Here is a 144,179-nt window from a genome sequence, read left to right on the forward strand (position 1 = left end):
AACTTCCCAAAATGCATCACTTCATACCTCTCTGAGTTAAGTTCCATCTGCCATTCCTTGGCCCATTTTCCCAGTTGATCTATATCTTGTTGTAGCCTTAGACAACTTGCTTCATTGCCCACCAAACCAAAAATATTAGTGTCATCTGCAAACTTATTATTGATGTAAAAATTCACAGTATAATTTTATTGTTTAAATAATTCATGGTCTGCATGGGCTTTTTTAAAAACAATACACATATTTACAGCCTTCAATAAAGGATACTTGGTTGATAGTTCTACTCAGTTATTTGTCTTTATATGTAGCAACGCTAGAAAGTTTATGGACACTACATGTACAGAGACAAATTACATTTCCAGTGACGTCAACTTTTTCAGCCTCCATTGGGAGAAATTAGTCTGGGCATGCTACAGATAACAACCATTCTACTTCAGATGAAATGCTTAACATGGTTGACAATGTTTTCTTGAAGGTATTCAGTTGGAAAAATGTGTTACCTTATCCTTGAGTAATGTTAATGTAAATGTGGGGAGAACTAACAACCACAAAAAACTAATTTCTGCTATATCAAAAATCACAACATGTATGCACATATATGCTTGTGTCATTGGCTAAACCCTGAGTGCTGAGAAATAATTAGTTGTTTTGTCCTTGTTCAAATTATTTTTCATGTATTATTTTCAGCCATTTTTCAAAATGTTTAGTGAAAATGTCACTAATTTTTTTTAAATTCCTTACAAGGAAGTTTAAGCAATTAAAAAAGAAACATTTTAAAACATGTTGGCTACTTGTTGAGGCAGCAAAGAGGGCATTTCGATCAGCTGCCGGCTCTGAAATCATGTGCTCTCATCCCAGGAGAAAACAGAAGTTCTACATGTGCATAAATAAATAATGATGATCTGTGATCCAATCACGGAGTTGTATTTATTGTTTGTAGAGTCAGTCCTGGCCCTCTTTATGCTACTAATCACACCTGCAAGAACAGTAGAGAAATCTGCAGAGACTAATTCCAGGGACTACAGTATTTTTCAAAGAATTTGTCAGCAGATTCATAAAGCCAGATACCAGATGTTATTGCAATATCTGCAGCAATTATTATAGATACAGCAAAGCCTTCAACCTTCTAAGAACCAAAAAAACACGTCAGCCCATATGAACTATAACTGTCACGAACCAGCAACAAAAGAAACACACTGAGCATGATTCAGTGTTAAAAACCATTTTATTAATCACTACTTATGACCATACGTAAAATAAAAGTAAAAATGTTAGTGTGTTAGAATTCAAAAATGTTAAACCTTGAACGTTAACCCCAAAACTAAACTCGTCATGTCTGTGTGTGACAAAGTCCCAAACTCCAAGTTCCGGAATGGTTCTTAAAGTTCAGTTCCGCAAGCCATAAGGTGAAACATGAGCAAGGGCTTCTTCAACAACCACTGTTGTCTGAAGATAAGACGTAGATGTAGAGAAACAGAGAGAGAGTAATTACGAAGTCCAAATGTTCCATGATGGAACCCAAACGACACTTCAGTGTTTACTCGGTAGTGACTTCCTCACCCCAAAAAGCATCCGAATTGTGGTTGTCCACACAAATACCTGTTTCCTTCTACAGGTCAGCAACAAAGTGAACTCCACCAGATTACTTCCAATTCCATACATGGATTTCTGTGGCAGGCACAGTTATTGTTTCTCATCCATCGATAGAGAACACTAGCAGGCTGGTGTCTCTCTCCCTTCTCGCTCTCTTCTTCTGACTTCTTCAACAACGTCATTACGTCCTTTATCTTCTATTGACGTAAGCATGCCCCACACACACACACACACACACACTCTATCTAAAAGGGACATTCACTGAGTCCGTAACATAACCAAAAGATGTCAATATTTTATACAGATAAAAATGATTTATATTTGGCAACTGTTAATCATCTTTAGAAGCAGTTGCAAAGTAATTATGCAATTTTGAAAGAAGGAAAAGGTAAATGCGTCTAATATAGATAAAATGGTTGGCATGGGCACAGTGTGCCAAAGGGCTTTTCTCTGCTGTTTGACTCTATGACTCAGTAACTCTAAGTAGCACAATTTATTGATCTCTCAGAAACAGAGTAAAGCATCTTCAAGCTGCTGAAAATCTTAATCCATCACCACTTTCTATACCTTTTCAAATAGTTCAAGAAGTTGCTCGTATATGACATCTTCACGTACCAGCAACAAAAGAAACACACTGAGTCATGCATAAGTGTTAAAACTATTTTATTAATAACTTATGATAATAAGAAAAATAAAAGTAAAAATGTTAGAATGTTAGAAGTAAAAATGGTAGATCTTAAACATTAACCCCAAAACTAAACTCGAAGTGTGTGTGTGGCAAATTCCCAAACTCCAAGTCCAGGAATAGTTCTCAAAGTTCAGTTCAGCAAGCCGTAAGGTGAAACTTGAGCAAAGGCTTCTTCAACAACCACCGTTGACTGAAGACGAAACGTAGAGAGAAAATAGAGAGTAATTACGAAATCCAAATGTTCCACGATGGAACCCATACAACACCTTAGAGTCTACTCAGCAATGATTACTCCACTGCTTTGTTCCAAAGTATCTGCCACCCCGAAAGGCACTCAAATCGTGGTCATCCACACAAATACCTGTTTCCCACAACAGGTTAACGACAAAGTGGACTCCACTACTTTATTCCAAAAATCCATACGTGGATTGTAGTGACAAGCACAGTTATTGCTTTTCATCCATCAATAGAGACTAGCAGGCTGGTCCCTCTCTCTCTCTCCCTCTCTCTCTCTCCCTCTCTCTCTCTCTCTCTCTCTCTCTCTCTCTCTCTCTCTCTCTCTCTCTCTCTCTCTCTCCCTCCCTCCCTCCCTCCCTCCCTCCCTCCCCCTCCCTCTCTCCCTCCCCTCTTCTGACTGACTCCGACTGTCTACTCCACCAACATCATCACGTCCTTATCTTCTGTTGATGTCATCATGCCACACACACACACACAAAACTCTATCTTAAAGGGACATTCACCAATAGTAACCTAGTCCGTAACACATCCGCTTTCTCGATCCACGTTGACTTTTAATATTTTAAGTTTCTAAATGTTTTTGATTACACATTTATGTGCCTCTTGCCTACTACTGATGTTAACCTAATTGTTATGTAGATCCTTGGATCAATTGTATTCACCTTTTTATAGATAGAATCACTTTAGCTATCGGCCAGATCTTTGGCAATGTTACTTTTCCAATGAATCTAATTACTCTTAAGGCAAAAAACTACAGGTGCTGGAAATCTGAATAACAGAAAACGTTGGAGATACTCAGTATGTCAGGCATCATCTGTGGAGAGAGAAATGGAATTAATGTTTCTAATTGATGACCTTTCATCAGAATTCATATATAAATAAAGTTTAAAGTGATGTTTGATGGATGTAAAGATACATAACATCTGCAGTAGTGGCATTACTGACCATATGATCATTTCTTCAGAAAATTCCACCCAGTAAAATATGTTCACTCAACCCAGAAAGGAAGTGCAAATAACTAGAAAACTTTCCAGAAGTTCAAAGCTCATACCCTTGTTATGATTCTCAACAGTTTTTTCCACAGCCAGCATCAAATTCAGCATTCTTATGATTCTGATTTCATTTTTTTCACTTGAACGTTTGACACAAAGCTCAGTACTCTTCTTCTTCTTAAGCAGCACCAAGAACCAAGGATGACTTGCTTCCAGTCTGGTTTTGTGGATTCTGAGATGTCTGATGAGGCCAATGTAGGAATCGCAGACTTCTCCACAGATGGGGCAGGAGGTGCTCGTCTGGACAAGCAAGTGAGTAGTTTGTGTGGAACTGTGGTTTTCCACTATTTAAAATTGGGCTTCTGTGTGCTCCCAGTGCATGGACCCGAAATTCTCTAAGCCATCCAAATTTTTCTTTCTCTCTCTGAGTGGTCATGAGGCAGGCATTCTCAGGAGTCAGTGAGAGTGTTGCATTTTTCGAAGGAGGCTATGAGCACATCTTTCAATCTTTACCTCTGTTGGTTTGGAAATACAGAATTCAGAAAAGAATGTCTGTTTCAAGAGTTTGATATTGGGCACAATGAACCATGTCATCTGCCAAAGGAGCCAACTGAGCATAATTAGGGCACCAGTGTTGGGGATTTTGGTCTGGGAGAGATCAGTGAAGTTTGCTTATTTATCCTTCCGGTAAATATGCAGGAGGTTTAGCATTGGTGGTATATTTCCAGTGCCTTATGCCTGTTGTAGGTAGTCCCAGTTTCAGAGGTGTATAGAAGAGCAGGATCACTACTGCCTGGTAGACCATGAGATTTGTGCCAGGATGGAGGTCTTGAACTTTAGAAACCCTTTTCCTCAATTAACTAAAGACTATGCTACCATTGTGAAGTCAATGGTGATTTTCATCACTAATGTTTGCCATCATTGAGGGATATGAGAACCCTCCCAAGTTAAAAGAAAAGGCCCATGCTCTTCAGCATCTTACCGTGAACCTTTATTTCTGTCGGTGGCATTGTGCAGTGGGACAATTTGATACAGGACTTTTGTCTTGCAGATGTTGAGTAAGACCCATTTTCTCATGTGCTTCAGAGAATAAGTCAATGTTGGCTTGAAGCCCTGCCTCTCACTACATGCAAATACAAGCATCATCAGCATGCTGTAGCTCAACAGCTGAGTTTCGGGTGACCTTGGTTCCAGAGTGTAGACACTATAGGTTGCACAGTTTCCCATGAGTTCCACTCCCACAGTATGGTCATTGGAAGGAAAATAGAGCTTAGAAAGATTGAAAAATGTGTTGGTACGATAATGCAGACCTGTTCTCTTCATGTACAGAAGTCATTTTTGCAGCTTACAATTACAAAAACAATTCTAAATTTGTTACCTTTCTTAAATGATTCTAAGTAACCCAGGTGATAAATTGCACTGAAATCACATCTTTCCTCATCATTGTATATCTTTTATGATTATCCTGGAAAGGATTACTTAATTATTGATGATATTAGTGTTAGATCTTTGGAGAGAATTGAATTAACACAATACCCTGTATACTCAAAACAAAGAGGAAATCCGGTGAATGAAAATTCTTATTCCACTATTAAAAACATATGCAATTTTGCAGTCGCTGCTGGAAATATTTTCCAAAGAATGTGAGAACATGCTTTTTAATTCTTGTGTAAAACACAAAGAAATGAAGAAACTTCTCATAAAACACTTTCATGTAACCACCAAAGAAATTAAGAAGGCTATTACTCCTTCCTTTAATGTTGGATTATATGATTATGTACCAGATCAAGTACTTATAATATAAAAGGGCAGGGATGGGGTAAGTTTCTATACCTGGGGACTTCTCTACTGCATTGCTATTTGAGAAAAAGTTTGTACAATCTAGGAAGTTGTACTTAGATATTATTAAATATATTTGTCACCTGTTATCGAGGTATGACATAATTAACATTGTTAATTGAAACACAATAAACCCAGATAAATTAAAATCAGCAAATGGTGGAAATACTCCTTTGATCAGACAACATTTATGAAGAAAGAGACAGAGTTAATGTTTTAGCTTGGTGTCTTCTCATCAAGTTATGTATTTGAAAGGTTAACTTTTCTCTCTCCATAGTTTCTACCTGAACTGTATTTCCACCGTTTACTGTTTTCGTTTAATTCTGTTTATGTCAACTGAATTTTAGATCAGGTCTTAATCCATAGAAGTATTTAATGTCAGTACTTTGAAGAGTTTTCTTTAAGAATGAGCCAGTTAATATAGGTGTGCCTACAGTATTAATGGGTGCAAGGACATGTAACAAACTAATGTGTTTTGAGCAGTTTGTTTGCCTTTTTCATTGATGGCTGTATTTTGAACTTTATTAGTAGTTTCCATTCTTGTTTACTTGGTAAATGCTGGACCTCTTCCCCTGTGACTAACAAGAATAACATTTAAATCAATGTGCTGCAACTAAGATTCACATAAGTCACCAGAAACATGATGCTAGATGTACAATATCAGCATTCAAATGCCTTCTCACTGCAGTTAAGGATTTCAATGGCTCAGGCTAGCTTCTGCTTATACTTTTCAGTGAGTTTGCACAATTACCTGTCACGAACCAGCAACAAAAGAAACACACTGAGCATGATTCGGTGTTAAAAACTATTTTATTAATCACTACTTATGATAATACGTAAAATAAAAGTAAAAATGTTAGTATGTTAGAATTCAAAAATGTTAAACCTCGAAAGTTAACCCCAAAACTAAACTCGTCGTGTCTGTGTGTGACAAAGTCCCAAACTCCAAGTTCCGGAATGGTTCTTAAAGTTCAGTTCCGCAAGCCATAAGGTGAAACATGAGCAAGGGCTTCTTCAACAACCACCGTTGTCTGAAGATAAGACATAGATGTAGAGAACATAGGGAGAGTAAATACGAAATCCAAATGTTCCACGATGGAACCCCAGCGACACTTCAGTGTTTACTCGGTAGTGACTTCCTCACCCCGAAAAGCATCCGAATCGTGGTCGTCCACACACAAATACCTGTTTCCTTCTACAGGTCAGCAACAAAGTGAACTCCACCGGATTACTTCCAACTTCCATACATGCATTTCAGTGGCAGACACAGTTATTGTTTCTCATCCATCGATAGAGAAAACTAGCAGGCTGGTGTCTCTCTCCCTTCTCTCTCTCTCTCCTTCTTCTAACTTCTTCAACAACGTCATTACGTCCTTTATCTTCTATTGACGTAAGCACGCCCCACACACACATACACACACTCTCTATCTTAAAGGGACTTTCACTGAGTCCGTAACATACCTCCCTGGCAGAAATAGACCAGTGAGCCACTCACCTCTCCATGTTGTGAAATTATAACAGATTTTACTTCGTCACATAACTTTTATTTATTCTCACTATTTGGTTAAAAAGGAAGCAGTGAGCTAGATATAAACTCCACAATAAAGTATCGAGTTCCTGAAACTAAACAACTTTACAATGAATTGTAAACAGCTTGAATGTGGATTCATAAACATGAAGAAGTCGCTAACCTGTTGAGGAAAATACACTGGGTTCAGATGTAATCGTTATCTGTGTGAACTAATAATACTGGACCTTAAACGGCAATTATCGTTTCGCTAAACTGGATCCAGTAAATTCACAACTGTTATTGTGGTTTATAAGTAAATTGAGTAAGTATTTTGTGCCCGCGTTGTTTATTTTAGTGGGAGTGGGTCAACTGATGGTTCAGCAGTAAGACTAATTAATTAGGGGCAGTGGTCGCATCTGAGGTGAACGACAATGCGTTTTTCTCTGTAATCTCGCTGCAGTTTGACTGGCTGTTGTGCTGTGTCTATCCTGGGAATTATTTTTTTTTATTTAACCTAAGATCAGACATCAATTTCTCTTAAATCTTAATTGGAGACAGAAATGATTTTTTGGCAAACTAGATTTGTGTTGTGACTTCAGCCAGTAGAGGGAGGCAGATTCAAGCTGATCGAAGATGGAACCGCAGGGTCCAATAGTTAAAAACGAAATTTAGACCTAGAGAAGGAAAAAAGATGAAACAGTAACCAATAACAATTGGAAATAATACTTAAAGACACACGTTTCTAACATCTGTAGTATGATAAAGCTCCCATTGTGCTTTAGATACACGATACTTTGAAAAAAACAAAATTAAAATATAAGATTTATACAGTGAACAAAAAGGCAGAGATGAAATTTAATTGCCGCAATAAATGTTACTTCTATATTCGTAACAATTGTTGCTTATTGAGTTAGAAAAGTAGAGTTTTTTTAAAAAAACTGTACTAACATTCTTTGCATAGCATTATTTGACCGTTAACGTTCATGTCTTCTCACTTTTTGGTTTACTTCGAATTTATTTGGTTAAAAAGGAAGGATATAGACTCCACAATAAAGTATCGAGTTCCTGAAATTAAGCAATTTACAATGAATTGTAAACAGCTTGAATGTGGATTCATAAACACGAAGAAGTCGCTAACCTGTTGAGGAAAATACACTGGGTTCAGATGTAATCGTTATCTGTGTGAACTAATAATGCTGGACCTTAAACAACAATTATTGTTTCGCTAAACTGGATCCAGTAAATTCACAACTGTTATTGTGGTTTATAAGTAAATTGAGTATGTATTTTGTGCCCGCGTTGTTTATTTTAGTGGGAGTGGGTCAACTGATGGTTCAGCAGTAGGACTGTGATTAATTAGCGGCAGTGGTCGCATCTGAGGTGAACAACAATGCGTTTTTCTCTGTAATCTTTCTGCACTTTGACTGGGTGTTGTGCTGTGTCTATCAGGACTGGTCCTCCTCCGAGCTCAGCCGTTCCATAAAAGGTCCTTGCTGCCTGTTCATCCTGCCCAGTCCAACTTCAGCGCCGCGAAGGTGACACAGCAGTCAAAGATGAAGCTTTTATTTTTAAGCACCTTCAGCCTCTTTGTTTTAACATCCTTTGACCAAGCTGAGTCATCTTACTATGACAAGATAGTGACACATAGTCGCATCAGAGCAAAGGATAAGGGGTAAGAGACAATTAAATTTCATCAGAAAATAAAAGTTGGAAAGGCATGACTTCTTGGATTATTTTAGAGTATTCATGCAATAAATTGTCTACTTGTAGCAAACTTTTAAAATTAACTTTCTTTAAAATTTTGAGGTTGATCTGGTGAGTGATTTTAGAATCCTGTTCATTCTCTAACTACTAATACTGGTTTAATCACTCCCTCACTTAGCTTCTGGTGTTTCTATTTGCAGACCTAATGTGTGCGCCCTTCAGCAAGTGGTCGGGACTAAAAAGAAATACTTCAGCACTTGTAGAAACTGGTATCACAAGTCCATCTGCGGCAAAAAAGCGTAAGTGCACTTCATATGTACTGTACGTGCAAACAATTCCTAGCCGGAAGGGTGACTTACTTTGCAGCGACTTCCATTCTGCAGAGTGCAAACTGTTGGATGCATAGAATGAGTTATTGCGGTTTCAAACCGAACAAGGCAGATGGAACTAATATTAACAGTACACTTTCGGTCAAAATGTGTAACATTAAACGATCAAAACAAAACATTTATTTTCTTATTTCCAGAACTGGCCCCTCTGACCTTTCAGAGAGGGTACCCGGAGTCAATTATTGATCAGTAGAGTTTCAGAATTTGGATAACCAAATTTATAATGTTTGGGAAACGGATGTGACCCGTATAAGAGTTAGTTGAATTATTATTGACATATTAGTTGAACTATTTAAATCTTATTGTCCTTTAACTGTTAATATCATTGTCCTACAACTAAACTGATTTCTTCAGAAGTGGCTACAAACTTTTAGCTCGTTACTTAGTTCTGTTACCGGAACCCTCTGGGACAGCGTGGGTGGGGGAAGGATAAGTGTCCCGCGGTTCCTACGAAGCTGCAGCGTGGAGAAAAGCAGATTGGTGTTTACCATTATGCCGGGGATGTTGGCAGGACTGGGCAGCTTGAGTTATAAAGAGCAATTAGATCAGCTGGGACATTTTCCCCTGAGGCGACGGAGATTGAGGGGTGACCCTATAGAGGTATATAAAATCATGACGGGCATAGATAAGGTGGATGGTCACGGTCTTTTTCCCATGGTAGGGAGTTAAAACTAGAGGGCACTGGTTTAAGGTGGAAGGGAGACATCTGAAGGAGACCTGAGGGGCAAGTTTTTCACACACACTGTGGTGAGTATTGGAACAAGCTGCCAGAGGAAGTGATAGAGGCAGGGACAATTACAGCGTTTAAAATACATTTCCACAGGTACGTGGATAGAATAGGTTTAGAAGGATATAGGATAATACAGGCAAATAGGATGAACTCAGATAGGCACCTTGATTGGCATGGATGAGTTGGACCAAAGGGCTTGTTTCCATGTTGTATAACTCTATGACTCTATTAAGATGCAAGAACAGGTAGTGTTTTAATTCAAAAAAGACTTCAAAGTGATGTTGCTGCCAATAAAAAGGATGCAAACAAAAGAAAGCAGACTGTTGGAAGGATAACCTGGGGTTTGGTCAACGAGAAGAGATCTTAAAGGAGAGGCAATTCCAGACACCCCACTCAGGTGCTGAAAGCACAATCACCAACCGTGGGATAGAAGGATAAACACTAGACATTAAGTGGGAGAAGGCCACACAGATGAGAAAATCTTGAAACAATTTAAAAGTTTAAATTCCAAGCATTGGGGTGCAGTTGCAAATGCCCCTAGGATTGCCCGGGTGTATCCCCAAATGCATGTTCACCTGGCTAATGTTTCTGCGATATGTGAGAAAATTACTTGCATGTTCAGGTCCTTATGCCTTTGTTCAGATTGGTTATTATCTGTCAGTTATTATCTATCCCCATCACAAATAAAGTTTGCCAAGCTCAACAAGCACCCTGGTGACAACATCTACTTCTATATTTTCTAATATTAATTGGAACAGCAATCAACCTGTGATTTGACAAGCAACCTGGAAGTCATCCATATCAGAGACTTACTTTCTCACTTTGATGTCGCTTGTAGAGATAATCACACTCAATGGAAATTAAAGAACTACAAGGAGAGTAATATTCAATTGCTATTCCCTAGGTAGAGGCACGGATCCCAAATCAAGACAATTGTGCAAAAGCAAATCCTAAAGAGTTTTTAGATGTGATTGTAACATTTTGGGAACCTTGGGAACCCAGTGCCAACATTAATTACTCTGAGTTGATGAAGGCAATTGTGAAAAGAAATGTAATGGGACACACAGCAAATGCATTTCTTCTGTGCCTTGTTAAATGAATTTATATATTATGCAATCATGTGGTTGAATCTCAAGGAATGGATTTAACCAAAATTGCATCTTTTAGGATTAGTAGTCAACCACAATTTTGTGTGGCACATCATATGAACAGCCTTGCTTTGGATGAGCTGAAATTTATTGAAGGTGGAAGATGGGATCTTGGCTAAAAGTATTTTAAAATAGTGAATCTGAAAGAGACAATGAATGGATGGGCTTTCTGTTACAGATGTTCTCATTTACTGGGAGAAATGGTAGCACATTAGCTAGTAGAGCTGCTACCTCGCAGCTCCAGTAATCCAGGTTCAATCCTGACCTCTGGTGCTGTCTTTATGGAGTTTGTACGTTCTCCCTAGACTGCATGGATTTCTTCTGGGAGCTCCAGTTTCCTCCCACATCCCAAGGATGTGGGTGTTGGTATTGGCTACTGTGAATTGCCTCATGCGGGTTTGTGGTAGAACCTGAGGGAATTGATGGGAATATGTGGTGACTAGACTACTGTGAAAATGAATGGGTAACAGGATCACTCTGAGAGCCAACATAGACTACATTGGCCAAAATGGCCATCTTCCATCTCATAAGGAACCATGGAGAATAGAGCAATGGATGTAACCAATCTATGTTACAGATATAATACAGAAATATATAATCATTAAAGCTGAAATATTACTTTGCCAGTTTTATTGATGAGTACTTTGATTTCTTTTTTTAGAAAACGGTAGTTCATTTAAATAAACAACTTAACTAATATTACCAACAAATATTGTTTCATCAGCAGTGAAGTTGTTATCCTGCATTAGATTTTTGTATGTATCATTATGAGTGCATTAATGCTTAACACTTTATATCTTATCTTCATATCAGCACCAAACTATGAGAGCATTTCAGTTCCAAACCTGAGGGAAGTATTGTGACACTTCCCAAAGCAAAAAGATATGATTTCTCTTAGTTCAACATCACATGCAATGTAAATCTAAAGCCCCGTCAACTCATTAAATCTACATACTTGCACCAGTGCATTGAACCAATAGGCATTAATTTTGTCACACTGAATTACTTAAACCCTATAGAAAGAAAGTAATTGAGCAATAATTTGCACCTTTGCATTTTGTTGGTAATTCCTCAGTGAGAGCCTATTGTGAAGACATTTAGATTTTTCAGAGCACTATTCTTCTTCCTCCATCTATGAATATACTTATATATCCATGTGAAGATTGAAGCTCAAAATTAAATTATATAGATTGATCTTGAGCAAGATTTGGGTAGAGGAATAATAAAAGGGACATAGAGTGCTGGAATACTTGCAGGTGTGCAATATTTCAAATAAGTTTGCCAAGCTACATGTGGCATATAGGATGTGGGGTTATTATATATTGGCTGTGACATAAATCTGGCTTAAATAAAGACCGGAAGAGAACTGAAAGTTACTAACTATGATTTCAGGAGGAATAGAGATACAAGGAAGGTAGAAGGGGTGAGGTGGGGAGCATTATTGAACATGGATGATATTATAGTTGTATAGTTCTAAAATTTGCACTTGAAGTATTGCGTACGGTTCTGGTCACCAACTACAGGAATGATGTGGTAGCAATGGAGAGAGAGTGCAGAAGAGATTCACCAGGATGTTGACTGAAATAGAGGGCTTTGGTTATAAGAAGAGATTGGATAGGCTGAGTTTATTCTCACTGGAACATGGGAGGCTGAGGGGTGAGCTTGTAGAGGTTTACAAAATTATGAAAGGCATAGATAGGATAGATGGTCTGAGTTTTTTTCCCAGGGCAGGGGAGTCTGTAATTAGAGGGCACAGGATTAAGGTGAAAGGGGTGAAACTTAAAGGAGATCTGAGGGGTAAGTTTTTCCACATAGGAGGCAGTTATCTGGAACAAGCTGTGAGAGGAGGTGATAGAGTCAGTTACAATTACAAGGTTTAAAAGGTATTTGGACAGACAATTGGATAGGAAAGGCACAGAGGGATGTGGGCCTAATGTGATCAAATGGGGTTAAGGTAGATAGGCCTCACGATCAGCATGCATGAGGTGGGCTGAAAGGGCCTGTTTCTGTGCTGTACAATTCTATATCTATAAAGGTGCTATAATAGTACTGGGTGGTCAACATAGACCCCAAAATGTTAAGAAAGATTAGAGGAGCTAATATACTGTAGATTCAGAAAAATTTAAATAATAAAGCTAACAATAATAGAAATTTCAAATACTCTAATAGAGACCAGAAGGAAATCAAACTAGAAGACAAGGAGGATTATACACCAGAACTTTCTTTATCAGTTTATTTCTGGTCCTAGCAACAAAGGAATATAAGGAATTACAGCTTTATGGAATGAAGTAGCACAGAAAAAGGCCAGTGCCCTATTATATGTCCAACTACTGCAGCATCTTCCACTACCTGTTCAGGTCATGCATTCCAAATCATGTGAAGTAAAGCATTTAAAAAGTGTTAAAATGATTGGACATCTAAAGTAATTGGAATCATAATATAATTGGGTTTAAAGTAATTTTGGAAAGGAACAAAGAAAAATTAATGGTGAAAATATCCAACTGGAAGAGAGCCACATTAGTGATTTTTGGGAATGGATCTAACACAGGTACACTGGAAACAAAGATTGGCCAAAAAAGAGCAAATGAGCAATGGAAAGCCTTCAAGGTGGACATAGTTTGGGTCCAAACCAGGCATTATCCAATAAAGTGGAAAATATTAGCGCACAAAACTAGAACTCTCTGGACAACAAAGTTAATGAAGGATATAATAAAACAAATAAAGGAGATTTCCGACAAATATCAGGCACAGAATACAGTGGGAAATCAGGCTGAATAAAGTGTACAGGGAAAACTGAAAAAAAAATCATATGAAGGGCAACGTGAGAATATGTGGAAAAAGTAGTGCATTACAAAAAAGGAAACCAAAACTGTTTTATAAATGTACACACAGTTAAAGTTATGGTTAATTAAGGACAAAAAAAGTGAATCATCTTGTGAAAGCAGATTCAGAAGGCATGACTGAGGGTATGTCATAGAGTAATACAGCATGGAAATAGGCCCTTCAGCCCAACGAATCCATGCCGACCACAACAACCTCCCTGCTTGTCCCAGTTGCCCGCGTTCAGCCCATAACCCCTCAAGCCCCTCCCCTCCATGTCCCTATCCAAATGCCTCTTAAATGTTGCAATTGTACCCGCCTCGACTACTTCCTCTGGCAGCTCATTCCAAGTTACCCACAGCCCTCTTTAAATATTGCAACAATATTTAGGGAGAAGCTTCTGGAAAGTTTCTTTCTCCACATAAAGGCTGCACACTTGTCTCTGGAGTAAACATGCAGAAAAAGAAATGCTTTCTCCCTCCAAGTTCTTTTGTTTATTAAAATACTTTCTAACTTACCAACTATCCTCCAGTGTCACTTTCGCCTCTGCCCAACTCTTCCCTTGCTCTGTTTTTGTTTAAAAGTTCTATTGAAATGTCATCAGCCAGAAACATTCATGCCCCCTTCCCAGTAAATGCTATATACTTGTTGTGTATTTCCAGCTCTTAAGCGCTGCTGATCCCCTTGCCAATATTTGTTCCTCAACCCAGATCACCAAAAACAGTTCTTTACTCATCACATGTTTGTGAGATCTTGCTGTATACAAATGGCCTGCCTGTATTTTCTACCTCATAAAAGTGTCAAAACTTCAATAGTATTCACTTGCATTGGGTATGAATTCTATGGATCTGTCTTCAGGAAAGAAAAGAATGTTTAATGTTGAAATGGCAGAGGAGGGAATAAGAAATTTGAAAAGGATGAAAATATTTAAAAATTGGAGACAACATAAATTGGGATCACTCAAAGCTGAGCAGATGGAATGCATCTAAGATTAGTAAAGGTAGTAATGATGAAAGTGGCAGAAACTCTGATCACAACTCTTCAAACTACTTTAGGTATTTCAGTGCTCCCAGAGGACAAGTGGATTGCAGATATTATACAACAACAGGAGAGAGTGCGATAAACCCATTAACTATGGGTTAATTTGTTTAACATTAATAACAGCTAAACTACTAGACCAAGGATCAAATTATTTTTTGTATTGAGAATCATCGATTTAAGAAGAGCATTATTTTATTAAAGGCAAGCTTGACTGATTAACCTGATTGAGGTTTTAATGAGGTAGCAAAGAATGTTGATGAAGATAGAGCAGCAGTTGTAAAAATGAATCTTTAAATGCCATAAGATAAAGTACCACAAAATATTCAGTACACCCTAACACATGGAAGAATTGATGAAAGGTGAAACATTAACTGTTTCTCTCTCTGCAGCTGCTGTTTGAGCTGAATATTTCCTGTATTTTCTGTTTTTATTCTTACATATTCAGAAATCTTTGAAGTTAACCATTTACATTGATAAGGTGGCTGAGAAAGCCTTCAGGGTGCTTGTCTTGGTACATTGGGACATTTAATACAATGTAAGGAAATCATGCTAAACATTTGTAAATCACTGGTAAGACCTCAGCTGGAAATTGTGTACAATTCTGAGCAGATCTTCTTGGAGCAGAAGAGGTTAATCAGGAACCTAATGTTAAATTTGTTAGAGCAAGTTGGGTGAAATAGTAACAAGAGATCATAGCTTTAAAATAATTGGCAAGGAAGGGGAGGATAAATGAACAGAACGAATGTGTAGGGATATGAGGAAATTGTTGGGTATGGGGTTAGGTTGAGTATGGTGGGTGTAATGTCCTTTGTCAGTGCTGTTTAGGCCCACATTGGAAAATGGCACTGAAAATGGGCACTGTGATTATAATACAAAATTAAATGTCACTTTGCACTTTGAATTTGTTACACAAATTCATGTTGTGTCATCATTAACATGATTTTAAGACATGAGAGGGTGCTTACTTAGAGTCCTCCTTCTTAAAAACCTTGGTAACTTGATTTTCCAGCACAACTATGGAAGTCTAGGTGAACAAAGTGGAGAGGAGGAAGAGGTCCTTCTTTCATGGGTAGCCCTCAATGCACACAGTTCAGCTGCAGTAAGAAGAGGCAGCATATAAAGTCAATGCAACAGGAGACTCAGGAGAAAGGCACCCCTTCTGATGTTGGCTGTCACAGCTCAGATCCAGGCATTCCATACACTACAAAGCTTGGCTTAGAGATAGTATCTGCATCTGGTAAATAATCAGGCATGAGTGGACTGTAGCCAGGGCAAGGGAGAAGCATAGTATAGGAGCTGGCTTGCCAGAGCATGAAATAACACACAGGTTTCCTGCAGAGGACTCAAGTAAGGACTTTGTTGGGGTAGCCTACAGGACAAGATTGATAGATATGCACAATTGAATGTGGTCTATTGGCAAACCTGCCTAAAAAATTGAATGAAATGTCAAGAAGGAATGGGGTGTCCAGTTTCAGTCTTTCTCCCAGGCTTTCAAGGAGCCTGGAACCCATCCTTTTCAGCAGTGGAATGTCCATTTCAGCACCAATGGAACCACACAGCTTCATTGTACCACAGGTGAAATCGATCTAACCCATGAGTCTCCAGTGGAATCTCAAACATCTGCTATCATGGATCTGGGATGCAGGGTTCAAAGGAGTTTAAAACTCTCCCAGCATTCTGACCTGCAATAAATTACTAAGGATTTATGAGGAGCTGTCTTAGGGGAGGAGTTTTGACTTGACTTTGTGGAGCAAATCTCCTGCCGTTTTTCAGGATGACAATATTTACCCACTTCCCAGAGCCTTACAATTGTCTTTTTCTTACACAGGCCAGATTATGGCCACCCATTACAAGAGACAGTCTGAGGCTGCACTTGAGGACCAAAGCTGCCTGTCTTTCTCCAAATCTATCTCCAGCCTTCTTTACAACATCCCATATTCTTCCACTATCTGTATTCCAGCCACATGAGCACTAGGACAACCAAAGAAGGATTGTAGTGTATGGGGGTAAATAGGGCAGAACCTTCATGAATATAACACAGACATGATGTGTGAACTGGGACAGAGTTCTGATGAAAGGTCTTCAACCTGAAACATTAACTTGTTTCTCTTTCTACAGGTGCTGCCTGGCTTGCTGAATGTTTCCAGTATTTTCTGTTTTTACTTCAGATTTCCGGCATTTGCAGTTTTTTTTTTAGTTTTGCAGTTTGTATCAATCTAATGGGTCGAGGAGAGAGGCACGATACAAGTTGACGCGTGTAATTGTAAAAACATTGTGATCACAATGTTCATTTAAAAAACACAAAGATGGGGCATAGCAATGCTCAATGGGAGGAATAATCAGCAGCCAATTACTCCAGCAAGGGTTTTATTCATTTCTTGATTTTTGGTAGTAACACTTATCCCTTAAATAGTAATATAGCACCTGTCAAGGAATAAGAAAATTAATGAAAGTGAATACAACCTCCATAAGACTTTTAAAGAGGCCTAAGGAGACTGCAATGCCACTTGGCAATGTCTGTTTTTCAAACATTTCTGTGAAAATTAATCTTCCGCCTTCCAAAGATAAATGAAGTATCTTTACAACAAAATGTGTCAAAATTTTGGGTTTTTAAGAGATCTGCAGTACTAACTTTCAATATGGTAAACGGTGTTTAGCAGATGTCTGGTGATCATGGACCATTGCACCAAGACCTCACACTGTCAATGACAATGCTGTGCAATGACTACCTAAGGTTAACTATGTTCACACACAGGCATCTTCCATTCCTGAGAACTGGAGTGGAATCAAGTCATCTTCAATCCTGAGGGACTGTCTAAGTAGAAAAAGATATCATTATTCATGTGATATCTGGACTTTGTTTAGCTTTTGACATCTGAACACTGCTACAACAGGAAATCAGCTTCCAAGCAGATACTACTTCAACACACAATACTTGTAGTTAAATGTAAATTGCAACAGATATTAGAAATATAAATTAAAAATGGACATTGCTGGAAGTTGTCAACAGTCAAGTGTCATTTGTAGAGAGAACAGATGAGTTTTAACATTTGAGGTGTAACCTTCATCAGCTCTTTCCAGATTATCTGTATTGTTTGTGAAATATGTAGAAAATATTTTCTTGTGAGCTAATCAGGAAGATAAGCTACTCAGGAAATAATCTTCAAAAGTTTATTCTTGTTAAATTAGCTCCTTACTTTCCAGTCTACTGGTAAGTTTGACTTGTGACTGATAAGCAAACTCTTGTCCCAAGAGAAGTAAAATGCCTATATTGCAATGATAAGATAATCCAGTTCAAATCATTATATCACATAATTATATTACTGTTTCTCCAACCATTGACTTTGGTTGTCCTCCAATGTTTTCTTCAGAATTGAGTCTAGGCAAAAAGTCTGTACTGATCTCTGCTGAGATAATTATCTGCTTGCAGTCCCTCAGTCGAACATATGGATCTGGTCTTATAGACCATGGTCTTGTGACTTTCTCTGCTTAAGTTTTTACTAAACGGAAATGTGCAGCTCATTGAATATAATATCACATCCCAAATGTCCTGCTGTCTTGCAAAATTGGCTGGAATGTATGCTTGCTTTTCCAGATGGCTTCCTTCCAAAGAGCAAAGGCCGTTTCCAGAAGTCTCAGTGTAGCAAAAGACCAATCCTGCTGGGAACCAGGTGGCTTACAAAGTAGTTAAACATTTTTTTCTTTGCAAACACATAACCTGATTACATTTATTGCAATATCCTATTAATCAATACAGTCTAACTCACATCATCCAGATTATACACAAAGATACTAATGTTCCACTTTAAATCCAAAGTGCCACATTGGAATTCATATATACACAGTGTTTGCCTGGATAGTAGCCCTGAAGTTTTAAGAGGCTGCAAAAGAATTTACCAATCTTTTGCTCGACAATTTAACAATTTTATGTTTATAAATAAAAGCTGTCATTTCTGCCAGTAATTGTGCTGTTCCTTTTAATTATATATAATGAAAACAGTACTGCTTTGACCCATGTAAGTGCAATTTAGTAAATAGATTCATACACTGAACAATGAGCTCTCTTCCCAGTAAATTGAGTATAATAGACTCATAGAACTGACAATATATCAGATATTGTGAATGGAACTCAGTAATTTGATAATTTTCTGCTGAATTATCATAAAACTCTATTTTGGGTAAGAGAACCTTTTCCCTAGGGTAAGGGAGTCCAAAACTAGAGGGCATAAGTTTAAGGTGATAAAGGAAAGGGTTAAAGGGGACCTGAGGGGCAAATGTTTTATATGTAAGGTGAAAGGTATATACGAACCAAACTGCCAGAGGCAGTTAAAAGTTAAACAGACCAAACTGCAAGTGGCAGAGAAGGATACAATTGCAACATTTAAAAGACATTTTGACAGGTTCATGGATAGGAATGGTTTAGAAGGATTTTCAGGCACATGGGACTAGCTCAGGAAGGCACATGGATGAGTTGAGCCGAAGGGGCTGTTTCCGTGCTATATAACTCTGACTCTGTGAACATGCTACCTGGTCTGTTTTCACATGGCTTTTACTTCACAATGCATCTTTTACTCATAAAAGTCCTCTCTTAAGAATGGCATGTTCTGGAATCTACAAAAATTAGTGGGCATGTGTGATGTAGAATTGTATCACACCAGTCAAAGTTCATGACATAAAAACAGTTTTGTTTACCCTTCAAATTCTCCTTGTGATTGAGTGGGTTTCCACCCAGCGTTCTGGTGTCCTCCCACACCTGAAAGATGAGCTGTTTAGTAGGTTAATTGGCCATGGTAATTTCTTTTAATGTAGATGGCTGATAGGAGAACGGGTGGGGGAAGGGTTAATGGGCTTGTAAGAGAGAATTGGTTACAGGTAAGATAATTGAGGGAATGGGATTGTTGTGAGAGCCAGCATAGACTTGATGTCCTTTATTTATGCCTTAGGGAAATAAGATAATGATTCTTAATGATCTTAGAGTTTGCTAGCCAGGGGAGTATATTTAGAGTATGTGTGTATACCAAGCAACAAATTGATCCATCTTAATAGAATTTAGGCATTGTAATATCATTATCTGTTTTGCACCTGTTCCTTTTAGTTCAATATTATGGGTTGGATGCTCAAAATCATTCCGTGCCGGAAATTGGAGGTGTATCCATAAACATCAGGGTGATTGCCAAGAAAAGTCGTTGAATGCTTTTGCAAGTGTAAATATGAGGTTTAATGTAAGTTTGACACCCCTTTGCAAAGTCTAATTGTGGCTCTCCTCAGTATGTGCCTTCATGTTGTGGTTAATTTCTTCTGGGGCAGGGAACTCATCAGCAGTCCTTCTAGGACCATTGTAGGCTGTTATTGAAAGGATAAGTTTGAATCCGGTCCTGATGCAGGGTCTCGACCCGAAATATCAACCATCCCTTTGCTTCCACAGATGCTACTTGACCTGCTAAATTCCTTCAGAAGTTTGTTTGTTGCTCTAAGTCTGAATACTGATCCTTATTTTGGAAATCAAAGAAAGTGCTCCTCCAGGCTATTATTAAATCCAATGACTCTGCAGCCACAATTTTCCCCCAAACCTCTGAAATGACTCCACTTTCCAATAGCCATGGGAACTTTGAAGGGAACTTTGCTCCCTTTCCATCGTTTTCAGGGTAGCAACCTTAGAGATTGTGACCTGGAGAGTCACCACTGGTCCTCACAAGCCTACTGTGCTAATGAAATATAGTCAGGATTAGGGAGGAGAATAAGCAATTTTTATGGCCTCTCCACCATGTGGCACATGCAACATGTCCTGTCCCAATTCCTGTGCCCTAATTTTCTTCACACAAATGTCAGATGTGGCATACTTACTTCCATAATTTTCCAAAGGAAGCACCACTTGAAAAATAAAGCCTAGCAAGCAGCATATTACCTCCATCTTCTCACAATGGTGTTGAGCTGTCTGGAATGTGACATGTCAGTGAACCTAATCAATGGCTGTTAAACAAATGGTTCAAAGGAGAATCATTTGTTTGCACTTTTTAGCACTGATCTTTTTTTGTGTCACTTTACTTCACAGTAATTTATTTGTTTCTTGCAGCTGCCTTTTTTTCATCAGGTTAGCAGCTGTTCTGAATTAGGCATGTACTAATGTAAATAACAAAAGTGGTCTAATTGGGTTGGTTGTGCAGTACAAAGCTCCCACCTGCAAGGTATGAATTTAAGTTGCTTTGTAGCAACGTAACATGATTCATGGACATATGTAAACAGTCCATATGTGACTAAAATTAACCTGTGAATCCTGTGGTTGACTTAAATTTCCCATTGTTGTAACTAGACATGTCTAATCTATAGATGCTTTATCTGATGAAATCCTGTCTGGCATTCTGCTGCAGACATAACACACAATACTTGCTATATGACTTAAGTGGTTCAATGGAATGACTCTATTGCTTTTTGCTTTGGAATTGCTAATGCAGTAGAATAATCAACAGTGCTGATCAACTCTCTTTGTATTAGTGAGTTACTTCCAGTGAAAACCTAAACTTGCTTTTAGAATACTTTTGCTTGGTAGCGTAAACATATCAAATCTTACTGTATTTATGATTTAGGTAACATTTATCAACTGAGGGAATTCATCCTGTTTCAGGATTATTTGTTAAGATTAAGTCAGCAATCTCAGACAGCATCTTGGTGAGGACAATTTCAGCAATGGTGCAAAACAATGCAGTTAAGCAAAATGGAAACTCCCCAAGATTAAAACAGGCTATGCTGAGTGGGTCTAAAGTAGAACATCCTCTTCCCCACCTCCTCCCCCAATCTCCCCTCCCCTTCTCTGGTTAGGATGACTTGGGAACATAAAGAATCATTTTGTGCAATGAGAAGATTTGGCAATATAGCTGGAACTGTAATTCCAAAGGCCCGGACTAAAGATCTGGAAACAAGAATTCAGATCTCAACACATCACCTGGGATTTAAATTCAACTAGTTGCGTAAATCTGGAATATAAAGCAAGTATCAGAAATGGCAACCCTAAGACTATTGATTGCTATGAAGTACAGTTTTAAGTCACTAACCTTTAAGGAAGAAACTCTTACCTATATGTATCTCCAGACATAACGAACCAATGTAAATTGCCTAGCAAACTATTGAGTTCAAGGGAATTAGGAATGGGCAGTACGTAGAACATAGAACATTACAGCACAGTACAGGCCCTTTGGCCCACAATGTTGTGCTGACATTTTATCCTGCTCTAAGATCTATCTAACCCTTCCCTCCCACATAGATACATGAATGATAGAGAAATGGGGGGCTATCTAAGAGTCTCTTAAATGTCCCTAATATATCTGCACCCACAACCTCTGCCGGCAGTGCATTCCACGCACCCACCACTCTGTGTAAAAAAACAACTTAACCCTGACATCCCCCTTATTTCTTCCTCCAATTGCCTTAAAATTATGTTCCTTCATTTTAGCCATTGTCGCCCTGCGAAAAAGTCTCTGACTGTCCACTCGATCTGTGCCTCATCATCTTGTACACCTCTATCAAGTCACCTCTCATCCTCCTTCTCTCCAAAGGGAAAAGCCCTAGCTCACTCAACCTATCCTCATAAAACATGCTCTCTAATCCAGGCAAATCTCCTCTGCACCCACTCTAAAGCTTCCACGTCCTTCCTATAATGAGGTGACCAGAACTGAATACAATACTCCAAGTGTGGTCTAACCAGAGTTCTACAGAGCTGCAACATCACCCCGCAGCTCTTGAACTCAATACCCTAACTAATGAAGGCACCATACGCCTTCTTAACAACCCTACTGACCTGTGTGGCAACCTTGAGGGATCTATGGACGTGGACCCCAAAATCCCTCTGTTCCTCCACAGTGCGAAGAGTCCTGCCATTAACCTTGTATTCTAACTTCAAATTCTATCTCCCAAAGTGTATCACTTCACACTTATCTGGGTTGAACTCCATCTGCCACTTCTCAGCCCAGGTCTGCATTATATCAATATCCTGTTGTAATCTACAGCAACCTTTTATACTATCCACAGCACCACCAACCTTTGTATCATCAGCAAACTTACTAACCCACCCTTCCACATCCTCATCCAAGTCATTTATGAAAATCACAAAGAGCAGGGGTCCCAGAACAGATCCCTGAGGAACACCACTGGTCACCAACCTCCAGGCAGAATACGCTCCATCTACCACTACCCTCTGTCTTCTATGGGTGAGCCAATTCTGAATCCACACAGCTATGTTTCCCTGGATCCCATGCCTCCTGACTTTCTGAATGAGCCTTCCATGAGGAACCTTATCAAACACCTTACTAAAATCCATATACTCCACATCCACCGCTCTACCTTCATCAGTGTACTTTGTCACATCCTCAAAGAATTCAATCAGGCTCATGAGGCACGTGAGTTCCTGCTAATATCCTGTGAATAAAATAAATATCTTCAACAATAACAACATTCTGTAACCAAGGAAAGTATGACCGGTCAACTAAATTCAGGGTCTGGATTTAGGGCAGCCTACTGTCTTAAGGGTGAGATATTGCCTGCCAAGACGAAAAATTGCAAATACAGTCCATACAATTTCCAAAAATATTTAAGTTGAAGGATCAGAAAACCTGCGAGAACAGATTTATGATTTTACAGTAGATGCTCCCAATAGGCCAAGCTATTTCCAGGAAATCTTCTTCTTAAACCTGGCCCATAGGTGGCCATTCGCTTGTGTCTTCACAAACATAGGGTCTGCTGAGAAGCATGAATAAAAGTGTGACACACAAAATTAACAAATAACAGTAAATCACATATCACCAAGGATATACTGCTGAGACATTGGTCAGACTGCATTTGGAATATCGTGAGCAATTTTGGGCTCTGTATCTAAGGAAAAATGTGCTAGTCCTGGAGAGGGCCCAGAGGAGGTTCACAAGAATGATCCCAGGAATAAAAGGCAACATATGAAGAGCAGTTGATGGCTCTAGGCCTGTACTCGATGGAGTTCAGAAGGACGAGGGGGGATCTCACTGAAATCTAATGAATACTGAAAAGCCTGGTTAGAGTTGACATGGAGAGGATGTTTCCACTGGTGGGAAAATCTAGGATTCGAGAGCCTCAGAATAAAGAGACGTCCCTTTAAAATTGGGATGAGGAGGAATTTCTTCGGCCAGAGGGTGGTGAATCTGTGGAATTTATTGCCACAGAGGGTGGTGGAGGCCAAGTCATTGGATGTATTTAAGGCAGAAGTTGATGTGTTCTTGATTGGTAAAGGGGTTAAGGGTTGGGGGAGAAGGTGGGAGAATGGTGTTAAAAAAATCGGCTATGATTGAATGGTGGAGCAGACACAATGGGCTGGATGGCCTAATTCTGCTCCTATAATTTATGGTTGATATACCATGCACAATTTTTCTTTACAATGATTTCAAAGGGAAGGAAACTAGAATTAGGAGCTTAGAGCCCCAATTCATTTCTTTGTATCCACTTTTTATATCCAACAAAGATGAATTAAATTTATAGGTTGCAACAGAGAAGAATTGCACTAAATTTTTGGCTCCTCAGTCCAAAGACACTGTATTACAGCAGTGATTATTGTGATAAGTGGTCTGTGAAATGAACTTCTGGCTGAACAACTTGGATTGTACTCACTTCAGTGTCGAACAGTTTTGCATTCATCAATCAATATCAATATTTAGAACAGAATAAATCAGTCAGACCTTAATGTCAAGCAAATTGTTTGTTTCCAGTAGAGTTTTTAACTATCCAACTTCTTAGATATTTTTGGGGTTGTTTACATCCATGTTTTAATTTGCTTTTAACTGCAGGCTCGTCTTGTATGAATGTTGCCCAGGTTACATGAGGCTTGATGGAGGGCGTGGGTGCCCAGCAGGTAACTAAAATGCTAAATATTTAACTTAGTTCTTCTGTAGAAGTGTCCAGCACCAGTTCACATATTATATGAAAATGTTCTGAAACTGTTAATTAATGCAATTGAAGATAAGGATTGATTCATACTAATTTTTCCACTTTTCATATTTTTTAGTCGACTGCTAACTTTAATAGTTGCTTGGAGTAAGATTAGTTTCCTACATTCGAAAGAATTTGGTTCCGAAATGGATGCCCTTGATTCAACGAAAATGAACTAATGAAAATTAGCCATTTACATGAAGCAAATAACAGTGACTCAGTGTAGAACACTGCATTTCAGATGGTACTTTCAAAACATCAGCATCTATTTAACTTAATTTAAATGAAGCAGTTCAGATTAATGTAATTTTAAGCGACTTATAAAAAGTAACTATATCCAAGATGCTGAATATAGTTACTTTGGTTTAATGCAAGGCAACAGCCTATTGCTAAAATTGAATCTTAATTTTTTTCTTAACTTAAAAAGTCCAAAGTCAAACAAAGGAAAGCTAAGTCCATAGCCTTGGAAAAATGTTGCAAGAATTGTGAAATGACATTGATGACACACTGCCTCCATGTTGCTGGCTTCTCTTAATAATTGTAGCATGCAACCAATGCTAACTGCACTGTTTACTGGGCTTTAGCAGGAAGATATTATGAATGACTAGCACTTGTTAAAGCAAGGCTACACATAATAGGAAGCTGCATTGTGGCTGGAGCAGGGGCTGCCAAGTGTTTCATAACTGGAGCTTGTTGTGCAATTAAAGCCACAAAAATATGCTATTGCTCTCCATTTCCTCCAATTGTGTTGTCTGATTATTATTCTTAAAATAATTAGTTTTGACTAAAATGCTTCCTTTTTAAACTTATTTTTATAGTTTCCCCTATTGATCATGTCTATGGTACGTTGGGCATTGTGGGTGCCACAAACACACAGAATTATGCAGATAGATCCAACCTAAGAGAAGAGATCGAAGGAGTTGGGACTTACACATTCTTTGCACCAAGTGACGAAGCCTGGATGTTGCTGGATTTTGTAAGCTTTCTATAAATCATTTTGAACAGATGGCAGATCCAATAAGCAGTAAGAACAGTGTACTTGTGTAAAGATGGTACTACAAGCTAAATAAGGACAGTCAATTTGAACAGCTGTGGCTATGGTTTGAATTCCACTGCTGGCTGATAGAACTAATCAATAGGAGTAATGAGCAGTCAGCCAAACTACACTGGGGGCACCCTGCCTCAAGAAATCTCTCCATATATATTTAAAATGATTCTTTTAAAACTAAATGCAAAGCTAACATAATTAAAATAGCTTGATTAGGTTGTGAATCAGCTTAGGAAATGCAAAGCAGTGGCAGTGTCTGTGCTGGAGTGATAAAGAAAAATAAACCAGGGTGGAGGGAACAATGGGAATGAAGATGATACTGAAAAAAAAGCCAAAGTCTTACACAATAACTTGGCTTAAACATTACAGATTGTGCATGACTGCTCTGGATGTCAAAATTATGTGACATTGTCAATAACTGTTTGTAAGATCTTTTGATTAGATTATGACAGTCTTGGTTATTAATTCAATAAGGTTTTAATATTAGCTACAATAATAAAACTAAATCCGGAAATTATAGATTCCAGGTGGAAAGGAACAGTTGAGTAAATAACATTTCCTTTTGTTTAACAGGAGATTCGTGATGCACTGCTAAGCAATGTGAACATCGAACTGCTCAATGCTCTACATTACCACATGGTGAATTTCCGCTTATTAACGAAGGATATGAAGAATGGAATGACTGTGCCCTCAATGTACAATGATCTCAATATTCTCATCAATCATTATCCAAATGGGGTAGGTTTGTGGTCATCACAGTTTTACATCTTTTAACTGTGTGCAAATACAGATTGTTTGAACACACTGTATTTCCTTTTTCCTGAAGTTACTGACTCTTGAATCAGATTGACCTTCATCCAAAACCCCAATGTTAATATGTTTTCACAATTAGAGTTGTCAAAATCAACCCAGAGGACACCACTTGTTCTCCTTCTGCTTTAATTGGTATTCATATACTGTATGTCCATTTCAGGATTGGCAGTTACTGAGATGCTGATCTTGGCAATTCTGCCAAATGAATGCTGTGGCAAATCATGACCCTCTCTCATTGCATCAAACAAGTCAACAGAGAGCATAGAGGGACACTGTAACATTCTGGAGTGTTTAAGGGATGTTAATGGTCCACTTATCCATTGAGATCACAAGGCAGTTTTTGAAAGCCATTGGACAGAAGATGTATACTACATATACAAAAGCTAGATTTTATTGATTTTATTTTGAGAGCACAATAATATTTTAAGTTTACTAGGCTCCTTGGTTCCTAGAATATCCTTCCACAAAATTCTCATGGAATAATTCTTTGCCTGGAAATTCATCTTCTGTTTATCATGCTAAATGTGCTATCTATTAACATAAATCATTGGTGAGGCAGCACTTAGAGTACTGTGTACAGTTCTGGTCACCCTGTTATAGGAAAGACGTGGTTAAATTGGAAAGAATGCAGAAAAGATTTATGAAGATGTTACCAGAGTTAACATCAGAGTTAACATCATGTTATTAGCAAGAGGTTGGCCAGGCTAGGTCTTTATTCCTTGGAACATAGGAGAATGAGGGGTGACCTTATAGAAGTTTTTAAATTATGAGAGGCATAGATAAGGTGGATGATAACAATCTTTACGCTAGGGTAGGGGAGTCCAAAATGAGGGAGCATAGGTTTAGGGTGAGAGGGGAAAGATTTAAAAGGACCTGAGGGGCAATTTTTTCACGCAGAAGGTGGTGAGTATATGGAACGAGCTGCTAGAGGAAGTGGTTGAGACAGGTGTCACGAACCAGCAACAAAAGAAACACACTGAGCATGATTTAGTGTTTAAAAACTATTTTATTAATTACTACTTATGATAATACGTAAAATAAAAGTAAAAAAAAATGTTAGTATGTTAGAATTCAAAAATGTTAAACCTCGAACGTTAACCCCAAAACTAAACTCGTCGTGTGTGTGTGTGACAAAGTCCAAAACTCCCAGTTCCGGAATGGTTCTTAAAGTTCAGTTCCGCAAGCCATAAGGTGAAACATGAGCAAGGGCTTCTTCAACAACCACCGTTGTCTGAAGATAAGATGTAGATGTAGAAAAACATAGAGAGAGTACATACGAAATCCAAATGTTCCACGATGGACCCCAAACGACACTTCAGTGTTTACTCGGTAGTGACTTCCTCACCCCGAAAGCATCCGAACCGTGGTCGTCCACACACAAATACCTGTTTGCTTCTACAGGTCAGCAACAAAGTGAACTCCACCGGATTACTTCCAACTTCCATACATGGATTTCAGTGGCAAACACAGTTATTGTTTCTCATCCATCGATAGAGAAAACAAGCAGGCTGGTGTCTCTCTCCCTTCTCTCTCTCTCTCCCTCTTCTTCTTCTAACCTCTTCAACAACGTCATTACGTCCTTTGTCTTCTATTGACGTAAGCACGCCCCACACACACATACACACACACTCTCTATCTTAAAGGGACTTTCACTGAGTCCGTAACACAGGTACAATAGTATCATTTAAGAAGCACTGGATAGGTACATGGAGGAGTGGGGCTTCAAGGGATATGGAGTGAAAGCAGGAAGTTGGGACTAGCTGGGTGGGCACCGAGGTCAGCATGGTCTGGTTTGGCTGAAGGGCTGTATCCATGCTGTATTGCTCTATGACTCTGTAAGGGTGTTTTACTCTGCTTCTGACTATACAGTACATTTACTGCTATTGACTGGGGATGAATTTCTCAGAACTTACATTTTCTATCTGTACTGAAATTCTAAACATGACTGTAAAGAATACATTAATGACATCATAAATAATCACTGAAGGAAACTGCTGCCCTTTCAACTCATTACTCGTTACACCAGTATGTCTGTTTGTTATCAAATGTATGGATTGATTTTACAAGTCAGCATTCCTGGAGCTGATCTTTGAATACTGGGATTTCATTAAGAAATGCTGTTGCGGATGGCAGAGCAGTCCGCACAATTTTTCCTTCATTAAGATTGATGTGCTTTGAACCCAGGTTCTTTGTTATGCTGTCTTACCACAAGAGGTGGGCATATTCATAAAAATTTCCTTTTGATATTTAGTACAGCACAAACTGCTGCTTTTTAGCTAGTTTTTGAAGAAATGTTAGAAGTTAAATGAAACATTTATGATCATAATTGGAGCTGAGCTTTTAGGATCAGGATAATAATGCCTAGGTGTACGTAGAAAATGAAGATGCTTCTAGAAATTGGGGCAGGTGGGAATAGGATGATGCCACTGAGAAGGCCATGGAGGAAAGCAGCGGAAAAGACTAATTATATATCTCTGGGAATGCTGGGAAAACTGCAAATGCTGGGAACCTGAAATAAAAATACAAAATGCTGGAAAACTTCAGGCGGCATCTGCAGACAGATGAACAGAGTTAACGTTTTGGGTCCAAGACTCTGCTGATGAAAGATTACGGTTAGTCAAAGGGTCTCAGACTTGAAATGTTAACATTATTTTTCTTTCCACAGATACTGAGTGTTTCCAGCACCTTCTGTTTTTTAATAATTTTAATCATTCCTGAGAAATATGGAATTACTTTCAAAATACCTGAATATTGCAAGTAAAAAAAACTAATTGAAAATCTTGACATGACATTTTTTTTCCCTTGCAGATTGTTACAGTGAACTGTGCAAGAATAATTTATGCAAATCAAATTGCAACTAATGGTATTGTACACGTAATTGACCGAGTTATTACAGCAGTTGGTAATACCATAGAGGAAGTCATTGAAGATACTGAGGAGCTTTCATCTCTCAGAGTAAGTTGATGCATGGCAGATGATCCATATTAAATATGGCCATTATACAACAAAATTATAGATCAATAGCCTTTGATAGCCAGCATTTTAAATAGTGACTTGAATCATACTAACAGCAAATCTTCAAATTAAAAAAGTGCATTAGTTACATTTGGGATTAATGTAGGATTAGTGTAAAATGGGTGGTTGTTGGTTGGTGTGACTCAATGGGCCAAAAGGCCTGTGTCCGTGCTGTATTTCTCTGTGGCTCTATGACACTACCATGTGTATCATACATCATAAAGTTTGTATATTATTGAAATACCAATCACACAACATGACACACTGTCATCAAACACCCATAGCTAAAATATTTTAGGATTCTGGAGTGAGCCTCATTAACTCTTCAGAGGTGACATTTCAAAAATCTGATTGAATGACTGCTTATTTTAGAATGAATTTTAAGGTTTATGGGAATGAAAAGGTGCAACCTTCATTGTTTGTGGTTCTTATCCTCTCTAATAGTCTTAAACATGCAGCCCAATGAGCCTTATTTTTGGATCTGCTCAACTTTGCTCAATTTACACAGCTTAATCAGATAAAACTAATTAGAAAAGATAGATTCTATAAGAAATTTAAAAAAGAGATCAAATTGGTGTTGGGATGTTAAATTGGTGATTTTTTTAATGATTTTACTCAATGAATTGATGCTGTACTTCTGTTGTAAATGGAGACTTATTGAAAACTATAATTACTAATGCAGAAACTTATTTTTGTTATATATCTCTGTTTTCATATTAGATCACTGATACACAAATAAATGTTTACACATAGAATCCAAGAATAATGTTAATATAAGGGATTCTAAATGCAATGTAATGCATTGTATCCAATTCAACTCTTCTCTTGTAGGCTGCTATTGCCGCTTCAGGGCTGTTTGAAACCCTTAGCAAAGGTGGTCATTACACAATCTTTGCTCCAACCAATGAAGCTTTTGATAAGCTTCCACGACAGGTTCTAGAACGCATCCTGAGTGACCCCGTGGCACTAAAAGGTATGTTGTTAATTGTTGTGCAGAACAACAAATGACTGAGCATATTGACCTGTTCTCAAAGCAAACATTTGGATTGCCCTGTGTATGTTTGGCATTATGCAGTTTGTTTCAATTTGTCTTGGTGTTTGCATTTCAGGCATGTTAAAACAGTTTGCTGGCCTAATTAGCACATGGACACAAATCTGAGTATGGTATAAAATGGTTGATAGCTATTAATTGAAGTTAATGGAAAGAAATTGTGGGAGGTCTAAAAGAGGCACATAGTATGCCATCACTCAGTTTGTAAAATCACCATTATAAATATCCCAGTACATCTTCAGCCCATAGAACATAGAAAACCTACAGCACAATTCAGGCCCTTCAGCCCACAAAGCTGTGCCGAACATGTCCCTACCTTAGAAATTACTCGGCATACCCATAGCCCTCTATTTTTCTCAGCTCCATGTACCTACCCAAAAGTCTCTTAAAAGACGCTATCGTATCCGCCTCCACCACCGTTGCCGGCAGCCCAATCCACACACTCACCACTCTCTGAGTAAAAAACTTACCCCTGACATCTCCTCTACACCTACTCCGCAGCACCTTAAACCTACGTCCTCTTGTGGCAACCATTTCAGCCCTGGGGAAAAGCCTCTGACTATCTACCCGATCAATGCCTCTCATCATCTTATATACCTCTATCAGGTCATGTCTCATCCTCCGTCGCTCCAAGGAGAAAAGGCCAAGTTCCCTCAACCTGCTTTCATAAGGCATGCTCTGCATTCCAGGCAGCATCCTTGTAAATCTCCTCTGCACCCTTTCTATGGCTTCCACATCCTTCCTGTAGTGACATCATGACATCCCTTTGCTCATAACTTTAATCCTGGTGTGATGCAAATATCATGTATGAAGGCTGACTTGGTGTGAGTTTTCTCCTTGTTGAAATAAGAATTAAAAATGTTTAGATTCCCATTAGAATGGCATCATGACGTGTGTGAGTGACACCAGGAAAATGGGTGGGACTACCAGCAGAATTGGGCAAAATGCACTAAACCTGCATGGCACACACAATATATATGATTTACACTTTAAAAATGATTGAGACTGAATCCACTTTTTGTATTGTTAATCAATTTAGAAGTCTTTTGAGATTCCCCATGTAGATGGCTCTCTGTGGGACAGAGACTTAGAAAATACATTGAAATAAACCCTGTTTTCCACACTTTCAGCTGGCCATTTGATGAGTTATAAATGTTCTGGGAAATGCATTGAAAAACTATTTATATTTATCTGCCTCTTTTTTTCTGGACATTATACATGGTCCTAGAAATTCATTTCATCAGCACCCAACAAAGTGCTGTGTAGCTGAAAATCATGCAGAGAGCAATTTTGCACACATTTTTGAAAGCGCTCATACCCATAATGACTTTTGGATTTTGACATTTTGACTTTAGGATTTTCACTCTTCTCAGCATCTTATTTCCAGTGTAGAACTCCTCAATTGACATTAACTGAAGCAAAATTTGTCAGCAAACAGATTTCAACCTCACTAGTCTTAAGAAGACTTCTCATTACTTACAGAATACCCAGCTGAAACTACCTCCATTTCCCTTGAAAGTGCACTATCTTTAGGGTCAACAATCAAACAGCATTATTTGTCCTCAATGAAATCCGTGATCTTCTCAGACTTTAAGTGCAACTTCACCTTTGTTCTTTGCCCATGGAAGTCAGGGTCACAGTAATTCTTAGCCTTATAGCCTAAGGATCATTCCAGGCTGCTGCTGCTGATTTGTGCCACATCTCCCAGTTTGGAATTGAATTTGAATTTGGTGTCCGATTTTAGTAGAATTAGAAATTAAATACATCATAAATATGTTTCAAAAATCATAGTAATGATTGATTTATATTTATTACTTCTATTGACCCTGGTTGTTGTAATGGGCCTACCTAAATAATGCATCTCCCAGCCTTGTGCTTCAGATGATTAAATTAAACTTGAGACCTGTGTGTCAGTGTTTGTATGTGACCTACTCATCTAACCTTCTGCCACTTTCTTCTAGCTCTGCTGAACTACCACGTTCTTGACTCTGTCCAATGTTCAGAAGCTATTATGTATGGTTCAACATATACTACCTTGGAAGGATCAAATTTAGAGATTGGATGCGATGGTGATAGTCTAACTGTTAATGGACAAAAGATGGTAAATCGTAAAGACATCGTGACAAGCAATGGTGTGATACACTTAATTAGTCAAGTGCTGATTCCAGATGCAGGTAATTGATGACAGATAATGGCCTACAGAAGTAGTTAATTGATCTGTATTTCTTCCCTTTACAAATTAACTGTTGCTTTCCTAGTTTTTTTCAAATAAATAAGAAGTAAGCACAATAAATTCCTCTTGTTTAGTCTAAAATGAGTTTGTTCTAGATTTTTAGAAAAGCTTTTGCCTGCTGCATAAAATTATACATTCATGGAAAATGTACCATTTGAAAATGCCTATCTCATACAGAGTTTTTTTAAATGTAACAGACAGCCAATGCTGTAGTCCCCTTTGTTTACCAGAGCACAAATATCCTCAGAATGGGAAAAACATTTTGTCCAAAAGTTAGATTTGGACCCATTTCTAAGGAGATGGAATGACATTGAGAGAGTGGATCAGTAAGAGCCGATGCAATTCAGAACCATCAAATCTTGGTATTATTCCTGCTTGTATACTTGGGTTCCAGTACATAGGTACAGGAGTTCCATATTCAGGCACATGTTGAAGTCCAGAGCTAGTTTGCCATAGACAAGATAAGATAATATATTTATTTATTAGTCACATGTACATCAAAATACACAGTGAAATGTGTCTTTTTGTGTTACTGAGAATGTGCTGGGGGCAGCCCGCAAGTGTCACCATGCTTCCAGCGCCAACATAGCATGCCCACAACTCCTAACCTGTATGTCTTTGGAATGTGGGAGGAAACCAGAGCATCTGGAGGAAACTCACACAGTCACATGGAGAGAACGTAGAAAATCCTTACAGATAGCAGCGGGAATTTAACCCAGGTCGCTGGTGCTATAATAGCATTACATTAACCGCTACACTACTGAACCACCCACCTACATTACTACTGTGTCCAATGATTTTCAGTGGTGCAATGCATCATATTTACGTGTGAGCCCAACTTCTTCTTCTTAGACAGTCTCTCCAGATTGGGATTGACTTGCTTCCATTCCAGTTTTCTGGATTCTAAGGTGGTTAATGAGGTCAATGTGGGAACTGCAGATTCTTTCATAGATGGGGCAGGAAGTGGCTGTAGGAGTGGATGGGTGCGCAGCTTGTGTGATGGTGAACTCAATCCACAGCTTGTGCAAGGTTTCTGTGCGGTCCTGATGCATGGACTCAAAGTTTTCAATACCATTCTGAATGCTCCTTCTCCACTTTGATCAGTCATGGACTAGAGGCCCCCAGGAGTCACTGGGGATGTTACATTTCTTGAATGGCTTTCTTTCTCCATCTGTTAATCTCTTCACATGGCCTGCCAAATATAGTAGACTGGAATCTCAATGCTAGGGAATTTGGAGGATTTTATGGAGACAGTGGTAGTATTTTTGCAGTGCCTTGAGATGCCTGTTGCAAAACATGTAGGAGGGCATAGATCAATGTTGCCCAGTAGACCATTATTCTTGTGACAGGTCCAAGTTCTTAATCTTAGAATACCGTTTTTGTCATTCAACCAAAGGCTGTGTTGGTGCATTGACAGTGGTGGTGAATTTCATCATCACTGTCTTCCTTTGCTGAGAGATGGCTCTCTAAGTATGGGAAGATATCCATGTTTCCAGAATCTTGCTGTGAATTTTATTGTTGGAGGGCAGTGTGATGCAGTGGCAACAGCTTGGTGGAGGACCTCAGTATTCAAATGTTGAGAGCTTAGCCCATTTTCTCTGCATTCCCATTTTCATGAACTATGTACTTGTACCCCACGGTCTCTTTGTTCAATAACACTCCCCAGGGCCCTGGCGTTCACTGTGTATGTTCCGCCCAGGTTAACTTCCCAAAATGCATCACTTTGCACTTGTCCAACTTAAATTCCATCTACCATTCCCTTGCCCACTTTCCAACACCTACTGCAATCTCTTCTCCTGCTTCCAATAAAATCCTAGGATACACCTGGTAAGTCTCCAGGGATTTATCCACCTTCATGCATTTCAAGACCTCTAACACCTCCTCCTTTGTGATATATGCTCCAGTATGTCACTGTTCCCTCTCCCGCACTCATTAGCTTCCATGTCCTTCTCCATGGTAAATACAAACGAGAAGAATTCCTATCTCGATGTATCACGGCTTGGTACGGCAACTGCTCCGCCCAGGACCGCAAGAAACTGCAGAGAGTTGTGGACACAGCCCAGCGCATCATGGACACCAGCCTCCCCTCCTTGGACTCTGTCTTTACCTCTTGTTGTCTTGGTGAAGCAGCCAGCATAATCAAAGATGCCGCCCACCTGAGACATTTTCTCTTCTCTCCTCTTCCATCGGGTAAAAAATACAGGAGCCTGAGAGCACGTACCACCAGACTTAAGGACAGCTTCTACCCCACTGTGATAAGACTATTGAATGGTTCCCTTGTACAATGAGATGGACTATGACCTCACGATCTACCTTGTTGTGACCTCGCACCTTATTGCACTGCACTTTACTCTGTGACACTTTACTCTGTACTGTTATCGTTTTTACCTGTACTACCTCAATGCACTCTGTACTAACTCAATGTAACTGCACTGTGTAATGAATTGACCTGTATGATCGGTTTGCAAGACAAGTTTTTCACTGTACCTCGGTACAAGTCACAATAATAAACCAATACCAATACCAATTCAATTAAGTCCTCGCCCATTTCCTCTGGTTCCACACATAGATTACCACACTGATCCTTAAAGAGACCAATTCTCTCCCTTGCTAACCTTTTGCTGTTAATATACTTTAGGATTTTCCTTTATCCTCTCTACCAGGGATATCTCATGGCCCACCTTTGCCTTCTGAATTTCCTTCTTAAGCATACTCCCACACCTCTTGCGCTCCTCAATACTGAATACCTAGGAGTGGAGGGTACTGGGGGACAGTACTGAAACCTACCGAATATTGAAAGGCCTGGATAGAGTGGACATGGAAAAGATGTTTCCAGTAGTGGGAGAATATAGGACCAGAGGGCACAGCCTCAGAATAGAAAGATGTCCCCTTAGAACAGAGTGGAGGAGGAATTTCTTCAGCTAGAGGGTGGTGAATCTGTGGAATTCATTGCCACAGACGGCTGTGGAGGCCAAATCATTGGTTATATTAAAAGCCGAGGTTGATAGAGTCTTGATTAGTAAGGGCATCAAAGGTTACAGGGAGAAGGCAGGAGAATGGGGTTGAGAGGGTAAAATAAATCAGCCATGATCAAATGGCAGAGCAGACTCGATGGGCCGAATGGCCTAACCTTGCTCCTATGTCTTATGGTCTTATGGTCAATGGCCTCACTTGATCCCAGCTACCTAAACCCTACATATGCCTTCTTTTTCTTGACCAGACCCTTACTATTCTTAATACGTAATGGCAAACATTTGATAAAATATTATTCTTTAACCATGGTATATATAACTTAGTTGAACAACATTCTGAATCTGTTCATATATATATTCATCTCCTATATTTGTATGGAAGTTTCTTAGAAAATAATTCATATTGAGGGTAAGTGTTTATATTCCCTCTGCTGCTTACTAAACTATGTAACATGAATCTGCTTCCTGAATCGGAGAGACAATTTTAGTGCTGAATGCCCCATTGCACTCTGCAGTATTTGTAAAGCTACTCTTAGTCATTCAGCAAACTGGACCACACAGTGTTCATGATGAATATAATCTAGCCTCGCAAGTTAAATTTACCTACTCATACATTATTAGTTGACTTGAAAAGTTAGGTTGGAGCCAATTATGAGGTTCACATAATGGCATGGATGGAGCAGACTGAACCAGAGCTATCACTACCAACAGGTCATTTTGACCTTGGGGCAATTAAATTAAATTGTGCTGACTGATCTGCATTTTAATACCTCATTTACCATTAGAGTAATATTAATGTGACACTAACAGAAAGAGCAAATGCAATGCTGAATTTAGTCCAGTGTGCACCAAACTTTTGTGAATAGAAAAATACACATTTTATCTTTGATCATGTGTCCAGAGTATGCATACACTCCATACATATGCATAGAGATGAAAGCTGGAAACTTAGCTTCCAAAGATAAAATTTCAGTACTAATTATATGAATGACAATTACTTAAATATTTTGCAGTGACCTGAGTTTTGCAGGTGAATTACAATTGTTTGCTAAGCTGTATTGAAGTTTGATGCAAAACTAGACAATTAAAGGTTATCTTGAAAACACTACTGATAAATCCTCTTTGATGACTTTTTTCTTCCTTGCATTTAAAGCTATGCAGATCTTTGATTTGACAAGCAACAAGCAATCAGTATTTTATGACTTTGTGAAGGAAACTGGAATTTCTGCTGCTTTCACTGATGAAGATTACACCCTACTTGTTCCTATCAATGATGCCTTCACTGGTAAACTATCACATCAAATATTTTGGACAATATACTGACTAATTTAATATGTTGAAAATTATATGATACATTGTACATAAGTATTTAACACAAAATTCCTCTGGTTGATCTTTAAAGGGAAAAGAGTTTAGCTGGTTATTTCAAACTATTTAATATCTTGTTTAAAGTAGCAGATAAGAGAGTTTAATAGGAGTACATTAATTGTGCATGGATTAGTACTGCATATTTTCATTTTCTGGTGATGGTTACTTATGAAACTTTTAGGATAGCTATTTTAAGCACTTTCAATCTGGTAAAATTAATTGTTTTTATTAAACTTTAGATACAGTAGCTTTTTGAATATAATTATTTTACCATTTTCAAAGTAGACAGAAAAGTAGTAGCATTTATTCTTGCTACTGATTACTTCAGTGTTGGTATGGCAGTACTACCTAACTGCATCTTAACTCACAACATGCAGTTACATAAAGTTTCTGAGTTCAATTCATGTTGTCCATTGTTTGTTAATCTCTGTGAATCTATGTAAATCATCATTATTATTTTTTCTTTGATTGTAGTGAGTCTCATCATACAATGTAAATTGGGATTACATAGAAGGAGTGAAAGGGTGATTATACTATATAATTGCAATGACGCAACTTGTGTATATATACATGTGACACCACAATCAATACAGATCTCATCATTACTATTTGGGATTTTCAGTTTTAACACAGCATTTTCCTTTTCTTTCCATAGAGGAAATTATGGGACTTGATCGACGATATCTGAAAGGAATCCTAGAAAATCATATTCTAAAAGTAAAGGTGGTCCTCAATGAGTTGTACAATGGGCAAAGACTGGAGACAATGGGAGGAAATTTCCTCAGAGTTTTTATCTACCGCACTGTAAGTATGGAAGGACAAAATTTTAATGTACGTTCTGGGGGATTATATGTTGCAGAGATAAAAACATTCAGCCTTGACTTCATTTAAACTGGACAAATTTCTGAGGAAGCAATAGGTAGTAAATGGGTGTTAATGAATTGCATGTAATGTACATGGAATTACTGAAGGTAAAAGAGGCACAAAGTAGGATTTCAACACGTTAGAAAGGATAAACTGAGAATAGCTGTTTGGTAACAGACCAGATTATATGTGTTACATTTTGTTACTGGCTCAATTCCCATGGCTGCACTTTCTCTTTACATATCTGCGGGTTTGGCTATACTGGAAGCCTCTGTGGTTACTGTGGCTGTGCCATAAAGTAGGAAGTATTATGAATGAAGGCTGAGCCTTAGGAGCCTCTTGGTGGCTCACTGCTGTCAAAGCATTTGAACTACTTTCAAATGTCTCTGAATTTGGGAGACACTTAAAAACATTTCAAAAGGATTTAAATAAACATATAAAAAGTATTAACAAGTAATAAGCATCTTTCAAAACATCTTTAAGTGCTAGGAGGCTCTTAAATGAAAGTTAGTGACTCCATTCAAATGGCTTCAGTTATTTTACAAATGCCAGCTGTCTCTGGCATAAGGCTTGGGAGTTGGATGCAAAGTCTGTCTTGCTCCTCACCTCATAATGTATGTGCTGAGTTCAATGACTGGTATACCTGACTTCCAGCCCGCTGCTCATTTCTGCGCTGTATTGTACAGCGTGGAAGTCAGGAACAGGTTGGCCTGCTAGTTTGCAGTTAGCTGTTAGTTCTCTACAGAACCATCAGCTAAAATTTGGTACATTCTGGTCCAATGTCTCCAAATGTTTGGATGTGGCTTCACTCGTGACCGTTCAGAATTTTCATAAAACTTAGTTTATTCGTGAACTTTAATTACCAGTATAAAAAACCTCAAGAAGAATGATACAAAGTTATTTGATTAGGAAAACTGTGTGAAGTAAATCATTTTCAGATACAACTTTTTAATAATTATGACATTAGGGGACAGAGGGCTCTTAATATACTGAAAAGCTACAATTATTGCTGTGCAGAAAACACTTTCCCAATTGGATGATTTTTTCTAAAAACAGTTCTTTCAGTCCTAATGTTACATTTCTGAAATAAGCATTTTTCTTCTTTAAGTAAATTGTTAAGAATCGGTGGGAGATTATTGAATTATATTCATCTGAACAGTTTTGAATTGGTTGATTACAGCTTTTATATCCCAGTCAATTACTTTGTAAATCCTAGACCATATTTAAATGCATAAAATGATCCAACTCCAGATTTTCATGCATTCGCTGTGGATTTGATCCAAAAATGAAACGTGTGTGCTCAAACTATGGCAATAATATATTCAATGAATAAAGTTTTTAGGAATAACTCTGTTTTCAGCCTATGAGATCTGAATCACTGATGCTTCTGCATTTTTGGAAAGCACTGACTTTTAAAAAGTCATGGCAGATGTAAGCTGTGACTTCACTGTTGAACCTCCCAATCGATTACTGTTTCTTTACATTTTACTTATTTAAAAATAACTCATTCAATATAATAGAATAAAATAATTCTGGCTCTATGCAGCAATGAATCAAAGGAAATATTAATTCCTGCTTGATAAGCGCACATACTATGTAGGGATTACGGAAAGAGCAACTGCTTTTGAACTAAGACAATGTTAAAAATGTGAGACTGATGGAATGAATTTATATTTTCTTTCTGGCAGGCAGTTTGCATTGAGAATTCCTGCTTGACCCGAGGCAGTAGGGAGGGAAGGAATGGTGTGTTGTACACAATAAGAAAGGTCATCTTTCCTGCAGAGAAGTCAATGCTGCAAATTCTGAGAGAGGATCCTCGCTTTAGGTAACTATTCAGCTGTTCATGCAGAGAAAATCCTTTTGTCACTTCAGCCATTTCACAGGAACCTGCCAGTCAATGCTTCAGATGTTGTACTCAGATTTGTATAGTAAAATAAAGTAAGGTAAACATATACATCCTCACACCCAGCAGTAGCCATTAACTTTTCATCAGTTGACTGGTGAAGCGTTCTTGCTCCATTCTGATGGGAAGGAGGCTTAGCCTTTTTGAGGCCAGCACATCACGAAAAAGAACCAGAAAGCTGTAGGGGATGAAATAGAGATCTTGTTTGGGCTACTGTGATATGAGTGGCCTGGAGGCAGCCTTGTTGGTAGCAAGTTAAATTCCAAGAACTTTCCTACATTGATCTAAGGGGAATACATTAGCTAACCTTACAAATTAGTCAAACTTTAAACCAAACTCACAGATATCAGATCAATAACTTTTCACTTGGGACAGTAACTTCTGATTGGATTGACTCAGCAGGAAATAAAAGGATACCGAATCCTTGGTAATGCAAAGAAATATGAATCTGAGCTCTTTAGGTCCTCAACAAAAATACTCACACCAGAGTAGTATGAATGCCCACCCATTATTTGTATCTTCCTTATATTTTTCAGCCGTCAATGAATTTCATCTAAAGTTTTATTTATTTTCCTTATCAGCATTTTCCTGAGCCTAGCAGAATCTGTTGGGTTGACTGAAGTACTCACTGAAGGAGGAGACTGGACGTTATTCGTTCCAACCAATGATGTATTTGAAAGTCTTACGGAAAGTGAGCTGGAGGAGTTGACAAGTATGTGATCAAATATTTAACAATCTATTTGAGAGGTTCCAATTCTTTTTAAACAGTGGACTCTAATTTTGCTAGATTTTTCTGGTAAATACTGTTTGTTCTACATGGAACTGCAACACTTTCCTATATGAGTACCAGCACTTTCCAGATTCCCACGTAGATGTATGTGAACACTGAAGCTCCACCATTGCCTGGTGGCAGTTCACACCATTATGCCTCATCACTGGTTTTCTCCAGTAGTGGAGTGCAAAGCTGTGGTAATTCCTCTTTACTTACCATGAAAAATCTGCTTGGGCAACCTGTACCAGGTTAGACCCAGGACAGGAACAGCACCTCCATTCATTTAAAAGGAGAGGAATACCATTAAAGTAAATATTGTTTAATTTTCATTTTATTGAATCATTTATTACTTTATTTTAATGGTTTTAATTGTTTTTAGTTTAAGTAGTTTCACTTTAAATTGTTTATTTATAATGTTTTAACTAAAAATATTTTTTCTAACACCCTTTACAACTTTTTGAATATCTTCGAATTTTTCTGAATGTCGGAATCATTCAGAATTGTCACAGTACCTTGACGGGTGGCAAGACATGGGGACAAGACTTAATCAGCTGTTAAAGTTTTATTGAAAACCTGATGGGCACTCTTTGTGATTGTAGAACACCTGCAGATGTTTGATCTGGATCCTGCATGCATATGGCATTAGAATTCGCTACTAACATCCTCATGGGACCTCCCAAGCATCTCCCAGTGACTACCCTCCTTCCCTCAATTATCTTTCCAGCACCTTCCTCAATGATCGTAACCATAGCTCCCCACCCCATTGTCTCCACAACCCCTGAGCACCATCTTCCACACCCAACCTCCAGTCCTCTGCATACCTCCTTGTCGTCCTCACCAAGCATCTTATGATCCCACCCACCAATCTGGAATATAGCATACTTACTTTGCCTTCTCAGTTCTCTATGGTGGCACAAGCTTGTTGAGGATAGGATTCTGTGTGTCCTTGTGTAAGACATATCCCATGGCACTTCCCAGTCTGGGGTTCATGTGCTGTACAACATCACAGCCTTGTGGGCTTTGCCCAAAACTATCATAGGCACCCACACAATGCTGATTTAACACTTGGTTTCATACATGTTAGAATTCTAGTCAATTGCTTTCTGTGGGGGTATCAGGATCCGGTGTGCTCCATAAGCCAGCTGCAGGCCACTGTCATTTTCTCAGCTCTCTCCCAATTGTTCCCCCTAACAACTGCAAAATTCTGATTCCCACCTGCAATTTGTCTGATCCATTGTGACATGTTTTATTTTGGTCTTTGTGTCTGTGCCTCACTGGGCAATCTGGAATCATGCCAAGTTTGGGGTATTCAAAAACATTGATCCAATTTTCCTTTTACTTTTCTACATCTGTTAAAATGGCACAGTAATAACTATTTCCAGAGATTACATAGACAGCTGTTAATTTCAGGTTTGGTTGAAGACAGACAAGCTTCTGTGTTAAAATGCTGTGAATCCAAGTCTCAATGGAATTGCAGAAGGGGAATTGCATTGTTGGAGAGAAGTTACATTAGACTCAATCCAACTGCCTTGTTGGTTGGATATAAAAGAACCTCAGAAAATATCTGAGAGAAAAATTTGAGCAACATGTCTGCCAGCATTCATTCTTTTACCAAACTCATATTATATGTTTAGTTATTTATTTGACATCCTGGCCAGCTATCCTTCCAAACATTTCTAGATGAGAAGTGGATACTTGGTCATTAGCCAGTGACCGAGGAGCTGATCCCCAAATTGTAGTGTGGTTTCCATCAATCTGGAAGCACACTGGATATAATTTAAATTGCATGTCAACTTGCAGAGAAATACAGGGAATGGCATCAGCTACTGCACATGCCCTTTCTCAGCCTCACAAAAGCCTTTGACTTTGTTAATCAATAGGAAGTGTGGAGCATCTTTCTCAAATTTGGTTGCCTGCAGAAATATGGTCCCACCTTGTATCTACTAGGTGATCTTACCCACTGTGTCTATAACAGACTTAACCTCCATGCAAGCTGGTGTCACCTAATGCCACCTCATTGCCTGAACACTTTTCTCAAATCTTTCTTATTGAAATGTTACACCTCATCTCCAAGAAGCTTCATACTAGAGTGGTGCCAATCTGCAAGGCAAATGGAAGCTGTTCAAACATGTCACCTCCAAGATCAGAAATCAAGATCACCCCAACTTTAGTCATTGATCTGCAGTACACAGTTGATGTTTCCATGTGCGCATGTTCGGAGTCCAAGCTCCAAGTCACCATAAACTTATTCACCATAGAATTGAAGAGAAATGTCCTTACACTTAACATCCACAAAATATAGGTCCTCTAACAACATGTCCCTGCTGCACAACAACTCTCCACAATAAAAAATTCCACAAGACTCTGGACAGCATAGATTGTTTCCCATAGCTCTGAAGCCACTTCTCAAAGAAGGCAAACTTTGGAGATGAAATTCACATTCAGTTTTAACATTCATTTTCAGCCTTTGGCTGTCTGAAGAAAAGGGTGTTTGAAAATCCAGGCAACAAACCCATTACAAAGCACACTCTAACAAGCAGAAGTGATTCCTAGTGTCCTATACATTTCTGAGTCATAAACTAATTGTAGCAGCAGAGATAATACCAACTCAGCCTCCATAATCTCCTCCAAGTCTACTAACAGGATAAGTGAAGTAATGTTAGTATGCTCTGTCAGACCAATATCACCAGCACTGAGGTCCTAATTACAACAGGAAAAACTCTTTATTGCAGAGGGGTTGGAGTTTAGAAATAGGGAGAAACTAGAGACTGCAGATGCTGGAATCCAGAGCAACAAACAATTTGCTGGAGGAACTCAGCAGGTTGAACAGCATCTGTGGGAGGAAAGGAACTGTTGACATTTCAGATCAAAATCCTGCATCAGGACTGCAGAAATAGGGAGAGTTTGTTTCAACTGTGCAGAGTGTTGGGTAGGCCACACTTGGAGTACTTACTACAGTTTCACTCGCCTTACCATTGGAGGCAGACCAAAGGAGTGTCACCAGGTTAGTTCCTGGGATGAAAGAATTGTCCTATCAAGAAGCCAAACAGGTGGTGACACAAGAGAGACTGCAGATACTGGAAATCTGGAGCAACACATACAAAACGTTGGAGGAACTTAGCAGGTCAGGCAGCATCAATGGAAGGAAATGAACAGTCGACTGTTCATTTCCCTCTGTACGTACGAATTTATAAGAGTGAGGAATGATCTGATTGAAACATATAAGATCCTTAAAGGGGAAGGACAAAATAGATTTTGAGATATTTTCTCTAATGGGAGAGTCTTGAACTTGGGATGTAGTTTCAAGGGGCCAGTCATTTAAAACTGAAGTGTGTAGAAATTTATTCTCACACAGGGTGTTGGACCTCTGGAATTCTGTACCCCAGGGAGTTGTGGAGACTAGGTCATGAGAAGTATTTAAAGTGGAGGTAGATGAAGTTTTGAAAGATTGGGGGGCTGAGGGTTATGGGGATCTGGCACACAAGAGGAGTTGAAGCCTGGGGTAGATTAGCCATGATCATATTGAATGGTGAGGCAGGCTTCAGGGACCAGGTGGCCTACTCCTCCTATTTTCTTGTGCTCTTGTAGTGGCAATTTTTGTCTGCCAAATCCCCTTACACACTGAAAGAGAGGCAAAAATGAGCATTGGCAATCTTCAAATGTGTCTCAGAATTGATGCCAAGCACTCATACCGGATGAAACAGAACTTGTTATCCTGGTCTCTTTACCTGGAATGGCTGCCCATGGTCCTTTCATACCCATACTTGCCTTACATAGAAACATAGAAAACCTACAGCACAATACAGGCCCTTTGGCCCACAAAGTTGTAATGTCCCTACCTTAGAAATTACTAGGCTTACCCATAGCCCTCTATTTTTCTAAACTCCATGTACCTATCCAAAAGTCTCTTAAAAGACCTTATCATATCCGCCTCCACCACCGTTGCCGGCAGCCCATTCCACACACTCACCACCCTCTGAGTAAAAAAACTTACCCCTGACATCTCCTCTGTACCTACTCCCCAGCACCTTAAACCTGTGTCCTCTTGTGGCAACCATTTCAGCCTAGGGAAAAAGCCTCTGACTATCCACATGATCAATGCCTCTTATCATCTTATACCTGTATACCTCTATTAGGTCACCTCTCATCCTCCATCGCTCCAAGGAGAAAAGGCCGAGTTCACTCAACCTGTTTTCATAAGGCATACTCCCCAATCCAGGCAACATCCTTGTAAATCTCTTCTGCACCTTTTCTACAGCTTCCACATCCTTCCTGTAGTGAGGTGACCAGAACTGAGCACAGTACTCCAAGTGGGGTCTGACCAGGGTCCTATATAGCTGCAACATTACCTCTCGGCTCCTTACCTGGATGTTGAGGGTGTATCTCACTAGCCCTTCATATCCCAGAGTCCAGTGGCAGCTGGGCTTCAGGCAGCACAGTGAGGAGGCTTCTCACTGGAATGTCTCTGACAGCCAGTAAAGCTGATTTTAACAGATTTTAGTTGTCTCTGACATTTAGAGACATTTAAAAACTACAAAAATTGAAGAAAAAGCAAAGTTAACTAAAAACACATTAAAATGGACTGTAATATCCAGGTCTTGTCCTCTAATTGGTAAAATCTGCACAGTCTAACCATATGCTTAAACCCTGCTCCAATGAGACACTTCTCAAGTTCACTCTGAGGGAAAATTAGATTGAAGTTTGTTACTTATTTCACAGGAGACAAAAATGCTCTCAGGCACATTCTGTTGTATCACCTCCTCAAGGGAGTTTACATTGGAGGTGGCATTGAAAATGGAGTTACAAATGTGCTGAAATCATTCCAGGGCAGCAGAGTTATGATAAAACTGGTAAGCTTTGTTTCTGAATCTTGAATAGATGTACACTCCAGCCCAGTTTATTAAAGGTGAAATATTCCACAATATGCATGTTCAATTCTCAGTTATATATTAGGAGAAGTTGTCACCCAACTTAACACTTAAATGGTCCAATACAAGGCATCTGGTTTTATGATCTATATATATAATTAGCTAATCAAAATCAAACTTGGAATAATATCTGATTGAATTCTGTTAGGAACATTTTAACAAGAAAGATCAACTGAAATTTTATTGGGATAAATAATAATATTGAGTGTAGAGCATATATCTTTAACACACAACACTTATCTTTCTCAAAGAGGAATGATGGAATCATCACATGTTGATCTGGTTTTCCCCTTCAGTATATTAGTAAGAAGTGAGAGCATTGACTGTTCACTGTAATACTGGTCTATTCATGCAGAAGACCCTTGGGATTTTATCTAAGTAGCCATTATTAATGCATGATCTTTTCAGTGAACATGAATGGTCCTTATAACTGTGTGGAGAAAATTAATGTTGAGAATTTACAGCCAAATGACACCCTTCCCACCCCACAACTACCACCATCCAGATATTAACCCTTTTGTCTTTGTTACCTGTATATGCGACAGGGATTGCTGAATAACACTCAGGAGTTAGAATTCTGGGCTATTTATCCTCCATTACCCAGAGGTGCTGTAGACATCTTGATGGGGTCAACTAATTTACAAGGATTGAATGTGAAGTATTTGTTGTTTGTATGGCTTAACTTCTCAGTGCATAAGATCACTGAACCTTTAAAGAAGGTTTACTTTCTTCTTTTAAAAAAATGAAGCCAAGAAAAATCATCATTCACAAATTAGAAGTACTTGGGTCATCTATTATAAAGAAAACAAAGTATTAATTAAAGACTAGAAGTACAATCAATCTTCTTTGTCTTTAGCTGAACAACACAATGTTGGTGAATAATGTGAAGTCCAAGGAATCTGATCTTATGGCCAACAATGGCGTTATTCATGTGGTCAGCTCTTTACTCTTTCCAAAAGGTAAGTTTTCTGTTTTCTGTGTGATGGTTGATGGAAAACTGGAAGTAGTTCTATTTTGTAAAACCTGAAAGGATGTATTGTTAAATGGATCCTTTCAATCTGCCTGCTGCTTGCCTGTCTGTTCATGTGGGTTTCGGAATGATGGGGCATCAGCATCTGGAATTCCTTTAACCAGCTACAGTCACTTATTTGCAGATGGTCACCAACTCTCTTTACATAGTTTATCCAAAGTTTTCTCAGAAGTCCCGCTAAGATTATAGCAGTTGATCAGGAGGTTCCCAGAGGAAGTTTTCAGTATTAATACTTCATCACAAAAAGCTTTGCAAAGTGTTTAGCTGCTATGGGTACATATCCAATGTGACATTACTAGCTGTTACAATCCAGGATTTATATTTATTTAGGTTCTGGTCTGAACCATATAACCAGCCTGGCACTTGGTGGAGGAGTTTAATTTTGGTTGCTGGTGTTAGATCCCTGAGAGAGTACCTGCCACCAGTTGTACTCTCCTCTCCACATTCTTGATGTGCAGAAGATGAGAATAAGCGGTGGCTGAGGCTCTTGCAAACGTTTGGCATAGTGATTAAAGATTACAGAACTTCCCCATGCAATTGCAGGAGATGCAGCACTTGTCCTTTCCCACCTTCCCTTCACACCATACAGGGACCCAAACAATCTTCCCAGGTGAAGCACTGATACACTTGCACTTCTACCAATCTAGTCTATTGCTTTCAGTGTTGCAATGTGGTTTTCTATACAGACATGATAATCACTTTGCAGAGTATTTGTGTTCAGTCTGCAGGTATGATCCTCTCGCCAGTCCCTTTAATTCTCCATCCCACACCCACTCTGACATATCTGTCTGTGGTCTCCTACACTGTTACAACAAGGCCCAACACAAGTTTGAGGAATTTCACCTCATCTTCAGTCTGGGCACATTGCATCCTTCCAGACTCAGTTCTGAATTCTCCAACTTTAGGTAACTCGCTTTCTCTATCTGAATCAGAACTGGCCATTTCTACTGAAAGTCATCCATCTGTGATATTGGCTCAGTTTTACTCTTTCCATTAATAAAGTATGACATGCTGGGCATGTCCCACAGCCCTGATATAAACAGCATAGAACACAAAGAATAGTCATTACTCTCTAACTGCTCCATTAACCTATTTGACGTGGCCTCACCCTTTCACAGATATGCCCTTTACCCGATCCATTTCTTCTGCCATCTTCTTTGCAACATAAACTACCTTTATCATCTCTCTTTGGCTGTTCTGACGAAGGATCTCTGACATGAAATGTTAACTATGTTGCTTCTTCAACAGATGCTGCCTGACCTGCTGAGTGCTTCCAGCATTTTCTGGTTTTATTTTAGATTTCCAGCATCTCCATTTTGTTTTGGATTTTCATGACGATCTCCTCCCATGTTATTTGCCTACCTAACAACAGACACTAGTCAAAGTCTGTGAAGATTTGAGAGATTTGGGGCGGCACGGTAGCGTAGTGGTTAGCATGACGCTATTACAGTGCCAGCGATCAGGGTTCGATTCCCGTTGCTGTCTGTAAGGAGTTTATACGTTCTCCCATGTCTGCGTGGGTTTCCGCCGGGTGCTCCGGTTTCCTCCCACATTCTAAAGACGTACGGGTAGTTTAATTTGGGGTTTAAAATGGGCGGCGTGGACTCGTTGGGCCGGAAGGGCCTGTTACCATGCTGTAAATAAAATTTAAAATTTAATTAAAAAATTTAAAATAGCATTTTTCACAGTGCACGTTTCGTAACAGCATGATTGCAAACATTTCTTTTATTCTTTTCTCTAAACAAGGTGCCTTGTGAACATCAGCTCCCTATGAAGGTGGACAGTCCACATAAATTACATTTTATAAGAGATAAGATCTTAATCACAAAAAAACACGCATATTCACTTTTTCAGTATAATTCTACATCAGCAATAAGTTTTGGGATGTATGGTTGACATTTTCTCTGCTTCAACTGAAGGATGTAAAGCCTGTTTGTTATTCCTCAGGTTCATCCCAGCTTACTCAGCACCAGGGAATGAATCCGACACACTTCTGTATATGCTTGTTGAGTATCAATCATATAGAGACTGGATGAGTTTTTATATATTTACGCATATATACGCCAGGCACACTGAAAACATACATATAATGATGAATCATGCCAAACAATCGTGTTCTACTGTTGTTGCTTGTTTGAATTATTAATGTAATAATTGTTAAAAAGACATAATGTTTACATACATTCATGAATTAAAGTCGTTACTTTAAATTTATAATCTACTTCACTAGATCTTCCCGTTGGAAGCGACTATTTGCAGAGAATTCTCACAAAAATAATCAAGACTATAGAGATAAAGGTAAGATTTTTTAATTTAAACCTTGACCATCAAAAGATTGGAACCACTAAACCACACAATATTTCTAATAATGATACTTAAAGCTACTTATAGAAGTAATAGAATCATCAGCAGTGAGATATAATTAATATTTATTACAAGAAAAACGTCAGATAGTTTGCAACAGAGACCAGTGGTCACTTGGGCATAGATACTTATCATAACACCAACAAAGAAACATACTCTACATGAGAAACTTATAATATACGTAATATCTATTTATTCTATTTATGATCTTCCATAATTCTATCAATGTACAGTGTAACCGGACGAGGATGACTTGCAGTACTGTTCCTAAGGTTTTGAGTCTACTGTTGTTTTCAATATTTTTGAAAAAAATAATACGGAATTGAGTGTAGGGAGATGAATCATAAAGTTTACACGTGATATGAAACTTGGCAGAAGAGCAGAATCATAACATCATTGAATCATTAAACAGTAGAAGGCCATTTGACCCATGAAATCTATGCTAATTCTTCCTAAAATCATTCCACTTAGCCTCACCCTACCTCCGCCTTCTAACTCCTTCACATATTTCTTTCAGATGATTCTCCATTTCCTTATGAAAACCCTAACCAACTGTTGCATTAAAAAAAGAGTTCCTCATGTCAACTGGTTCTTTTCATCAGTGTAAATCTGAACCCTTTGGTTATTGGTTCTCGAATCCTGGGAAACCTTTATTTTAACTAAATGCTTCATGATTTTAAGCTCCTTAATCAAATCTCTTCTAAGGAGAACAATTTGTATTCATCACTGGATACATTTTAATAAACCTCTCTGAAACTCCACAAATTAATAGTTTAAAATAGTTTAGTTATTAAAATTAATAATTAATAGAATGAGCACAACCAACAACCTGAATGAATTTCAATTTGGTTTTACTATAAATGGCATGATTTTGAAAAGTGTAATTGAGCAGAAAAGCTTTGTTTATACAGTCCTGAAATGTAGCCTTGCAAGTTGATGAATTAGTTAACAAGACTTAAGGCATAGCCTTCAGCTAGTTTATTGTGGGCAATTCTGAGTGCTATTCTTCAGGAAAAAACATGTAAAAGTCTTCAAAAGGGTACAGTGGAGCATAGCCAGGAAGTCATCAGCAATGAATGACCTCAATTATGAGAAGTTAAAAATGCTAGGACCATTTTGAAAGTATGTTTTAACATCTCTCTCAGGTTGTCCCAAAGTACTTTACAACTAACAAGGTACACCTAAAGTGTAACTGCTGTTGTGATTGTCTCTACTGATGTCTCACTCATTTGCAAATCTATCACAATGCACTCTAATGTGGTTTAATTTCACCAATGTATGTCGCACACATGAACATAGAACATAGGACAGTATAGCACAGGTACAGGACTCCCAGTCCACAATGTCTGCGCCGACCATGGTGCCAATCTAAGTTAATCTTATCTGCCTGCACATGGTCCATATCCCTCTACTCCCTGCCTGTTCACGTGTTTGTCTAAATACCTCTTAAACATTGTTAATGTTGCTGCTTCAACCACCTTCTCTGGCAGAATATTCCAGGCACCCACCAGTTGCTGTATTTAAAAATAAAACCTATCGCTTTAAACCTATGCCTGATAATATTTGACATTTCCACCCTGGGCAAAAGACTCTGACTATCTACCCTATCTATGCCTCTCATAACTTTAGAGAAAACAGTCCAAGTTTGTCCAGCTTCTCCTTATAGCTGATATACTCAAATCCAGGCAACATCTTCTGCACTTCCTCCAAAGCCTCCAAGTCCTTGCTATAGTGTGGCAACCAGAACTGCAAACAATATTCCAAATGTGTCATAACCAAAGTTTTTTACTCAGCTGCAACATGAATTCCCAACTATCAGATTCAATGTCCCAATCGATGAAGGCAAGTATGCCATACACCACCTTTACCACCCTATCCACTTGTTGCCACTTTCAGGGAGCTATAGACTTGCACCCCAAGATCCCACTGTACATCAATGCTCCTAAGGACCCTGCCATTTACCATATACTTTCCTCATGCATTTGACCTCCCAAAATGCATCACGTCACACTTTTCCAGATTAAACTCCATCTGCCATTTCTCCACCCAAATTTCCAATTGATGAAAGTGCAATAAATGTGCATGGCTTGATTTAATTAACAGCAATTGGATCGAAAATTTGTGAATTATAACTTGAATAAACATTTCTCAATGAAATGGGAAGTGCATCATGCTGAAAGTAATGAATTATGCATGAACTGTAGGTGACCCTGGGATATTTCTTCGTGCAAGTTTTATTTTAAAATCAAGTGGTCTGTGAATTAACTGCAGTTTTAGTATGTTGACCAATGGACTTGCTGCTGCCACTGATTGCAGAGAATGGTGCCAACAGATGTGATTAGACCTACTTTATATTGAGGAGTGTCTCCCTTGGGTGATCCTTGTGCAGTTACTACCCCTACTCCATTTCCTTCTTCTTTCCCTTCCTCCACTCCTTCCACCGGTTTCCACAGTTCTCATCTCCTCATTCCCCCTCAGGCCATCGAGGATTGAGGGTCCATAGAATCAGTGGCCCACTTCCTTTGGCTTAGCATGCAAATAACGTGGTAGTTGCCTCTCCAGGATGCAGCAATAATCTGCAAAATGGACAGGCCCTTTTTTAATATTCTTATAACAGTGATGTCCCAGTTATGCGTTTTTGTTCTTGTGACTTCAGGTTTGGGATTAGTGCCATAGGCAGCACACCAAAACACCTTAAATTCAATTTTATTGCTTTCATGAATTGGTAGTTTCAATTTGTTTAATGGAGGCTATCAGCAAAAGTTTTCTAGCGGGATTGAGAAACCTGAAAGGTTAGGCCAGCTTTCACATTTACCTCACCATACTGATTGGGATACTTGGAATAATAATACCCTGTGAACTTTGCTGTTTAATCGGTTAATGTTATGGCCATCTTGTTTTGTTCCTCTGTTCTATTGTGTTTTTCTTTAAATAAAATGTAACTGTTGACAAAGAGGTCATGAAAGATGGCTGAGTCATCCCATCATACCTCACTGTGAGACCTGTATAGAATTCAATCAAATGGATAAATATTAAGGGTTTTGCAAATTCTTTACAGGTAATCCTTAACTCTAAGAGATGCCAGCATCAATTTGTATACTGTTTCTTATTACACTATTTTAAAGTGAATAAAATCAACTTAAGAGGAATATAAACTCTATAATTGTTCATTTAAGAGTGAATAATGAGTACTATAATTACATAAAGTCTCCTTTGTCTCTTTGTTTTTTATTGAATAGTTTACCCCAGGTTATACCTACAGGGAAATCAAACTACCCATCATCAGTAAGTCCTTCAACTATTACCAGTCCTTTTGAAAGTTTGCAATTGTTCTTAATGTCATTGATGCTTCTTGCTTTGAAATGTATGTGCTGTTCTTGAAATTAATGATTTAAGATTTAAAATACAAATAAAAATAAGTGGTATATAACAAAATAAAAATAAAGCAAAATGATGAAAGGGAAAGTATCAGAGGATGAAGGGGTCAATTGACCATTCTGCTGTTGAGGTAAATAGTTGTCATTGTTCTTAAGCCTTCAAGGTCTCATGAGTTAAAAGAAGAATATTTTGAATTTCAATGAAACTGAGAAGAACTGCCAAATTTGGGTCCTGTCCCTCCCTCAGAGTTGGCATGGTAAAAGGATTCTGTTGCACAATGCCAGACATAATTGGATAGGACCTAAGAAACGAATGAAGGAAAACATTGGCAGTGAGGCATGCTACAGCCTCATTCCACCCCCACAGTTGTTGGGGTCTCCTTCCCTCTTCAATGATGGAAATGGAAGTTTGGGAATAAGTGTGGGGGAGATTCTGAGGATCAGGGGATAAAATTCCAGATACTTCCATCAGTGCGGGGTGTCCTCAGAGAAGGTAAAAATATGTTCCAGGAACCAGTGGTAACAATTCTGGGTTCTCGCTGTGGAGAGAAAGGGTGTTGTAGCAGTTCCTTCTCCCTCATATTCAACCCAGTTGTCTTATTTAGGCTGTGCTTTGGTCTGTGCCAGAATCTAGCAAGATACCAGATTTTGGATTTTCAGAGCTCTTCCGGACTTTCAAATTGCTGTGTGTTTCTTCTGTTTTTCCTTGGTTTTGCATCTCATAGGAGTTGAGTAATTGGCAATAACATTTACCCTTGGGTTTAACAGTGGAGGAAAGGATTACTTGGAAGAAGAGCAAATTAAGTGTCTTGAGAGATCTATGAACTCTTGAGTTACTAGTTTATCTTCTGGCCTTCTCTATCAAATTAAAATTGAATGATTTGAAGAACAATTTAAAATCCATGATGAACATTTCTGGGAGTCTATATAATGACAACTTGCATAAAGGGAAGAAGTTGAAGAAAACAATAAAGAACTTGAAAGACATCTATGTCAAATTCTCAGACATGAATTTCCACTTATGCTCTGGGGTTGACATATAATTGGCACAGAAGGTTAGAACGGAAGATGTCTGTTAATCTTTGTAGCCAGAATAAATTAGTAATTTATGTCAAACCCATTTGTAATTAAGATAAAACCATCTTAACTTGGGACACCTAAAATAGTATGACTGAAACATTAGTCAATTAGATATGAGTAAAGGGCACAATGCCTCTGTGTGGAAGAAATGATACCAAGGTGAGGTAATTTTAGATTTGCTTTGTTAAATGAATATAACAAGGAAAGACAAGAAGAACAGTTATAATGCCAAACTGGATGCACTGACAGAATCACCAAGGCCTTCTCATGGTGGCAGTAGGAAAACAATGTGCCCTTAATGTTACCCTGGCTGAGGAAGGAGGTGGAAGGGTAATAGAATTCCTGCAGGAATATGGTCTGTCTTAAAAATATGAAAAGTGGTGCAAGACCAGTTTCTTTTCTGATCAGAGGTGAAGGAAGCCAGATGTGGAAGTGCCATAAACTATAGATGAAACTGGTGAAAGTTAAGCTGAAAGGTAGTTTAATCAAAAGATCTAGAATTAGAAGTATGACAAGAGAAATTTCACTTCAGATTATATGCAGTGACCATGCATCACATCGAGTGAGGCGATGTGATTTAAAGCCACTTCACAGCAGTTACAATGACATAATGTTTTTTCTTAATAGACTGTAGAATACAGTAAGCAATATGGAGGGTGTATGGTGTTAGTTTACGATGTTGAAAGATTGGCTTACCGAAAAGAACAGAAGGCACTCATGATGTTAAAAAAAAATTTTCAACTTATAAGTAATGAGAAGAACTTAATATATTTATAGTGACAGAGCAAGATCATATCAATACGTTAAGAAATTTGAGTTAATCATAGATCCTCCCTGAATGGCAAAGACCAGGCGTAAGGTCAAAAGAAAGGAAAAAGAAAATTATAGAGACAAAGTGGGCGAGTAATGGAAGACCAGAATGAGAGATGACTGAGAAGAGAATGTCATCAGAATTTATAGTCTCCCGCTTGGTTAATTGCTGATTGACAATCATCATACATTATTACCTGAATGTCCATTAAAATCCCATGATGAATTAATATGTATGGCACAAAAGTAAATAAATCTGCCTCATTCAGTGTTGTGCAAGAAAGTGTATCCAGTAAATTGCCAAGCTGATAAAACATCATAAATTTGCATATGAGCAACACTCTACATGGTAAATCAAAATTATTTCTTTGATAGAGATTTCTGCATAACAATACATGGAACTTTAAATTCTATTTAGTTATTGAGCTATATCTATTATTACAAAATACCTTAATTGTTTTAAGACCATCTTTCTACCTCAATGAGACAAATCACAGCTTGCTGTTAAATTGGAGTAAGCGATGATTAATTAATGTATTATTGCTTGAGGGTGCTTGCCTGTAAATCATATTGTCCTTGCATTTTCAGCTCGTTTTATCAAGGTCATTTCTCAACCAAATATTACCAGAGAGATTGGAACAACCATTACCCGAGTGATTCCATATGGTAGATACACATTCACATGCACTGTATTTGCAGCAACTCTTCCTTTCTTTTCTAACGGTTTCTTCACTAATCTTTTCCCTGTTTTACCTTTCTCCCTTGAAGCCAATGGGGCACAAGCTTTGTGGAGGTGCAAGGAACTGAATTATTTTTCTTTTTTATTTAATGTTTAGGGAGCACCATAAGTTCATTGTAGTGCAACTGAATGCCAAATAATGGACTGATCTGACTACTTAATCTGTTCTAGGTCTCAAGTCTTGACAGGGAGTTGATTTTTATTAAACATAAGGGATAATTTTATGATCATATTTCCCTTGCCTGCCAGGAATGGAGCCATAGATATTTAGAGAACAGAAGAAGACGTCTCCTCTTGTGGATGCTCCTCAATGAAGCAAATCAAAAATGATTTCACGGTCCTGCACTTTTCCATTGCCTTGTATCTTCCTCAGCTTCAAATACTTGTCCACTTTCATCTTTGAAAGATGCCATGCTCCCTGTGCTATGGCATCTCATTCTCCAGTAACACCCGTGTGAACAAATATCCTCTAACCTTTACTCTTACTCACAATACTCATCTTACAATAATGATCCCACCCATTCCTACCCGCAAGAACTTAGCTACCAAGTCCCAAGCATATGGAATGATTAATGGATGTAAGGTTATGAGGAGCATGTACATGAATTCTTAATACTTGCACGTAGAATTAGTAGCTTGCGACGGCAACGTGAACTTGTAAATATATGTGTGCAATATTAACCCAAAGATAAAGGTGCCTTTTCAAAGAAATGGTCACCTCCGTGTATGAAGACTAAAAGCATCTTGTGTATGAAATGTGATCTTCTGTACAATTGAAAGAAGTTGGAAACTGAAAGTGACTTTTGGCTGATGGCAATAGGGTGAAAGAATTAGGAAGACTTATTATCCAATTAACTTAATTAGCACTGATCCCGGAGTATTTCCTGTTGTTCAGGTTACCATCATAATTTCAACAGCCAGCCGACAGGACTTTTGCTCATGTCTGAAGTTAAGGAAGTCCGCAGCTGCAACAGGAAACTGATGCCTACAGCAGCTTCAAGGGACAAGCTGCATTGCAAAACAATTAATTACAGCCTCTGTTGAAGTTCTATCTGGGTGCAATGGGGCAACAGTGGGAAATGTGGCTGATGGAACCATAATTGTATTGGCCGTATCAGGTAGAATTAACACAACATAATCAGCCTATGTCTAATCTAAAAGGCACAAGAATCAGTGAAAATTGGTCTTGGGATCTCATTGTATAACTTCAGGAAGCTCACCCAAGAACTGACTACAGTTTTGGGATGATAGTAGCACTCAGCAGGTGAATATCAGGGTCTGACTAATTTAGAAGTGAAATCATCACCTGCAAAGTTTGCAGTCTGCCCCACTGCTAAACTGATATGGTTTGTATCCATTTTACTGCCAAATATAGATTTTTATTGAAGATCATTATCTATATTTTGGCTACCTAGAGATAGATGAGGGATTAATTTTATTATATTTGTACAGTAACAAGCGCTGACCTCTATCAATTATCTGGAGAGTTACACAAATGGGAATAATAAGGCAGGAGACTACTAAAATAATAACCTTGAGCTTCAATTGTTGTATTTGAGACCTGTTATTATATGAACTTATCTGCTCCTTCTAAGGACAAGATTGCAACTAACCTGATTCTTTTTAAGCTGAAGTCAGTGAAATTGGTTGCATTTATCTCAGTTGGTCTCTCAGAATAAAATAGTCAAGAGTTGTTCACAAATTTGAGCTTCAACGTACCACAGGATTAATACTCACCAAAGATAGGGTTTTCCTGCAGCTTACAGAAGTAAAATTTCATTTTAAATGGGATAGTATTTGTTCATAAAATAGTGGGAGAAGAAACATACAAAAGCACTAATGGTTATATCATTCAACTAGCTTTCAATTTTATGTTGAATTCAGTCCACAAAGTCTTTCCTTTTCTTATCATTTTGAAGATGTGCTATGTTTGCTAGACTTGCATGTCAAAAAGTGGATTTAGTAAAATAACAGCACAAATATCTTTGCTTCTCAGAAACTAAGGTCACAGAAATTACAAGAATTGTTACAACTAAACCAGAAATAAAACTATTTAGTGGAAAGGTCATTCAAAGCGGTGAGTTCTTAATTATTTATTTTTTAAAAACTTCACTCATGGGATATGTGGATCGCTGGCAAGGCTGGCGTCTAATGCCCATCCTAATGAGTTGATTGTGTGAGCCACTTTTTTGAATCACTGCAGTCCATGTAATATAGGTACTGTTAAAGTGATTTAGGTAGGGAGTCTCATTATATTCGCTTAATGAAAATGAAAGAATGACAGGATAGTATGCTGCTTGGAGGGACACATACAGGTGATAGCCACCTTCTACTAACCTAGGTGATAGAAGGCACAAATTCGAGTGGTGCAGTTGAAGTGATCTTGTTGAGTTTCTGCAATACGTTTCATAGATGGTACAAACTGCACTCAGAATGTTCAAATGGTGAATGAAAGTTGAGAAGGGTGGAGGGGTCCTAAACAAGTGGATGGCTTTGTTCTGAGTAATATTGAGATGTTTATTGGAATTGCGCTCATCCAGCAAACGGAGAATGATCCATCACACTCTTCAGGTGCCTTGCAGATCATAGAAAGGCTTGGGAGTGGGAGGTGATCAGTCACTCATTACAGAATACCTGGCTTGTCACCTGCTGCTGTAGTCACAAGGATTTAAGTACAGTAGCTATCTAATTAAATTGGTGACTCACTAGATACTCATAGTGGAGGATTTGTGATGACAATGCCATTAAATGTCAATGGTAGTTAAACTCCCTCTTTCTGGAGATGGCCATTGCCTACCCCTCACGTGGTGCAGATATTAGTTATCTCAGATCACCCCGTGTCTGTATATTATCCAGGTCTTGCTACATGTGGGCACGGGCTGCTTCATTTTCTGAGGAATTGCAAATGGAACTGAACATTGTTCGGTGAACATCCCAACTTTTAATTTTATGTTGGATAGAGGCTCATTGAGAAGCAACTGAAGATGACTGGGGATAAGACACTGTCCTGAGGAACATCTGCAGTGATGTCATGAGGTTGTCCACCAACCAACGCGACTACCTTCCTAACGCTGGATATGACCCCAGTCAATGGGGCAATTTTTCTGTGATTCCCATTATCGATTTTATTCAGGCTCTTTGATGCTACTATCAAATTGACTGAAGTGTCATGTGATACCTTTCATCACCATGAAGAGGAGTAATCTGATGGGGCAATAACGGGCTGGATTGGATTTGACCCATTTTTTTTTTGTGGTCAAAACCACCCTGAGCAATTTTCAACATTTGTCAGATAAATGTTGTTGTAACTGTACAAGCACAGATTCTGGACCAAATGTCTTCACTACTGTTGGGTTGCATCTGACCCCTGTGATCTAAACTATTTCTTCATATTATTTTAAGTGAAATGATTTATATGAAGACTGACTTCAGTGAGGATAGAAGGGTGAAATAGGTCCTCTGTTTGACACTTCTGTCTCAAGGCCTTAGCTGGCAGATCCTGAGGACCTTACCAAAGGCCTTCTCACAGCATACTGCTGTCACAGGCTATGAATGTCTCTTGATAAATCACAGATATTTAAAAGTAATTTAAGTAGACATTTCCACATTTCCATATATCAAAGCATTTCAGGTCCCAGGGAAAGGGAACCTAAAACTCGAGGGTATAGGTTCATAGGGGAAAGATTTAAAAGGGACCTGAGGGGCAAATTCTTAATGCAGATGGTGGTGCATAAATGGAATGAGCTGCCAGAGAAAGAAGTTGGTGGAGGTACAATAACAACATTTAAAAGACATTTGGATAAGTATATGGATAGAAAAGGTTTATAGGGATATAGACCAAATGTGGGCAAATAATCCTTAGGTTGGCACCTTGGTCAGCATGGATGAGTTGGACCAAAAGGCCTGCCATCGTGCTCTATGGTTGCAGACTCTTCAACTTTGCTTTTTGCACCCAATTGCTGGCCTTTACCATCATGGAGTCTGGGAATGTTTACGTAGCCTCTTCCTGCTGTTCATTTATTATCTTACTGCACTTCATCATTGGGTGGAGCAGGACTATGGAATTTTACTCTGAACTGTCTGTAAATGAGATTGTTTAGGTTTGTCTACAGCATGCAACAGCTTCTGCTTAATATGGATTTAATATTTTGTTATAACTTCGTTTGGTTAGTACATAGTATTTAGGTACATAAGTTAATGTTTCTGCTCCTCATTGAACTAGGTTGGTCCCCTGGCTTGATAAGGGTCATATATATATATATATATATATATATATATATATATATATATATATATATATATACACACACACATATATATATATATATATATATATATATATATATATATACACACACACACATATATATATATATACACATACACATATATACACAGTAAGGAATGTGTCACCCCAGGAGGTCTATTCTGTTTGATGACAGAGCTATACAACAGAATGGGGGAATGTACGGTCATCTCTCCTGCAACTATAATCATTAGATTGGTGAGAATAAGAAAATTTCCTTATTTTGGTTCTCACTCCCTGTTTCAGCTATTCTGTCAGCAATGAACTTCAGGGCCAAGTCAGCTTGGTGACTTGTGGTGCTATTTTGCCACTCTTGGTGATGGACATTGGTGTTTCCTCACTACTTTTTCCTTCTCAGTGGTGCATGTGGAAGAATACCGATTCATCAACTGAAGGATGACAGTATATCATAATCAGCAAATTTCCTTGCCTTTGTCAGGCCTGTTGCCATGAAATTTTGTAGGATTTGAAATCATATCAAGAATTCCCTTATTATTCTCTCCCATACATACCACTGAGCCTTTGATAGGTCTGTTCTGCCTGTGGGACAGGAAACATGTAGAGATTGTAATAGGAGAGTCTGGGACTCCTGAAGAGTGTAGCTCTGGGTTTGACCATGTCAGGGTGTTGTTTAACTGGTCTGAGGGACAAGTATCCCAGTTTAGTCAAGCACCCCAAGATGGACTTTGCTAAACTAGGCTGGATGTGCCTTTATCATGTCCATTTTCTAGGCTGATGCCAGGCCTGTCTCTCCAGTTTTAGCATTTTTGCACTTTCTTATAGCAGATTTTCACAACTGAATGGCCAATGGGATCATTTCAGAAGGCAGTCAAGAGTCAATCACAATGCAATGGGTCTGGAATCATAGTCAGCCAGACTCTGGCAGATTTCTATTCTTATAGGAATTCCAGGATTCCAAAATAAAGCTGATATTTTACAACAGTCCAATATTTTTACTGATACTGCCTTTTTTTTAACTTCCAGATATTTTAATTCACTATTATTTCTCTAGGTGCCATAGTGAGATTTGAACCCATGGATTGTTTTCCCAGACTTGTGGAATAATTTAGCTGCTTTATTTAATCTTGTGTTAAAATGCACATGATTCTTATTAATAAATGCAGTAAATAAATATATCTACTTTCAGAAAAGATTCACAAGGACATAGATGGGGTTGGAGACCTTGAATTATAAGGAGAGACTGGATAGGCTGGGACGTTTTTCCCTGGAGCAAAGGAGGCTGAGGGGTGACCTTATAGAGGTTTATAAAATTGTGAGGGACATGGATAAAGCAGATGGTCACAGTCATTTTCCCAGGGTAGGGGAGTCTAAAACTAGAGGGCATAGGTTTAAGGTGAGAGGGGAAAGATTTAAAGGGGACCTGAGAGGTAAGTTTTCCACACAGGAGGCGATGGGCATATGAAACAAGCTGCCAAAGGAAGTGGTGGTGGCCGGTGCAATTACAACATATAAAAGACATTTGGACAGGTTCATTAATAGGAAAGATTTAAAGGGATAAGGGCCAAATGCAGGCAAATGGGATCAGCTCAGGAAAGCACCGAGGTCAGCATGGATGAGTTGGGCTGAAGGATCTTGTGCCATGCTGTATTACGCTATAATAGAAAATCAGACATTAGTCATCAACACTTAATCACTAATACATACTTGATAGAATGCATACTGATTTGAACCTCAAAATAAGTAAAAAATTAGTAAAACTACTAATGGTGCTAAATAAAGAGGAAAACAGCTAAGGGATACATAGATGGCAATTCCAGGACCTAGGATAAAGTAAAGTGGACCCAGAATAGAATAGGAATCAGACTCAAATGTTGGTCCACCGAAAGTGCCAGTGACCTAGTACAGGATAGTGAATGAGGGAGCAAGCCCTGTGAGGTGTGACGAGGAGACATCAGTTGAGCCCATGGCTAGTGAAAAACCAGATGGAAGTTGGGCATATGTGACAACGATAGACAACTAGATAAATACATGGATAGGAGAGATTTAGAGGGTTATGGGCCAAACATGGGCAGATGGGCCTAGCTTGCTGGGCAACACAGTTGGCATGGATGAGTTGGGCCAAAGGGCCTGTTTCCATGCTGCAAGACTCCATGACTTTAACGAGAGGGTCCAGTGAGAACAGAAGAGAGGCAGAAGTAACAAATCCCTCTGCAAGACCCAATAACCAGTGAAGAAGATAATGAAAGGGTGTTGTTGGTCAGTGGAGGCAGCAGAGATGAATACAATAACAGGATGCTAAGAGGAGAGAAAGCTAGAATGACACTGTGATAGAGTAGGTGGAAACAAAAGGAACTGGATCAAGGAAGGCACTTTTAAACTGCAAGAGCAGGGAAAAGGAACCAGGGAGAAATATGGAGCCAGTGGTTAGAGGTTGGGAAACATAATGACGTAATTCCATCCAAGGCTTTGGAACAACAATATTGTGTGGAAATCTGTGGGATAGATAATGCACAAGGCTGGACAGACATTGCATAATTACCTAACTGATATTAGCTTGGCAAGCTGTTGAGATTTGCTTCATGTCCTGAGGCAACCTACTGATATAGTTGAGTTATTCCAGCTGTGGCCTGCAAGTAGATCTTGGGTCGGGGGCAAGCAACAGTCTTCAGGCCCATTGATTACTGACATTGTTTCTCCAGAGGCTTAATGTAATTTCATTGTTTACTTTCTCTCTCTATCTCTCTCTCTCCCGTGGTGGTAATTCAGGAACGAGTGATGCTGATGCTGAGGCCCTTTCCAAACTTATTGAAGGAGGTCTGTAGTTTACTTAAAGAATGCTTTAATAAATTTTGCAATTTTATCTTTAATAGTAAGACTAGTTTTGACTGCCTAATGGGTTTTTGATATGAAATTCCTTCCTCTTCCTCCCCCCACCCCTACCCCACCACCCCCAACACTCCAACCAAAAAGGCCTGGGTACTTTTGCCTCTGAAGAGATTCTCTTCCTACACATTGAAAAAAAAAATCCTGACATTTAGCAATATCTGACTCCTGGTAATAATTGCTAACTTTTTTGTGATAGGTTTAAATAAAAAAGGAGATTTTATTTTTGTTTACAATTTCGATGGAGAATGATTCCATATTTGTAAACATTTGCTGGGCAACTTGTTACCAAGGCATTCCATTTTGGTGTCTTGCCTCATTTCCTTTCATGTCACATAAATTATTCTAAAACAAGAAATCACTGAGCTGGTAGTCTGGATAAAGATGCTGCAGGAAATTTTAGTTGGATTGTAGAAATGGAATTTTCACTATTGCCTTGTCTTCAAGTTTTTCCAATGAACTGAAAAACATAAAATGAAAATAAGTGACTATGGAAATGTTTGCTTGCCAGCACTTATACAGTGGTTTTATTATCAATTATCAATTATATCACCAGGCATCAGACTCTCATTGCTCCTGCAATTGGCTTCGCCAACCAAAATTTCCAATACTGATCAGAAATATACATGTAAATAAATGGCTTGAGTCACTTTATTTTCAACCAGCAAAAATGAAAACCCACTCAAATTCTACTTAAGTAAATGAGCAAGATATTATTTTCTTATGAATGTTGTTTGTTCAGAGACAGTATAACCATTCTTGGAGCTCTACTAATGTATATCACTGTCTTGGTGCATAGATATAGTATAATTGAAATAGTGAGAAATGGCACATTATAGCAAAGAACAGCACTGCAGTGTTGAACTTGTTCCTCTATGAACAAAACAGCTTGTGCCCCTCATAAAATAAGATTTGAAATGAGCAAAGTGGTTCCAGTGTGGAATTTGATCCAGAATGATGGATAAAACCTTTTCTGTTCTGAGAACAATTAAAATTCCAAGTTCAGTAATTTTGTTTGAGCCTGAGATAAACTGGAAAAACAAACCTTAACACAACTTTTAAGATCTTGATCTGCTTCCATCAGTTCCTAGATCAATGTTTAGATAAATATCACAGGAAGAACTGGACATTTTAAAAATGATTCTGTTTGCTCCACCTAATCTATTACTCAGTAATTATTCCGAGATGCTACTGTATAAACATTTCATGCAATTTTCTCAAACTCCTCTGCCTGCTACTTAAATGAAGACATTGACCTAAAAGTAAATGTGTTAATGTATCTGTTAAAGTATGCTAATGAATATCAGATTTGTGTGCCACCCTCTGGTAGAAATAGAGAAAATGTCAGAGGTTCACCATTGACATGTATCTTGTCAGGAACACAGTACACCAAGGTTACCAGGATTATAGAGGGTGATCCCAAATTACTTGAGGATGAAGAAATCCAAAAACTCCTTCATGGAGGTTAGTGAGCTGGTGGCTCTGACCCTTGCATCCTGAAGCATGGATTGATAGGATCTCTATTCCCTATTTACCAATCCAGTTGACTAATTGCCTGTATATCCTATCTGTTTGCCTACCTAAAAGTAGAGTTAACATAGCATTTTGCGTTTGCTGTCTGTTATTTTTCTCTGGACATTCGATACTCAGATACAGCATTTGAAGACTCCTAAATCTGAGAAGACATTTGTGATTGCTTGCAAAGTTCTAAGGTGTCGGATGTCAAAACCTAGATTAGCAAATGTTCTGCTTAACCTTTATTAACAATCCAAGGTTGCATTTCTTTATTTCAAACATACTTTTTTAAAATCAGTTCTTAAACCTTATAAATGGAAACCTTTTATTGTTCATTTAATTTGTAATGCATGGGAATGTTTTTCTATTTCAAGGTTATTTTATACTGGATGTTGATAAAATCAAACATACCTGGCTGAACCCAGTAAATATTTTTGTTAAAGAACTGTAGGGGATGAGGGCATTAATTTTGATCCATCAATCAAGGGGTATTAGAAATGATATTGGATATGCTCTTCAAATATAGCTTGTGATAATTTGGCAAACATCACTGGAAGAATGGGACAGCCAATTGTGTTGATAATACTGGTTGTTCACAGTGGATACTGGGATACTCGTACACAGCCAGTGGAAACCTCCTCCTTCCATTCTTCTCACCATTAATTATTTCTAGGTAAAGCAGCAATCTGCCGGAAGAACTCAGCGGTTTCAGCAGCATCTGTGGGGGGTGGGGGGGAAGGAATTTTGTGTGTGTGTGTGTGTGCGCGCGCGCGCGTGCGTGCATGTGAAAACTATTGGTGGTATGTGATTTTTATGGCACAATATAAGTTAGTTAAAATAGCCAAGTTCACAGGTGGAGTGCAGCAAATGATTTACCGCAGCTCTCTCAACTTAAAGGAAAAATTATTGAAGGTTGTGAGACTCCATTGTTAATCATTTTTGTTTCATCTACATAATACTGTATTAAAAGCAATCATAAATATGATGTAAATTATCACTATGATTTTTTTAAAGACGTTCACTGACACCTTTTAATTTATTAATACAATCCTCTGTTTAAATGGTCATTACTTGGATGGCATTAAACTCAATTATTCAATTTATGTCTCAACTGTAGATGATAATTGTTCTGAATTTTTAAGAGAAGTCCACTTTACATATTTATGCTTGTTAGACGTATCTTATTGAAGAAATTTACAAGCTCTCCCATGGAGCTGGGACTGGAATTTGCAAAAATTAGTTTGTTTTTAATAACTGTAAGACTGCATTGAATGAATGAACATTCCCCATATTCAGCCAAGCATTACTTAGTTCAGTACCATTTAGATTAGTATACGCTGTGCACCAAATGATAATGCTCTTCTATTAACTTCAGCTTCAACAGGCTCCTCTTCCACGTTCACTACATTTAGGATTGAGGGTCAACCACTGCGTGAACATGAACGAGAAATCACCAGAGTTATTCATGGAGGTAAGGGCTTCTCTGAAAGTTTGTAATGTATTTACAATTTTATACAGCTATGCAACAGACCGAGGAAGATATAAGGAACAAAATCATAGTGATAGCAACAACTATGGTCTGTTTACACAGTGATCTGATTTTATTTCTTCTTCACTGAACCAATGTTGTAGTTTGCAGAAGCTTTCAGGAAAAGTGCTAATAGGATTCACCTGATTCAAAAATGATACAGGAATCTTTCACACTGTATCGTTAGCTTAATGAATACATAAATCTCTGTAAAAAGGAACAAATATGCAAAATAATGCATTTACAACCTCAGGCTATTTAGATTTACCCAAATTAAATGTACAAAAAGAAAATTCTGATGATAGGTACACACAGTTTGCCTTTCCCCTTTACTAATCTCAACTGACCAGGCAGATTTTTCATTTATTTCAATTTACATTTATAATTAAACGTATTTTGTTAAAGAATCTTCAAGAAGGGCTGGTCATGGTAACAGAAGAATACCAGGTATGTTAAAGTTGATTATTTACTATAAGGATGATAGGCATGCTGTTAATTGCCACCTATGTTATTTAACAGCATTTGACATAGTGCCTTAATCCTTCAGTTACAATAGTCAGTCCTATGATTGGAGACATAAGATCAATGAATCATGGCACTTTTTATTTTTTAAAGTAGTTTATAAAAGTCGCATCTAAAGAGTATTTTTTCTGCAAATACTTTCACATTCATAACAACCTCCCCTGTCACTGAAAACAGTGTGAGGTACAAATTCATCTTGGCCAATAGCACAAAGATTTTGGCATCCCAGTGGTGACTTGTTATTTGTCCTCCCCATATTCAGGTCCACCAAATTGATACTAAGGCCTGTGACCACGTAGAATGGTTGACATGAATCTTATGGATGCATTTAAGAAGAAGCTAGGTAAACCTGTGATAGAGAAAGCAAGAGAAAGACATGTTGAGGGAGCGGCATGAACATTGAATTCTCCCACTTTCAGTAATCCCCACCCCCCCTTCCCCACAACCTCACCCCCCACCATGCTTCCTCCCTTTCCTAGCCTCTTTTTTTCTACCCTTCTTCTTCCTTTCCCTCCTTACCTTTGACTCATCCCCCAGTGGATCTGCTCGCGCCCCCCCCGCACCTGCCTATCACTATCTCTTACCTGCATCTACCTATCATCACCTTGTGCCCACCCCGCCTCCCCTCTTTTGTCCACCTATCACTGCTCTGCTTTTCCCTCCTGTATATTGGGCTTCCCCTTTTCCTATCTTCAATCCTGAAGAAAGGTCCTGACCCAAAACATTGACTGCCTGCTTTTCTCCACGGATGCTGCCTGGCCTGCTGATTTCCTCCAGCATCATCATGTTTTCTGAGCTGATCTTTTACCTCAGCGCCACTCTGCTACACTAATCCTATATCTCTTGACTTATTAACATCCAAAAAACAATCAATCTCTGCCTTGAAGACACTCGATGGATCATAGCCCTCTTAGGTGGGAATTCCAAAATTCCCTATCTTACTCTACAGGTGAAGAAATTTCTTCTCATCTTAGATCTCAATGACTGGCCCTTATTTTTAATCCCTGGTTCAAAACCTTCCAGCCAAGAGAAACATTATTCTTGCAACTACCCTGTCAAGCCCCTAAGAATTTTATTTGTTTCAATAAATCACATTTCCTTCTTCTAAACCCATGATAAATATCCAAACTGCTTGATCACTCCTCATAGGACAAAGTCCTATCTGGGAATAAGTCTACCGAACCTTCATTGCACTCCTCCTATAACAAGTATGTTGGTTAGGTAAGGAGATCAGAGATTTAAACAATATTCCAAGTGCAGTCTCCCCAGGGCCCTATATAACTGCAGTAAAATGCCTTTACTCTTAAACTCCAATCCTCTTGCAATAGAGGACAAATGCTTGCTGTAACCATACATAACTTTAAAAACTATGTACTTTAATTTTAGAATTAACATTTCTAAAACTAAATATATTTCACAGTATGCTGAATTTCATGGAGTCAGATGCACACCAATTGACATTATTATATGCACAACGTCCACTTCCCCCTCGGTGCCACTATAAATTAAAGCTTAAAGCTCCATACTACAACTGTTGTGGTGCAGTCTCATTCTAACATTTTGTTGCTCCTTGCTATTTCAATGGGACATTCAGTGGGCGTCAGGATACCTGACTGGGCTGTTTCAGGACTGATTATAGGCTACTCAGGCACCATTCAAAGTCTACAAGTGAGATTCAGTAGTTCCTCCAGCATGCAGCTTCTATGATACTCATTCAATTAGTGCTTAGTAATTTCACCACTGACAACACTCCATCATTGGACACATTGTAAAGACATGGCTGGCCATTCAGAGTGGCTCAGGGACCTCAGGGCAGGAAGAGTGATGTGCATCTGTGAAGAGCCAACTGCTAGAGAATTTTCAGAGACATTACATTCTACCTGGACCTTTCTGCTGAACAACATGTTTGTAGGTTTAGGTTTTCCAAGTCTGTCACCACAGAATTATGTGACTTTCTGAAATCCATTGGCCACATTCTCATGCCTGGACTGCACTCTCCATGGATGTCAAAGCCATGTTAATTCTTAACTTTCTTACCATGGATCATGCTAAGCAGCCGCTGCAGATCTCTCCTGTTTTGCCCATTCAGTGCAGCATTCAAGAGGCCACCTGATCATTGTCCTCCCTACAAGATAATTTTATCTACTTTGATTTTGCTGAGGAGAAAGAGACATCTCAGGCACTGGCATTTGTCAATATTGTTGGTTCTCTAACAAATGCAAGCAGACACTCACTCCACTCATGTGCTTATAGTAATAACCCAGATCTTCTCATGATCTGGAAAGTTTCCCGTCCCTCAATGTTCAGAGTGTTGTGGACCATGAGAACTTCCTAATTATAAATGCCACATCTCCCTGAAGTATATGTGCCTCATTTATCCTTTAAGGAGTCTGCAAAGCTGGATATTTTCAGCAGCCAGCACTGGTCTGAGGGATGGATCCTGGACTCTGTTCTGTGACTGTTTACACCAGTACACTGTCCAAACACCCCAACCAGAGTACAGCTACAATGAGAATCACCAAAATACCAGGATACTCATGAAAAATATACTGAAGGTGAAGAGCGGGCCAGGGGTGCCTTTGAGCACACATCAAGTAGCTGGGGAGATTTCACCATCCTTTATTGCACACTGCACAGTCATGCCAATCAAAAACAAAGCAACAAGGAGACCTGAAGGCTGAGGATCATGAGGCTGAGCCTGGAGAACATCAGGAGCAAGAGGAATCTATTAGAGGAATGCCCGTGCTCAGTATCCATAACCCCATCTCTCAGCTCAGTGGATGAGGCAAGCATTTTGTGCAGAGGCTGCATGAGGACCCTGACACAGTGATAGTTTTTGTAAGCAGCTTGCCAAATCACAGTTCTAAATGCAAACAAGTGATTCTCTTCACATTCCAGTGCATAACTGAGAACACAGTATGCCATTGACCTTGATGGGAGCCGCCCTTCCTCTATCCCACAGCAAAGCCAATCTTGCTGCCACCCCTCTGTCAACTAAAACCAACAAATCCTTGGAAGCAGATAGTATCCTTGATGAAGTTCTAAAACTTGCAGACAGCAACTTCAGTCACAAATTCATCTCCCAAAGCTGTCTGTAGACTCTTTGCATCCATCTTCAAGAAATACCACTGAAGCAACTACAAATGGTCATCCTGGAAAGGTGGCTGAGAGCTGTCCCCTGAACTGCAGTGTGGATTCCGTCCATCTAGAGGCACAATGGACATGATCTTTGCCAAGAGTGACAACACCAAAGGAAATGCAGCGAGTAGCAGCAACCACCACAATACGTGGCCTTTCTCTGTCAATCAAGAGAGATACTGGAGCATTCTTATCAAATTTGGCTGCCTACAGAAATCCACCTTCAGTTTCATGATGGCGTACAAATCATGATCCTGCAGGTCCAATCTCAGTGGAGACCCCAATAAATTTCCTGCTGAAGTGAAGCTAACCCAGAGGACTAATGGGAAACAATTCAACTTTCATTGTCTCCACTTCAGAACCAAGGTCACTATAGAACGAATGATGATGCTTGTGTATGCATGTGTTCTGAGGCTGACCTCCAAGTCATTGTTGACTTGCTCAATGAGATATTCTCAAAGCCTTCCTTAAGAATGTGCAACATCCCTACTGACTCCTGGAATCCATGGCTATGATGTTCAAAGGGGGGAAGGAGCATTCAGGTTGGCACTGAGCCTAGAGCTCGTGCATTGGGAGCATAAGAGCCCAATGTAAATAGCAGAATGAGCACATCTACTCTTTAACTACACATAATCTGCCAAACACCTCCTGCCCCAAGTGTGGCAGAGACTGAAGACCCCACATTAGCTTTATTAGTCACCTCAGAACCAACAAAACGAGAGTAGAAGCAAGCCATCCTTAATCCTGAGGGATCAGGTAAAAAAGAGAAGACATAAATAATCAGGTGGAGAAGCCTTATGTCACAAGGTAATCCCTCACATTCTGCTATATAGGTCCACCTGTACCGATCCAATAATTTACATGGCTTGATGCAACAGCTTGTAGTTCTTGACCAGTGGCACTTTTATAAAAGAACTCTAAACTCCACATAAAATATTCCATTTGCAGATCTCAGCTCTGCAGTGATCAAGAACTTGAAGACTTTGTACTGTTGTTCAACATAGTGGCTATTCAATATTGCAGCTAAACTACTTATGGATGTGGAACTGAGAGAAGCCACGATGCTACTTAAATAGCTAAATTGTTTTACTGTGTTAATTTACTCGTGCTATTACCTGGCTCTGTTTGTAAATTCACATTGCCTTTAATGGTACTGAGTGTCCCTAATGCATCCAGAAATTGGATTGGACCCTTTTTTTTGATGCACACAAACATTATTACATTAGGGACTAATACTCATCATAATCCTTTGATCAAACAGACAAATAGTGGGTATGGTGAACAATTAAGGGGCTAACATTTTAAGCCAATGAAGTCCACATTAATTCTATGATGAGAAATTGTTCATAGAACTAAATGTGAAGTCCATTTTAAGCCACGTTACTAGCTGACAATGTTTAGGCACATAATGGGGAATAACTGATCAAGTCTCACAAACAGGATCATCATGTTTCCCTCATTCAAAACAATTGAATATGATCACAGTATTGTCATGCTTACCTACACTACCAATCACTTTTAACTGCTGGTCTCTTAGCTATTCCTATTACTTTTGATCCCATGCACAAAGTAGGGCTCCCAGGGGACCAGCAAAAAGGATGCAGATCTTTGATCTTGATCACTGTGTATTTATGCGGCGGGAACAGACGGTATTAGAATGTTGATGATAGTGTGAGGTTGAGGGATGGTAGAGGAAGCAGAAGAGTTTGTGTGTCCATGTCTGCTTGAGAGCAGTGCTTTTAATGATCTGCATCTAATCCTGACAACGCTTGTGCGGAAATGAAATATACTTCTGCATTGCTTCATTCTATACCTGAAGAAAGCAATTGGAGGCACCTCCTGCCCGTCTCTTCTTATAATAGCCCCTGTGGGTCTTCTGGTTTCCTTGGTGCCCATCCTCTCCCGTGCTATTTATCTCATTGATCAAGTCTTCCATGAACCTGGGAGCCCTTTTCCTTTATCCTGCAGCTGTCTCTCCACAGTGCATGCTGTTGCTATTTGGCTTCTCTGGGTGGTATGCCCTTCTCTGATTGTTGTACAGCCTTCAATTGCGTGGTTCTGTTGAGAACTGTGCAGGTCTGTTTTAACACACCACTTTTGACTGTAAAGTATCCTAACATTGTTCCAGACAAATTTGGCCAATTACACATTTTTTTAAGGGAAGCCCAATCTGGCATTAGGGTCCAATCCAATTTCTGGATGCATTAGGGACACTCAATACCATTAAAGGCAATGTGAATTCATAAACAGAGCCAGGTATAAAACGAGTAAATTAACAGAGTAAAACTATTTAGCTATTTAAGTAGCATCGTGGCTTCTCTTGGTTCCACACTCATAAGTAGTTTTTAATCTGGTCACCTTGGTAGTAGCCTCCATCTGCCCCTTTAAGGTTCAGTACTGATTGCGTTTTGCTCCATTTGTTCAGTCCCCCATTTGAATATGGAAAGTGTCTAACACAGCTTTGGGCATGGGCTCCAGATGTCTCTTTTTGTACCTCCTTCAATATGTTAGCAACTCTCTTTGGGCAAGTAATATGTGCATGCCCCTCCCTCCCAACCAGCTGCTATTTCCAGCAATACTGTGTTTGAAAAATGAGAATGGAGCTATTGAATTTCTATTCCAAAGATACCTATTCAGGCATAAATGGCCAGAATTAGAATTTACAAGTGTTTCTACCTGTAAATCATTTCTACTTATTTTCTGGCTGATACGAGTGTATGGACATTAAAGATTTGATGGAGAGGCGATGTGCAACTAGTCGAGCCCACTCTATAAAATACTGCAATATAGTCATGTTTTAATACACTTTTCACCACTCCCTAAATATCCCAGCCATTTGTTGATCTCTTCATTAAGGAATTTTAATTTCCATTCCCAGCTCCTTTGGGGAGAAAAGAACTAGCAGTATTACTTATTCATTTAAGTGCAGATAAATAGTTCCTTAGTTCCTGGTCTCAATAAATACTTATGGCTATGGTCCGTGCAGTATTTATTTTGACATTACACTTGGGTGTTTGTCAAATGATGTAGCTGCATTGAACATCCAATTTAATTGACCATGGAGGGTTGCAGATGTTGTTCCCTTATTCAAGAAAGGGAGTAGAGATAGCCAGGGAAATTATAGATCAGTGAGTCTTACTTCAGTGGTTAGTAAGCTGATGGAGAAGATCCTGAGAGGCAGGATCTATGAACATTTGGAGAGGTATAATATGATTAGGAATAGTCAGCATGGCTTTGTCAAGAGCAGGTCCTGCCTTACGAGCCTGATTGAATTTTTTGAGGATGTGACTAAACACATCGATGAAGGGAGAACAGTAGATGTAGTGTATATGGATTTCAGCAAGGCATTTGATAAGGTACCCTATGCAAGGCTTATTGAGAAAGTAAGGAGGCATGGGATCCAAGGGGACATTGCATTGTGGATCCAGAACTGGCTGGCCCACAGAAGGCAAAGAGTGGTTGTTGACGGGTCTGCATGGAGGTCGGTTCATCTTGGTAGGTCAAGTATGATGGCAGAGTATAGTATTGATGGTAGGACTCTTGCCAGTGTGGAGGATCAGAGGGATCTTGGGGTCCGAGTCCATAGGACACTCAAAGCAGTTGCACAGGTTGGCTCTGAGGTTAAGAAGGCATATGGTGTATTGTCCTTCATCAATTGTGAAATTGAATTTAGGAGCTGAGAGGTAAGGTTGCAGCTATATAGGACCCTGGTCAGACCCCACTTGGAGTACTGTGCTCAGTTCTGGTCACCTCACTACAGGAAGGATGTGGAAGCCATAGAAAGGGTGCAGAGGAGATTTACAAGGATGCTGCCTGGATTGAGGAGCATGCCTTATGAAAGCAGGTTGAGGGAACTTGGCCTTTTCTCCTTGGAGCGACGGAGGATGAGGGGGGACCTGATAGAGGTGTATAAGATGATGAGAGGCATTGATCGTGTGGATAGTCAGAGGCTTTTTCCCAGGGCTGAAATGGTTGCCACAAGAGGACATAGGTTTATGGTGCTGGGGAGTAGGTATAAAGGAGATGTCAGGGGTAAGTTTTTCACTCAGAGAGTGGTGAGTGCGTGGAATGGGCTGCTGGCAACGGTGGTGGAAGCGGATACAATAGGGTCTTTTAAGAGACTTTTGGATAGGTACATGGAGCTGAGAAAAATAGAGGGCTATGGGTAAGCCTAGTAATTTCTAAGGTAGGGACATGTGTGGCACAGCTTTGTGGGCTGAAGGGCCTGAATTGTGCTGTAGGTTTTCTATGTTTCTAAAAAACGAAACGGCTTAATGCTGGATAAAATTCTCTTAAAAATGTATGTTATTACACTCTGTGTAATCATTATTCAAAGAACATATTATAGAAGAAAAGATTAATTTATATAAAACTCTAAAGCCAGATTAACAAAGATAAAGCAGTTAAATTGTTAACAAAAAAATCCCTTTGCTGACCTTTAAATAACGATATTAATTTCAACATTATTGCTCTAATTAAAAAATAATAAAGCAGCTCTAGTGCATAGTTGGCTTGTAATTTTACTGGACTACACACATTCAAGTGTATGAAGGGACTTATTTTTGTAATTTCCACATCCAGCTGGGTCAAGAAGGACAAGGCATGCAATGAAGAGACTCCCACGAAGAAGAAAAGATACAGGCTTAAAGAAGATATGAAACTTTTGCTCTGAAAATGGAGGACATCCAACCAAAGAAGAAGACTTTAAGTTAAGATCGAGGCACAGCCTACAGCAATCTCAGATGAGAAGGATGTCAGTTTTGCACATGTCACAAAATTCCTATCAGTTCACATGAATGTTGAATAACAAAAACCAAAAAAAAACATGAAATCCTCAATTTCCTAATGTTTTGCAAAGATTTTGCGGTATGTTTTAGAAATAAAATTGGTTAGATTCTGGAGGCTTTTCATTGGTACTATTGGAAAATTAAATCAGGGATGTTATAAAATGTAAAATGGGTAATTTACTAAATAGTGATTTATTTGTATCACTTATTCCAAGTAATAGCAGGTTCTTTTTTCTGTCATTAAAAATGTGACCTATCTGAAAAATATCATATCTTCCAGTTTTATCAGTGGTAGGATATTAATAAGCACAGCAGGAATCTGTACAAGAACATATCAATTTGCTTAAAAAGATTAAAAATTAGTTTATCTTTTCTATTAGTTTCCATTTTTGAAGCTAGGCTTAGTAAATGCAGATAAGGAACTGGCTAATGCATTGAAACTGATATCCTGCAATGTTAAGATTAAAAGTTAGTGTCACTGCTTGCTCTAGTAACTCTATGGGTTATTTCTGACATGCATTTTGTATTAAGGCATAAAAAGCTTTGCAATTCACAAACAGATTCAGGTTGTTTGTACTTATATAAATTGAGTTGTATTAACATTTTTTCCAAACTTTTTTGTATCAATGAAAGACTTGTTCTTTATTCCTGCATTTTGCATTTTGAATCCTGCCTTGATGCAATTTTTTAGGAAACTATTTTTAATCGTGCCTAAAAGTTCATGAAAATATGCTGAACTTGGTGCTTTCTTTTGTATTTTCTTTTGGAAGCAATTATTCATTAAAGGATATTTCCTCATGCCTGGTTTTGGCACTTCCTTTCTCACATTTGTCTATTTCAATGTAGTAATGAGTCAGAATGTTCAATCTGACAATGAGTGGCTTCTTACTTGTAATGACACCCGCAATGTATGCCAGATGGCAAAGCCTTCTTGACCCTACGGACTCTCACTGCAGGTCATTAGTGCCTCACTCCTGCAAAACCTGGCTGCACTGATCTCATTGGTGGATGCAGGTGATCAACAGCCTGGCCTTTGCGCATGCTGATGATGCCAGTGTTAAAGGCACAATCCATTAAGGAATATGGGAATAAAATTGTCCTCACTGCAAGTTCTACCATTGCACATTTTATGAAAATAACAAAATGTTTTATAACATACATTATGAATATTAATCGAAAGCAGAAAATGCTGGCAACACTCAGCGGGTCAAGCAACATCTGTAGAAGGAGTAACAGAGGAAATATTTCAGTTCAAAGACCTTTCATCAGAAGAGTGGAAGGAATCCTAATGCCTGGAATGCTACAGTGTGAAACCCGGTCACTTATTTTGATCATACCCTGATGCATCAAAACAAATAAAAGCTTTTATAATGACATTTAAATGCAGTTCTCTTTCAACAAAATTTTCAATTGGGACTCCTGTCTTGATATCATTAACATATTCAACTTTTCATGGAAGTTGACAATCCAATTTTTGTTCAGGAAATGCCTAACAGATATTTCTATGTAGGCGACAACTAAATCTATTATAAGATATTTATTTATTAGTCACATGTACATCAAAACACACGGTGAAAAGTGTCTTTTGCATTACTGAGAATGTGCTGGGGGCAGCTTGCAAGTGTCGCCACTCTTCCGGCGCCAACATAGCATCCCCACAACTCCTAACCTGTATGCCTTTTGAATGTGGGAGGTAACTGGAGAACCCGGAGGAAACCCATGCAGACACGGGGAGAACGTTCAAACTCCTTACAGACAGTAGCGGGAATTGAACCCAGGTCACTGGCGCTATAATAGCGTTACGCTAACCACTATACTACCATGCTGCCCCACACAAAATCTGCACAAGGCATTACTGCACAATTAATCCTATAAGCAAAGACACAAGAGACTGCAGATGCTAGAATCTGGAATAAAAAACAAACTACTGGAAGAACTCAGTGGGTCAGGCAGCATCTGTGGAGGGAAATGGACAGTGGGTGTTTCAGGTTGAAATCTTCCACCTGGATTGAAAGATGGAGGGGTGATACCCAATGCAAAGAGGTGAGGGGAAGGGGTGGAGCAAGAGCTGGCAAGCAATAGATGGATCCAGGTGAGGAGGTGTGATAGGCAGGTGGAGGAAGGAAGAGTGAAGGTAGCGATAGAGGCTGGGAGGTGATAGGTGGAGGCAACATAAGGCTGTAGATGATGGAACCTGTTAGGAGGGGCAGGTGGAGCATGGATCCAAATAAGGGAGGTGGGGTGGGCAGATGGGACACTAGTGGGATGGTAGCCAGTGGGAGGAGTGTGTGGGTGATGGGCAGGTGGGGTGGATGAAGGAGCAGAGAGAAACAGGAGCTGGGGGTGAGGTGGGTATAGGGGGAACTGAGCAGATCAAGGGGAGAGAGAAAAGGGACAGAGGGGGAGCAGGTTACCTGAAATTGGAGAATTCATTGTTCCTGTCATAGGGCTGCAGACTACCCAGATGGAATATGAGCGACTGTTCACACAATGGCAATGTTAGACAAATAGCAAACACAGGAAGGAAACCACATTTAATGTCTTCAGCATTGATATTGAGGTAGACACTCGTGGCTACAGCTCAGTGTGTGAGTGGTCAGTGTTACTGAATACTGTAGTGCTGGTGATGCCTGGCAGAAAGATTGCTGCCATAATTTCACTCAGAGTTGATGGCCCATCATCTGCATACATCCCAGAACACTTATCAGTCTGAAAATAAATCTGCTTGGGCTCATGGTTAAATAAGTTAGAAGACCTGTTGGATTCAAGAAACTCTTTTGCATCCGTCTCCACCCTGTAAGCAAATAACTGCTTTTTCAAGTTCTAGCTACTTCTGTGCTCCACTTGCATTCCCACAAAGTCCCAGAATGAGCCAGGAACCCATTTATTACAGAGGTCTCACAGCAAGTGCCCTACTGATTCTGAGCTACCATCACCCCTAACAATATGGATGACATGTTCACCCCTCCTTGATTATCTACCCTACCATTTCTCCTGATCCCCACTGAACTACCCAGCTCATGCATTCCTTTTCTACAATCCACTTCCCAACCCCTCCCTCTGCCCCACGAATAAAACAAAACAAAATAAGCAATGCAGCTACTGGGGTAACACACAAGTTATTTAGAGACTATGCTACACATTTCATTGCTGTGCTTGCCGTATTGGATCTCCTGAGTGGACACATTTCATTATCTCATCTAATTTCATACCCATTTAAAGACACAAAAATTTGGAGAACCTACCTTAATGGCACAAGCTCCCCCTGTCTGAACCATAGAACCATAGAACCATACAGCACAAAACAGGCCCTTCGGCCCACCGTGTCGTGCCGTCCATCAGACCACCCTCACACTACCTAACCCCTTCCTCCCGCATATCCCTCTATCTCACGTTCCTCCATATGCCTATCCAACAAGCTCTTGAACCTGTTCAATGTATCTGCCTCCACCACCACCCCAGGCAGTGCATTCCATGCACCAACCACTCTCTGGGTGAAAAACCTCCCTCTGACATCTCCCCTGAACCTCCCACCCATAACGTTAAAGCCATGACCTCTCGTCTTGAGCATTGGTGCCCTGGGAAGGAGGCGCTGACTGTCTACTCTATCTATTCCTCTCAATATTTTATATACCTCTGTCATGTCTCCTCTCATCCTCCTCCTTTCCAGTGAATAAAGCCCTAGCACCTTAAGCCTCTCCTCATATTCAATACCCTCCAATTCAGGCAGCATCCTGGTAAATCTCCTCTGCACCCTCTCCAATGCCTCCACATCCTTCCTATAATGAGGCGACCAGAACTGAACACAGTACTCTAAATGTGGCCTAACTAGAGTTTTGTAAAGCTGCATCATAACCTCGCGACTCTTAAACTCAATCCCGCGGTTTATGAAAGCCAACATCCCATTGGCCTTCTTAACTGCTCTTTCCACCTGTGAGGCAACTTTCAACGAACTGTGAATATGAACCCCCAGATCCCTCTGCTCCTCCACACTGCCAAGTACCTTGCCGTTTACCCTGTACTCTGCCCTGGAGTTTGTCCTTCCAAAGTGTACCACCTCATACTTCTCCGGATTGAACTCCATCTGCCACTTGTCAGCCCAGCTCTGCATCCTATCAATATCCCTCTGTAAGCTCCGACAGCCCTCCACACTATCCACAACACCGCCTATCTTAGTGTCGTCCGCAAACTTACTAACCCAGCCCTCCACCCCCTCATCTAAGTCATCTATAAATATCACAAAAAGTAGAGGTCCCAGAACTGATCCTTGCGGGACACCACTAGTCACTGCCTTCCAATCCGAGGGCACTTCTTCCACCACAACCCTCTGCTTTCTACATGCAAGCCAATTCCTAATCCACACAGCCAAGCTTCCTTGGATCCCTCGGCCTCTGACCTTCTGAAGAAGCCTACCATGAGGAACCTTATCAAATGCCTTACTAAAATCCATGTAAACCACATCCACCACACTGCCCTCATCAATCTTCCTGGTCACCTCCTCAAAGAACTCTATCAGGCTTGTGAGGCAAGATCTTCCCTTCACAAAGCCATGCTGGCTGTCCCTAATCAGTCCATGATTCTCTAGGTGTTCATAAATCCTATCCCTTAGAATCCTTTCTAACAGCTTACCCACCACAGACGTGAGACTCACCGGTCTATAATTCCCCGGCCTATCCCTATTACCTTTTTTGAACAAGGGGACCACATTCGCAATCCTCCAATCCTCCGGCACCACCCCCGTAGACAACGAGGACTCAAAGATCCTTACCAGCGGTTCAGCAATCTCCTCCCTAGCCTCTCGAAGCAGCCTGGGGAAAATCCCGTCAGGCCCCGGAGATTTATCTGTCTTAATATTATTTAACAACTTCAACACATCCTCTCTCTTGATATCAACAACCTCGAGAACATTACCCCTACCAGCACTCCCTTCCGCATCATCAAGACCCCTCTCCCTGGTGAATACCGAAGAGAAGTACTCATTCAGAACTTCTCCCACTTCCGCCGCCTCCAGGCAAATTCTCCCACCTTTGTCCTTAATCGGACCTACCTTCACCCTAGCCATCCTCCTACCCTTCAGCAAACAGCCTAGAGAGCGGGCAGCGTCAGAGCGGGCAGCGGAGTGAGTGGCAGCAGAGTGTTCTGGGCTTTGGCTCAAGGGGCTTCGGCATGAAGGGGCAAGGAGGGTAAGTAGCTGGTAAATAGGTAAAGGCAAGGTTTAGCTTTTGGTCATGATAGATTTGTAGGTGGGACTAACTAGGGAAAAAAGAAAGGTAGTCAGATGGAGGACATGGTGGTGTGCTGCAGCTGTTTGATGTGGGAACTCGTGGACCTTGTTGAGGTCCAAGATGGCCACATCTGCAGTAAGTGCTTGAGGCTGGACGAACTTCGGCTCAGAGTTGATGAGCTGGAGTCGCAGCTACAAACACTGCGCAGCATAAGGGAGGGAGAGAGTTATGTAGACACGGTGCATCAGGTGACAGTCACCCCCCTTAGGGTAGGTACATCTGAGGTTCAGGAGGCAGATAGAATGGTGACGGTCAGGGGAGGGAAGAGGAAGAAGAAGTCAGGCAGGCAGACAGGACAGAGAGCCCCGGAGGCTGTTCCCCTCAGTAACAAGTTTTCTACCTTGGAAGCTGTTGAGGGGGATGACCTGCAGGGGCCTAGCTGCAGTTACCAGGTCTCTGGCACTGGGACTGGTACTGCTGCTCAGAAGGGAAGGGTGGGAAAGAGACATATGGTAGTGATAGGGGACTCGATAGTCAGGGAAACAGACAGGAGGTTCTGTGGCAGTGAGCATGAATCCCGGATGGTATGTTGCCTCCCAGGTGCCAGGGTCCGGGATGTCACTGATCGGGTCCACAGAATTCTTGAGTGGGAGGGAGAGCAGCCAGAAGTTGTGGTCCATATTGGCACCAATGACATAGGTAGGAAGGGGGATGAGGTCCTGAAGAGCGAGTTCAGGGAGCTAGGCAGAAAATTGAGGAACAGGACCTCAAGGGTAGCAATCTCGGGATTGCTGCCAGTGCCACGTGATAGTGAAGGTAGGAATAGAAGGAGGTATTAATCTGTTTATTAATCTGTTTGCCACATCTGGAAAAATAGCAAAGCTGTGTTGAACTGACTAGATGTTAAACGCAACAAGCCAAAATCTTTTTCTACATGCACATCTCTCCCTTTGGAGAAATTCTAGAAACTTACTGAGGTCCATCCGTGGCTAATTGCCTTTACTTAGGGAAACATCAACTCCACTTTACAGCCTGCATGCTAGTAATCCTGTCTTTGCCTTGTGAAGTGATTGGATTATAGAAGTCAGAAGAAAGCATCATAAAATAGCTGGTTCTTTTCCTTTTGATATTTCAAGATATGTCTTTAATTATTAGGTTTCCTATGGTCCCTATTAATAAAAGTCTATTGTTCCCAAACACTCACCCTCCTATCACCCACTACCCTTCGCCCTCTCCCCATCCCTCACCCTGGAGGTCTGCTCTTTGTTAACATAACATTACCTTTCCCTCTTGGATGTTGCACCAGACCTGGACTCCCTTCACATCACACACCAGACAAGTAACCAGACACTTGGAGGAGGCAGTGTGAGGAGAGGGGTGCCTATTTCACTAGCTCTTGCCCTTTTGCCCAGCTGTGGTAGGATACTGCCAAAAATATAAGAACTAATAAAGAAAAATATTAAATGCAGTAACACTTCACCATCAACCCCAATCTGAGTCCCAGACTGAGCTGTGGAAACCCCATTTCTTCCAGGTTTTTTCTCAGTGTGAGTTCTCTAAAATTTTAGCAATGCTAGAGTGCCAATAAATTTTGATGAACTAAGGACCACTGCCAGTGGAAGTCTCCCACAAAACAGAGGCCAGGAGGTTCCTCACTGTAGCAGCCAGAGAGCAATCAGTATTTTGGCAAGAAATGGGTGACACCAGTGGTCCGACCACCTTCTGTAAACAGAAGGGAAATATGTGTGTGACAATCCAGCCTAATCATCAGTAGGTCTGACACATTAAGGATTGGATCCTGATCAGACAATCCCTGGGAATGCTGATTCAGAAATTGCAGGATTTCTCATCTTTTAATTTAAATGGACTGCAAATGTGTTTCAGGAGCAGTATTTCGAGATGCTGATTATGAGCTTGTTACCCAGAAGAAATTGGGAAAACCTTTATTGTTTCAATAGAGGTTTTGACCTTGATAGTAACGACTGGTTAATAAGGCAAACACCATTCTGACCTTCATTAACAGAGGCATAAAGTATAAAAGCAGGGAAGTTATCTGAGCCTTTATACTGGTTCTGTCTCAGCTGGAGTATTATGTTCAGTACTGGTTGCCTCAATATAGGAAGGATTTGGAGACATTGGAGAGGATCCAGAAAAGATTTATGTGCATAGTTCCTGTGATGAGGGAGTAAGGCTACAAGGATAGATTAGAGGGATGTTTTCTTTATGGAGAAGGATGAGGGAAGATTTAATAAAATGAAGAGGGATCAGGACCGAGTGGACAGTGAGAGCCTATTTCTTTTGGTGGAGGTAGCAACGACTGGAGGCCACAGCTGTAAAATAAAAGGGAAGAGAAATAAGAGTGACGTGAGGAAATACTTCTTTACGCAGCATGTGGTTGGAATCTGGAATGCACTGCCTGTAAATGCAGTGGAGGCAAATTCCACTGTGGTCTTGAAGAAGGAGTTGGATGAATATATGGTGTGGAAGGTTTCACAAGGCCATGGAGAAGGGGCTGGAGGAGGAACTAATGAGTTGCTCTAGTACAGAGCCGGCACAGTTACAATGGGCCAAATACCCTCTTTCTGAGCTATAATCATTCTATGATTCAATGAGACGAGGAGAGAATTCTGGAGCCTTGTAATGGGCTCAGAACCCAACAAGACTAGGAAATGATGCCTGCAGTAATCTTAAAAATAATAGTGTACCCCAGATGTTGAGCAGGAGCAGAAATGTGCAGAAATGCAGGAAACGCATGGGAAATGTCCAAAGTGGTTAAAAGAGTTATCTTACTGTGACCAAAGAATGGGGTCCATTGGTTGTGATTGAACGGTGGGGTCTGAAGGGACAAACATGGGAAGATATGGTGGGCAGGGTGGAATAGTCTCGAACGGTCATAAAATTAAGATGCATTTTTGGAAATATTTTTTTATATTCATTTTCAACACCTAGGCATCACCAGCAAGGCCATCCTTAATGGCCCCTGAGAAGGTGATGGTGAATCACCTTGAAATGTAGGGGTCTTTCTGGTGAAGGAACTCTCACAGTGCTGTTGGACAGGGAGTTCCAGGACATAGACCCACTGATGAAGGGCAGAAATATACTTCCAAGTCAGGATGATGCTTGACTTGGAGGGGATCTTGCAGGTGGCAATGTTCCCATGTGCCTTCTCCCCTTGTCCTTCTTAGTGATAGATGTTGTGGATTTGGAGGGAGCAGTTGAGTAGCCTGGGTGAGTAACTACAGTGCATTTTGCAGACATTACACATAGCAGCCACTGCGCACCAGTGGTCAAGGTGGTTGATGAGGTACTAGTCAAGTGGGCTGCTTTGTCCTGCATGATATTCACTTCCTGAGAGTTGTTGGCACAGAACTCATCCAGTCAAGTAGAGATTATTCCATCACATTTCTGATTTGTGCCTTGTAGATGGTGGAAAGGCTTTGGGGTGTCACTCACTACAGGATATTCAACCTCTTCTTGTAGCCTCAGTATTTATCCTGTTGAGTTTCTGGTCAACGGTGACCTCAATGTTAGGGGACTCAGAGATAATAGTGCCATTGAATGTCAAAAATCAGTGCTTAGATTCTCTCTTGTTGGGGATGATCATTGCCTGGAACTTCTGTGGCAGATATAATACTTGCCACTTGCCTGTGCCTGCATATTGTCTGGTTCTTGCTGAATGCAGGCATGGACTGCTTCATTTATTAAGGACTTGTTAATGAAATTGAATGTTGTGCAATCATTAGCAAACATTTCCACTTCAGACCCTATGATGAAAGGAAGGTCATTTATGAAGCAGTTGAAGATGGTTGGGCCTAGGACGCTGCCCCAAGGAATATCTGCAGTGTTGTCCTAGGGCTGGGATGATTGATCTTGACAACCACAACCTCTTTCTTTGTGTGAGGTACAAATCCAACCACTGGAATGTTTTCAGTTTGATATCCATTCACTTCAGTATTACCAGGACACCTTGATGCCACACTTAGTTAAATGTTCCCTTGTTGATAAGCATAGTAACTCTCACATGACCCTTAATTTAGCTCTTACTCCATGGTTGGACCAGGGCTGTGATAAAACCTGGAGTGGAGTGGTCCCGGTGAACTCCAAACTGTTCATTGGTGAGTAGGTTATTGTGAGTAATTGCCACTTGATAACATTGTTGACAATGGCATCCATCACTTAGTTGATGATTGAAAGTAGAACATTAGGTGGTAATTGGCTGGTTTATTGGCCTTGCTTTTTGTAAATGGGACATACCTGGGCAATTTTTTACATTGTTGCATAGATAACAGTGCTGTGCTGTATTGAAACAGCTTGGCTAATGGCTCCAACATCACTGAGGATGGGGTTATTCTTGCAGCCTCCTCCTCCCATTAGCTGCTTAATTGGCCACCACTATTCACAACTAGATGTGATAGGATTACAGTGTTTTGATATGATCGGTTGATAGTGAGATTGCTCTGTTTATTGCCCACTGTTTTTCTTGTTAGTAGTCCTGTATTACAGTTTAACTAGGCTGGCACCTCATCATTTCAGGCATGTTTGGTAATGCCTTTCTGCACTCCTCGTTGAACCAGAGTTGATCCCCTGGTTTAATAGTAATGGTAGAGTGTTGAATATGCCAGACCATGATTGTGGCATAGATGGTCTCAAGCCAATGAACTCTGATGACCATTTCTGCTGAAAGATTGTCAACATGAAATATTAACTCATTCTCTCTCCACAGATGCTGCCTGACCTGATGAGTATTTCCAGCATTTTCTATTTTTATTTCAGAGTTTCAGTATCTGTAGTTTTTTATTGTTCTTTTTAGTGTAAGTAGTCTCCTTTGTTTTCAGTCACCGTTGGTAGACTAGTCACTGTCAGCTTATGATGTAGGATAGTGGCCCTGAATTTCCATGGGACTATCCTGATCTTGTGTTAGTATTTTTGGAGATGGGCAGAATCCCTCAGAGTAATCAGATATATAGGGTTACAGATATAGAGCTGGCCTACAATAAGAGATACACCATGATGGATCAACCAACTTATCCATTGCCAGGACCAGACCAGAGGCTTGCAGTCAATTGCAGCCACAAACTCTGGTGCCCAGTGTTCACTTGCCACCAGAAATCCTACTGGAAATCCTCAGCTGAGCAATTCAAATCCATTTGACATGGAAGGGTATTGGGAGGGACAGATGTCAGGGATTGAATGGTAAAAATTATACACACCAAGGGTAACCAAAGCTAAAAGAAAAGATTGCACATGGGCTTTCCCTATCAATATGTCAGAATGAATTTAGAGAAAGTGAGGGAAGAGAAGATTACTACCATTACTACTTTCCTGCAGGAAAGAGAAGCAGAATGTTTTCCATTGGAGTGATTGGGTAAAAATGGGGATATAAAATCAGCAGTTGAGTGAGTTGATGTAATTGTGGAAGCAAGATTAAGGTAAGTGATGGATTTTGCTGCGATATTGCCCAGATTGTATTTGATTGAAGGTGTTTGATTTTGGTGGTTAGTAAAAATGTTTGTGGGTTGCACTTGTGGGAGGAGTCTCGCCTGAAGGGAATGTCCCTTCTTTCCAACATTAAAACTTTTATGGCATTTTTAACCTAGCAAAAAGCCCGGTGCTACCAATAGAAGCATTATCATCACCATTCCTTTGAATTTACCAAGTCTATGGAAGGAAGATGCAAAGCAGTGTGGGTAAAATTTATGACACCATGAGGATGCCTACCACATGGACAGAGCCTAGATTTCCAGGGGAAGGAGATTATAGGCACTCGTGTAATGAACATCATTTACCTCATCACCAAGGTTTCAGAAAGCTGCTACCATTTTGGCTTTGGTCAACTTCCACTTTGTCCTTTTGGATGTTAATCAATTATTTCTTGCCAATGGCAATATTGCATAACATGCAGCAGATTACAGTAATTTAGAACATCCATGTTATTCAAGTGTTTTCATCATCTAATACTGTATGGTACCTTTGGTTATTAAATCTACCAAGTAATATCCGTCTTTGAACTATGAGCGAAGGTGGGATTGTGCATGAGATGAAACAAAAGAATTCTGGCAGTACCTGGGAAACCATGTAACCATAAGCATAGTGGGCTCCTCCATAATGCAGACAAGATGCTGGTTGAAGAATTGATAGCCAAAATATTCAATGCAGTGTGTTTTCTTTCGGCCTTCCAATTGCTGATTTTCTTGGAATTTAGTTCCTGGGAAACATTTACATGAGACTCACACTTACTAGAAAATTGGATAGCACATTACCACATGAGTATTAATGCATCTGCTAGCTGCTGCACACTGACTACGTCTGCAGCAGAATATGCAACCCCATTATCTGGTTGAGTGGACACCTGGGCAACCCCCCCCCCCCCCCCAGTTGATGAGTCATTAGGTGCAGATCCCACACAGTATACAGAGCAGCTCTCTGAACTGTGATTGCAACTGTCAGATTGAGTGATATGGTTTCTTTATCTTTTGTGTTTCAACAGCTGGGACCAGCCAGGTGGAAACTCTTGGGTAATTGAAAGAATAAAGGCAAGGTTGAGGTGCGGGAAGGAGCGATTGAATCAGGAGGGATTATGAGATGGAGAGTAAGTGATATGTGGGATGGCGAAATAAAAATGAGCATACTAACGGGACATAAAAAACATAAGGAATAAGAACAGGAGAAGGTCAATTGGCCCTCGTGCATGCTCCACCATTCACTAAGATTATGGCCAAACCAGTCCTGATCTCAAGACCATTATTTTGCTTTCTCCCTATATCCCTTTCATTCCTGAGTTATTTAAATGACTGTCAATCTTCACCTGGAATATATTCAGTATTGAAAGGTCGCTGAAGTAGAGCATTCCAAAAAATCACAATCCTCTGATAAAAGGAATTTCACCTCATCTCCATCTTAAATGTGTGACCCATCATTGTGAAATTATGATCGCTAGTTTTAGATACCTTCACTAGGAGGCACAACCTCTCAGCAATCACCCCGTCAATCCCTTTCAGAATCTTGTATGCTTCAATAAGGTCACTCTCATTCTTATAAACAGTAGTAAGTATTGGTTGACCTACCTCATATGTTCACCCTTTCTTCCTAGGAATCACTTCCAATGCAAGTATATCGTTCCTTATATATGGAAATCAAAACTGTACACAAAACTCCAAGTGTGGTCTTATCACTACTGTGTAAAAGCTGCATCAAGACTTCTTATTTTATGCTCCACAACCTTTACAATAAAGGCAATCATTCCATTAGCCTTCCTAATTACCTGCTATACCTGCATGCCGTTATTTTGTATTTCATACACCAGAATCCTCAGATCCCTTTAGACCACAACATTTTGTAGCCTCACTCTATTTAAATAATAACTTGCTTTTTTATTCTTCCTTCTGAAGTAAATAACATCACAGTTTCTCATATTATACTCTACCTGGCAACTTGTTTCCTAATCACTAAACATATTTATATCTGTTAGCAGGTTCCACATGTTCACGCCACAACTTACTGACCACCCATCTTCCTATCATCAGCAAATTTGGTTGCAGAATGCTTTCCATAATCCCCTCTAAAATTATCATCAAGCTTCAAGACCTGAGCCTCTGTAGTTCCCTTTACAACTGGATCCTTGACTTCCTCAATGGCAGACATCAATCAGTACGGATCTGTAACAACTTCTCCTCCTCACTGATTATCAACACAAGTGCACTGCAAGGCAACGTGCTTAGACCTCGCTCCACTCTTTTGCACCCATGACTGTGTGGCTAAGCACGGCTCCGATACCATCTCTAAGTTCACCAATGACACCACTATTTTTGGTCAAATCACAGGTGATGATGAGTCAGTGTACAGGAGTGAGATAGAACATCTGGTTGAATGGTGCTGCAATAACAACCTCACATTTAGTGTCAACAAAACCAAGGAGCTAGTCATTGACTTCAGAAAGGGGACGTTGGGAGGCCACGTGCCAGTTCTCATTGGTGGGTCAGAGGTGAGAGAGTTAGCAACTTGAAATTCCTGTGTGTTAACATCTCAGATTACTTGTCATGGGCCCAGCACATAGATACAAATACAATGAAGGCATGCCAGTGCCTCTGCTTTCTTAGAAGCTCAAGGAGATTTGGCATGTCACGAAACACCCTAACAAACTTCAACAGATGCACTGTATGTCGACAGTATCCTGACTGGTTGCATCACGGTCTAGTATGGCAAATCCAATGCAGAGGAACACAAGAGGCTGCAGAGAGTAGTGAACACAGCCCGGTCCAACACGGGCACAGCTCTCCCTACTACTGACAGCATCTACAGGAGGTGATGCCTCAAGAGGGTGACATTTATTATCAAAGATCCCCACCATCCAAGTCATGCTCTCTTCTAGGTGCTACTGTTAGGCAGGAGGTATGGAAGCCTGAAGACCCACACCACCAGGTTTAGGAACAGCTACTTTCCTACAACCATCAGGTTCTTGAACTGACCTGCACAACCTTAATCCTACCCCAGGAACACTACAGACCACCTCCTGCACTACCATGGACTTGTCTCTGATTATGTCTGTCTTTTTTTTCTCTCTCTCCTCACTGGCTTGTATAATTATGTATAATTTATGTATCATTTATATTCCATTTGTTGTCTGTGTCTACATGCCTGGAATGCTGCCTCAAGCAAGTTTTTCATTGTACCTGTACCTCACCGTTTTTGTGCACATGCCAATAAGTTGGTTTGAGGAATTAATTAAGAAGGAGATAGAGAGCTTAATGACATGGTGTCATGACAACAACCTTTCCCTCAATGTCAGCAAAACAAAAGAGCTGGTCATTGACTTCAGGAAAGTGGGCAGTGTACATGCACCTGTCTACATCAATGGTGTTGAGGTCGAGAGGGTTGAGAGCTTCAAGTTCCTAGGAGTGAACATCACCAATAGCCTGTCCTGGTCCAACTACATAGATGCCATGGCCAAGAAAGCTCACCAGCATCTCCATTTCCTCAGGAGGCTAAAGAGATTTGGCATGTTCCCTTTGATCCTCACCAATTTTTATTGATGCACCATAGAAAGCATCCTATCTGGACACATCATGGCTTGGTATGGCAACTGCTCTGTCTGGGACCGTAAGAAACTGCAGAGAGTTGTGGACACAGCCCAGCACATCACAGAAACCAGCCTCCCATCCATGGACTCTGTCTATACCTCTCGCTGCCTTGGTGAAGCAGCCAGCATCATCAAAGACCCCACCCACCCAGGTCATTCTCTCTTCTCCCCTCTCCCATCAGGCAGAAGATACAGGAACCTGAGGGCACGTACCACCAGGCTCAAGGACAGCTTCTATCCCACTGTTAGAAGACTATTGAACATTTCCCTTAAATGATGAGATGGACTCTTGACCTCACAATCTACCTTGTTATGACCTTGCACCTTATTGTCGACCTGCACTGCACTTCCTCTGTAGCTGTGACACTTTAATCTGTATTCTGTTATTGTTATTACCCTGTAGTATCTCAATGCACTGTGTAATGAATCGATCTGTACAAACAGTATGCAAGACAAGTTTTTCACTGTACCTCAGCACAAGTGACAAGAATAAACCAATACCAATACCAATGAAGTTGAACTTGAACTTCATCTTAAGTCAATAATACAGACCATAAATAGTTGAGATCCCACACTGTGGCATCCCACTAATTATTGATTGCTATTTTAATCCTGACTCTGTTTTCTCCTGGTTAGCTGTTCCCTATCCAACATATTCCTCCCACCCTATATGTTCTTTTTTGTTCTGTAACCTTTTGTGCAGCACCTTATGGAACACCTTCTGGAAATCCTAATACAAGCAACTCCAGGAAATTTGTCAAACACAGTTCTCCTTTCAGAAAACCATGTTGACTCTGCTTGATTGCTTTATAATTTTCTAAATGTCCTGTTATTATTCCTTAGTAATGGTTTGTAGCATTTTCTAAATTATATATGTAAGACTAACAGGCCTCTATAGTTTTCAACTTTCTGCTTAGGGTCTTCCTTGCATTACATTTGAGGTTTTCCAACCTTCTGGCACTTCACCAGGAATTTTGGTTGACTGCAGCTGATGCACTCATCAACTCCTCAGCCACTTCCTTTATGACATTAAAGTCCAGACCCTCAGGTCTAGGGAACTTGTTGGCCTTTGGACCCATTAGTCATTACTTTTATTCTGGTGATATAGATTGTTTTAAATTACTTCCTGCCCATAACCTCTCAGCTATCTGTAATCATTGGGATATCTTAGTGCTGTCTATTGTGAAGACTGACTCAAAGTAATTATGTAGAATCTCTGTCTTTTTCCTGTTTCCTAATATTAATTTCTCTGTCTCATCCTATGAAGACCCAAAGTTTGACAAGGTCCCTCACGGGAGGCTCATCCAGAAGCTTAAGAAGCATGGCATCCATGGTGAATTGACCATTTGGTTTCAGAACTGGCTTCCCCGTAGAAGACAGAGGGTAGTGGTTGAGGGGATTTATTCTGGCTGGAGGTCTGTGACTAGTGGTGTTCCTCAGGGATCTGTACCGGGGCCTCTGCTGTTTGTGATGTACATAAATGATCTGGATGAAAATGTACATGGGTGGGTTAGTAGATGATTCGAAGATTGGTGGTGGTGTGGATAGCGTAGAAGACTGGCAAAGGATACAGCGGGATATAGATCAGTTGCAGATATGGGCAGAGAAATGGCAGATGGAGTTCGACCTGGCCAAATGTGAAGTGTTGCACCTTGGGAGATCAAATGCAAATAGACAGAACACTGTTAATGGCAAGACCTTTAACAGTGTTGATGAGCAGAGGAATCTTGGGGTCCAAATTCATAGCTCCCTGAAAGTGGCTACACAGGTTGATAGAGTGGTAAACAAGGCATAGGGCATGCTTGCCTTCATTAGTTGAGGCATTAAGTTCCAGAGTCAGGAAGTTATGCGGCAGCTTTATAAAACTTTAGTTAGGCCACATCTGGAGTATTGCATTCAGTTCCGTTCACCCCATTATAGGAAGGATGTCAAGGCTTTGGAGAGGGTGCAGAAGAAGTTTACCAAGATGCTGCCTGGATTAGGGGGCATGTGCTATGAGGATAGGTTGGACAAACTTGTGTTGTTCTCTCTGGAGTGATGGAGGCTGAGGGGAGATCTGATAGATGTTTATAAGATTAAGAGAAGCATAGCTAGAGTAGACAGCCAGTATCTTTTCTCCAGGGTTGAAATGTCTAATACCAGAGGACATGCATTTAAGGTGATGGGGATAAGTTCAAAGGAGATGTGCAGGGCAAGTTTTTTACACAGAGAGTGTTGGGTGCCTGGAATACACTGCCTGGGGTGGTGGTGGAGGCAGATACGATAGGGGTGTTCAAGAAGCTCTTGGATAGGCTCATGAATGTGAGGGAAATGGTAGGATATGGACATTGTGTAGGCAGAAGGGATTAGTTTAGTTGGGTATTTTATTACTAATGTAATTGGTTCAGCACAACATTGTGGGCCAAAGGGCCTGTTCCTGTGCTGTATTGTTCTATGTTCTATGTTTACTTTAGCTACTCTATTATTTTATACACCTGTAAAATCCCTTTCTGTCTGTTTCTATATGATGTGTCAATTTGCTCTTATACTCCATTTTTTTTAGTCTCCTTTGCTAGCCTTTAAAACTTTCCCAATCCTTTGGCTACTAATTTTCACCTTTTCTTTCAATCTAATACCTTAACTGCCTCAGTTATTCATGGTTTGTTCAGCCTTCTCATAGAGTATTTCTTTCTCACAGGAACATATCGTTGCTGAGTCTTTTCAAATGTCTTCCATTACCAATTTACCATTTTACCCTTTAATCTATTTTCCCAAAACATTTTAACCAACTCTGTCCTGATACTCTAGTAATTGTCTTTAGTAAAGTTTTGGACACTAGTTTTGGTGTCCAAAACTTGGTTTTCATACCAAGTTTCTCATCCTCGAACTGGATTTGAAATTCTACTCTGCAATGATCACTCTTTCCTCAGGGATCCTGTAGAATTAAATCATTAATTAATCCTGTATCATTTCACACCATTAGATCTAAAGTATCCTGAACCCTAATTAGTTCCTCATTGTATTGGTCTAAGGGACCATCCTAAATAAATTTGTTCTCAAAGTTATCCTTGCAAATATGATCTGTCCAATCTATATGATCGTTACCTTTCCTGCAAGTCTCCTATTATGTCTTGGTTTATACTGTCATACAGTTTAGCTACTGTTGTAAGGAACCTATATACTACTCCGACCTCATTATTCCTTACCCTTTTCAATCATTTCTGACCCATGCCGACCACTGACTCTGTAGTGGTTGTTCCAGTACTCATGCCTTCAGGTGAATGAGCTAATGGACAACGTACTGACTGGAATCAATCTGTTGCTGGGAAGAGAGAAGGCAGTACATCGATGATCATTCTGCAACGTGGCTGGAGTGTGCCTGCCATGGTTGAATAGCTGAGAGTATGTGTAAGCTCTGAAATGTGGGCATGGGGTTTGGAACAAAGATAAGTGTGTGAAGGTTGGCAGACATGAGCATTAGTTTGATCAATAAAGACATTAAGGGTGAGTTATGGGCAAATATTGCTTGTAGAATTGTGTGAGGTAAGTTATACAATTAATCAGGCATTCCAGTTTTATATCTCATACTTCTAGCTTTATATTCTCGCTCCTATTCTGGAATTTTAGATTTCACTCATTTCCTATTTATATCTCCTGCGGATGTACCCAGCCCACCTCCTGGACAGTAAGGACACATATGTTAGGCTATTGTTTATTGACTACAGCTCTGCCTTCAATACAATAATTCCAAGCAAGCTTGTCACCAAACTCCGAGACCTAGGACTCAACACCTCCCTCTGTAACTGGATCCTTGACTTTTTAACAAACAGACAGCAATCAGTGAGGATAGGCAGCAATACCTCTGGCACGATTATTCTCAACACTGGTGCCCCACAAGGCTGCGTCCTCAGCCCTCTACTCTACTCCCTATACACTCATGACTGTGTGGCCAGATTCCGCTCTAACTCCATCTACAAGTTTGCAGATGATACCACCATTGTAGGCTGTATCTCAAACAGCGATGAGTCAGAGTACAGGAAGGAGATAGAGAGCTTAGTGGGATGGTGTAATGACATCAACCTTGCCCTCAATGTCAACAAAACAAAAGAGCTGGTCATTGACTTCAGGAAAGGGGGCGGTGTACATGCACCTGTCTACATCAATGGTGCTGAGGTCGAGAGGGTTGAGAGCTTCAAGTTCCTGGGTGTGAACATCACCAACAGCCTGTCCTGGTCAAATCACGTAGATGTCATGGCCAAGAAAGCTCACCAGCGCCTCTACTTCCTCAGGAGGCTAAAGAAATTTGGTTTATCCCTTTTGACTCTCACCAGCTTTTACCGATGCACCATAGAAAGCATCCTGTCTGGATGTATCATGGCTTGGTATGGCAACTGCTCTGCCCAGGACCGCATGAAGCTACAGAGAGTTGTGGACACAGCCCAGCCCATCACGGACACCAGCCTCCCCTCCTTGGACTCTGTCTTTACCTCTCGTTGTCTTGGTGTAGCAGCCAGCATAATCAAAGACCCCACCCACCTGGGACATTCTCTCTTCTCTCCTCTTCCATCAGGTAGAAGATACAGGTGCCTAAGGGCACATACCACCAGACTTAAGGACAGCTTCTACCCCACTGTGATAAGACTATTGAACGGTTCCCTTATACGATGAGATGGACTATGATCTCACGTCACTTGTTGTGACCTTGCACCTTATTGCACTGCACTTTCTCTGTAGCTGTGACACTTTACTCCGTACTGTTACTGTTTTTACCTGTACTACATCAATGCACTCTGTACTAACTCAATGTAACTGCACTGTGCAATGAATTGACCTGTACGATCAGTATGTAAGACAAGCTTTTCACTGTACCTCGGTACAAGTGACAATAATAAACCAATACCAATACCAATACCCTCACCACCATGTGTCCATTCAATCTCTCCTGTTCACACCTGCTGCTCCTTTCCCCCACCACCCCCTCCACGTTCCACCCCCCCCCACAACCTTCTCTGCAACTTAAAATGTGCTTTACTTCCAGTTCTAGTGAAAGGTCTTCACCCTAAAACATTTACTCTGTTTCTTACTCCACAGACACTGCCTGACCTGCTGAGTATTTCCAGCATTTTCTGCTTTTAATTTCAGATTTCCATTTAAACTGCAGTGTTACGCTTCTAAAAATCATGCAGTTGTTGGGGATGGCATTCATTGATCTATTTACTAACCTGACAGTGCACCTTCCTATTCTGAACATTCACTCATAAGCCACCTCCCGCAAGTGGCATTTCATAATCAAGATCAGGATGGTTCTTGGTGCTCTGAGTGAGTAGAACCACTCTCCTCTCACCATCTCATACACTCAGATATCCAAAGCAGTGACAGAAAATCAGGGCACAACTCTGTTCCATGCTCAGCCAGTTTGCTCCGCTCTAGCTAAAACTTAGGAATGACTTCAAGCAGCAGGTGGAAGCAATGTGCAGCCTCTGGTACAGTCAAGCCTTCATTTAGCAGAAGTTGGCTTCCTGTGTCCAATCACTCCCAAAATTTCACAAATGCTGCTGCATAAACAGCACTATTGGTGTCATCTAGATATTCCAATCATGACAATAAGGCAGAATCAACAATTCTGGTTGCATTGGATTAAACTGGTATGGGTTATTTAGATTTTTCAACATGATATATTTTCTCCCTGATACCTCTCCATGTTGAAAAAGATGACGCTCTTCTCAAAGGACTCACTGTTACTTGCTGTGATATTCTCTCAGATACAGTATCGCTTGTCATACTTGTTTCTTATCCACCAACTAACAATAAAAAGTATAACCCATGGATGTAAGAGCCCTTGTGAACTTAGCTGGATATTAAGATTTTTTGCAAGTGCAGTTTTTGAATCTTTTTAAAGGCAAGCTAAGTCAAGATATGAGGTTAAACACTGCAATGACTACAGCTTTATTGAATCATTATACAACTTGCCTTTTCATAACAAGAAAACAAATAATGAACTCTCTGAATTTCTTCAACCCTGTTTGAATTTTGCTTCCTAATTATTTATTCTATTAATATTACTGCCTATAAATTGAATCCTAATAACATCAATCTCTGCAGTTTCCTCATTCTGCTCATCATTAGTCAAATTTTATTCAGAAAGTTTGACTTTAAAACTGTGTTATTAATACAGTCCTCCCATCAGTTGATAGGTTAATTGGCAACTGCATATTGGTGAATGCTGGCATTGATGGAAATTCAGGGAGAATAAGATTGCTTTTGAGGAGATTTGGTATGTCACCAAAGACTCTTGCAAATTTCTACAGATGTATGGTGGAGAGCATTCTGAGGCTGCAGAGGGTTGTAGACTTAGTCAGCTCCATCATGGGCACAATCCTCCCCGCAATCGAGGACAACTTCAAGGGGCGGTGCCTCAAGAAGGCGGCATCCATCATTAAGGATGCTCACCATCCGGGACATGCCCTCTTTGTGTTACTACCATCAGGGAGGAGGTACAGGAGCCTGAAGACCCACACTCAATGTTTTAGGAACAGCTTCTTCCCCTCCGCCATCAGATTTCTGAGGGTCCATGAACCCATGAACACAGCTTCGTTATTCCTCTTTTGCACTATTTATTTATTTTTGTAACTTGCAGTAATTTTTACGTCTTGCACTATACTGCTGCTGCAAAACATCAAATTTCACAACGTACGTCAGTGATAATAAATCTGATTCCGATTCTGCTCTGTGCTCTGGCAGAGACTCAATAGATTGAATAGCCTCCTACTAGACATGTTCCATCTGTGGGTCACTTGTACTATTTGACTTAAACAAAACAGAATCCTAGACCACTTGCATTCTATTTTCAATCAGCTCAAACTTCATCTACCCAGAGAATCTCAAATGAAAGCAATATTGCGTTCTGTGTTTTATAGAGGAAAGTCCTAAATGTCTTTTACAAGACCAATGTCAAAGCTGTTAAAGAGCTGGATGTACAAGACAAAGCCCCAGAACAGATCAATTCATCAGTAGCAAAGCCGGACTATATCATTCTAATCAGATGCCCTGTAATAGTATTCCACCAAACACTCTTATATCGGCATTTCTGAAGTGAGCCACAGGGAAACTAGAAGTGAAATAAAGAAAAATGTTGGAAAAGCTCAGCGATCGGACAGCATCTAGAAGAGAAAAACTGACCCAATGACTTTTCTTCAGAAATGGTCAGTTCTAACATCAATAGGAAAGGCTGGTTATCTGAAATTGCTGAAGTCAATGTTGAGTCCTGAGATTTGTAGTATGGCCAGGTGAAAGATAAGATGCTCTTCCTTGAGCTTTCATTGGGTTTTGATGGAGAAGTATGAGACGCCAAAGACACAGAAATCAGACTGGGAATGGTGTTGAGAGTTAAAGTGATAGGCATTTAGGTCAGGGCATCCTGCCTGCTTTCTAACTTTTCCTAGTTCTGATGAATAGTCATCAGCCTCAGTTTCTCTCTCCACAGATGCTGCCTGACCTGCTGATTATTTCCAGCACTTTCTGTTCTTATCACATGGAATCCAACATCTGTTTAAATCTGCTTTGCAAGTGAAAGGCTGGATTAAGATGATCAACTGGGCTGTTTTTAAGGCCAGTTATAAATAGTTGATTAAGTTAATAAACTCCTTTTCTGGAAATTAATGTCAAATGAGTTGCAGCAACTGACGTGAATTGCCTGCTTTCCCTTGCATGTTTAAACTGCATAACTTATTTGATGATTTCCTTACTCAAATGACTGCCTTTTCCTTTCCCTTCTTTGAGCTGTGGGATTAATTAGTTCTCTCTTCTCATGCCCTTTTCAGGTCACTGGGAAACGATTCCTCCTCCAGGCCCATAAATTAGGTATAAAAATCTCCCCCAAGAAGTTTTCAGTCAGAGAAAATCAATTCAATTTCATAGTTTTGATTAAGTTTGATCTGTGAGAAAACAAGCTGAGCATTGGCTTCTCAACAGTGTTATAAGTGAACATGAAGAGAATATATGACATTTCCCTCCAAAGAAACAGCACTTTTCGACAGACTGGGTTTGAAAGGTGACAAAGACAGACATTACATTCCCTATCAGCAGTTGACTGTCAGATAATTTCTGCCACCATGTTCAGAGGACCGGGGACTGTGAGTCATTATAAATGGTGGGCTCTGTCGTGTTAGAGAGTGCTTTCAAACATCTCTCTGAGCAATGTATTTTGTTTTTTTTTCCCTGAGGGCTATTTAAAATTGGCCTTTGTCAGAGATCAGATGTCAACATCTCAAAACAAATGTCCCTGTCAAATATAGGCTTCAAGCCTCCCAAAATGCAAGTTGTAGTAGCACAGTAATAACTTTGACCTCTATTGGAGATGTCAAGAGTTATACATTATCTAAGTGAAGGATCCATGATTAGTTACTACTTTTCTTCCATTTGTTTCTGAAAAATGCTTTTTCAATTACTGTTATGTTTCTCAGGTTGCAATTTAATCATGGAAAGTGCGGGTTTAGGACATTTCTCATGGGGAGAGGAATTCATGCGTCATTCTGAATAAATGCATCCCACTAACATTTATGTTGATTTGCTGATTATTATTTGGCTAGATTCTACTTAATTTTGGACAGTGGTTTGGAAAAATAACCACCTGCAATGTCGTTCCCACAGGTCAGCAAGAAAACTCTGCAAGTGCTGGTGGTCAGATGCCGGTGTAACTGATCTCATGCTCTGTTAGTGAGTCGAGGGACAGTTCAAGATCGTCCTGAGCTCACTGGCCAAAGATTCTTCGTATCTCACCCCTCAGCTTTATGCTAATCATGACAATATTTCTAATGAGCTCCCATTTATTTGAATACAGTTGCCAGCCTTCACCAAAAGATAAGCAAATGGCAACTTTTAAATTATTTTTCTTTATTTTACTTTATAATTACACTTGTAATTAACTTACAAGATGTTCCTAAATAATGAATTGACTTAGGCTTTTAATTAACTTCAGTGCATTTCTAACTGAATTTATTTTTATTTGTAGTTATTTTAAAAATATTTCTTCTGAACTAACCAAAGGTACTTCAATTGTCTAAATGTTGTTGATCATCAAAGTCATTTAAGGTTGGGGAAAAGGCCATCAGAAGGCCTTCAGGGTAATCTGGAGTCAGGGCATCAGTAAGATATCTTTATTAGTCACATGTACATCGAAACACACAGGGAAATGCATCTTTTTTGCATAGTGTTCTGGGGGCAGCCCGCAAGTGTTGCCATGCTTCCAGCGCCAACATAGCATGCCCACAACTTCCTAACCTGTACGTCTTTGGAACATGGGAGGAAACCGGAGCACCCGGAGGAAACCCACGCAGTCATGGGGAGAACATACAAACTCCTTACAGAGAGTGGCCGAATTTGAACCCGGGTCGCTGGCGCTGTAAAGCATTACACTAACTGCTACACTACCGTGCCTGCCCACTAATGGAGTATCTGCCACTAGAAGCTGACCTATTAAAGGTGTTGGAGTGGAGGGAAAGCATAATCAAGCACTGGACAGACTCCAGTATGATCCGATACGAGTCTCTGTCAATTTACACCCCCATATCGTCAGTCCGTCAGCTAACTCACTGACACCATGATGACTTCCCCTTAAAATATAATGGGGGTGAAGAGCAGCAGTAAAAAGGCATATTTTATTCTAATACATTCCAACTGGTTAATGTTTTAGGCTCAAGGAGACTGAGGATAGCTGTAACAATTTATGGTGGCATGGGGAATATCCAGTGTAAGCATTCTGATAGGGACTGGGGAAGAGGTTATGGGAAATTAGACAGTAACATTATAAAAGCTAAGTATGACCAAAATGTGGCGTGGCAGGAAGGGGAACTGCAGTTAAGTAGAAGAGTGTTTAACTAATTGAGTTTATTATGGTCTTTGCATTGGAAGTGTCAAGTGTGAATTTGTTCAACATCCTAGAGAGCATTCAATTCCATTGAAAAAGGGTACAGGAACTTTACAGAGAAACATGAAATCTCAAAAGTGAAATGAGGTTAACCTCCAGAACCTTGTTGAAAAGATTTATTAACTGAATATCCTTGGGAAGAAGGCAGAAAAAAGTGTCCCTTGCCACCAGGAGGGAGGTGTCACAGGCACATGGTTCCAACTCTGTTACCACCTAAAATGACAGAGCATAAGAATATCAATAATTTGACAAAAGCAAGCAAGATAACACATTAGCTATCTTCCCATTTCTACCTTATACACCATAAGTATATAGTTCAGTCGTTAGTATTAAACTTTCCCCAAATCCAGGGTGTTGAAATGTGTGTATAGAGGTGGTGGTGGGAGGGAGTTGTGGGAGGGACAAGATCAGCACAATCTCTCAGATTCTATAGAATGTCCCTGATGTCGTTATAGGATCCAAGAATGGTAAGTGTTGTAGCCTACATGCCTATGGATGAAGAACTGGAAAGTGGGATGAGCCCAGTTTTGTTTTGCCCAGTATGGATACTATAGTCTCTTACTGTGCCATAGATATTCCCCTCCCCTAATCTTTCTGAGAAGTAATGAGGTTTGAAATTCAATGATAATTCAGTGGTGTGGAGACTGAACCAGAATTCCATCATTTTAAGTAGCATTCCAGTGTAGTCAATCTCTATTATACCACAGTCATACCGCAAACTTGCCTAGGTTTCTTTTTGTAGTCAGATTAACATTAGGCTGTATAAATCTTCACTGATGCCTTCCCCTCTCCCCATACCCTCTCTGCCCATCTCTAATCCTGTCTTCTTTCTATTAATATTCTTCTTCTACTAAGGTAATCATTTGGATTTTGTTGCAACTGTGATGGCTAATGAATCCAATGTGGGAATTGCAAACTCATTCATACATGGGGCAAGACGTGGCTGATGGGGCAAATAGGTGGGTAGTTTTTGAGGTGGTCCATTCCTTCTGCTGTTTATGCAGGGCTTCTATGTACCACTGATGCACAGACCTGAGGTTCTCAATACTGTCCAAATGCTCCTTGTCGCCTTTGGGTGGTCATGGGCTAAAGATTCCCAAGAGTCAGTGGGGCTATTGCCCTTCTTCAAGGAAACTTTGAGCACCTCCTTGAATCTTTTTCTCTGTCCATCTGGTAATCTCCTCCCACAAAAGATCTCAGAATAGAATTTCTGTTTCCAAAGTCTGGTGTTGGGCATGTGTCATGCCTGCCAATGTAGCTGACTGAGAGTAACTAGGATCTCATTATTGTGAATGTTGGTCTAGGAGAGGGCACTGAAGTTGCTTCACGCATCCTTCTGATGAATTTGAAGTATTTTGTTGAGGCAGTATTGGTGGCATTTTTCCAGAAATGCTTGCTGTGGGTAGTTTAGAGGATCCCTGAGGAGGGCAGGGATCATGGATGCCTACTAGACAACGAGTTTTATGCAACTCCGTAGCCTTGATCTTTGAACATTCTCTTCTTCAATTGGCCAAAGGCTACATTGAAGTTTTAAGGTGGTGTTGAATTTCATTATTGATGCCTTCCTTCACTGACAGATGGCTCCCGAGATACCAGAAGTTGTTTAAGTTTTCTCATTGTTAATTTTTATTGCCAGATGGCAATATGGTAGAGGACCAACATCTTGCAAACATTGAGTGTAAGGTCCATCATCTTGTGTGCTTTTGTGAATGAGTTGACAATGTCTTGGAGCTCTATCTGTGAGTGTGTGGAAATGGGAGCATTGTCTGTATTGCTGCGGTCTGTATTACTGAGGTTCAGTTGGCCTTGGTTCTGGAGTGTAGTTGCATTATATTATCTCTCTTGGTTGTAAATCTTCCTCCTATTCCACTCTGACTCTTACCCGACTTTGTCCAGACTCTTATATTTGGAGGACTGTTTCCCCAGCTTATCCCCAAGCAATTTATATACACAGTGTAAAAAGCCAAACCATTACCACCATCTCCTCAGTCTAAATTCAACACTTTGGCAGATACCTTAGTGTTTGTAAGAGAATTTTTAAATATCAGTACTCTCATTTATTACTAAAATGTCGATTATCAATTTCTAATTTCTGCTGTACAAGCAAATGTTATGCATTGTTATTGTGATATAGTAAAGTTGCGAAGGACGCAATAATTTGTCTTCCAAATAATGAATAACTTCTCCTGTTGCTATTTGTATTATTTTAGCAGATAAAAAATGAACCTATTTGATGCCAGATTTTTGCATAAAAGAAATACATGCATGTAGTACATTTCCATATGAATTTCCAACTGCTTTGCCATATGTACAGTAAATGGTAATGATATTTAAAAATATATTTCTTGTAAAGCCTGATCTGAGACTTCTCAGTAGCTTCATCAGAGCTAAGCAGGAAGTGAAACTCACCACCATGATGTCAGCCATCATAACTATACCAACATTAGTTTGGCTTCTGTTTGAATAGTCTGCTATTATCATTATTCTTGGGCGATAAGAGTGGAATACATTGTCTTGAACTGTATACTTTAAATCTTATTACCCAGGAGTGATTTTGTTTTTGTATAGATGCCGCTAATTGAATAATGGCAAGCTGGGGTTTCAAACTGTTAATGTGATTTTTAAAAACCAAAATAGAAGAGAGATTGGATGAAGAATGGGCCCAAAAATTCACTGCTGTTGTACTTTATGAACATTACAATGCACAAAAGAATGAAGTAAGAAAGTGGCACTCAGATCAGCAAACCAGCTCCTTTGAGGTGTCTTATACATTCTATCATATCCATTCCATTTGTTTAAAGGAAAGAGGGGAAGTTGTGTTCAGCTACACCTTGATCCCAAAGATCATCCGTCAGAATGTTTAACCATCCTTACATTACTGCTGTGCAACTTATTGCCCTCTTCAACAACTTATATAACGTCCGTGGAGGCCCGCACACGCGGGACTCAAAGCGCCATCGGCAGCCGCAGGCGGACACGTGGTAGCGCGTCTTAAACTACCCGTTCGGGGTGGACCTTCGGGGAACAGTCGGACATCATGTCCGCCCCTCGGGTCACAGTGGCCCATGGGTAGACAGTTTCGCGCGCTTTTCTCTTCTTGGAGTAAAGAGTCTTGAGTTCAGTACCCTCTGCCTCCGTGTGTTTCTTCAGTAGCGCATTGCGTATGGCCACGTTGGTGACCCCGACGATTCAGACGGCATCTAGGACCAGCGACTCAGCGACCAGACATGAGTTCGAGCAACTCGCACAGTGCGATCTCCCTGAAGCTCCCAACTTTCTGGGACACTCAGCCCCACGTTTGTTTCAAGCAGGCTGAGGCCCAGTTCAATATCAGAGACATTACAGCTGACGCCACGCGGTACTACTACGTGGTCAGCATGCTCGACCAGGACACGGCAGGCCAGATCATCGACTTCCTACACCAGCCACAAATGGAGGACAGGTACACTAAAATTAAGGCGCTCCTGATCCGTACCTTCAGAATCTTCCGCGGCGAACAAGCCGCGCGGCTCCTAAACATGGACAGTCTGGGTGACTGCACGCCATCTGAGCTCATGAACGATATGCTGGCACTCATGGACGGCTGTAAGCCGTGCCTGTTATTTGAGCAGTTGTTCTTCGAGCAAATGCCAGAGGACATTCGCCTCCTCCTCGCGAGTGAGGATTTCAGCGACCCACACAGGGTCGCAGCTAAAGCAGATGTCCTTTGGTAGAGTAAACAACGTGGAGCAGCCTGCGTCGGCCTAGCCACGACCGCGTGGCCCAAAGCCCAGGCCCCGCAACCGAAGCCGTCAGGACCCATGGGCGAAAAGGACAAAAGTTCCGAACAATGGTGTTCCTATCACCAAAGATGGGGTTCAAGTGTGCACTGCTGCTGTCCACCATGTGCTTTTCCAGGAAATGCTGGGGCCAGCCGTCACTAATGGCTATGACGGCTGGCCACTGAGACAGCCTCCTGTACCTCTGGGACCGATGCTCTGGGCGGCGCTTCCTGGTAGACACCGGAGCCGAAGTCAGCGTACTTCCCCCCTCGAACATGGACACTTGTAACGCGGTCCCAGGCCCCGAGCTCACCGCTGCAAATGGCACCAGTATTTGCATGTACAGCTCGCAAACTATCCCTCTGCATTTCAGGTCCAGCTGTTTCACTTGGACTTTCACGTTGGCAGCAGTGTCACAGACACTACTAGGGGCAGATTTCTTATGAGCCAACCGCCTCCTGGTCAACCTAGAAGGCTGGCGTTTCATCCACGCCGAGACTTTCCAGACTTTCCAGCTCGGAGAAGCCCAGCTACCAGCCCTCCACCTGGATTCTGTGACCCTCTCGGGTAATGAATTCACCAGGGTGTAGGTGGAATTCCCCTCCATAGTCATGCCACAGTTCTCCATGACCGACCCCAAGCACGGCGTGCAGCACCATATCCCCACGCAAGGACCACCGCTGCATGCCTGAGCTCGCAGGCTCCCACCCGACAAGCTCCACCTCGCCAAGGAGGAGTTCCGTAAGATGGAAGAGATGGGAATCGTACACCACTCGGACAGCCCGTGGGCATCCCCGCTGCACATGGCGCCCAAGTCCACAGGAGGTTGGAGGCCCTGCAGAGACTACAGAAGGCTCAACGACGCCACAACCGCCAACCGATACCCGGTGCCCCACATCCAGGACTTCACAGCAAACTTTCACAGAGCGACCATCTTAAATTGACCTGGTCAGTGGATACCATCAGATCCCAGTGCACCCCGACGACGTGCCCAAGACAGCCCTCATCACCCTGTTCAGCTTGTTCGAATTTCTGAGGATGCCTTTCGGTCTCAAGAATGCTGCACAAACTTTCCAAAGGCTCATGGACTCGGTGGAATGCAGCCTGGATTTAGTTTTCATTTACTTGGACGATATCCTGGTGGCCAGCAGTTCACACCAAGAACACGTGGCACATTTGCATCAGCTCTGCCAATGCCTGAACGACCACGGACTGGCAAGTAACCCAGCGAAGTGCCAGTTCGGGCTGACGGAGCTCGAATTCTTGGGCCACAGAGTCAACTGACATGGCACAGTTCTCCTACCGGACAAGGTCCAGGCCATCCGCCAGTTCCCCAAGCCCAGCACGGTCAAGGGCCTGCAGGAGTTCGTAGGGATGGTCAACTTTTATCATCGGTTCATGCCGGCGGCAGCACGCATCATGAGAACCTTGTTCAGCCTGATGGCCGGCAAGGCCAAAGAGGTGGCATGGGACACGGAGTCCACGGAGGCCTTCAAGCAGGCCAAGGAGGCACCAGCAAAGGCGACCCTCCTAGTACACCTGAGAGTCGATGAACCCACGGCACTCACAGCTGACACTTCCGACACGGCTGTCGGCGGAGTCCTGGAGCAGCTCGTCGAGGGCCAGTGGCGACCACTCGCTTTCTTCAGCGGCACCTACGGCCACCAGAGGTGAAGTACAGCGCTTTCGACAGAGAGTTGCTAGTGCTCTACCTGGCTGTCCAGCATTTCCGGTATTTCCTCGAGGGAAGGGAGTTCACCATCTATACAGACCACAAGCCCCTCACCTTCGCACTGTCCAAGGTATCGGACCCATGGTCAGCTCAGCAGCAGAGGCACCTGTCCTTTATTTCAGAGTTCACCACGGACGTCTGCCACATCGCAGGGAAGAACAACGTCGTCACTGACACACTGTCTCGCCCCTGCCTCCACTCAGCGGGCATATCGTCCTCAGGAATAGACCATGCAGTGCTGGCAGAAGCGCAACAGTCAGACACCGAGATCTCAGCTTACCACACCGCCGTTTCAGGGCTCCAGTTGGAAGACGTCGCCATCGGCCCAGCAGCGATTCGACTCCTGTGTGACATGTCTACTGGCAGACCCCAATCCGTGGTACTAGCAGCATGGAGGCGCCAGGTGTTCGACACGCTACACGACCTGGCCCACCCATCCATCCGGGCGTCCATCAGGCTAGTAGCGGACAGATTCATCTGGCACGGTTTGCGCAAACAGGTCAGACACTGGGCCAGAACTTGCGTACACTGCCAGACCGCCAAGGTCCAGCGGCACGTGAAGGCTCCCCTCCAGCAGTTCCAGCCGATACATGGGAGGTTCCAACACATCCACGTGGACGTCATCGGCCCCCTGCCAGTCTCCCGGGGCTCCAGGTATATCTTTACCATGCTATCACCAGATGGCCGGAAGCCGTACCGCTCGCAGACACGTCCACTGAGTCCTGCGCCAGGACGCTCATTGCAAACTGGATCGCCAGTTTCGGCCTCCCAACGGACATCACCTCAGACAGAGGGGTGCAGTTCACGTCTGGTTTATGGGCAGCACTGGCGCAGCTCCTGGGCACCCAGCTGCATCACACCACAGTGTACCATCCCCAGTCCAATGGTTTGGTAGAGCGATTCCACCGGCATCTCAAGTCGGCCTTGATGGCACACCTCGGGGGCCCCAACTGGACAGATGAGCTTCCCTGGGTCCTACTGGGCATCCGCACAGCCCCCAAGGAGGACCCGGGCACCTCCTCGGTGGTATTGGTCTACGGCGCTCCCCTGATGGTCCCGGGCGAGTTCGTACCAGAGGCCCAAGGTTCGGCAGGAACTCGAGCAGAGGTGCTAATGAGGCTGCAGGACAAGGTAGGGACCCTGGCATTGGTCCTGACCTCCAGGCATGGTCCCATGCCATCCTTCACCCCTAAAGACCTCCGAGACTATGAGTATGTTTTTATTCACAAGGGCATGCACAAGTCACCGCTACAGCGGCCGTACGAAAGTGATCCGGCACAACAGATCTACATGTGTCATGAAAATGGGTGGCCGGGAAGAGACTTTTACAGCGGACTGCCTCAAACCAGCACACTTGGACATTGAGCAACCAGTGAGGGTACCCGCACCGTACCGGCGTTCCTGGCCACCCAATCAAGCCACACGGACTGGGGGCGTCATTCCCCCGATGGACGATTCTGGGAAGGGGGGTGTGGTGGTCCACACACGCGGGACTCGAACCACCATCGGGAACTGAGGGCAGAGGCGCGGTAGCGTGTCTTAAACTACCCATTCGGGATGGACCTTCCAGGAACAGTCGGACGTCACGTCCACCCTGCGGGTCGCAGTGGCCCATGGGTAGAGAGTTTCACGTGCTTTTCTCTTCTTGGAGTAAAGAGTCTTGAGTTCAGCACCCTCTGCCTCAATGTGTTTCTTCAGTAGTGCGTTGCGTACGGCCACACATCCTTAATTCAAGAGAAGTCCCAGGGGTTTTGCCAATAGGAGAAGGAAAAGCACAAAAGAAATAAGGCAACAGGAAACAAGCTGTGGCTTGAAAGGAGAGGGCAAAGCTTGGTTGACAGTGTGGATTGTGAAAAGGTTTTGAGAGGTAGAGAGAGAGTAGGGAGGAAAGTTTTATTGAAGAGAATGCCGGGAACTGGAGCCAAGGAAAAATTTATTTTTAATTCCTTCACAGGATTCATATGTAGCTGGCAAGGTGATGTTTGTAACCCATCCTTATTTCTCTTTGGCTTGGTGGGCAATTTCAAAGAGTATTTAAGAGTCAGCCATATCATATGTAGGCAAGAGCAGGAGAAGCTTTTAGGCTTCTTTACCTAAATGACATCAGTGAAACAAGTAAGTTTAAATGGCAATCAAGTCAATTTGTGGCTGTCATACTGATGTTAACTTTGTTAAATATATTAAAGATATATTTAATTATGTAAATTTAAACAGCTATGCTGCTACCTTGCAACAAGAATTCAAGTCTCCAGGTAATTAGCCCAGGTTGCTGTATTACCAGGAACACAACCACTGCTAATCATACCTCATCATGAAGTTTCCTTATCAATGGTGGACCACAGGAGGGATGCACATTGGACCAACATTTTGAAAGTATTAGAAGGTAAATGATGCAAAATACCACAATTTAATTTAAATAATTCCATGGGTAAAGGGTACCAGGTATTTAGAACATAGAACATTACAGCACAGTACAGATCCTTTGGCCCACGATGTTGCGCCGACATTTTATCCTGCTCTAAGATCTATCTAACCCTTCCCTCCCACATAGCCCTCCATTTTTCTATCATGCATGTGTCTATCTAGGATTCTCTTATATGTCCCTAATGTATCTGCCTCCACCACCTCTGCGGGCAGTGTGTTCCATGCACCCATCACTCTCTGTATAAAAAACTTACCTCTGACATCCCCCTTAGACCTTCCTCCAATCACCTTAAAATTTACACAGTATTGGGGTTTTTGGATCAGTCCTTTATTCACTAGATTCGACAATCAGGGAAAGGAGGCAAAGACTTTCCTGTTTCCAATTACAACTAGAATATCACTGCTAGACCTTGGTTATGATTATTCTGTTCCAATACCCCCATTCCCTTGCTCCAGGCTGAAAGTGCTTCCATCGTTCAGTGTTCAAATCACACATAAGCACTTGGGAAAAGCGCTGAAAGATCTGCTAGTACATGTGGATTCATATTGCATCAAAGAGCCAGCAGGGAAATCAAATAAAACAAGAATGTCCAAAGATTTCACACCATCACTTGCAATATTTCAGCAGGAGCAGTATTTTGCAGAGTAAATTCTCTGTAATGAATTATCAGGAAAAATGCTTGAAGAAATTTCTGAAACATTATAACAACAACTTAAAAAAATCATGTTGCAACTTTACAAAATGCAGGTTAGGCTGAACTTGGAGTATCGTGTGCAGTTCTGGTTGCCGCACTGTAGGAAGGATGTGATTGCATCAGAGAGGATGCAGATGAGATTCAGCAGGACAATGCCTAGACTAGAGGACTTCAGTTATGGGGAGAGATTGGATAGGCTGGGCTTATTTTCCTTGGAGCAAAAGAGGCTCAGGGTGACCTAATGGAGGTATATAAGATTATAAGAGACACAGATAAGGTAGAATGCCAAAATCATTTTTCCCATGGGAAGGGTATCAAAAACTAGAAGGTGAGAGGGAGAAATTTTAAAGGAGATCTGAGGGGCAAGTTTTTTTTTTACACAAAGTAGTTGATATCTGAAATACACTGCCAGAGTAGGTGATGGAATCAGATACAATCACTATGTTTCAGAGGCATTTAGACAGACACTTTAATAGGCAAGGTATAGAAGGATATGGTCCTAATGCGGGCAATTAGGATCAGTGTACATGGGCAAAAAGGTCGGCATGGATGCAGTGAACTGAAGGGCTCGTTTCTGTGTTGTATGCCTCCATGTCTCTATGACTTTACAAGCAAGCTTCAAAGAATAGTCACATATACATCAAAACACGCAGTGAAAAGCCTCTTTTTGTGTTACTGGGAATGCGCTGGGGGCAGCCCACAAGTGTCACCACGCTTCTGGTGCCAACATAGCATGCCCAAAGCTCCTAGCCCGTACATCTTTGGAATGTGGGAGGAAACCGGAGCACCCGGAGGAAACACACGCAGACACGGGGAGAACGTACAAACTCTTTACAGACCGTGGTGGAATTGAACTCGGGTCACTGGTGCTGTAATAGTGTTACACTAACCCGCTACACTACAGTGCCGTCATATATTTCAAGTAGTCTATAAACAATTTTAACCATTTTCTCAACTGGATCTGAAATATTTGATTAGTGTAGTGTGATTTTAAGCATTTGAATGCATATTATGAAAACAATTTTATTAATCAAATTATTCTAAAATATTGTCGAGAAGCATGTTTCTGCCGGAAAAAATCATAACTATTGTCCACATGATCATCTCCCTAATTTAAATTATAATTTAATTGATAAGAAGCATTTTTCTAATACAATTTACAGATTTTAGGTGACTGTAATTGTCAGTTTTACCTTTGCAATTATGTGATCACAATAGATTTTACTTTAAAGACTGAGGAAGTACCTGGATTACACATTTGCTTCTTGGATACACTGCCTTCTAAGTACTTCTGACTTCAGTTTTAGTTTTAACAACTCAGCTGACAGTGGAACTCTCAATGCTCTCTCAAGATTTAGTGTATGATCAGCTTTACTCTGCAATTGTTAAAGTTCTCTATTGCCACAAGAGACATTTATAGGACTCCGGAGTACTTCAATGCTCCTATAAAGAGTGAACCTTAGTTTCCATCCAAAACTATTTCCTTCACTATACAATTTAAACCCTTTGAAATTTTATAGATCTTTCCATTTTTACCTTTTCCACATCTGCAGCATAACTCCACATCAATTATTTCTAAATATACGTTTCTTTTACTAATATCTAGCAGGTGAAAGTATGGTCCTAATAATACATGCCTTCATGCAAATGCAGCTTTACTTTGTAGCCATCTGTAATTTTATGTAAGAGCTAATTAACTAATTGAACTAATTTTCCAATACACTTTGCATAAGTATTGACATATCTCCTTTGAGTTGGAATATACAGGCAGTATTAAAATCATAAGATGTTATGAACATATAAGTATCTTCTTCACAAGATAAGAGGACCAATGATGTCAAAGAGGTGCTGACATAAAAGGTCAATTTTATCACACTTTAACTGGCAGAGTAGGTGCAAGGGGCTGAATGTTATATTTCTTACATTCTTAACATGTTACCTCTTGACCTCTGTTGTGGTTATCTTTTCATGGTCAGCAAGCAGCCTGAAGAGTAATTCAGCACAACTTATCTGTTCATGAGGCTGCAGAGATCATAGAGCCATAGAAATTTCATGAGAAGGAGAATATTCAGCCTACTGTTTCGGTGCCAATTAGAAAAGACCTACACCCCACCCCACCCCTACCCTATTCCACTTTCCAGCACAAACATCAAAGCCCTGCAAATGACAGGGTCAGTAGGTTAGTTAGCCATTGTAATTTACTTTCAGTGTAGTTGGCTGTTGGGAGACTGAGAATGCTGTTAGTAGGCATGTGCAAGAGAAATGGGAATGAAGGGATTGCACTGTGAGCTGGCTGAATAGCCTCCTTCTCCATCAAAAGGAAGTACGAAAAGAATACATGAATGCTGTATTATGGCCTACCAGAACTAAACAGACCATTTAATTTTACAACCACTCATTTATTAAACAACTACTTGCATGGTTTTAACAGCATTTCCTGTTTGGACCATAAATTTCAAATTCCTTACTTGACCGCACTTAAATATTGAAGTGTTCAAGTGATCTAAGTAAATTATCACTTATTTTTATTACCTTCATTCAAATTACTTTTCATTATTAATTTACATCTTAAGAGTGGATGTAAATGAAACATAATTTGAAATGTGTTATGTGCAGTATTCCCACTTCATAATTATTAAAATGTACTCGAACTAAAAAGTGTAAAATGCAGGTGTTGAAGGGTGGGGTTAATCAAATCAGTGCCATTTGTGCATTGCTGTTCTGAGTTTGTTTTTGTATTAAATTTGAAATAGATTGACAAACCAAAAGCAACTTCTTGCTGAGAGAAGGTAATGAAATGAGAAAAATGAAATAAGTTCAGTGTAGGACTGGAACAACACAGAAATCTACAAAACTAGACAGATTTCAAATTCATTAAATTCAGCAAAGCTTTGGAAATAGGATGTTGGAACTGAAGTTCTTCTCCTGGTAGATCAGTTATACAGGCATATTTTTTCTGGCACATTTTGTGCTGTCACAAACTCAAAAGGGATTTCCCTGGGTTTTTTGTTATCCCATTACTTTGAAACTGATTTTGAGTTCCTAGTATGATTTGTGTCAAGCGTTCATGGTACAGGGGGTGGGAGAGCGGTATTTCCTTTGCAAAAGAATAAGGGTGCTGATGCAGCACTTTAATACTACCTGCATTCTTTGTTGTCTTGTGAATCATACTGAGGAAAGTGGCAACAGATGTGCACTTTATTTTGTCAGTATGGATGCGACCCGCTGTACCACACTGCCACCAAAGTGGGAGAAGGCCTGGTAGAACATGTCAATGCACTGTCAGTGGGGAAGGTGCCTTTCTCCCAGGTGAGGCAGAATCTTGGTAACATTTGCAAAGAAAAGTGAGTTTTTTACTTAACTCATAGCAATGGAATAGAAATGACATAGGTTTTGTGCTGACAGGGTGCAATTGAAGTCTGGAATCTTAAGCCTCATTGCTGTGGGATCATCTAGGTTCCACTGTTGGCATGATTTCCCCATGTCCTACCCCTTTCTGCAAGCTCTTGTCCTAACGTCAGAACTTCCTTGAAGGAGACCCATGTGTCAATTATTACTGACTCCTACCTCCAGTAATGAGCAACTGCCTCCTATTGCTTGCAGCTTCCTCTACAGAACGAGATCCACCTGTCCGAAGCACTCTCTATGGTTTGCGTTGAAACAAAGGTGGAGGAGCATTGATCTTTTTGCAACATAAACAAGACAGAGAAAGGTTTGTTAGCAGAATACCTGGGAGGTTTTGAAGCTGCCTATAGATATTAGAGATAAGTGTGCAATGTAGCATCCTGGACAGAGAGAAACGCAGGTAAAAGGAAGGTGTAGGAGATATAGTCCTGTCCATTTATTGCTGAATAGAAATAAGAAAGAATTAGACTTGCATAATTTTGCTCCGCAGTGAGTTTGTACGATGTTTTACACACTGTGTTTACATCCTGTTCTCAGTTCTCAAGAAACTAGCCTGTGTGTCACTCCTCATGTCTTGGTTTTGGCTTTCTTGTGGCAAGGGAAGAGAATTTCCATCCTCTGCCCCACTCGCTGAAGCAACCTCTCAGCAGAACTGTTACAAAGAAGGCAGTATGCTTCTTCCCTCAATGCTGACTGGTATTCGTTTCATATTTGTGAAATCAGTATGAAGGAAAGTTCAGGAAAGTCAGCAAAATATAGACAAAATGCGTAGCAAACTAGGAAACTGGCATCATTAAATGGAGAAAAAAAATCTGGCGTAGATAAACCAAGGCAGCCAGTCCAAGGGCAAACACACAAATCTTTAAGTTTTCATGGAAATTGAACTGGTTTGCCTCCAATCACTGTGTTCACAACTCCTCCATACAGCAGGCAGTCTGTCACTGAGTAATGCCATGTGCGTGGTTCTCATGCACATTGAAGAGGTGAGAAATATTCCTGTAATGTAATCAGTGCTGCCTCGAGTGATCTTGTGCTTGAGTAGTATGGTGACTCATTCCATAGCAGGAGACAGGCCTGCTCTTTTACGAGATGGGCTGGTACATGGGGCGGCACAGTGGCGCAACTGGCAGATCTGTTGACTCATAGCTCTAGTGACTTGGATTCAATCCTGACCTCCAGTGCTGTCCATGGGGAGTTTGCATGTCCTCCCTGTGAATGTGTAAGTTGCTTCCAAATGCTCCAAAAGATGCATGGATTGGTAGGTTAATTGGCAACTGTAAATTGGTGGCATTGATGGCAATGCAGGGAGAACAGGATTACTCTGTGCACTGGCAGAGACTCAATGGACTGAATGGTCTCCTACTTTGACGTAAGGAAAAATGGAACATGGAAATACATGATCAGAAGCACAGCAGGTTGTGACTTCACTGCTATTTTGCTCTGCCACTGATTGCACAGGGTACACCAGGGTAAGTGGTGAGGAAAGCAAGTGGGGAGACTTCATTCTGGTAACATGCATTGGCCATATTTGTGAATGCCTTCACAGTCACCACTCCCTCAGGAAACCAGGCTTAGCCATCAAATTTGAATGTATGTCAGGCAGCAACTGTGGAAGGAAAAACAGTTGGGTCAGAAGAGTCTTCAACCTGAAATATTAACTCCATTTTTTTTCTACAGATGCTGCCTGACCTGCTGGGTCACTTTAGCATTTTCGGTTTTTATTTCCATTTTTATTTTATTTCAGATTTCCACTAGCCACAATTTTTTGATTTGCATATATTTGTTATTGTATTCGGTATATCCATTTGTGTCCAATTAGATACTTTTTTAAGGAGTGTGATCGAATGTGAAAGTTGCTGTCTCAGAAATGAAATTAATCACCCACAGTTCCCGTATAAACAGATCATGGTTACCATGGAAAAACTACTGACTTTAACAATTTGGTCCCTTATATCACAACACAATCCTCAGTCTTGGCTTCCTAGCATTGCATCAAAATAAATTTTACTTCTGCTGGATGAATATTATTATCCAACATGAAGAGAGAAGGAAGCAGTAGTTAAAAACCACGGGAACACAACATTTGATGTTTGGTGGAAATAAATCAAATAAAACAGAATGGAATCCGTTCAGTCATCTACCTGCTAAGTTAATCCATATGTACACTGCCTTGGAGATTCTGTTGGATGATATTTTGTCTATAGATTACATGGAAATAAAGAAGTTCATACTGCAACTTACATCTGCCAACAAAGCAATGCCTTCAGTGTAAAATATGCATTTTAGAAGTAAATCCTAATAAATAAGAAAAGTGACATTCAATCTACAATATTTGGATTACACATTTCAGAAATGGTGCAATGTGGACATTGTCAAGTTAAGAGGAAAAATCAACCAGACTGATAACTTGGAATAAGAAGTAACTAATTTGGAATATAAACAGAATTGCCATTTGTTAGTCTTTTAATCTGCTTCAGTTTATGAAGCAGACATTTGCAGATATTTTTATTTTCATTAAGAAACTAAGGAGAAACACCAAGAAGAGCACATAACCAATTTCAATAGTAACAAACCAGCAAAGATGAATTAAAAATTAGTACATGATGCCATACTTGGTGGGTGACAGAATCAGTACCTTTGATTTATGACCCACTTCACACAAGGGGTCTCACCATTCACAAGTTAATTTAAATAGTGAAGAGCAAATTTACTTTTAAAGTGCCATTTACAAGTGCAAACATCCATTTCAAAAATTACTGCCAAGCATATTTAATAATCCAATTTATGATACAAGAATGAATAATTGTCATCATTTCACTTTAACATCACAGATTGATTGTTTTCACTGAACTCTGTTGATTTTGTTTAGTTTTGGAGTTCTAGGGAACTGGAGATTGAACAGGAAAGTAGAGTTGATCACCCATGATGTAGTCAAATGTTTGGGTATGTTTGAGATCTGTGTGACCTACTCTTGTGCCTATTTCTCATGGTTGTTTTAATTTCAGCACTATGTGGATTAGCTGTATTTATTCTTATTTATTCTAAGCATGGAAAATGCTTTAGACTCTTCCCATCTCAAACATTTGAATGGACCGTATTAATAACATACTCTTAAAGCCAAAGTCTTATGGATAAAATTTGATTAATAAAGTACATTTCTCCATCTTTCTGGCTATCAAAATGAGGAAACTCTGCAGAGATTGATGTTATTAGGATTCAATTTATAGACAATAATATTAACAGAATAAATAAATAGGTGGTAAAAATCAAACAGGGTTGAACAACACTTTTTGTCTAATTCTGTCATGAAGATGAGCTAATTGGTGACATTGATACTTACATTGTTCCCACAAAAGGATTTTATTTAGTAAATAACAGATTATTTTCATAAAGGATGGGTATTTGCAAAAGTTCTGTAAATTGTCTTCCAGCCCTTGGTTAAAAATTGATGATTGAATTTAGCCCAAAATTAACACCCTGAATCTGCAACATTCATCACTTTTAAGATGAACATGGTAATTGGTGGACTGCTCATATCTTCTTCTGATGTAAAAGCAAAGTTATTAGTCCTGCATCATGCTCACCCATTGAGCACAGCAAAATGTAAGATTCTTGTCTTATTCCAGCTTTTCTGCCCTCTCCTACTTAAACCAGCCATATCCTTGCCATGCAATAATGCAGTTCATTCCTCCAATTAATTCCCTAGTATCAGGATATTATTATGAGGGAAATGCTGGGCTTTTTACTGGTGTTTAATGGCGGAGCAGTAAGGGGAGCTTTGCCTATTGTCAAAATGGTGTCAGCAGGTGAGTCACTCACCACAGAGTACCCAACATCTGATCTGCTCGTGTGGCTCTTGTATGCTGTTGGTTGAATTTCAACAGTGACCCTGAGGGGATTGATGGTTGGGGAATTAGTGGTGATAATGCCATTGAATATCAAAGGTAGATGGTTAGATTCCCTCTTTTTGGAAATGGTCATCGCCTGGCACTTGTGTGACACAAATGTCACTTGCACATTAAAATCCCACAGCTGAATACTGTCTGGGTCTTGCTGCATGCAGGCATGGTCTGCTTTAGTTTTTGAAGAGTTGTGAATGCAATTAAATATTCTGCAATCATCAGTGAGCTGTTCCACTTCTAACCTTATGTTGGAAGAAAGGCCATTGATGAAGTGGCTTTATATGCTTGGGCCAAGGTCACTGTCCTGAGGATCTTCTTGGGGTTGAAATAATTGAGATCCAACCACCTGCCATGTGCAAGATATGACTCCAACCATTAGAGAGCTTTCCCCTTGATGCCATTGACTTCACCAGGGCTCCCTAATACCCTCTTTCAAATCCTGTCTTGATGTTATGGGCAATCATTTTCACCTTGTGACTAAAATTTAGTTCTTTGCACTATGTTTGTCCAAGGCTGTGGTACTATATGGAGCTGAATGGTTCTAGCAAAATCCAAATTGGCCATTGATGATTATTGGTGATAAGTGCCCTGTTGACGATGCCTTCTGTCTCTTTGCTGTTGTTTAAGAAGAGACTGATTGAGCAGTAATTAGCTGGATTAGATTTGTCCTACTTTTCATGGACAGGCCACACCCCGGCAAGTTTTCTCATTGTCGAGTGGATGCCAATGTTAAACTCTTCTGAAGCAACTTGGCTGGTTGCTTGGCTCCATCTAGTTCTGGAGCACAGATTTGGTCCCATAGCCTTTGGTACATTGAGTGCTCTCAGACTTTTCTTGATAAGATGTGGAGTGAATCAAATTGGCTGAAAATTAGCTTCTGTGATTGTGGAGATTTCATGAGGAAGCTGAAATAGATCATCCACTCAGTTCTAGCTAAACCTGGCTACAAATACTTTAACTTTGCTTTTAGCAGCTGTTTGCTGTACCTGCCATCATACAGGATGGGACTTTTCTTGATTTTTTTTCATCCCATTAGCTGGTTAACCATCCAACATCATTCATGAATAGATATGGTGGACTGCAGAAGTTTGATCTGTTCAATTGGTTGTGGGATTGTTTAGTTTTGCCAATTGCATATTATGCAGTTTAGCACACGCATGGCACCTTTTCCAGATAGACACCTCACGCCGAGGTATACCTGGTGCTGCTCCCTGCATGGGGGTAGTGCCATACAAAGTAGTGGAGGATATTCCTGGCGTGATGGTGAAACAGTTTCTCCACAAGGAGTGTACAGTGGTCACTCCAACCAACGTAGTCACGAGCAGATACATCCGCAACAGACCAACAAGGCTAGTAGGTTAATTGGCTGCTGTAAATTGTCCCTAATCTGTGGAAGAGTGGTAGAATCTGGAGGGAGCTGATGGGAACATGGGGAGAATAAAAAAGGATTAATGTACTATTACTGTAGATGGATGGGCAGTGTGGACTGAAGGGCCTGTTTCTGTGCTGAATTTCCCTACGGCTCTATGAGATATACTAGAGAGGAACAAGGTCAAATAGATTCACCCCTCACGTTGGTTTGCTGTCTGCCACAGACCCAACCTGCCAGTTAAGCCTTTTTGTAATCAGCCAACATTGATGGTGCTAGCAGCCATTCTTGGGGATGGATATTGAAGTCCCCAACCCTGGGCACATTCCATTGCCACTTTCATTGCTTTTTCCGGTTTCCAATATGGAGCAGCATTGATTCATCAACTGAGAGAGGACGGTAGGAAGGTGTTCAGGAGGAGGTTTCCTGATCCAAGTCTAACCAAATGCCAAATAGATTTCATGGAGTCTGGGCTCATTGGGACCTTCCATCACAATCCAAAAGGAGATGATGAGGGTAAACATAGGATCCAGGCAGGCTCTCAACACATGGATCAGGTCCTGCCAGTCCCCAGCAGCAATGGCCGCACTTACTGTGCTGAACGGGTACAGCCCTGATCTCCGTATTACAGCACCGAGCAGCCACATCACTTATCCCAGCCCACCAAGCACTATCTGTCACAGGCAACCTCTCCACACTGAGCTGAAGGGCAATTCTTTGCTTAATTCACACCAGCTTCCCCGCACAACTGTGCGCAGCCGTGGGGAGGCAGGAGTTTGTGCCAGTTTCCTGGCACACCAGTGCTGTCAGTAACTCATTTCTTTATGAGTAATGCCATAATGATCCCTTTTGTCATTGATTCCATTAGGTCTCTCATTGCTGGAAGTACACCCTGTGTGATGAACCAGGAACCAGCATAATGCATCAATGAAAAGTTTTCAGAAGCACACTGGAAGGGGTGTTGTGTGTTGTGAAGTGTAAAGTGAAGAGTCTACTTTAAAGTTAGTAACCCAGAATAAAAGAGTTGCATCAACCAACCTTGATCATAATAAACGTTTGACCTATGATGAACTTACATCATACTACTTTCAATGGAAAGAAGTATTTACATCCATTTTAAAAATCATTCTATTCCAATTAATTCTTAATCACTGAATTTTACCATATTTTTGCTATTGGTCTTACCATGTGCAACCGTGAACTTCATGCAAATCTTATGTAAAAAAGACATCCAGAAAGATCACCCAGATTTTCTAACTTCATTTAAAATATTATTGGAAATTTGGGGATTAATGGAAAGAATTTAATTACATTTGTCTCTGCTTATGTTGTTCCTTGCCAGTACAGTATTATTGTTTTCTTAGAGAAAGGGTTTATATAATAAACTGGTGCAGAGTGAATACATAGGGATGATGAAACAGGCCATTTATTTTCACATATTCCAGGAAGACTGTCGAGTTTGAACTTCTGTATAGAGGCAGATTATTTCAAATGTGTTCCATAATAACAAACAGATTTAGAAGAGTTTCTAATGAAAGAAGATTTCCTGGAAAGATTTCTTCTTTCCAATGAAAGAAGAAAAGGTAAGATTTTCTTTCATTGCCAGTAATGAAACTATGAGCTGAGAAGTGTCTGTACTACTAATGATTCCATTTTACTTGTTAGTCCATTATTATAAACACTTCAGTTTAATTCAACAATGTCCAGAATATTTCAATTTGTGCTTACAATGACAATGAACAAAATAATATCAGAGCTTATTTCATATTTTAGAAAAAAAGCAAGTATGAGTGGTGGTGAACTATTTAATGAGTCTATAGTGATTAATGAAGTATCACCCAATGTACCAGTTCTGGTACTTCTCTTCTTGACTTTAAGGATTTAGTAGCTATTCTATTACACTCTGTTAATGAGCAAGGGATTTAAATGTCAAGGACAACCAATAATTTTGGATAGCTGCACTCAGTTTTTAAATGTATGCTGATTTTGAGATTTAAGGCCAAGGAAATGATTATACAGTTGCATTAACACTACAGAAGTACTTATATTTACTACACTACAGAACCAGGTTATTTGGTCTAAGTGATTTATCCCTCATTCCCCTCTTCTTTTCTTAAGCTTATCAGAAAAACCTTCTACCTGATGGAAGAGGACAGAAGACAGAATGACCCGGGTGGGTGGGGTCTTTGACTATGCTGGCTGCTTCACCAAGGCAGCGAGAGGTGAAGATAAGATAAGATATCTTTATTAATCACATGTACATAGTAACACACAGTGAAATACATCTTTTGCATGGAGTGCCTGGGGGCTGCCCGCAAGTGTCGCCATGCTTCTGGCGCCAACATAGCATGCCCACAACTTCCTAACCCATACGTCTTTGGAATGTGGGAGGAAACTGGAGCACCTGGAGGAAACCCATGCAGACACAACGAGAACGTACAAACTCCTAACAGACAGCGGCGGGAATTGAACCCGGGTCGCTGGCGCTGTAATAGTGTTACGCTAACTGCTACACTACTGAGGGAGGCTGGTGTCTGTGATGCACTGGGCTGTGTCCACAACTCTCTGCAGTTTCTTGCTGTCCTGGGCAGAGCAGTTGCCATACCAAGCAGTGATGCATCCAGATAGGATGCTTTCTATGGTGCATCGATAAAAGTTGGTGAGTGTCAAAGGAGAGAAACCGAATTTCTTTAGCCTCCTGAGGAAGTAGAGGCGTTGGTGAGCTTTCTTGGCCGTGGCATCTACGTGATTTGACCAGGACAGGCTGTTGGTGATATTCACTCCCAGGAACTTGAAGCTCTCAACCCTCTTGACCTCAGCATCATTGATGTAGACAGGTGCATGTACACCGCCCCCTTTCCTGAAGTCAATGACCAGCTCTTTTGTTTTGTTGACATTGAGGGCAAGGTTGTTGTCATGACACCATTCCACTAAGCTCTTTCTCTCCTTCCTGTACTCTGACTCATTGCTGTTTGAGATACGGCCTACAACGGTGATATCATCTGCAAACTTGTAGATGGAATTAGAGCAGAATCTGGCCACACAGTCATAAGTGTATAGGGAGTAGAGTAGAGGGCTGAGGACGCAGCCTTGTGGGGCACCAATGTTGAGAGTAATCGTGCCGGAGGTATTGCTGCCTATCCTCACTGATTGTGGTCTGTTGGTTAGAAAGTCAAGGATCCAGTTACAGAGGGAGGTGTTGAGCCCTAGGTCTTGGAGTTTGGTGACAAGTTTGCTTGGGATTATAGTATTGAAGGCAGAGCTGTAGTCAATAAAAAATCGTCTAACGTAGGTGACTTTACTATCCAGATGCTCCAGAGCTGAGTATAAGGCCAGGGAGATGGCGTCTGCTGTAGACCTGTTTGGTGATAGGTGAATTGCAGTGGGTCGAGATTGTCTGGGAGGCTGGAGTTGATGCATGCCATGACCAGTCTCTCAAAGCACTTCATGATGGTGGATGTCAGAGCCACTGCATCCTCAATGCTCTATTATGCCCATTTCTATGCCTGATGCACCAATTCAGACGCTCCTCATTACAACAGGCTCAAGAACAACTTCTATCCCGCTGTTATAAGAGTATTGAATGGTCCCATAGTATGATGAGATGGACTCTTGACCTCACAATCTACCTCATTATGACCTTGCACCTTATTATCTGCCTGCAATGCACTTTCTCTGTAACTGTAATACTTTATTCTGCATTCTGTTATTGTTTTACCTTGTACTACCTCAATGGACTGTGTAATCAATTGACCTGCATGATCGGTATACGAGACAAGTTTTTCACTGTACCTCGGTACATGTGACAGTAATAAACCAATTTACCTATTTTATTTACCAATTAGATCAGACAAACCCACTAGGGTAGGAGACTGAGGGTGCATGGAAAAATGAAGTTCTAAAGTGAGCAGAGAAACTGAGGAGTGTGTTTTGGTGACATCCTGACACCATGTCATTTGTGACCTTACTCAAGCCATCTTCAAAACTGTGAGAGTGAGAAAAGCCTAATTTGAGGGACTCAAACAAAGAGTTGCTGGAGGAGACTACAGAGCTCACAGTAGTTTGATCATGTGGTAGTTGCTGGAGAGGACAGAGTGACTGGGTGTCACCTTTCTGACAAGGAGAATAATGTTAGCTTGCATGATCTGTGACTTCGAGACCTTATTCTTTTGTGCATCAAGCTCAGTTTGTCATAAAGCAAGGACATCCAAGCAGCACTCTATTCTGCTTGTAATTACAAACAACAATCGAGTTCCTTACACACTTATAGCCAATACCTGTTATTAACAATGTGTAAGTTATGATTTAGCAAATTAGCATTGCAAGATTTATCAGCTGCTGATCCTCTGAACCCCATAGTGCTTCCAGTGTGGGGACATCACAGAAATAGTTAGATGAACCTGGTCCCTCCATACTGATGCAGTGATCAAAAAAGAGCATCAGCATATTTACTTTCTTAGGCGAGTGAGAAGATTTGGCATGTCCACAAGGATTCTCTTGAACTTCTACAGATGTGCTATGGAAAGTATCCTGACAGGTTGCACCTCAGCCTGGTATGGCAACCGCTCTGAACCAACAAAACCCGAAGAGAGCAGTAAACACAGCCCTGTCCATCACAGGCTCATCATTACTTTCCATCCAGTCCATCTTCCTGGTGCATTGCATCAGGAAGGCTAATAGTATTGTCGAGGATGCCTGCCAGCCTGGCCATTCCCTTTTCTCTTTTCTACTGTCTTGGAGAAGATGCAGGTGCTTGAAAGCCTGTACATTCAGACTCAGGAACAGCTTCTTCCCCACTGCTATCAGACTTCTGAACCAATCACCTCTTTCACATCCTCTTCCCAGTGGTGCTGCCACATTCTCAGACTCTTAATTCTACCTCTCTCAGTTATTCTGTTATCATTTGAGCATTTTTTATTGCACTGCTTCAGTTTGCACGACAATCTTTGTACCATTCTGCTGTTTTGTGCTCATTGCTTTATTTATTATTATCAAGTATACTGTTCACTCTCTGACCTTCATGCGAGCAAAGAATTTCATTGCACCCTGGTGTATATGACAATAAACTAATCTGAATCTGAATGAACTAATTTCATTTGATGGGGCAAGTCAGTCACCTGGGTTTAGTTGTTAGCAGAGCAGCAGCATCAGTAGTAATGCAATAGAGCTATATTGTCAGCTGCCTGGAATATATTTCTCCTAATGTTATACCCTGGTTTAGAGCCTGCACTGAGAGGCAAGAGTTGAAACTTGTGGGTTTTCTACAATCCTAACAATGTTTTGAGAAGTGTGCCACCACCTTCCAGCAGATCCAGCAGATAAAGCTGTCTGCTGAGACTGGTCTATCGCATGTTCCTCCATTTTAGATTAGAAAATCAAGTGGGCTCCAGTATGAGTATGCAATCCTGAAAATCTGCATTAAAAAGGACAAAAAATATTCCAGTTGTGGCTATATATCATTTCCTTCCTTCATATAAGAAAGTTACAAAAGGGACAAATGCTCTTTCATGAGAGTCCAGGTTTCATTGGATATTAGAAGTTCTATGCCAAACCATCAGGAAATGAGTTTCACAGAAAGCCTACAGCTGAAATGAATTTAGCACTATATTCAGACTGATACAATTGTTATGGAAGATATTTTACAATGATAGGCAAGTTATCAAATTTGTTTTATAACTGGTTCAACATCTTCAACAAATCTTTTGAACAGATATAGAAAAAAATTAAAACAGGACTAAATCATTGGACTGGATTTCACCATTTAACAGGTCACAACTCCATCTTCCTGGTCCATTCTAAATTCCCTCAATACCCTTTCACCATAAATAAGATTAAATGAAGGAAGTTTCAACATATGGTTTTTGGACCATAGGACACCAGATGCTAACTGCACCTGCATTCAAAACAAAAAGTGTGTCCTGCTTGTTATTAAAATAAAAATCAGGAGCATGATGTACGGAACATACAGCAGAATTGATGGGAAAGTTTGCATTAATAGGTATTGTGCAGATTGGCAAAACGTATGAAGTTTAGGTGAATGAAGGGAAGATGACCAAATCGAGTAGCAACTTCCAGATTTCCAGATTTAATTGGACATTTGATACTTGCATATAGATGCCGTATCATTTTCCCATTATTTTTGCTAAGTCGCTGACCTCACTGCTATTTGACAGCAATATTGGATAGCTTGTCAATAAATTCATTAATAAAAGATATTCTGGGTTTTATAGAGAAATTGAAATAAGTTGGTACATTTAAGAGTACGATATGGTATCTTAGATGTAAAATTAGGGAAAGAATGTTAAAGCCATTGAGAAACTGCAGCACAGATTTGGTTTTACAAAATATCTATCATGGAGCAAAGACCAAAAGGAGATTTAAGAGACAGTTTATAGAAGCAGAGAATGCTGGAATTCTCAGCAAGTCAGACAGGACTTGTGGAAAGAGAATCAGGGTTAATCATTCAGGTTGCTGACATTTCTTCAGAACTGAAAAAAGTCAGAAATTAAACAAGTTTGAACTTGCAGAGAAGGGGGAGTGGTGGGGAGAACAAGGGGAATGTATCTGAAAGGGTAGAGATGAGGAGAGACTGAATGCAGTGGGAGTGCTGGCCGAGCGAGGGTGGTGAAGACGTACTAATCACAGAGGATTAGTCAGAAGGAGGTGTAAACAGCAGGTGACAAATGAAAGCCAAAGATAGAGGGGGCAAAAGGAAAACTGATGAAAGTAAGAGACATTGGGGAAGCCAAACATTTTAAATGTAGGAAATCTGAAATAAAAACATAGCTCTGGAAATACTCAGACAACATCCATGGAGAGATGATTAACAAATAAGAAAAGGAAATCAAAAACCCAGATTTTATGGTCAGTGGTACCTGGTGATAATCACCATTGACTTTGAAGGGAGTTATTCGGTCTAAATCCAGCAATCTCTGTGGCATGGATTTCACCTTTCCTGTCAGTGGTTGCTGTTAGGCCTCCACTGGGAGGTCCTTGGGGTGCAGAAGCTGCGACTTTATTAAGCAGGCTGAGCATTGCATTACTGTGAATGATTTTCACAGATATCGAACTGGGAAATAAAAGTTCCGTTTTTATATTTTCTGGCAGTGTGAGCCACCTGGGGTCGCCTTCCTGTTAAATCTGCACTAACCTTGAACAGAGCTTCAACTGGAAACTTCTGCCACAAAGGCAGCTCCATCCTGATTGGCTAGGACTTGTGCATCGCAAGTTTACAGGTCACAAATGATATCCGGTGGTAGGATCTGAACGAGCCCTGATAACATACCAACTGAAGCCTGCTAGACCACACCTTTGGGCTCAACCAGCTGTCAAAACTATTAATGGTTCTGAATGTCACCAGAAACATTCAAAAACATTAAAATATTAATAATTATAATCAATATTTGAAAAAAAAGATTTTGAACCTTTAAACAATTAAATACATTTAAGTAGACTCAATTAATTCAGAGAACTTGAATTACCAGAAACTTACCTATCTCTCTCACAGCTGAAATGATTGAACTTATTGTCCCTACATCATAACAATTGTGAGAAGCTGGTGATCTACTGTTGGATTCAATGGGGACTCTGAAATTAAAGCAATAATGGGAAATTGCTTGCCAGCACCTCTCTGGATGCTTGAGAGTTGTGTTTTTGTGCATGTTTGTTTAAGAGTCCTAGGCTTCTTCACATTTCCATGGGGAATTGCTAAAATTTCTCAGGAATGTCTAGCCAATTATTTTACAAAGTCTGAAATGAAGTTTGCAGCACTCACTTGAGATTCAAGCAAAATCTGAAATTTAATAAATGAACACAAAAAATAAAATTGTTTGCAACCTGTATGGAAATTTGACGTAGTTATTATCTGGAATGGCAAATCACATATTTAAAAGTAACTTTCTCAGACCCAAAGATTGTTAAGCAGTAATTATGGCCAGGTGTACTATAAAACAATTGCAATAAAGCATCAAACTGAAGGATTTTTTTACAACAAAATTAGTTCCTGAATGCCTGATATTCTCCTCAGTTCACTGATTTCAGTGGATTGTGCCAGGTTACAAAACTGCATGTCATATAGAGGAGTAGAAATTACCGACAACTGCATCAAGATCCTGCATGTACAGTATGTGCACTCCAGAAGCTGTGGTCAGTAAGTGAGTGCTGATAGACCAATCATCATTCCTCACTGGAATTTCTGAGCTCAGGCTGCAGAGGCAAAAATGTGGTGCCACTCATCAATGTCAAGCTATCGGTAAACATTAGGAAGAAAGTTTCATAAAGTGGATTCTTCAAATATGAAATGTTTTACAAAAGGGACAATTTCATCCTTTTAGAGATATTTGGACATTTGTTTGAAACAGAGACAGGCACAGAGGCTATGGTGAGAGCAAGGAGCAGGAAAATTATTCTTGGATTGCTCCAGCAAGGTAAAGACATCAAATGGGCTTCCACCATGCAGTGCACTTCAACAATTTTATGGTTCACCCAAAGACAGCTCAGTGCAAACTCTTTCTTAGAAATGAAAGAAATTACAGATATGTGGAGTGTTTTGAGAAAGAGCAGAACAAAGAGCAGGGACATGAATACGCACACACACTCTCAAAAAGTTAATAGAAAGTGTATGAGATATAATGGGAAACAGAAGTTATTAAATAGTTAAATTCATATCTGCTTCAATAGGAGGCACTTATAAGAATTTCTTCTGTTCGAAAATCAATTAAACATGGGGATTTATTATTAGATCAAAACCCCCCATACACAGATGAATACTTGAACATAGACATTACACAAAATCAACAACATTCTAACAGTTCACCAAGTGCATGATGAATGCAGTGACTGGTTGGAAAAACTGGCAAAGGGAAATTTTTAATCCCTGGAATAATTTATTTTCATTATTCTTAGAAGTTGTCACAACACATGATTCAATAACCAAGATTACTAAGGAATAACAACTAATATATTCACAACCCTTCACAATATATGCTGCTTAGACAAGAATTCTGGATCAGTGCTATTAAAGCAGGCAATAAAAATTATTTATTCAATATGTGCCCAATATCAGCACTGTCAGTGGCTGAAAACAGAAGGTTTAAGCTTTGTTGGTTCACAGACACTGCATTGGCTTCTGAAACAAGGAATCATGGATGTGGAGTGGCCAACGAGAGAGACCCAAGAGTGAGAGGTGAGAGCACAAAATGCAGATAAAATGACTCAAGAGGGACACCATGAGCATTTGGGCATTGTTAACGTGAAAGCAGTAGCTCACAGCCTTGTCTACTGGCCTGGAATAGTCTAGGATCTGGAAGAACAAGCCAGCAAGCAGTTTGACCAGATTGCAGATCACAGCCACCAAAAGCACAACAGCAGATGTGGATGTAGATCACGAGGCCACTCCAGGCTGACTACTTTGAAAAAAATGCAGACAGCTTCCTGATGGTAGTGGACAACCATTCAAAATAAATTCTGGTAAGGCATGTGAGGTCATGCACCACCACTGAATGGTAAAGGAACTCAGATCCAGTTCTGACATGATATTCCTAAAGCGGTTGAATTGGATAATGGTCTACAATTTTGTTCTATCAATCTGAAAAGTCCATGAAATTAAACAAGATCAAAAATCGTTTCACCTCTCTTCAATGTCCAATCTCAATCAGAAAAGCTGATTCATTAGGCGTAGTCATTTCTCGATTTATAAAAGAGACGCATTTTTGGAAAGCTCTAAAAAAAATACACAAAGACGCATACTCAAAATGTCAATGGCATTGTAGTGAAAATTCATAAATAGAACGTATGTAAATAAAGGCACTGAAGAAACAAGTAAAGTCACCACATCAACTTCAGAAAACTTGCAGATTTCCTTCTGAACTACAGATTGGTGCCATGCTGTTGGACAAGATACACTTCTGCAAAAATGCCCAGGGGGCATTTGAATGTGATTCAGATTAAGCTTGATGAAAAGGTAGAAGAAAGACAGTACAAATAAAGCAAACACAGCACGTAATAGAGAAGAGGTTCAAATCACCTAATCCCATTTGTGTGCTGAGACCAGCAGGTAGGTCAGGGGATGAGTAAATAGAACATCGAGAGCTTGTGAAGGTGTACACTTCAGGAATTATCTTTTAAGACTTCGTAAGAGATTCAGAAAGGTTCATGCAGATCTTTGATCCTAGCACAAGAAGTTCAAAAGGAAGATTTAGAGTTTGAATATAACTCTGAAGTGAATCTTACAATGTTTGAAGAAGAATTGACATAGAATAATACTGAAAAAAACAAATAATACCTTAAATATGCCAAATATCAACATCTGTTGAGTCTTCAAGATCAACACAAAGAACACCAATACAATTATGAAGGTCAAAGAGAATTTGGTAAAACTGGTAAATGTGACAATATTATTGAACTGATTTTGTTCTTTGTCTCTTAAAGGGGGAAGCATTGTGGTATATGTAAATAAGTATAGGTAAGGACATCATAAGTAGTAACATACTTGACCATGCGTGCATCATTGTGTGATGTCTTAGAAGAGCCTCAAATAACCAGACACACCTTTCAGAGCTCTCCATGTTTCCCAAGCATTACTGCACACCCTGCATGTTGCAGCATTCAGGACAAGGAACACACTAGGGTGGACAGACTAGAGAAACTGAAGAAGGGTCCTGACCTGAAACATTGACCGCCTGCTTTTCTCCACAGATGCTGCCTGGCCTGCTGAGTTCCTCCAGCATCATGGTGTTTTTAATTCAGCGTGTATAGACTACAGGCTGGCACAGTGATGCTGCAGGTACTGCATTTATTACACAAATTCAACAACCCAGGTTCGATTCTGACATCTGGTGCTGTCTGTGTGGAACTTGCACATTCTCCCTGTGACCAAATGGGTTTCCCCCAAGTTCTCCCATATCCCAGGCACAGGCTACTCTGTTGATTAGTTGGCTACAGTAATTTAACCGGGGGTAGGTGATGGTGGAAGGATCGGGGATGTGGTAAAGTGTACGTCTGAGGGAATTAGGGTGGCACAGTGGTGCAGCTAGTAGAGCTGCAGGCCCACAGCTTCAGTAACCCAGCATCGAACCTGACTTCTGGTGCCGCGTATGTGGAGTTTGCACATTCTCCCTGTAACAGCATGGGATTCCCCTGGTCACTCCTGTTCCCTCCCACATCCCAAAGATGAGCACATTACTTGGGTTATTTCTCCTTTGTGTGTAAGTGAGTGATAGAATCTGTGGGGGGGGGGAGTTGCTGGGAGTGTGGAGAGCATTTAAAAAATTGGATTAGTGTAGGATTTCTGTAAATTGGTGCTTGATGGTTGGTGCAGATTTGATGGGCTGAAGGGCTGTTTTCATGCTGTATAACTCTATGACTCTAATATGTTATAAAGAAATAGGTGGGGAAGTAGGATTGCTCTGAGAGCTGACATAGACTATGTGAGCTCAATGTCTTCCTTCTGTGCTGTTAGGAAATATGGAAAGCAGCATCTTTTTTGAATGGTGTAAACTAGTGAATAAACAGAGGATCTTAATGTACTGATTCAGGAAATTAATAGGCAGGTACAGCAAGGTCTCAGAAAGGCTGTAGGTGTGTGGTCTTTACGTTGACAAGAGTTTGCAGTGGAAAATAATGAAACCATGTTGAAGTTATGCAGGGTTTAAGGTAGTGCATATCTGGAGTAAAGTCTAGTTTTTGGTCTCCGTTGTGGTCATTAGAGGTGAAAGGTTGTCCAAGAGAAGCAATTGAGGAAGCTTGGCCAATGTTCTTTGGAGTTCTAGTTGAGATATACAGAATTTAGAGAGGGATTAAGAGTAGATGCCAAGAGGCTCTTTGCTCTAGATGCCGAGTCCTGAACTAGGGTGGGAATCTGAGGATACGGGTCCAGCCATTTAAGACAGAGATGAGAAATTTCTTCATGCGATACTTGCAATAGAGAAAGTGCAGCAGAATTTCACCAAATTGACTCCCAGAATGGCAGGTATTTTGTATGAGGAGAGATTGAGCATTTTAAACCTGTATTCTATTGAGTTTGGAAGAATGAGAAGGGATCTCATTGAAATGGATAGATTCTTAAGGGGCTTGACAGAGTGAATATAAATGGAGTTGATATTTCCCCAGGCTGGGATGTCTGGAACAAACTCAGAATAAGGGATTGACCGTTCAGGAAGAAATTTCTTCACACAGAGGACAGTAAATCTTTGGAATATTTTGGAATTCTCTCTCCAAGAGAACTGTGGAAACTGAGTATATTTAAGATAATGTTTGATAGATTTTTAGATATTAAGAGAAGTAAGAGATACAATACAGGAAAATGGTGCTAAGGTAAAAAAAGATCTGCCACGAGCCAGCTGAATGGCAGAACAGCCTATTCCTTCTCCTACTTATAACATTCTTATGTTCAGAGCACAGTAAGTCTTTGGAATTCTCTATCTTCCAGGATTATGGATACCCTTTCATTGAGTATATTCAAGGCTGGTATCAATGGGGCAATGGGGGAGTATGGTGATCAGGTGATAAATAGGTAAAACACATGATCAGCTGTGATCTTAATGAATGTCAAAGCAGACTCAAGGGGCAGTATGGTCTTCTCCTCTTCCTATTTATGATGTCCTTAAATGAAGGCACCTTTAAACAAAGTGAGGTTTCAATTAAGTTCCAGCTAAACAAGGTAAATCAAGGAGGCTATTGGTGAATGATGGCATTATACAATTTCCTAGCCCTTTTACAAATAGCTAACATTTTCCTGAAAACTTTGCCATTCCAAAGATCTACCTTTTGTTGTACTGTCTTTGGTTATCACTCTATAGGCATGGAAGCAACCATTAAATGGCATGCTAACATGTCTGAAGTTTTCTTCTTATGCTGGTGGAATAACAAAGCATTTCAATGTTTTCTTTTGAATCTCTTAAAAAAAATAACAGGTGTTAAACCTGGCTGTAATTGAAAATGTGTTCTTGATTTCTAATGAAATCAGTTTAAAAATACATATGTCAAACCACTGCACCAACATGTTAGAACACCATCATTAATCCATGAAATGAGTTTTAGATATGTAAATAACCATATGCAGGGGAAGACTTGTCGATATTTGTTATCTCTAGGCTTAACTATTTTGTTGCCCTGCTGGCTGACTAGCTGCTTTCTAACACCTAAATTTGAACTCATAAAGCTGGCTAAATCCTGACAGGCATCAAGTCCCATTCACTTTTCACCACTGCACTCAAAAATACACATTGACTCCTGGTGCAGAGGTGCCCCAGGTTTCAAATTCTTGTCCTTGTGTTGTAAATGCTCCATGTACTTATCCCTCCCTTTCCCTGTAATGATTCCAACCCAATGACTGGGTGCCAAAGAGGACAATCTATGTGTTCCCAAACCGGAAACCAGGGATGAACGAGGAGATTCACGTCCTACTGAAGTCTAGGACTGCAGTGTTCAAATCAGGTGACCCTGACCTCTAGATACGACCTCCATAAAGCTATCAGGGATGGCAAGGGACAATACCAGTCTTAGGGCGGCACGGTAACGTAGCGGTTAGCTTAACACTATTACCACACCAGCAATCAGAGTTCGATTCCTGATGCTTTCTGTAAGTAGTTTGTATGTTCTCCCTATGTCTGCGTGGGTTTCCTCCCACATTCCAAAGATATACAGGTAGGTTAACATAGGTTAAAATAGGCAGCTCAGACTCATTGGGCCGGAAGGGCCTGTAACTGTGCTGTAAAAATAAAGTTTAAAGATTAAATCGAGTCCCAGACCAGCAGTCAGTTGTAGCAGGGCTTACATGCTATAAAAGTCTACAAAACAAAGCACATCCCTTCCCAATGAGCTTAATGCATTCTATGCATGTTTTGAGCAGAAGGGGATTGGAATGTCACCACCCACCCCAACAGCCTCCAATGCACCTGAACCCACAGTCACCGTTGCGGATATAAGATCAGTCTTCTGGAGAGTGAACCCGTGGAAAGCATCTGACCCCGATGGTGTCCCTGGCCGTATCCTTAGATCCTGTGCAGATCAGCTGGCAGGGGTTCTTGCAGTGATTTTTAACCTCTCCATGCTTCAATCTGAGGCTCCCACCTGCTTTAAGAAGGCCACTATCATCTCAGTACCGAAGAAAAACAAGGTAACGTGCCTTAATGACTACCGCCCAGTGGCTCTGACATCCACCATTATGAAGTGCTTCAAGAGGATGGTCATGGCACGCATTAACTCCAGCCTCCCAGACAACCTTGACCCATGCAATTCGCCTACCACCGAAACAGGTTTATGGCAGACGCCTTCTCCCTGGCCCTACACTCATCTCTGGAGCATCTGGACAGTAAAGACACTTATGTTAGACCAATGTTTATTGACTACAGCTCTGTGTTCAATACTATAGCTCTAAGCAAACTCATTACCAAACTTCAAGACCTAGGACTCAACGCCTCCCTTTGCAACTGGATCCTTGACTTCCTGACCAACAAACTGCAATCAGTAAGGATAGGCAGCAACACCTCCTTCATGATTATTCTCGACACTGGTACCCCACTAGGCTGCATCCTCAGCCCGCTACTCTGCTCCCTAAATACTCATGACTGTGTGGCCAGATTCTGCTCTAACTCCATATACAAGTTTGCAAATGACACCACCACAGTGAACCTTATCTCAAATAACGATAAGTTGGAGTACAGGAAGGAGATAGAGAGTTTAGTAATATGGTGTCATGGCAACAACCTTTCCCTCAATGTCAGCAAAACAAAAGAGCTGGTCATTGAATTCAGGAAGGGGGGCAGTGGACATGCACCTGTCTACATCAATGGTGCTGAGATCGAGAGGGTTGAGAACTTCAAGTTTCTAGGAGTGAACATCACCAATAGCCTGTCCTGGTCCAACCACATAGACGGCCAGGAAAGCTGACCAACACCTCTACTTCCTCAGGAGGCTAAAGAAATTTGGCATGTCCCTTTTGACACTCACCAATTTTTATTGATGCACCAGAGAAAGCATCTTATTTGGATGCATCACAGCTTGGTATGGCAACTGCTCTGCCTGTGACCGCAAGAAACTGCAGAGAGTTGTGGACACAGCTCAGCACATCATGGAAGCTACCCTCCCCTTCTGTCTATACTTCTCGCTGCCTCAGTAAAGCAGCCAACATGTTCAAAGACCCCGCCCACCCAGGACATTCTCTCTTCTCCCCCCTCCCATCAGGCAGAAGATACAAAAGCCTGAAAGCACATAACACCAGGCTCAAGGACTTATTATCTACCCGCATTGCACTTTCCCTGTAGCTGTTACACTTTATTCTGCATTCTGTATTGTTTTACCTGGTACTTCCTCAATGCACTGTAAACATTTGATCTGCATGAACGGTATACAAGACTGTTTTTCACTGTACCTCAGTACATGTGACAATAATAAACCAATTTATCAATTTACCAATTTCTGGCCTCTGTTTATCTCCGATTTCCTTCAGTCAACCATTAGCTACTTAGGCTTCTGCTCTTTTCTTCCTGAACAACTCCACCTTCACCTCTCCCTCTCTTCAAAACAATTAAAACCTTCCTCTTTGACCAAGTGTTCTGCTACCTGTAAATTATAATGCTTATACTGTCAAAAGATGGGAAGTGATGTAACATAGCAATCATAGAACATAGAACATTACAGCACAGTACAGGCCTTTCAGCCCATGAGGTTGTGCCAACATTTTATCCTGCTCTGATATCTATCTAACCCTTCCCTCCCACATAGCCCTCCATTTTTCTGTCATTCATGTATCTATCTAAGAGTCTCTTAAATGCCCCTAATGTATCTGCCCCCATAACCTCTGCCGGCAGTGCGTTCCACACACCCACCACTGTCTGTGTAAAAAACTTACTTCTGACATCCCCCTTATACCTTCCTCCAATCCCCTTAAAATTATGCCCCCTCGTGTTAGCCATGCTGGAACTACTTTTATAGATACAACCAGTACTCAGAAAATGTAAGTAAAATTTCTGATGGCACCAAATTAGTTAGTATCAAAATATAAGGAGGCATTAATTGGTAAATTGGCTTATTATTGTCAAATGTACCAAAGTACAGGGAAAAATTTTGTTTTGCATGCCTTACATACAGGTAATTTCATTTAAGTATTGAGGTAGTACAAGGTAAAACAATAACAGAATGCAGAATAAAGTGTTACAGTTACAGAGAAAGTGCAGTGCAGGCAGGTAATAAGGTGCGAGGATATAACGAGGTAGATTGTGTGGTCAGGTGTCATACTAGGGGACCATTCAATACTTTTATAACAATGGGATAGAAACTGACCTTGAGCCTGGGGATTAATTGACAAATGAATTTCAATAAAAATAAGGATGAATTGATACATTTTGGTTTGTTTTAATACAAAGAATAAAGAAACATACATTACTCAAATAATAACTTTAATTCGAAGGTAAGAGCACAGGGTCTTTGAGTATACACATAAATCATTAAAAACATTGATAGGTCAATTGCCCATAAGCCAACAAGACACTACATATTTTCTTGAGAGGCAGAATTCTGAAGTATGGAAGTTATGTGAACTTTGTGCACATAACTTTGTGAACTATGTTTGTTGGACCATACATGGAGTACTATGATTCCATATTATAAAAAAGAGTATAAGGCAGAGGTGAGGATGCAAAAAGGATTTACAAGAATGCTGCCACACCGGTGGGCTTGACCATCAATTAACAATGTGGAAACTGAAGCTCTTCTCTCTAAATAAAGAGAAGGTGAAGGGGATATTTGATGGAGGCCTTTAATGTGACAATGAGGAATGAAAGGGCCAAATCCAGATAGATCTTTCCCCATAAAGCCAAGATTGAAGATTTCAAGAAGCTGAACCATAAAGATATTTTAAAGGGTGACCAAGCTTCCTCTCTCAGCATGTCACAAGGAAACAGAAGGACTTTTAAGTGAACTTTTAAAAACAGGCTGTGAGATGAAAGGAATGCAGTTCTGCATACTGACACAAAAATGCAACGGACTTTATACTAAGCCAAGAACTAAAAATTACAATTATAAAACAGTCACCAATAAATCTTTTACTCAATTCATGTATGCAATAGGTGCTTTGCTGCAAGATGATGGCCTTGAGGTACTTCCAGTCAAAGGATTAGGATTCCAAGACTTGGACCCACCAATGATGGAGGAACAGCAACGTATTTCCTAAAAGTGTACTTGTTGGTGGTGTTCACATGTTCCTGTTGCCCTTGACCTTCTTGGCGGTAGTATTTAGTTTGGGCCGTGCCATCATTGTAAACTTGGTGAATAAGTGGAGTGCATTTTGTAGATGGTACACATTGTAGCCAGTGGTGGAGGGAATGAATATTTAGTATGGGCGATGGGATGTTTATGAAATGGATAACATTGCTCTAGATTGTGTTGGGTTTTGCTAGAATTTAACTCATCCAGATAAAGGGACAACATCTCATTACATCCTCAATGTGCCCAGCAAACACTGAAAAGGCTTTGGGATGTCAGGAGACAACTATGCTCTAAAGGAAATCTATCCTTAAACTTGTTCTTGTTGCTACATTACGTATGTAGCAGAACGTTTACTTTTTGGTCAATGTTAACCACAAATGTTGCTTGTCAATAATGATGATGCCATCGAATGTGGATGTAGAAGGTTTTTGCTTGGCACTTATGGGGCACACAATTATAGCTTGTCATTCATCAGACCATACCTGAGTTTTATCTATGTGTTCTGGAATACAGGCACAGTGCACAATTCTTGATTCCATATAATATGGAATCAAGAACTGTGCACAGTACTCCTAGTGTCAAACAGTTGAAGATGTTTGGCCTGGGAGATTGCCCTGGGAAGCTTCTCCAGCGATGCTCGGGGGCTGGGATCAATTAACCTCCAATAATGATAATCATCTTTGCATGAGGTATGTCTCCAGCCTTCGGAGTATTTTCTCCTGAATGCCCATTGATTTCCAGCACTCCCTAACAACAAACTCGGCCAAATGCTGTAATGATAGGAGTAGTCATTCTCACCTTACCTTGGAATTCAGTTCTCTTGCCCATCCTTAGTATAAGGGTGTAATTTAAACCTAAAGGTGTAGAAACAGATTCAATCCCCTCAGTATGTAGTTTGTCTGTAAATGTTGGCTTTATGTAGCACTGTAGAGGGCATCACACTTAATGAATCCCCAAAGACCATAAATTGTTGCTCAGATTTCCTTAAAGTCTGTGAGTACCTTCATGCAAAATAAATCACTAACTCAGGGCAACATACTTGAAGTTTGTTTTACTTATCTGGAATAAATAAAGATTGTGAAAAAACTAAGTGGGTTCTGATTGGAGGGGCTTAATTTTTATTATAAATCATACAGTTGTTTATTTAGGGATATGTCAACTACGAATTTGAGATGAATTTGCATTCTGTTCATATCAAGCATAAAAAGCCAATGAGATGAAATACTGAATCTGATTTGTTCATTTTTCTATGCAATTATTCATGTAAAAGGGAAGGTTTTCAGGCTGAATTGTTATTCATAAATTAAACCGGTTTCCCATTGTTTGCCATCTATAATTTTGGGCTCATCCAAAAATCTGTGGCCTGTGACCTAACTCCTACCAAGTCCCATTCACACATCACTCCTCTGTTTGCTGACTGGTACAGCAACATCTTTATTTTTCATTAAAGCTCCTCCATGATCTCATCCATCACTAGCTCTGACCTCCATCTGTCAAATTCATTTGCAGATGACACAAAAATTGGTGAAGTTGTGGATAGCAAAGAAGGTTACAGATGCACCGGAGGCTGTCAGGGTGGGTGGTGACATTCCATTTTCCTTCTGTTCAAAACGTGCACAGAATACATGAAGCTCGTCAGGAAAGGATGTGCTGCTGTCGGCAATGCTGCCCAGTTTTGTTTTGTTGCCCATCATAGCATGTAAGCCCTGCCACAACTGGCAGCTGATCTGGAACTCAATTTTGTACTGGTATTCTCTCTTGGCAACTCTGATAGCTTTATGAAGGTCGTATCTTGTATAGGTCAGAGTTACCCGATTTGAACACCACAGTCCTGGACTTCTTCAGTCCTGGACACTAATGACCATGAGGCCAGAATCTGCTCTAACTCCATCTACAAGTTTGCAGATGAAGCCACTGTAGTGGGCCGTATCTCAAATAACAATAAATACAGGAAGGAGACAGAGACCCCAGTGGTATGGCGTCATGACAACAACCTTCCCCTCAATGTCAGCAAAATAAAAGAATTGGTCATTGACTTCAGGAGTGGGGCAGTGCACATGCTCCTGTTTACATCAACAGCGCTGAGGTCGAGAGGGTTGAGAACCTCAAGTTCCTAGGAGTGAACATCAACAATAGCCTGTCCTGATCCAACCAAGTAGATGCCATGGCCAAGAAAGCTCACCAGTGCCTCTACTTCGTCAGGAGGCTAAAGAAATTCGGCATGTCCCCTTTGACCCTCAGCAATTTTTATTGATGCACCATAGAAAGTATCCAGATACATCAAGGCTTGGTATGGCAATTGCTCTGCCCAAGATGGCAAGAAACTGCAGAGAGTTGCAGACACAGCTCAGCACATCACAGAAGCCAGCCTCCCCTCCATGGACTCTGTCTACACTTCTCATTGCCTTGGTAAAGCAGCCAACGTAATCAAAGACCACACCCACTCCGGACATTCTCTCTTCACCCCCCTCCCATCAGGCAAAAGATACAAAAGCCTGAAAGCTTGCACCGCCAGGTAAGACAACTGAATGGTCCCCCAGTACAATAAGATGGAAGCTTGACCTCACAATCTATCCTGTTATGGCCTTGCACCTTATTGTCTGCCTGCACTGCACTTCCTCTCTAACTGTAACACTTGATTCTGCATTATGTTATTGTTTTCCCTTGTAATACTCAATGCACTGATGTAGTGAAATGATCTGTATGGACAGCACGCAGAACAAAGTTTTTCACTATAACTCAGTACATGTGACAATTACCAATTTATCAATTTAATCCCAACCCTCCAAAGTCTCTGCAATTCCACCAAGTCTGCCTCACAAGCATTTCTAATTTTTATTCTCCACTATTGGTGACCACAGAGCAAGTCTGCATAAGGTACCATTCACAAGGTGCTGATTGCAAAATACGCAACAAAAGATTTGAAATATTTTCCCTGGGTGGAATTAAAACATTGTGAAAATGTTTGTAACCATTTCCAGGCAGCTGGTATCTCTGAATATTTAATACATTTTACATATGTTAATGATGAGACACATCCAACAAATGCCCTAATATATTTGTGAAATCTTTTGAAATGTACGAAAAGCTAATACATCATCAAAGAAAATGGTTTTTGATTGTTTGCATGCAGATGCACGTATGGAGGAAAATTCTTTGAGACCACATTGTTACTTCTAGCTTCGCATCTTGCATCTTTCATAGGCTTGAGTTCATCCAAAAATTGTAGCCTATATCCTATCTTATACTTAGAATGACCACAGATGAAAACATTCAGTTCGTCAGGTCTATGCTGGCTCAGGGTATCAATCCCACTATTCTAATTCCTTCTTATTTTATTCCCCGTATTCCCACATCTCATTGTCTCCTACACATGCCCATCAACTCCCCTTTGATTCTTTTCACCATTAACCATTTACAGGAAACAGGAGGACTCAGAGAAAATTCATGTCATCACAGAGGGAACATCCAATCTCTGCACAGACTGCACCCAAGGTCAGGATTGAACCCACCTCCCTGGAGCTGTGAGGAAGCAGCACCAACTGCTGCAGCACTGTGCTGCCCATAATCTCATCAATCTTATCATGTCCCGTTCACCCATTACCCCTGACCTGTGTTCCTAGCTCAGCAGTGCCTCAGACTTAAAACGCTTGTTTAATGTTCAAATCTCTCCACAGCGTCGCCCATGATTTAGACAAACATGGCTTCTGTTCCACACTCCAAGCTCCAGAATTTCCATTCTGAGCATCCATGCCTCTCTATTAATTTTCCTTTCAAATTCTCCTGCAAAACTACTTTTGTCCAAGCATTTGATCAGCTGTAGTAATAGGTTCTTATTTGTCTTGGTGTCAACTCCTTCATTGACAAGGCTCTTCTGAAGCACCTAGGAATGTTTTCCTATGTTAAATAATGTCTACTTGAATGCTGCTTCTGTTTATTATACAAAAAACATGAATACAGCCGAATAACTTGCAAAGGGAAGGTAAAAAAATAATTGAATGAAAATTACTATATACCTTTGTGAAAAATTCAACAAATTATTTTATATAGTAATTTTTACTTGACGTCATTTCTGTTTATAAATCAAATAATTGTGGACTGCAAACTATATTGTAAAATCTAATTAAAACCAACAGTCACATTGATTGTTCAAGAACAAATATCTGAAATGAATAAATACCATGCTTAAAGGCTTAAATATTTAGATGGAACATAAGGCTAGTTGAACAATCGGAAATCTGTTCAATTTCTGAGCATTGCTGGAGGGATGGACCTGCTGGGAATATGGGGACGATGCAGCTGGAAGGGATGTGTGAAGAAAGCTCCTGCAGTACACTTGGTTAAAGTTAACAAACCAAGCTACATTTGAAAAGCTAAAATATTATAGGATTAGTCTCCCTTCACTAGTGCAGCTGAAGTATCTCTCTGGTTGCTTTCTTGATGTCACAATCACATTGATTTATTCATAGGTATAAACAGTGTAGAGTATGTAAACATATGACATCTATGTATGACATAGGAGCACATGCACAATGTAGAGACCTGAATTAACATGTAGCTCCTTTTCTAGCAGTCTTTGTGTCTCACCATATCCCCTCCATTACCCACAAGTGCATGCAAAATACATTCCCAAATCTTCTTGTTAAGTTTCCTATCTGGAATAAAGTTTCAGATCATGAAGTCATACAGCCATTCACTGCAGCCTGTCTTTGAGAAAGTTATTCAATTAGTCCCAATCCACTGCTCATTCTACTCTATCCAACACTTTCCCCTGACAAGTATTTATCAAACTCACTTTTGAAACTTATTGAGTCTGTGTCCCTTTTGAGCAGTGCTTTCCAGAAATCATAACAACTTGCTGTAAAAATGTGTTCATCTTGCCAATTAGCTTACTAACGTTTCCACTGGAAAAAGTTTCTCCTTATTTGCTTTGTAGAAGGACCTCACTATTTAGAATATCTCTATTAAACCTTATGTAGTTTCTGGGTTCTTTCTGTGATCATGTGAGTGGGGATCTAAACAGACTCACAGACTGGGAGTTCAGCATAACTGTTTATCCTCCAGAGTGGTTCAGCAAACATCAACAATCACATTTCACAACCCAAAGGTATCTGTGACTAACTCAATGTATCTGCACTGTGTAATGAATTAACCTGTACTATCGGTATGCAAGACAGGTTTTTCACTGTACCTGGGTACAAGTGACAATAATAAACCAGTACCAATACCAATACCAAGGTAGTAGCCTGACAGCAACATTCACTTCCTTTCCTTTTACAATATTTTTATTGATTCCACATAGAAAATACAGAGTACATGAGTCAGAAAAAGTAAAATAGAACAAAATACATTGTCTTAAATCATACTTGAAATCACAATACCCCATATTGGTAGTTAAAATCGATAATTAATTAATTAATTAATTGCCGTTTGATTGGGATAATTTTATTATTTAAAAAAATCTAAATCCACTACCAAGACTGAAGCTGTTTCATGAAAAAAAGAAAAACAAAGAGAAACCCTTAACACGTAACGATATTAGCCAAAACCTGTACTTTAACCACCAAATCAAAGGTTTTGAAAATAGTTCAAAAAGGTCCCCACAATGTTTGGAAGTCTAAGTTAGATTCAGAAATTGAACAACGGATCTTCTCTAAATTTAGGTATGACATAACATCCCGTAACAATTGAGCATGAGTAGGCGGAGTAACTTCCTTCCATTTAAGCAACACAACCCTCCTGGCTATAAGAGAAATAAAGGCCAATATATGTAGATCAGAAGTCTCCAAAGTTATACCTATTTCTCCAACAATCCCAAATAATGCAGCCAAAGGATTAGGCTTAAAATTTATTTTAAAAAGCACAGAAAAAGTTTGAAATACCTCTATCCAGTATTTTTTAAGACTCGGACATATCCAAAACATGTGGATTAGAGAAGGCTCTCCATTGTTGCATTTATTACAACAGGGAGATATATCTGAATAAAAACAAGATAACTTGTCATTGGACAAGTGAGCTCTATGGACCACTTTAAATTGAAGGAGGGAGTGATGAGTGCATAATGATGAAGTATTGACCAATTTAAAAATTTCATTCCAAGTTTCGTCAGAGATTGAAATCTGCAAATCTTGTTCCCAAGCATGTTTAATTTTGTCTAAAGGAACCTTACTCATTCCTAATAACCTGCCATAAATATTAGATATTGAGCCATCATAAAAAGGCTTCAAATTAAAAATTACATCTATTAAGTTCTCATCAGGTCTCATAGGGAATGTATGTAATTGAGATCGGAGAAAGTCTCTACTTTGTAAATATCGAAAAAAAATGAGCTTTTGGTAAGCTATATTTAGTTGACAATTGTTCAAATGAAGAAGATTTCCTCCAACAAACAGATCTTGAAAGCAAGTAATACCCAATCTATCCCACTCTTTAAAAACTACATCAGCCATAGAAGGTTTAAAAAAAATTATGAAAAATGGGACTAGACAAAGAAAATCTCGATAAACCAAAATATTTTCTAAATTTTCTAACGTTCACTTTCTTACACCCAGTGGTAAATACACTACGCTGGTACTTCTTTTAGCACTCAGGATGCATTCCAAGGTAAAAGAACACTCACTCATGGAATCATAGCTAAAAGGAGTCATTATAGTGTTTTATATATTTGGATGCATTACTGACAGCACTACTGAGCCATGTACCTGATGCAAATCCCTGCCCTCTACTGGCACTCTTGAGATAATAAATCACCCACAACTCAGTATGGAGACACTGCCTGTGAGGGCTGGTGCTGGCCAGTATGAGTGGTGCAGCAGTTTGGTGATGAGATGTGTGTCTCAGGGCTGCACCCAGGCCAGCACGGAGAGTGTGGGTCATTGCTGAGGACCAGCAGCACCTACACTGGGTGTTGACAGACTGCCCACATCCTATCACACAAAACACTGGAGGGACTCAGCAAGTCAGGCAGCATCTATGGAGGTAGATGGACAGTTAACATTTGAGGTCGAGACCCTTCATGCTTTAGCAGTCCTATGAAGGTTCTCAACCTGAAATGCTAACTGTTCATCTCCCTCGGTAAATGCTGTCCAGCCTGCTGAGTTCCTCCAGCATTTTGTGTGTTGCTCCAGGTTCCAGCTTCTACAGTCTCTTGTGTCTCCTGTGTGCTCAGATCCTATGTCACCCTCATCACTTCCTGTTGGATGTGATGGAAGCTGCTGTCTCCACCCCTCTTTCTTGTGTCTCTCATAGATGTGCTGGTAGGTTAACTGGTGCCTGTAAATTAACCCTTGGTGTAGCTGAGTGGCCAAAATAACTAAAGGAGCAGTTGATGGCATGTGAGGGGGATTAAGTTTTAGGGCTACAGGGAAATAAGAAGAGGAGGATTGAGATTTATGAGATTACTATGCTGGGAGCCAGCATGGACCCAGTGTGCTGAATGGTCTCCTTCTGTGTCATAATATGCAAGTAAGTTTGGTGCACAGCTGGATATTTCTCTACAATAACAAGCTCAACAGTAGTTGCTGGATGTTGACCTCGTTACCATTGAGAAGTCTCCAGGTTGGAGGGAACTGTATAGCCAAACAGCAAACAATCCCAACAACGGCCCATGCTCCAAGGTGCAGCCCCGAGCCTCATGCCTCAGCACTGAACAGCCACATCACCCACCCTGGTCTGCCCAACACTATTCCTCACAGACAACCTCTCCACGCCCAGCCATGGGTGATTCGTTGCTGTGGAAGGCAGGGATTTGTGCCAGGTTCCTGGTACAGCAAGGCACAGCCTACATGGTTGTCTTTTCTGGGGGGTACACACCTGTGAGTGTTGGACTACAGGACCAAGAGTACAATAACGTATCAGTACTCTGCAGGGTAGTGTGAGGTAGGGTGCCAGTATACATCTTTCCTCACTACCTTATGAAGAACACCGTCACAACCACCTCCTACCTCACAACCCCTTTTTTAACGTTTTTGAAGTCCCACCTCCCCGGTAAAACTCATCTGCACCGTTTCCAAGGCTTGACATTCTTCCTGAAGTACGGGACCCAACGTTATAAAGGTTTAGCAAGGTTTCCTAGCATTTGTACTCTGTGTCTCTGTTTGTGGAGCCAATGATAACCTGTAGATTTGGCAAGTCTTCTCAATCTGACATGTTATCTTCTTGTTGATGTTCCTGCACCCACTTCAAAATTAACCATTTGGTTTATTCCACCTCTCCTCATTCTCTGAAAAAAAATCACAGCTTGACCCCAGCCTTGTTCAAAAAAAGGATGTAGGGATACACTCAGTAATTACAGATCAGTCAATTTAACTTCATTAGTGGGGAAAGTTCCAAAAACAATAATCAGTAACAGAATTAGTTGTCACTTGGATAAGTATGGATTAATTAGAAAAAGCCAGCATGGATTTATTAAAGGCAAATCATGTCAACCTAATTTGAGGGAGTTTTTTGATGAAGTATGAGATGGTTGATGAGGGAAATGTGGTTGATGTGATATATATGGACTTCCAAAAGGCTTTTGATGAAGTCCCATATACATAGAACATAGAACAGTACAGCACAGAACAGGCCCTTCGGCCCACAATGTTGTGCCGACATAGCTAATCCCTCCTACCTACAGAATACGCATATCCCTCTATTTTCCTCGCATTCATATGCCCATTCAAGCCCCTCTTAAAAGCCCCCAATGAATTTGCCTCCACCACCCTATCAGGCAACGCATTCCAGACATCCACCACTCTCTCAATAAAAAACATACCCCTTATGTCTGTTCTGAACCTACCCCCTCTCACCTTAAACGTATGTCCTCTCGTATTGGATCGCTCAATAATGGGAAAAAGATATTCCCCTCGTAATTTTATACACTTCCAACAGATCACCCCTGAGCCTCACTCACTCCAGAGAAAAGAGCCCAAGTTTGCAAATTCATGGTGTCAGAGATATCTGTGCACAGTTCTGGTGTTCAGGATGCTCTCTTGCCGAAGGAGCTCATATCAATTTACATCCAAATCACTGATATTTGAAGCAGGGAGCTCCTGCCATGGATTGATTACTGAGCAGTGCTGACTTGAAAACTGCTGCCATTTTGGAACCAAACAGTGAATCAAGTGTCCTTTTCCCTCAGGTTATAAAGTTAAATTATATAAATACTGCTTTCCATTTATACATCATATAGCTCTGTGGATCTAGTTGGTGCTGAGGGCCTTGTTTCGGCCTTGTTTCTATTTTCACATATTTGAGCAGAATTAATCAAAGATAAATTATTTTTGGCTGCTGGTTGATATCTATTTGTTATGTTCCAGAGCTGTTGAAAGTTTCAGTAACCTAGTGAGTGATCTGGCCACAGATACAATCCCATGACTAGCTCCAGCTGCAAATGAAATAAATCAACGAGCACTGGGAATATTTTTCCAGTCCTGATGAAGGCTTATTGATGTGAAACATTAACTATGCTTCTCTCTCCACATATGCTGTCTGTGTACGGTAGTGTAGTGGGCAGGCACTGTAGTGTAGCGGTTAGCGTAACGTTATTACAGCGCTAGCAACCCAGGTTCAATTCCGGCCACTGTCTGTAAGGAGTTTGTACGTTCTCCCCGTGACTGCGTGGGTTTCCTCCGGGTGCTCCGGTTTCCTCCCACATTCCAAAGGCGTATGGGCTAGGAAAATGTGGGCATGCTATGTTGGCGCAGGAAGCGTGGCGACACTTGCAGGCTGACCCCACAGCACTCATCACAAAGTTGTATTTCGCTGTGTGTTTCGATGTACATGTGACTAATAAAGATATCTAGTGCTTTGTCTTCATTTCAGATTTCCAGCATCTGCAGCTTTTTTTTGACTTTTCCGCCATGGGTGGCCTGTTAAGACAACCTTTAGAGATGGAATATGACCGGGCCATGAAAGGAGTCATTGCAGAGTGGGACAGGCTCCTTAGGCAGAGATGAGGAGCTGAAGCAAGGCCCTCAGCACCAACTAGATCCACAAAAGGCTTCTCTTACCCATATGACGTAAAGTGCAGTGCATAAGTACATTAACTTGGTAGCTACACAGCTATTTTACTCTAACATTGATCTGGAGACATGAATTAAAATCACATCACAGCAGTCAGGAAATTCAAGCGCAAACAATTCAATAAATCCCAAATAAAAAAAACAACTATAATATCCTTCTGGGAAGGAAAATCTGATATTCTTAACCAGTTTGACCCATGTTATAAAGTTCTATAGCAAAGCGAATAGTTCTTCAGCCCACCAAGTCCATGTCAACCACCCACCTTTTTTTTTACTTGGTTAGCTCATTTAAATACTTACTGCACCAAAGCCGAGAGTGTGGTACAATGTCCAGGCTGGGCTGCTGGGTCTCCTCTGGCCATGTTTTCTTTGTTACAGCTATTGGCTTTTACCATGTGTTCCCAGGAAGTGCATCTCTCCCCCCCTCGCTCTTGCTCTCCCCCTCACTCTCCTTCTCTCACTCTTCACATAAGCCAACAATATATTAAGCAAAACACAATTAAATTAAGGTAATGTCAATGGGCATCAACTATACTTTATGAGACTTCATTTCCCTTGTTTTAAAGTCCCAGTCCTCTAAATTCCATTCTTAGATCAGTTCCTTAAAATACATTGAGATTACATCTTCCGGCACAGTCCACACTCAATGGTGCACATGGCTGAAAAAGTCACTTTAATTAGGTGGTGCCACAGAAAGACAAACTGAAACTGCTACCTGTATTCCCATCCTTTATTGCCATCCCCCACCCTCACTCCCAATGCACCTTAAAGTTATTTTCAGATGGCCTTTGATTTAACTGTGCTTGAGACACAGTTAAAACCAGAAGCATTCAGACTTCTGATTAATTTCAATTCCTTTCGTGAAATGGTGCAAAATATTTTGACAGCTGATAGAAAGTTCCTTTCCTCTTGTTCAGGGAATGATCAGATTCCCAATAGAGTTGAGAAGGCAGAAGTTCAAGGCTGTGTCCTTTATTGCTCTCATGAGATGGAATACTTCAAGAATACATTGAGGATGTTTCCATCATTGATGCAGGAAGCATATGTGAAATCAACTCTACATAGATAAAACCGATAGCCTGAACAGCTTTCAATGACTGAAGACTATAAATATTTGCTCTTTCTATGTACACACACTTAACTTCAGTTAAGCTGAAGTTGACCGAACAAACTTTATATCTAATCAGTTATTAGACAATTTCTGGAACAAGTTGTATTAAACTCACTCTGGAACTTTGAATTCCAGGGAAATATGTGCTCAGCTGTTTAGACTGATGGTATGAAACATGACTTAAAAAGTTTAATTTTATATTCCTTTATCTGAATATTTCATATTCTGAGGTCAGTCATGGTACTAATAATGTAGAAAAGTGAAACATACAACATTTTATGATGCTTGGACATCAAGCAGTAGAGAAAAAAATAATTTAGTCAGTGCAGAAAGATCAGTAGTCAGAGTGCACATCCGATCACTGATCATGGGACTTCCAGTTTGGCCCCTGTTCGACATTTGACTGGAATATCTAGGTTATCAGTGCTAATCCTACTGCTGACCGGCAGCTTGCCAAGCAAATAATACAGCCCCAGAGATCACAAGGGAAGCAGAGTAATAATGACTATTGGGCACCAGCTTCTCAGGACCATGCTAATTCTAGTGTCTTTTCTCCGTCTTTTAGGTCTTTCATGTTGGTTATTTAGCAGTGTTTTCATTAGTTAGTAGCTTCAAATTCCTGGGTGTTAACGTCTCAGATGACCTGTCCTGGGCCCAGCACATAGGCGCAAACACAAAGAAGGCATGCCAGTTCCTTTACTTTCTTAGAAGCTTAATGATATTCGGCAT

The 144,179-nt window shown here is 40.4% G+C and overlaps 1 protein-coding gene across 4 annotated transcripts; it reads left to right on the forward strand.

The window, feature by feature from the left end:
• Positions 1–8,370: 8,370 nt before the first annotated feature.
• On the forward strand, positions 8,371–74,435 carry LOC127575736 (periostin-like). 4 transcript variants are annotated; one of them, XM_052025753.1, is made up of 20 exons: positions 8,383–8,528; positions 8,761–8,859; positions 24,489–24,553; positions 25,449–25,606; positions 26,252–26,416; positions 29,300–29,446; positions 30,338–30,479; positions 32,519–32,731; positions 36,916–37,047; positions 37,786–37,934; positions 39,683–39,819; positions 40,479–40,609; positions 45,389–45,519; positions 46,454–46,556; positions 48,858–48,925; positions 52,231–52,276; positions 56,994–57,074; positions 62,031–62,078; positions 65,038–65,133; positions 73,432–74,435. In XM_052025753.1, the coding sequence occupies exons 1-20, from the start codon at positions 8,410–8,412 to the stop codon at positions 73,506–73,508; spliced, it is 2,307 nt and encodes a 768-aa protein (XP_051881713.1). In that variant the 5' UTR covers positions 8,383–8,409; the 3' UTR covers positions 73,509–74,435. The 4 variants fall into 4 exon arrangements, with proteins under 4 accessions (XP_051881716.1, XP_051881713.1, XP_051881714.1 ...); XM_052025754.1 differs by lacking the exon at positions 62,031–62,078; XM_052025755.1 differs by lacking the exon at positions 56,994–57,074.
• Positions 74,436–144,179: the final 69,744 nt, after the last annotated feature.

The sequence above is a fragment of the Pristis pectinata genome, chromosome 11 (genome assembly GCF_009764475.1).
Source record: "Pristis pectinata isolate sPriPec2 chromosome 11, sPriPec2.1.pri, whole genome shotgun sequence".
NCBI classification, from domain to species: Eukaryota; Metazoa; Chordata; class Chondrichthyes; order Rhinopristiformes; family Pristidae; genus Pristis; species Pristis pectinata.

Coding starts and splice junctions, on each gene's coding strand:
- LOC127575736 (XM_052025753.1), top strand. CDS start 8,410: ATGAAGCTTTTATTTTTAAGCACCTTCAGCCTCTTTGTTTTAACATCC. Junction 37,048..37,785: donor TATCAATGATGCCTTCACTG/GTAAACTATCAC, acceptor TTCTTTCCATAG/AGGAAATTATGGGACTTGAT. Junction 57,075..62,030: donor TGGAAAGGTCATTCAAAGCG/GTGAGTTCTTAA, acceptor GTGGTAATTCAG/GAACGAGTGATGCTGATGCT.